The 144,179-nt window shown below is 34.0% G+C and overlaps 3 protein-coding genes and 1 long non-coding RNA gene across 6 annotated transcripts; 1 reads left to right on the plus strand and 3 right to left on the minus strand.

Annotated features, from left to right (window-relative positions):
- Positions 1-13,164: 13,164 nt before the first annotated feature.
- LOC140451833 (uncharacterized) lies at positions 13,165-81,181 on the minus strand. The gene is made up of 16 exons (XM_072545732.1): positions 80,889-81,181; positions 71,399-71,511; positions 71,166-71,342; positions 66,602-66,818; positions 62,274-62,503; positions 62,028-62,213; positions 59,507-59,660; positions 57,563-57,745; positions 35,993-36,034; positions 32,504-32,545; positions 25,495-25,871; positions 24,578-24,760; positions 24,269-24,482; positions 19,432-19,637; positions 15,045-15,233; positions 13,165-13,575 (listed from the first exon to the last, which is right to left on the minus strand). The coding sequence occupies exons 1-16, from the start codon at positions 80,905-80,907 to the stop codon at positions 13,306-13,308; spliced, it is 2,802 nt and encodes a 933-aa protein (XP_072401833.1). The 5' UTR covers positions 80,908-81,181; the 3' UTR covers positions 13,165-13,305.
- Positions 74,178-75,390, minus strand: LOC140451834 (uncharacterized). Its single transcript, XR_011952097.1, has 3 exons — positions 74,986-75,390; positions 74,821-74,920; positions 74,178-74,755 (listed from the first exon to the last, which is right to left on the minus strand). It is a non-coding gene; the product is annotated as an uncharacterized lncRNA (long non-coding RNA).
- Positions 81,182-107,190: 26,009 nt separating the features above from the next.
- LOC140452278 (uncharacterized) lies at positions 107,191-132,494 on the plus strand. Of its 3 annotated transcripts, none has more exons than XM_072546443.1 (5): positions 107,191-107,324; positions 111,648-111,719; positions 115,224-115,307; positions 119,458-119,643; positions 129,313-132,494. In XM_072546443.1, exons 1-5 carry the CDS (start codon positions 107,300-107,302, stop codon positions 129,534-129,536), a joined length of 591 nt encoding a protein of 196 aa, XP_072402544.1. In that variant the 5' UTR covers positions 107,191-107,299; the 3' UTR covers positions 129,537-132,494. The 3 variants fall into 3 exon arrangements, with proteins under 3 accessions (XP_072402544.1, XP_072402543.1, XP_072402542.1); XM_072546442.1 differs by lacking the exon at positions 107,191-107,324 and adding an exon at positions 108,079-108,187; XM_072546441.1 differs by lacking the exon at positions 107,191-107,324 and adding an exon at positions 109,165-109,330.
- A 2,851-nt stretch (positions 132,495-135,345) lies between these two features.
- Positions 135,346-136,390, minus strand: LOC140452137 (translocon-associated protein subunit gamma). The gene has a single exon (XM_072546224.1). It carries the CDS (start codon positions 136,277-136,279, stop codon positions 135,728-135,730), a length of 552 nt encoding a protein of 183 aa, XP_072402325.1. The 5' UTR covers positions 136,280-136,390; the 3' UTR covers positions 135,346-135,727.
- Between the last annotated feature and the right edge of the window lie 7,789 nt (positions 136,391-144,179).

Genomic DNA, 144,179 nt, shown 5'->3' on the forward strand with positions numbered 1-144,179 from the left:
TGGATAATTTGTATTTTTCGTTATTTTTTAATTTTTATTACAGAATCTTTCCGCTTTTTGCAATATCTAAGTATTCTAATAGTTAGTACAACAATTTTACAAGGTTGTGTAAATAATAAAGCATGTTGTTTTATAAAAATAGCAATAAAATGCATGTATCAATAAAGTAAGGTTAGAATGTCTTTAATTTAAATTTTTAAACTATATTTCATAGAAATAGAACACTAAATTATGATGGTATTATCGTAAAAACACTATACTTAAAAAAAAGCAGCAGAGGAAGCAAAATGTTAACTTTATAGAATTTAAAAAGTCTTGAGATTGGGCATTTCAACTTTTGTTTGGAAAGTAATTGACAGTTGTGACGTCACACTTCCACTGTCCATTTATACCAAAAAATAAACTCAATGTTGTAGGACCACAAATATTCTGGATAAGAATAATGAGAATATTCAATCGATTGTAGTTGATTAATTGTAATTGGTCCAGTTTTTTTGTAGGCCAATGGATTAGTTCATAATTAATTAATCATATTTGGGCATGTTGCTAGCCGACACAACAATGCAAATTAATTATTTTTTAAATATAAACTAATGTAATTGATAGGGAATCGTTTGTAGATTATTATACAAATATTGAAAGTATAAAATAATTTTAAATTATTCTGAGCGTGGCGCCATCTGACAGCAAAGTGCCAGAATTCTCAAGAACTCAATCCAAACCGACACTCAAAACTGGTGGTATAAATATTAAACAAATTGGAAACTATTATACATGTAAATATTTTTAAGAGAGTTAACGAAAACTTCTACTCAACAGCAATAAAAATTAAAACTTACCTTTACAACAAAATCTACCTAGAACTTCTATTCTCTAGCAGCTAAGGTCCATACCAGAGATATATCTCTGGTCAATTCGCTCAACTCGGGCATATTTTGAAAGATTCATAGCTGGAAACCTGCAACACAAAAGTTCTTAGCTCACAGTATTAACAGCTTAAGTCTTGCTTAAATAAACTTTTAATACAGACTTCTTTCATTAAAAAAAAAATTAGTATAAATAGTGAAAGCAAAGTGAAAGTGTATACTAAACCCATAAAATTTTGGGTAGTATATATTTAAAAAATATATTTCAGTTGTTATAATTTAACATAACTATTTATTATATGGTGCAGATAAATAAATATTGATTTTCGGTAATTCGTAAAGTTCTATTTTATTTACTATTTAGTTTGTTTACTATTAATATTGGCTATGAGTACGTGTGCTTGGTTGTATAGTAATTTCCAGCCACTTTTAGTCTGTCAAAAAGTAACTAACTTCGCAAAAAATGATTACTAAATTCACTACCAAAGAATATAGACGCTTCTAAGCGTCTATATTCTTTGCATCGAGCAAAAAGACAAAAGAGGGAATCAAATCGTTATGAAAAGGCGACCAAAAAAGTGGCCTCTGGTGGCGGACATATCCGGAAATGCGAATGCGCCAAATTTAAATTTTCCGACACTTATTAACAGTAGCTATAAAATAGTTTTCAGAATGTGTCTTAGACGAGAAAATTTTAATTAAATATTAACGATAACAGTCTAAAATGTGAAACAATTGTTAAAAAACTTCAATATAAATAAGATTTCATGTGACAGTTGGGACAAATAATAACATAACCCAACTAAATTTGATTTCTTAAACAAGGAAAGACTCTCTTTCCTTGTTTAATTTGGCCTCTCAAGATGGCACTTCCTGTCTAACAATATTTTTGCCCCCACTACCTTTACATTCCCTCTTTTGTCTTTTTGCTCGATGATTCTTTGTCACTACAGTCCATCTAATTTACTTACCGTTGCACGTCATTATCATTGACAGAGATCGAAGTTGACATAGTTGCCAAAGTATAAAAAAATACTGAATCCATTTTAAATCAAATAGGTCACATAATTATTGCAAAAGTAGATTATACAACAAAACAAATTAATATTTAATGTAAATAAATAGAAACAAAACAAGAGTTAAAAAATAATCTTGTTAAAAGCAATTTGAGCCGTTTGTATACGTCGTATAAAAATGTAAAATGGAATACTTATACAAAAATAACACATTTTCATTACTAACATTAGTCAACACCGCAACTGTCAAATAAGTGTTATCAATTTATGCCAAAATATCACCTTTGTTCGATTACAGTTATAGTGTGTTCCGAACAAATGTTCTTCATAAAGACGCTTTATAATGCATTTATACAAATTAAATGAAACATATTATTGTGCATTTCTTTGAGTTAACATTAATAGAAATCTTTAAATATTATTTCTACGCGTATATAATAAAATATGTCTAGTGGCTGTAATGCCAGTGTACTCGGCAAAGTGATTCTAAAAAAGAACACACCTACCGCCTAAATATTTCGTGTTGGTATTGTTGTGAATTTATTAAAAGGTTCAATATTTATAACACTTACGGATTTAATTTATTTCTTTATTTATATTAACTTATCTTACAATAATTTATTATATCCGTACGTACAAATTCGCGAGCGCGGGTCTTGAGTATTAACTAACTCTCCATATAAAAATGTTGTATTTATATACGAAATCCTGATATACTGGAATAGTCGAGAACATCAAGTTGGAGAATTCACCATAATTTGAATCTAGACTTCCACCGAAATTTCTACAATAAAACAGAATAATTAGTCATAAAAGTTAGGCCAGTATATTTATCGTAACATTGCCCCCCTCTTAAAAGATGGTTCCTCCTGGAACCTTGTCGGGACTGGAACCGGAACTGTATGCTGGTATCGGCAACTGGACCCTCTTTTACAACTTCCAGTTGTATAAAAATGACAAGGGACGGTTTTCTCTCCGCACCAGTAACTATGCGGATTGCAACAGACTAACACCTGGACTTCGGTGTCTTTAAAGATGTCCTCCACCATATTTCGGATAACCCTCCAATCTAATTGGCGGCATTCCAACTTTGGCATGGCTAACTTTTGCACGTCGGACTCTAGTACGTGCTCTCTCAATTGAAGTAAGGCTTCCCATACATCTCGGTAGGTAGGTTGGTCACGGGCAGTGTCTTTTGTTACCAGGTAGAAAAGGTAACGTGATGCATCTTGGAGTTTCAAGGTTTTACCGGGAGCTGGCACCTGGCATTGAAGTTCTGCAACTCGACCAAACTTCCTTCGAAAGACGGATGCCAACCCTGGTGCGTCTTTGATACTGGCCGGGATGGTGAGGGCCAGCGAGTAGTCATCGGGGAGCGCGAGTAGATCTTGCTTTTCTTCAGTGGTAACACCATGTCTCGCTTTACCGGTACCTCCATAGGCACCCATGAATTCCTCAAACGTGAGGTCAGACACATCGTGGACTTGGTTTACTTCCACTTCTTCATCTACGTCGTGGTCACCTTCGAAAGACGCCAGCCGGTTATGATGTACTATCATCGGCTTTCCCTTCGGAATCTTGCTTATTCGGTAGATGACATCGTTGATCTTCTCCATAATGAGGTATGGACCTTCCCAAAACTGCTGCAATTTGGGAGAACAACCTTTTCGCTTCTTGGGATTATACAGCCATACTTTGTCGTTCTTCTTAAAGCAACCCTTTTCGGCTTGTGTATCGTACCGTTTCTTCATTCGGTCGCTAGCGATCTGAAGGTGGGAACGGACCAACTCATGTACATCGTCCATTCTTCTTCGTAATTCGATCACATAATCTTCACCTGCTACATCTTCTCCAGGTCGACACCCAAACTCTAGATCACAAGGTAGTCGCATTTCGCGTCCGAATAGGACTTTCGCTGGTGTCTGGCCTGTTGATTCGTTAACAGCAGATCTGTAGGCCATTGTGAAGAACGGAAGGTATTGGTCCCAGTCTCGCTGATGATCGGACACCATCTTTGTCAAATATTTGCCAACTGTCCTATTCATCCGTTCTACCATACCATCAGATTGCGGATGATATGCTGTAGTTCTTGTTTTCTTCATGCCTAGTCTATCACATATTCCTTGGAATAGATCGCTTTCGAAGTTCCTGCCTTGGTCACTATGGATCTCCAAAGGCACTCCAAATCGGCTGATATATTCTTGGATCAACTTATCTGCAACGGTGGCGGCCTTCTGGTCTGGAAGTGCGTAAATCTCGACCCACTTACTGAAGTAATCCATTACTACCAGCATGTACTTGCCTCCATTTTCACTTTCTGGAAATGGCCCAGCGATGTCCAAAGCTATTCTTTCAAACGGGCTTCCAACATTATATTGTCTCATAGGAGCTCTCCTTTTTCGGTAAGGCCCGTTACTCGTGGCACAAATAGTACATTTCTTACACCAGTCTTTTACATCGTCGGAACTGTTCATCCAATAAAACCGTTCCCGAATTCGCTGAAGGGTTTTCCTTACACCAAAATGCCCTCCCGATGGACTGTCGTGTAACTGACGAAGTACTTCGGCTATTCTGCTCTTTGGGATCACCAACTGTCTTCTCTTCTCTGAACCGTCATCATTTTCCAGGACTCGTTTAAGCAAGCCATCTTCGATTATAAATGAGTCCCACTGGGCCCAATACGTCTTAACTACTGAGCATAGGTTTGATATTTCCTGCCAAGGTGGTCGACGGTTTTCCTCTTTCCATTTTCGGATTTTCTGTATAACTGGATCTCTCTCTTGTTCTTCCCTGATCTTAGTAGGCGTCCAGTCGTCGTTGACAATCGTCGTTCTTAGCACTGCTGCTTCCTTGGATTCCGTTTTGTTGCAGTGGGAACACTCTGCTGAGCATGGCCTTCTGGAAAGAGAATCAGCGTTTCTGTGGCTAACTCCGGCCCGGTGCTCAATCTTAAAATCGTATTCTTGGAGTCGTTCGATCCACCTGGCTATCTGACCCTCTGGATTCTTAAACTGCATCAACCACTTAAGGGCGGCATGGTCGGTTCGGATTAAAAACTTCCTTCCATAGAGGTATTGATAGAAGTGCTCTACTGATTTAACTACTGCTAGAAGTTCTCTTCTCGTGACGCAATAATTCCGCTCAGGTTTTGAAAGAACTTTACTAAAATATCCGAGGACTCGTTCCTGTCCTCCTTGAATCTGAGACAGCACTCCTCCAATTCCCACATTACTTGCATCCGTATCTAAGATGAACTCTCCTTCTGGCAGTGGATACCCCAAAATTGGTGCTGTTATTAAATGCTTTTTCAACGTTTCAAAGGCATTTTGGCAGTCTATATCCCAGCGGTATTCTCTTGCTTCCTCTGTAAGTCGCGTTAATGGCTTAGCGATATCTGCAAACTTCTTAATAAACCTCCGGTAGTAAGTACATAGTCCAAGAAAACTTCTCACTTGATGTTTGTCAGTTGGTTTTGGCCATTCCTTAATGGAATCGATTTTTCCCTTATCCACGGCCACTCCTTCTTTACTGACTATATGACCCAGATAATTGACTTTACCTTGAAATAGCTGGCACTTCTTGGGGTTTAGCATCAATTGGGCAGCTTTAAGTCGATTAAAAACGTTTTCTAAATTCCTCAAATGATCTTCGAATGTCTCCCCCAAGACGATTATGTCATCTAAATAAACCAGGCATGTTTTCCAAGATAACCCTCTCAACACATTTTCCATAAGCCTCTCAAATGTCGCAGGAGCATTACAAAGTCCAAATGGCATAACGTTGAATTGCCACAATCCAGATCCTGTGGTGAAGGCTGTCTTTTCTTTATCGACTGGGTCCATTTCTACCTGCCAGTATCCAGACTTCAAATCTAAAGTAGAAAACAATTTACTTCCAGCCAATGTGTCCAATGTGTCATCGATCCGAGGCAGAGGATAACTATCTTTCTTGGTAACGTTGTTCAGCAAACGGTAATCCACACAGAACCTCGTCGTTCCGTCTTTCTTCTTAACCAGGACCACCGGAGAGACCCATGGACTCGTAGAAGGTTCTATCACCCCGTCTTTCTTCATTTCCTGAACAATCGTTTCAGCTTCCTCTCTCTTCGCCTGTGGTAATCGTCGAGCTGTTTGACGAATTGGCTTAGCATTACCAGTATCAATTTTATGCTTAACAACGGTAGTTCTTCCCGTCTTTCCTCCTTTCGGTACGAAAATATCACGATACTGCCGAAGAAATTCCCTTAATTTCCTTTTCTCCATCTGATTTAGAGACTGTCCTGCAACTGCAACCATTTGGTCGAATTTGTCGTTGGAATTATCAGATGTTGTCGCCTGACGAATTATGGATGTCACAGGTACACAAGTTCCTACTTTTGTCTCTTTCTTTATGGTCACTGGGTAGTCGTTGACATTGATAAGTCTCACAGGAATTTCTTTAGCCGAAGTCACCAATTCCTTTCCAATTATGATTCCACGGCCAACCTCATCGTCGTGGTTCCAAGGCTCCATCATAACAGGTCTCCCTTCGTCTACAATTCCCTGTAGTCGCGCTACTATGATCGTTTCGCTTCTCGCAGGCACGACTGTATCTTCTGTAATGGCTGCTTGCACAGTGTTGTCATTATGTGGATGGAGAAATACCTCCTCGTTGCCAACTTTGATTACCTTATTCTTAAAATCCAATTGGAATCCATGCATATTCATTACGTCCATTCCTAATATAACATCCTCTTCGATGTCAGCAACTATAACAGTATGGACAAACTTTTCTGCCCCAATTCCCAATTGTACCTGGATTTCTCCATGAATGTTGGCATTTTCGCCTGTAGCGGTCCGAAGTCGTAACCTCGTTGGTAACAGTTTCTTTCGGCTGTTTATAACTGTCGGGCGTATAATGGTTCTGGTCGCTCCGGTATCCACCAACAATGTATGCTTTTTACCATTTATGTCTCCATCTACATATACACTATCTTCACGACATTTCAAAGAAGCTATTAGTATGAGAGGGTCTTTGGAAAAGTTCTGGGTCGAAGCTGCCCCCCTAAGGCTGACCCGTTCTAGTTTTCCTGATGGTGAGTTTCTTGATTTGCGTCGTACCTAGGGTGCTTACAGGAGCTTCGTACGTGTCCTATTTCGCCACAATTCCAGCATCTGATGGTCTTCGTTTTCTTGTATGTCATGCTTTTCATCATATTAACGAGCTGGTCAAGTTTATCTTCATCTCCTTCCTCTTTTACAGTCCTAACTTTACTGTACCCGCCAGAGGCCTGCGTAGCTGACTCGTATTCGAGGGCGGCGGATAGGACATCAACCAGCGTCTTGTGACGAGCTAATCGCAGTGTTCTCTGCATTTCATGATCACGAAGACCATCAATAAACGTTTGAACGGCCAATTTTTCCATCATGTCTTCGGGAGCTGTTGGATAAGCATATCGTACTAATCTGGCAATATCTACCTCATATTCTTGAAGAGCCTCATCTTTCTTCTGTCTACGATTTTTAAGCTGTGACTGATATACATGCTCCAAATGTTCGTGGCCATATCGCATATTTAACCTCTTCTTCAGTTGTTCGAAATCATCGGTCTCCTCTACGGCTATGGTCTGAAGCACATCTAAGGCATCTCCTCGAAGAGCGATAGTCAGGTTTACAGCCTTTTCTTTTTCAGACCATCCATTTGCTCTTGCGGCTGATTCGAACTGTTTCATGTAGTTGTTCCATGATGATTTTCCGTCGAAAGTTGGGACTTTAACATGAATAGAACCTCCACTTCCTTCAAATTTCGGCCGTGTCTCCAACTTAAATTTCGTCTCGTCTTCTTTTATCTCCACTGTAATCGGATTGTTACCTCTCTCTGCTGTCCCTGTTTCCTCCATCTTCCTTTCCATCTCTTTCCATATCTTTTCTTCGAAGGCCAACATATCGGCAGCAACTTGGTTTTTTAACGAAGACACTCTATCGTCAAGAGCAGATATCTCTGAAGTGACTTTAGAGATGTTAGCAGAAACTTTGCTTTCCAGAGAAGAAATCTCGTTAGAAACTTTGCTTTCTAAAGAAGCGATGTCGCCGGATACTTTGTTCTCCAATGATGCGATGTCGCCGGAAACTTTGGCTACATCAGAAGAAACTTTCGAAATCGACGAGAGGACAGCATCATGCTTGTCTTCAAATATATAAGTTTCTGGATCTAGTCCTTCTTCTAGCAAAGCGTTCTTTAGTCGTTGGACTAACTCAGCCTTTTTTCCGGTAGAAGCTAATTCTCTGTCTTCGAGATGTCTTCTTAAATTCGTCACTGTGAGCTCATAAATCGTAGCCATTTTCACAATTTATTTTACGTATTCACTTGTATTATTATTATAAGTCTAATTTATGTTCGATCTCACTCTGACACCATTTGTTGTGAATTTATTAAAAGGTTCAATATTTATAACACTTACGGATTTAATTTATTTCTTTATTTATATTAACTTATCTTACAATAATTTATTATATCCGTACGTACAAATTCGCGAGCGCGGGTCTTGAGTATTAACTAACTCTCCATATAAAAATGTTGTATTTATATACGAAATCCTGATATACTGGAATAGTCGAGAACATCAAGTTGGAGAATTCACCATAATTTGAATCTAGACTTCCACCGAAATTTCTACAATAAAACAGAATAATTAGTCATAAAAGTTAGGCCAGTATATTTATCGTAACAGTATCATGTGACCTCACGGGCTATGACGCGGATGACGTGCAACGGTAAGTAAATTAGATGAAGTGTAGACAGTTCGGACTGGGAATGCGAACCGACTATATCTGCTATTCTGCATCCATTACTTATAAACTGTCGCTTCTCTGCATCATTTCAACCCTAGTTCGCGTGAATCACTCCGGAAATCTTCTGATTACGGCGGCGACCAACTCATTCTGACATGTATACACGCCATCACAGAACAGTTTCTGTTAGTTATCCATTAAGTTGTATAAAGAATTTTGATGATCCTTAATCAATAATACTTGTGCTTCTGTCATTAGGTAGGTATGAAATTTTCTTGCGTGTTAGCAATTACATTTTTTGTCTTCTCTTCATTTATTTTTCATCCCACTTCCCTCTTCGTATTAAAATTTCTCTTTTAGACAACTTTTTGGAGTTACCTGGATCAGCCTCGAACAACTTACCTAAGAGTCTCGAAAGCCTCACAGAATAGTCACCCTTATTGACCCAGAAACTCTCAATGATCCCATTTAACAGTTATTAAAATCGCACTCTTACACTGTGGAGTCTCTACCTTTAATAAGTATTTCAATATTTGATGTTAAAGTATTATATAGTACTTTTGTAGTTGGTTTTATATTATTTAAACTTTTATGTATCTCATATCTCCACCACAAACATACTTTTACCTTTGCCGACAGTGACGACTCGACATTAATGACACGGTACTAGATCCTGTAACAAAGAGAAGATTTTTAGTACCATTGAGCAAAAGACAATCTTCAGTACCAGTATCTGTAGTACCATCGAGCAAAAAGACAATGTCTTCTTGCTCGATGGTTAGTACATACAGATTTTTAGCATTAGTTGAATTTAAAAAAGTGCATCACTCATACATACTGTTATATATTAATCCTGCATCGGAACAGTAGACACTTCGGAAAAATTACACAGGCTTGGGTGAGGTTATGTCACGTCGATGAGAAGCTCTGAATGTCCACGCTGCTGTGATTAATTGAATTATTTGTAACCGTTTTATAAGTAAAATAGTTATGTTTTGTTAGTATGTGCTTCATTAAATACACAACAATACAAGAATTAAAAATTAAAACTGTTATAGAAGAAACTAGAAGAAATGAGACAAAATTTCCTAACATATCAGTAAGAAGTTCAAAACTTACGAAAAGAAAAACTATAACGGACAAAAGTTGATTAACCTGGCAACTACTTATAGAAAATCTATCAGTAGTAAACACAAAGACATCTCCAAAGGCACCTGGCTAGCCCTGAATGGAACGTACTTAAACCAAATAGACTAAGTCCTCGTAGAAAAAGAGCATGAACAAATGACACAGATTGTCGAAGCTACAAATAGACCCTTACGATTGAGTAAGGGTGACTTTGACTTGTTTTTGGTGAATTTTGAGAATGTCATAACGTCATTGCTTAGTAAAGCAGACAAACTGATCATACTTGGTGATTTTAATATAAATTTTAAAATTAAATTTGACCCATCTTTTGATATTGAAAATCTATTAACATCTTTTAGTCTAAGAGTAACTATAAACGATTATACAAGAATCACATCTCAGTCCAGTAGGTGCATCGACGACACGATAAATTTTTCTGAAAATATCTACAGAGTGGGCGTATTATTTGAACCTTGTTTTTCTGACCATCGAACTTAATTTTTATTTATTGACTCTGAGCATAAAGTTATTGACACTAATCAAACATTTCAACGGTTTATTACTGAAATGAAGCCAGTTGGAAATTTAAGAAAAATGGCTATTGGCAATATTGACAGGCAAGCTACAAATATTTTAAAGAAAAAAATGACAGAAAATTTTATGAGGCTCAAAGGCAATCTAATAATTCAACTGCATCCTTAGAAGAGCTTATAGATGGTCCAAGTGGCCTTTGTCCTGTTGTAAACTCACCGGTAACGAAAACTATGGCAACAAAGACAAATAGTAATAGCAGTGAAAGTTCAGGAGATGATTCAAATGACGCAGAATTTTTTTATCGTACTCTATCATTAAGCGAAAAAAAGATAATTTAGTCGAAACGAAGACTTAAACTTTCTCACACTTCTAAAGCTGCCGATTTGACAGGTGTATCTAATATAACCGCTGCAAAAATTGCAAATGCCGTTTTAGAAGATTTAAATTTAATTTCCAAAGATAATACAGCGCTGGTCATCGACAAAAATAAAATTCGGAGAGGAGTTACGGTAAACAGACGACATCTTCAGCAGGAGACCAAAGTTAATTAAAGGGTTGTACCTCGATGGAAGAAAAGATGAAACGATTGTCTTCGAAAATGCAAGGCGAATCGTGAAAACTGAAGAGCATATTAATATTAATATAATTAAAGAACCAGGTAGTTTATATTTTGGGCACTTAGCTCTTAGCCAGTCTCGTGCCATGGATATTGCAGAAGGAATATTAGACTACTTACATAGATCTCATAGACTGGATGAATAATACTATAACAGAACCTCCTCTAACACAGCATTTGACCGACAAGGAATTGTGGGATATGGTGAAACAAGTTCCAAATTTTGGCCATTTTTTTGTCATACTCAAGCGGTGGAGAGATGTGTTAAAATAATTACAGATACGTCAATAAAAGTGTGTGGTGAAGAATGTAGAGATGGTTACATCCGAGCTAAACTTGATGTCAGAAATAATTTGCCGATATTTGAAAGTAAATGTCAATACTATGCTTCAAAAAGTGAGTAAGTAAAACATAATATACATTTAATTTTGAGCAAAGAAGGGTGGGTGAATGGCACTCGCCGTGCAGCTACCTCCTCGTGGTGAGTTCTGGGTTGAATGAATATACGGAATAATGTTAAATATTTGCATAATATTTCAATGCAAAGAACCTTTCGTGCCGAATATTGATTCAAGCCAAGAGCTGCACTATTCACAGCACATAAAAATTGTAAATATGAATTTTTTACCCCTCTTTTATATTTTTAGTCCTGGAGGCCTAGAATATGGCCTTATAAGTTTAATGAGTCACACCCTTAAAGTATTCTTGCGTATTATCCATTCCAGAATACGAGCAAAATTAGAACACAGCATAAGTAAAACACAGTTCGGTTTTAGATGCGGTTTTGGAACTCGAGAGCCACTCTTTGCAATACAAGTCTTGATTCAAAAATGTCTGGATCAACAGAAATATGTTTACGCCTGTTTTATCGACTATGAGAAAGCATTCGATACTATCAAACATGACAAACTCATAGAACTATTACATCTTACAGGACTTGACACTAAGGACATCCAGATTATAAAAAATCTATATTGGAATCAAACAGCCCACATGAAGAATGGACATATGGTGATTGAAAACGTAACCATTTCGAGAGAGGTTAGCCACTGCTTTTCAACCTGTACACGGAACAAATATTTCTAGAGGCACTGGAAGAGTACAACGAGGGCATCAAGATTAATGGCGTACCAATAAGTAATTTTCGATATGCAGATGATACTGTTATACTGGCCGATAACATCGAAGATTTACAGATGATGCTAAATAGAGTAAATACAACTGGCAACCAATTTGGATTGAAGATCAATAGAAAGAAAACTAAATTTATGGTGATCAGTAAAAAGAACATTTAACATATCGACCTGAATATTGAAGCCGAACGTATTGAAAGAGTACATCGATTTAAATATCTGGGATATACAGTAAATGTGGGACCCAGACGTAGAGATAAAGATCCGAATTGAAATAGCAAGATCCAAATTTATCAAAATGAGAAAGCTCTTAAGCAACCACCACCTAAGCGTTAACCTCCGATGGCGCGCCACGAAATGCTGCGTACTCTCTACGTTAGTTTACGGAGTTGAAGGGTGGACATTAACAGCAGCAACTGTAAAGAAGTTAGCGGCTCTAGAAATGTGGCTGTATCGACGCATACTGAGAATACCTTGGACAGATAGAGTGACCAACACAGAGGTATTAAGACGAATGGTTAAAGAGGTGGAATTGTTAACAACTGTTAAAAGGAGGAAAGCGTCATACCTGGGCCATGTGTTCCGTAATGATAAGTACAGTCTGCTACAGCTTATCGTGGAAGGCAAGATTGAAGGTAGAACTTTTGATACCGCGAGTACTTGACAACAAATATTGCAGTGAGGTTTGCCTTTTAATTCGATGAAGAAATATTTATTTTCTCATTTTCCTTGGAACGTACCATTCTCTTCGAAAATTTTGCGTTTTTTGGCACTACTCATTCTGAATTTAACATTCAATTTATTCGCGACACGTGCAGCTGACTGAAGCTAACTTCCCGCTCATCGGGAGTGGGTATTCAAGGTTAACTACTTTCTTAAGATTACGGAAAGTTAGACAGGGTTGGAACAGGTAAAAGTTATCAATGGCAATATTTTTGAAATGTGTTTGCGGGGGCCGCAGTTTAACGAGCCTCGGGCCGCATGCGGCCCGCGTGCCTGAGGTTGGACCACACTGACTTATATTATACAAGAAAATGTATTTTGGAAATCAATCGTAATTGGATTGTAACAATGCTATTTCATTAAAAATAAAACAAAAAATATATTAAACAATTTATTTAAAAAAATTTATATGAAAAAAGCAAGTAAACATCAATTTTTACAATTAACTACAGTTTTAAATGATGTTTTAACCTAGATGAATTTTCGGCACATTAAATAAGAAAATATCAAACTTAGTTACTATTTTTCTCTAGGATTTTGAACAATTCCTTCAAATATAATATTTTGATTTTCGTTGTGGTAGATTATAAAAATAAATGGTCTATCAGCTGAAACTGTCGCTGGCTGCATCAAGGGAATTAGCATGCCATTGGAGGATGCTGCTGCAGTTGTTCCAGATTCATCTACTGTAATTTTGGTCTTGTGTAACAGGTTGCTTATCATACCTTGCTTGCCATATATCATTTTGGTTAAGTTAGCATTTGCACCAAATATTTCTCGGATTTTAAACTGAAAGCAAAAATTTTTTTAGTGAAGCTTTAACAAAAATTAATTTTGGTTAACGGTCATCATATTTAATTATGTCTATGAATTTAATTTAATTATGAAAAAGCTAAAATACTGTCACGGGGTTATAAAAGGAAAAAGACAGTTGAGATTTGATTTTACGTATAGTCCGTCTGTATATCCGCTTATACGTATTTTACCCTAAAAGGTACCCTCAGAACGGCTATTCACAGACGCTCTGAACGCCTGTCTTTCCTGTCTTGAGAAGCAACTCTAACATGGCTTCGTATGGACGCAAATAGCGACATCTCATAATAAATCCGTAAACTATTAAGGTTATATTTAATTTTTTAACAAAATTAGCATTAAATGCTAGTAATATGATGATCAATTAATGATCCGAACATAACTTTCAAGTAGGATTTTGGACTATTATAATAAAAAAAACAGATGAATGGGTGAAATTCTTGCAGAACAGTAACAAAACAGTCTTGAAAACACAAATAATTAGAAGTTAGGGATTTCTAATTTGATTCAGTCTAGATTTTTCTGAGAAAACAACATCTGTGCAATGATAGAATTAAATAAAGATACAAATACAATTCAATTCAGCCAGTAGTGCAAATATACTATTAAATTCTGGTAAATTAAAGCCAAACAATTGTGTGCCACTTTTTATACAAAAAGGATTGATACACATAGGACATATGGACTTAAATCTTTCAGATTTCAGAGACGGAGCTTATGAAGATTATAGGAGCTGTGTCCTACACTAATGATCTTTGACTTTGACCTATTTGACCGTTTGACCTTTCCAATGATAAACTCTCTCCAAAACTGTAATTATTGAAAAAATGATATATCAAGTGAATTATTACATTCCAAAAGTAGTTGAAATGCTTAAGATATGGTCACTTGGAACCCAATTGTGTATTATGTAAAGGTAATCACTCAGCTGAAGACAACTAAATGTTCTGAATTTAATAGGCAAACAGTAATTAGGAAAACTGTGGTAATGGAGAGTATTCAATATAGAGAAATTGCAAATAAATATGATAGAAGTTATGCAACAGCTACTAAAGTTGGTAATCTAAACTAACGGAATCGGTATACAGTAGCATTGAAAAGACAAAGACCAGAAAACACCATAGGGTGTAAAAATGAGGTTAAGCAGCAACAGAGGGATATACTATCAATTCCAAAATTAACTTCTAAACCAGTATTTGAAAGTTATAGAAATACTCCACAAAATTAAACAGGCTTGAGTGAGGTTATGTTACATCGATGAGCAGCTCTGAATGTCCACGTTGCTATGATTAATTGTATTATATGTAACCGTTTTATAAGTAAATACATAGTTATGTTTTGTTAGTCTGTGCTTCAACAGTAATAACAGTCAACAAAGTACGATAATGGTCATAGTTGACTTTCTTTAGTTGTTAAAAATTTTTTTACATAAATAGTGTACTTACAGGTGGTTTTTTTAAAAACTCAACCAAATCTACGGAATACTCGAAGTTAAATCTCGGTAGTTCTAGAACAATCTCGGATTCAATTAGATTTTTTAAAATGGTTGATAGTTCCATGTGCTGTAGTTCCCGAATCACTCTTCCTACATTTGAATCTGAACCTGGTACTATCAGCAGCATGGAGAATTTTTCCTGAAAATTAAAATACAGTTATAATACAGATAAGGAACAGGACAACTGAGCTATGGAGATAAAAATAGTTAAAATACTCCACGCCATAACCCCATAAGGCCTGTTGTGCTGTAGGTATATATGTAAATATTAATTAAATATCTAGCTGAAGATGGGATTTAATTTGATGTGACAAAAAATAAGAAAAATCTGACAAATACAAAAATACGAAGAGTATGAAAAATGTATTAAAAATTATATGAAAAATATTCCCGGAGAAAAAATGGGAATATGAAACGGAACAACTGGGCCATAAGTACAGTAACGTGGAAAAAAGTAGTTAAAACACTCCAAACCATAGCCCTACAAGGACTATTGTGCTGCATATATATAAATCTCAATTAAATATCTACTTGAAGATTGACTTTGATGGAAACTGGGAAAAATATCAAAAATTGATGCGAAATATGAAAAATATATGAGGAGGTGTCAATCAAAATCAATCATGTCCACCTTAAGAAGTTTTAGGGAAATCGCAAAAAACGTATTAGTAAATAACCTTACATGAAAAATCGGATAAATTAGCATATATCATTTTATTTATTGAAATTAACTGACTCTTAGTAAATATTTCAAATCTGAAGGTATAAATAAACCTGTAAATACATTTTAAAAAAAGGACATGTTCTTATTTGATTGGACTTCATGGACGTTGATAGAAGGGGTTGATAAAAAAACTCTTAGACTACTTAAAATATCTATTGTATTGTTACAAAAAATATCTTGAAAAATGGCTAACATTTACCAACGACACTTTCCACAAAATATAAATGTTTAAATGTGTAGTCCAATGTCAGGTTCTAGACAATCACAGGATTCGTCCACTTCGTCAGCATCAATTTCGTCGTCCTGGACTTCCACTATTATGGTCTTATACCAAGATAAAAAGTCATGTTTCTGCCAGTCATCACCATACATTTTCACAAGTAACGTCTCCACGACCTTCTTCTTAGCTGCTTTCACTATATTGCTCAGTGGAAGTGACTCTACAGGAGTTGGGAACGACCTTGCAGAATGCCACCATTTTTTTTGAGGCTTGTTGTAGGTTTCAAAATCACTTTCAAACCTAAAATTCTGTGCCGATTTCACTTTGATAACAGTAAGTTCTTGTCCATTGCGGTTGACAGCTTTCTCTTTCCTCACAAAAATCCTCTTCTTTTCAGATATCATTTCAATGTTTTTAAATCGTGTAGCCAAACTTTTAGCATCAATCAATCCCCAATCCTCTCCAAGTTTCCGTACTTCTCCAACAGAACTATATACATTGTAGTACTCTTCCTTTGTTGCAATGGTAGGCTGCTTCCTGAGTAACTTTTCAACCCTTCCGAACACCCGATCAGCGGGGAGGAAGCTATGCCCGCGAACAGGGTATGTTAGAACAATCTCCTCTAAAGCATTTTGCACTGATCCTAAGTAATACACTAATGTGTGAACAACGGCATTGTTTTTGTTTTGACCGGCACACCCATCACAGAACAGATTCAGTCTTGTTACATTTGAAAAATTAGCGGAGTTCAAGAAATTTATAAGTGCAGATGAAACTTCGGTCGCACCCCTTCCTGCAAGTTCTTCAGTCCATACGTAAAATATGGGGTTTTGTGCGTTTGATACTACAATGCAAAAAGAGTAAAAACTTAATTGTCTTTTGTAGAACGCGTCTTGAATAGGAGTTTTGGGAAGTGCTTGAATTTGCTGGAGATCAAAACAGAAAGTAACCTCATTTTCTTTGTTTTCCTTTAAGAGCCCATAAAAAGCATTAGCTCTTAATCTGTGTATTCTTTTCTCCATCATAAATTGGTTGACCACTACCAAGTCTTTCACAGCTTTAGCCTTCTCAATTTTCAGCTGAAGATCTATTTTATTGCATGTACTGCAAACGTCAGAAGCTGGTGATGAAAATCCGATATTTAATTCATTGAAAACTCTCCTAAACATAGATTTCTTAACTTTAAGATTATCAAGTACAGAATCATTGTATATTAGCCACAACTTCTTAATGTTTAAGTCTGCACCAAGATAAATCCTTTTCGATTTTTTTCGATTATAGTGGCTTTCTTTTCCTCTTAAATTTCTCAAAAAAAGGCGGACTGATTCCTTGTTCGCAGCAGATTTGTGACTCTTCCTATCGCCACCCCTCTGATCCTTAACAGCCTTTCCCTCTTTCACCTTTTTAGAAATATTAGTCAATCTTGTTCCCTTCACCATGGTAATATGCATGAAAAGTTTCCTACACACAGGTATAACTTTACCGGTTGATGAAAGTATAGAATATTGTACACTAAAACTTTTAGCCTTTGATTTTTCAGAGGTACTCCTAGGCCTTCGCCGCTTTATGTTACGTTGATTTATCCAACTGGCAATGGTGTTATCTTGCGTGTTTTTGTCAGGTATTTTGTAGAGGATATTTCGAACAAAAATAGCATATATAGGCCTAACTAATGCACATTTCATACCTTTGTTCATGTGTTTACATGAAACAAACACACGACATCCCACTGGAGTACTGTATCGCTTAAGCTTGGCTCTAGTTTTTTTATCCACAGTCTTTTTATTTTTACGAGATCCTTCATTGGCATCGCCCACTCTCACTAAGTTTTCTTCATCGATGGAAAATTTCAATTTTATTTAATAAAAACTACTATAATAATATTAAAATTAAACCACAGTGCAATACAAACTCAATACTCGCTATCGACATAACCTAGAGGGAAAACACAGACAATGTGTTGACATGGTCAAATCACGTGACCAAATCGGGGCACTCCTATTAGCTGAATGGACATGTGGTGGTATGATTGAAACCAACTGTGGACATGATTTCATTTGATTTGGGAACCTAATATTGTGTATTCATTTTAAACAGGACATGATTTTTTTTAACCGAAACCGAAAACACCGTATTCACTCTTTATATTATGAAACAGCTGCTAACTCATTTTTTGATTTTTATGGACATGATTGATTTTGATTGACACCTCCTCATATGTAGCAAATACGAAAAAATACGAAAACTGAAAATTATGAAAAATATGAAGAATATATAATGTGAGATAATTATATTAAAAGTGTGACACACAAACCAAAAAAATACAAAAAAAAAACAACATGAATAATCTGACAAATTCGAAAAATACGAAAAATGAAATACAATGAAAAATGTGAAACATAAGAGATATGAAGAATCTGAAAAACATAAAAAATACGGAAAATATGAAATATATGAAAAATATGAAAAATACGAAAAATATGAAAAACATGAAAAATATGAAAAATAAACACGAAAAATATGAAATATATGAAAAACATGAAAAATGTGAAATATATGAAAAACATGAAAAATGTGAAATATATGAAAAACATGAAAAATAGGAAATACACTGGTGTGCAAAATTAACCGGACACTCAGATTTTTTTTGGTTTTCGTTGGTGTTTAGATCAAAACTTGTTCAATTTGTTTGAATTGTATTTTATGCCTTATTAGCAATAACGTTTTTTTCTTGTTGAAATTGTTTAGATGTTTTCTGCGAACAACAGCACTTTTACACATACAGTACTTTCAACCAACTTAAACCTCTAAACGATTAATGGAATTCGCAGAAAACCTGTCGTTGTATAAAAGGCACGGTAAACTGCACTGGAGTTCTCCATAATCTTTTTAATTACTTACTTTGTTCAGAACATTTTTGTCTGAATTATCAGCTAGAGTTAATTTCTATAAAATGAGGAGTAAACATTCAAATGGAATTTTAAAATTTTTTATTATTTATTTGGCTAATAATGAATGTATAAATATAATGGTTAACCTGCTGTACAATTATTTTGTAAATAACATTATAATAGTGTACTTACTGATTATTTAAATTTACAAATCATCATCATCGCCACTAAATTCACTACCGCTATCATTATGAAAATCTATAATCATGTGTTTTTTCTGTGTAATAATCTTGAGTTGTAATAAATTTGACTTTTAAATTTTGTTTATTATTAAATACTCAATTGGGAACATCTTAAACTTTTTTAAACGCCAGTTTTTAGGAAAAATCTGAGTGTCCGGTTAATTTTGCACCCCAGTGTATATGAAAAATGTGAGAAATGTATAAAATTTTTTCGATAGCTTATATTTTTTATACGATATACGATAAATCAAATACATTACCTGATAAGGAATATCCACAACGTTGGCTCGCAAATGGGTATTATAACTGTATTTGAAATTATGTGAAATGTGCATCATGTCAACTGGAATACATCCTTTAGGAGTCTTAAAACATTGATTGATGGCTTTATCAAAAGGAACTCGCCACTTTGCTTTAAAGAACAGGGCGTTCGACAGCACTACGTACGAATTAGGATCTATCGACTCTGAAAAAAAATTGTTAATGTTCAATAAATCTGTAATTATTTATTTATTTCAACGGTAGAACCATTTACAATAAAACACAACAAATAGTAAAAAGTAAAGATCATGTACAATAAACAACAAAGATCAAAACAATAACAAGGAAACAAGTAAACAGTTAAAATTTGTACATTAAAACAGTATATCAAATTACAAAAGTTAAAAATATATATATATAAAAAAAAAATCACATATCTAGATTAATAATTAGATTCTTAAGTTGCCTTTTGAAACCATTAATGTTTGGACAGAAAGGATCCAATAGGAGGTCATTGCAAGAGCTGAGCATTCTCGACAAGGGAAAATGACGAGCATAATCAGTCCTATAAAAAGGAATATAAAAGAGTGCAGTGTGTCGAGTTCTATGTATTGTGCTTAAGTGTACATTGGCTAATAACGAGGGACAATTAATAACGTTGTTTAGAATTTTAAACAAAAATAACATATCAGCTCTCAACCTGCGGTTCTTCAATATAGCAATGTTAAATTGAGACATTATTATAGAATAGTCTACGAAATAATTTTCAGTATTTTTTATATTAATATGTGCTTTAAAAGCTAAAGATCTTAGAAACTTCCTCTGAACGCTCTCCAATCCATCAATGTATACTTGATGAAATGGGGACTAAACAACAGAGCAGTATTCAAGACCTGAGCGTACAAGAGAGCAATACAATAATTTGAATACAATAGGTGAGAGATCATGACTGTTCCGATAAATAAAACCAAGACTACGAAATCCTGTTTCCTTAATTTTAAGAAAATGACTTCTAAATGTCAATGCACAATCCAATAATACACCCAAATCTCTTATCTCGGTAACTGAATCCAAGAGTACATCATTAAGAACATATCTATTAGCTATTAGATTATTTATACGACCAAATGAAATACAAGAACATTTAGTTGGATTTAAGCTTAAACCATTTTGTTTTGACCATAAACATATATTATTTACATCCTCTTGCAGGAGATGTCTATCCGATTTATTATGTATACTACGAAATATCTTAAGATCATCAGCAAATAGCAGGAAGTGTGAGTTTTTGATAGCCTTACCAATATCGTTAATGAACAAGTTAAAAAACAAGGGACCACAATGAGACCCTTGTGGTACACCAGAATAACAATGGAATTCCTCTGGAAGAAAGACGGAACGACGAGGTTCTGTGTGGATTACCGTTTGCTGAATAACGTTACCAAGAAAGATAGTGTTATCCTCTGCCTCGGATCGACGACACATTGGACACATTGGCTGAAAGTAAATTGTTTTCTACTTTGGATTTTGGAAACTCATAAAGTCAATAAATTAAATTTATAAAAACAGTTCAGTATACAGCCAGCTATAGGAATTTATTTTCCTTACGAACATAATATATAATTTTCTTGTGAGAAAATCAAAAACGAAAATGAAGACAAATAAGGAGTAGAGTATGAGTAGAGAGTAGAGTATTTATTTAACTACATAATAGATACAAATATTGTTTGTAGCAAGTCAAAAAAAAACATACATAGTGCATAAAAAAGGAATATAAAACGTAACTTAAATATATACAAACAAGAACACATATTAAACAGAAAAAGATTTATGGCAAAGTTACGGTAAGCAGTTCAGTGGATGTTCTGAAATGAGTCATATATTTTTCTAAGCAGTAAAAACAATGTTTTAGAAGATTTTTTTAATAACTTTATTGAAACTGTTACAGCTTAGCTGTTTAATACTTTTTGGTAAAATATTGTTATACCTAGTTATAATTAAGACAATTTTTTTTTCTGAAAGACCTTATCTACAGCGACTTGTTCGTAGGTAGTGAGTTTTCTGTAAATTTCAGTTAGAACTTGAAATATCAACAGAGTAGGTAGCGGCATAATTTTGAATTTGATAAAAAGAGGTCGGCAGTGTTCTAGATAACTAACTCCTGCTAGCTTTCTTTTGCATTCTAAAAATTTGAAGTGCATTTGTTGAATTGCCCCATATGATTACACCCTAGTTTAGGTGAGAGTGAAATAAAGAAAAATATTTCATTTTTAATGTTTCAAAGTTAACAACCCTTGCTAGTTGGCGAATAACAAATAATGAACTTAGTAGCTTTTTCTTAAGTTGTGAGATATGAGCCGACCAGTTGAGTCGATTATCTATGATTATTCCCAGTAGTTTCAACCGTCTCTTTGTTATCTGGATCATTGTGTAAATTACTTGCAGATATAACCAAATTTTGCGTTTTATCAGAGTTAAGTTTTAGTTTGTTTGCAGCAAACCATGAGCTAGATTTAATAGAAACTTTCTAATGAGACACTTTTAAACCATCATTATTTTTTCCTGATATAACATATGTCGTATCATCTGCGAATTGTATGGTTTTGTACGGAGATATGAATTTAGGCAAATCGTTGACATAAATAATAAACAAAAGAGGTTCTAAGACCGAACTTTGTGGGACTCCATGTTTTACGGATAGAAAATCGGAGAGATGACCTTTTGACACTACCGCCTGGTGTCTGCTGTCATTACCGCGTTCAAGCCCCTCAATCACCTTGCTCACAACATTAAATACTGCGTCCGTAGTAGAACAAGCACTTCTGAATCCAGATTCCTCTTCTTCTTCAAGTTCCGCTCCTATCGGAGATTGGAAGTTATTCTGGCAATTATAATTTTGTTTGAATTTAAAACTTCGCATTGTTTTCTTGGTTGTTCGAGAACTTGTTCGTTTGTTTTGCGATCCATCCATATTTTCAAAATACGTCGGTAACACCACATTTCGAATGCTTCTAGGTTTTTAATGTTGGATTTTTTAAGTGTCCAAGCTTCAACCCCATACAAAAGGGTAGAGAAAATATAACATCGAAGCATTCTTATTCGGAGCGATATATTGATATCGCGATTACAAAAAAGTTTTCTCATTCTATTAAAAGTTGACCGTGCAATTTCAATGCGGCATCTTATTTCTTTTGTCTGATCAGTATCTTCTGTGATCCATGCTCCAAGGTATTTGTACGAAGATATTTGTTCTATTTCTCTATTTATCAACTTTGATGTTTTGTGCTTTTGTAAATATCATGAACTTGGTTTTCTTCAAATTTATTTTTAGTCCATAATCGTTGCAATATATATTTAGTTGTTCAGCAAGGTGTGGCAGTTCTTCTAGTGTTCCTGCCATAAGGACGGTGTCGTCAGCATATCTTATGTTATTAAGTGGCTCACCGTTTATTATAAGGCCCTCACTGACTTCGCTGTATAAATTGAATAACAAGGGTGATAAAATACACTCTTGGCGGACCCCACGGCGAATCTGGATATCCTCGGTTAGTTCATTTTTAACTTTCACTTTTGCTTTTTGGTTCCAATAGAGGTTACATATGATTCTAATGTCTCTACTGTCTATGTTTTTATTTAATAAAATTTTTTTATGCCGATTATGCTGCACTCTGTCAAATGCCTTCTCAAAATCAATGAAACAGGCATATACTTCCTGATTTATATCTAAGCATATCTGCTAAAGAACACTTAGTGCAAACAGTGCATCTCGTGTTCAAAGTCCTTTCCTAAATCTCATTTGTGTATTACTTATGCCTTCATCTAATTTCTTATGTATTCTATTGTGAACTACTTTAAAAAAGATTTTTTTTTTTTTGGGAAAGGTGAAGAATTTTTTGTTGTTGTTTAAGATGTATTTAGTTTTTGTGCCTTAAGAAGTTACGTTGGTTTATGGAAAATAAAACTTCCAAATAAGTTCTGGTAAGTTATCACACATCTTCCATTTAAATTTGCCAGTTCTCAATCGTCTAAATCTTCTCAGCTCACTACAAATATCCAAATATCATTCCTATTTTTTTATATACATATTATAATATATTCCAGTGCATTAACATTATATGTTTGAGCCAAGGCCACCTAATGGCAAATATATTCTAGTTTTTGTTACTAGAACAAAAACTATATTAAATACAAGAACATAGAATAAACAGTTTTTTCTTCTCTTGTAGCCTGCCGGCTCCAACTTCAAGACTGGAATTTAATTTTTATTTGGGAAAGAAGATTTTTTTGATTGGGGGAAGAATTACATTTTTATTTGGGAAAGAAGATTTTTTTTGATCTGAGGAAGAATTACAACACTTGGTTGGTCTGCCAGTCCTTAAAGGCTGATACACGGAACATAGACTGATCCATCTTAGAGCCCATCCACTACCTGAACACTGGATAGAAGATTAAGTAACTTCCTTTCCAGCAAAAGGGTTACTAAGAACCATTATATTTTTATCAACTTAATAATTTCAATTTCAATTTTTTTTTATAATATATATCTTGGATACTTAGGCCTTCAGTCTAAGTGGGTTACAAAACAGGTTTGTGCACAATCCCTGGGTAGTACCCTCAACTTGCTGAATCCTTTTACTTGTCTGAATTTTGTCATTCCCTATTTACTTTGTATTTATTTATTTATTAATATTTTACATAACCCTTTGTTTTTTGTTTTTCCCTTTTTAATCCGTTACAACTCCTACTAAAAAAAACTGGAATACAACGAAGAAAAAGTTTACCAGGATGTACAACATAGTTGTAAAACTTTCATTAATAACTTTATTTAATACTTACGTTGTGAGACAACATCGGTTATTTCGTTATAAGTGGAAGTAGATATCCATTCATTAATGATATTAGCAGCATTTTGTTGATTGCTGAAATCTAGGTTGGCTATGTCAGCCTTATAATAGTGTTTAATAATATTCCTATAATCATCAAACAGTTGACATCTGTTAGAGACAAATACACCATTATGACTTTCTAAGACTGTGTTTGGTGATCGTACCTAAAATGGATTTAACGCTTTTAGACTAAGTTACAGAAAACTCAGCGTATGGTTTTCGTACAATTTAAAAATTAATATAATGCTGTTCTACTTACATTAAGATTATTTGAAAGTTCTAGAAAGATTTTTCTGACATCTTTCTGATTAATATCCTTTATCCTCAGTGCTTCGGTTAGTTCTTCTGCACAAGTTCCATCTGATCCTTCTAAAATCATTGCTAATGTTGTTCTGATGCTGGCAGGTGATATTAATACGTTCGTAGGTAAATCACTAAAGGACTGAAAGAATATATTGTTCATAAATTTATTAAAAAATATATAATATAGTGAAAAGTTCAATTTTTTTTATTTATTTAAACACAAAATCACATCAACCGGGCAGGGTTATTAATGGATAAAAGCAACATAAGAAATATTAGATTAAATAGAATTATTGTGTCTTTTAAATGGGTTAACGCTGTTGAGATTTTCTAGTTAGATCATCTGCGATTCCATGATCCTCTCTACAAATTCAACCTAATTGCAAATGTATGAAACTAGTGAAAATACAACAGATCACACACCGCTTCAAACAGAGGTTGAGAAGCCTTTTCGGTGTTGATTACTAAATATTGCAGGTAAACACGACCGCGTTAAAACTAAGGACGATTCAACTTCTCAGTATAAGCCGAAATCCAGTTTTTAGCCTTCCTCTTGACATGTCTCTTCTGGAACTGAAAAAAAAAACTAAAGCGAAACAACACAGCCTGAGTCATCCGATAACTATGGAACTGGATCCTGTTATAAGCCATACTTTAGTATTGAAAAATAGTCTGTACAATCGCGATGAAGCGCAGCAAATACCGAAGAGGTTCCAGCAATCGAGAGAGCGATCGCAGCGAGCAAAAATTTAAGTTTCTGTTGAAGCGAGGCATCGGCCCAAAGGAGGCTCAACAGTGGGCTTAATAGCTTCTCTAATTAGTTCTTCCGGTACCACACTACTGTTTTAAAATTAAAGGTATATGTATACTTACAGTTAGTAATTCAATATCAAACAGATTGAATCTATATGCTATGTCATCCATTCCTACGTCTTGAGTTTGATAGTGGCCAGGGTCCAGATTTGGATTTAAATTTTGACCTTGTTCATAGCTGGGTTGATTCATTTCCGTATTTGGTTTACTTGGATCATTCCGATGGATTTGTCCATTGAAGAATTGACCCTTTTGACTATTTGGTTTACTTGGATGATCCTGGTAGGATTGTTCATTGTTGAATTGATCCTTTTGACTATTTGGTTTACTTTGATGATCCTGGTGGTATTGATACATTTGAGTATTTTGTTTACTTTGATTATCCTGGTAAGATTGTTCATTGTTTAGTCGACCAGTATTCGTGTTGCTTGGAGGAGCTGAAATATGATTAATTTTAATTTACATGTATATTAAAATAAATTTTAAATAACTCTACTTATGAAATGCAAATATTATAAACATGTACGAAGAATTTAGTTTGTCAAATTCAAAACAAAAACTATGTTAGAGAAAGTAAGACAAGTAGTCTAACAGATAGTGTAACAAATTTAAAAGAAACAATAGACTTCCTTTATTCCTTGACTACGGTTGACAAATCTTTGAAGAAAAAGTATCCGATGTTGATATGGTCATTAATACATCTTGAAAATGACAGTCAAAAACAGTAAGGGCTATGGCTGGTATAATAAAGTTATTGCCATAAAGGAAAAGGCAAAATAAGCATAGTGGCCCACAAAATTATTACCGAAGATGCTCAGCTAATCGGACAACAACCAAGAAGACTTTCGTTTGCAAAACGAGATGAACCTGAAGAAATTATTCGAGATATGGACAAACAAGGAAAAAACTATCAAGTAGTTAAAGGACCTTACACGTAGTCCTCGTAAAGAAGAAAGATAGTTCCACGTTTTTTGTGTTGACTACCGCCAGCTCAATGCGGTAACCTAAAAACAAAACATAATATTTTTCCAATCCATAATAGGTAACAACACTTTCCATCAACAATCGAATGATGGCAATAGGATAATAAATCTAGCAAGATCACTTAACATGAACATAAAAGATTTGCACAAGAGCATTTGGAAATCCCCGGATGGACTTACAGTTAACACGATAGATCATGTCGTTGACTCAAGAGATCAATTGAACATCATTAACTCCTTACCGCATATATGGCACAATACTTAGTTTTATACCTAACCGTTAGAGATCGAATCTTATTTTAAAGTATCTATGCATGACATGTCCATATAGACCACATATTTCGTATAACCGGTAATAAAGCGCCATCTCAATGCAACAAAGTGAACTTTTATGAAAATTTACAAATGGCCGCGGTCTGACAGCTGTTCATAAGAATTCATGATATTCAATTATCGAAGTTTCTACTGAATATTTTTGCGACATCAAGGATAGACCTTCAAGAAAGAATTTCTGTAAGTATTTTCACGTATTTCTTTATATTTTGGTATTTTTTTATCAAAAATATGCTTGTGCCATATATGCCACAATATGCACTGTCGTGAAAAACCATATATGGTAGTTGTGGTAGTGGACATACCAGATGGTAGTGAAGACGGAGGGCTATCAGATGATGATATTTGCCCTATTGTATTAGCCCCAGAGTCAGACTATGTCTATATAATAGATATAATAGATAATAATGAATCAGATATTATAGTTGATAGGATTCCCCTTGAGCATTTTTTAATTTTTTTTTAAAACGTGAGATGATCAAAGTTGTGGTTTATCAAACTATATTATATTCAGTGGAGTTCTCAAAAACCTTTGAACCTTTCTGAAAATGAGCTAGAACAGTTCTTAGGAACCTGTATTTATATGTAATTGGAACTTCAGCCTGAATCATCGATTGATCTCAGATGTTATGTCATGCAATAGATGGGAAGAAATAAAACTTTTTTTAAATTTTGCGAACAATAACGATGCTATTGCAGCCGGTAATCCTGCTCATGATAAACTTTTTAAAAACCGACTGCTACTAAATAAACTAAGGAATCAGTTACTCAAACTTCCGAAAGAGGAATTTTTAGCCATAGATAAACACAAAATTCTAACAAAGGCGCGTTCATCTATATAACAATATAATCCGCAAAAACCCCTTTCTTCTTCTTCTTAGCCTGCTGTCGTCCATGTTTGGACATAGGCCTCTCCCAACTCCTTCCATCGGTCTCTATCCTGAGCAACATATTTCCAATTTGTTCCGGCTATTCTTTTAATGTCATCAACCCATCTCATCTGTGGTTTTCCTCTTGATCGTTTACTTTCGTAAGGTCTCCAATGTTGTATTGTAGTATTCCAACGTTGGTCTTTTTGTCTAGCAGTGTGGTCCGCGAAGCTCCATTTAAGTTTGGCAATTTTTGTTGCTATTCCAATGCAAGATGTACAAACAGATGGATATGGTCATCTTGCATTATGGTGTAGTGAAAGGCAAAGATGCAAATATATTGAGAGAACAGCATTAAATACAATGAAGATGGACAGAGCATTTTAAAGAGCTTGAAGGAGACAGAAAGTTGGCGAACTCTGAAATACCGCTGAATCAAGCAGATAACAGAGAAAAAAGCGTTCCAAGAATAGTTGAGGTTAGACAAGCAGTAGACAAATTAGCCACGGTAAATAAGACATAGAAGAGATGGAAAAAGATAAAATATTGACCAACCAGGTGGCGGATAGGGGAATGCCCGACTCGGTTTACCGGTGACCAGGAGGGAAATAAAATACCTACCGTGGACCAACAGGTAATTCACCGAATGATTGCCGGTATGAGCAATGGTAGGTGGTAGGGCACTCTTTTGTCCTGGGGCTAAGAAACCGGTCCAAACGCGGAAGAATTAGTGGTTTGGTCAACGACATAAGAATATAGAGGGCAAAGTGAAACCACTATATTAAAGATCCCTATGGATATCTCTAGTACAATCATAATGGCTGTACAACACAACACAAACTCGCTTATTGATCATGGACATCGGAGACCAAGATATGGTAAGAGAGATGATTCCCATGACCACAGGACCTCCCGGGTCGTTAATATGCAAAATCCCTGTAAAATGCCCAATAACACACCTATAAGAAAAATCCACACGAATTGCTTGAAGAGAATATCCACTTGGAACGTTAGGACTATGGCTCAATCAGGGAAAATCCAATGCGCAATCAAAGAAATGAAACGCATGAAAATATTAATAATGGGCACAAGCGAAATAAATTGGCCTGACTCAAGTTATTGTGACATAGAAGAATACAGAGTATACTATTCAGGAAAATGGAGTCGGAATTATCGCACATAAAAGTATAGCCAAACATGTCAACAACTTCATACCAGTGAACGATAGAATCCTGTTTTTACAAATAAATACGTCACCGATGAACACTAACACGATACAAGTTTATACACCCACAGCAGACCACAGTGATGAGGAAATATGAGAATTTTACAAACAAATAAGCAACCTTATAAGGGATATACCGAGACATGAACTCCTTATAGTCATGGGAGATTTCAATGCTAAGATAGGTAACGGAAAAGAAGGGCAACATATTGGTCCTTATGGATTAGGAGAGAGAAATCAACGAGGAGAAACAATGAGTATCTTTGCAGCTGAAATAGAAAGAAAAGAAATAGTCAGCAAAACAATAAATAGAAAATTTACAGAAATCGATAATACAATCGAGATGTGGCTTCACAGAAGAATCCTAAGGATATCATGGAAGGACAACATAACCAACGAGACTATACTATGAAGAATGGGGAAAGAAAGAGAAGTGGTGTATATGATTAAAAGAAGAAAGTTAGAATATATCGGACACTTAGTGAGAAACGACACTAAATACAGATTACTGAAAATAATCCTTTAAAGCAAAGTATTCGGAAAGCGGGGAATTGAGAGAAGAAGAATATCATGGTTAAAAAACCTGAGGAAACAACAACAACTAATCTATTTAAAGCATCTGTTAATAAAATAATCATAGTCAGAATGATCGCCAATATGCAAAACGAATAGGCAGCAAAAGAAGAAGAAGGTGATCGTACGTAATCCATGTTTTTTCTGCATACCTTGTAGACACGACCTACCACAGAGTATGTTATTACGATTTTTATTTAAAACTGGTGGAAAACCCGCACTTTGGTATAAATCTCTATTAGTGGTATTTTCTATGTTTCTAAAAACTGTTCCGATTCATAAACGCACTAGAACTTTCTAAATATTCAGGGAATTTGATATGTAAATCATGTAACTGGAAAATAATAGATACCATAACAATGCCATAAAAAATACGTGACAGGTATATCAATCCGACAGCTTTTAAAATTACAATAGAAACAATACAAAAAAAAGTTTCTGCTAAAACCTTTTCAGGTTAAATTAATTGATAATACGAGGTTAAACGTTGAATCTAACACAAGGATTATTAGGATACGAGAATTCTTCTACACCGAGAAAACAAAATATCGCGTCATATTAGAAATAATACTTACTTACAATTCAGTTTCATTTGATTTAATTGTTCTAGATAATCATAGACAAATTTCATTCCCTTTAACGAACGTATGATGCTACTTCAGCTGAAAGCCAAACCTCTAAACATAAATCTAATCCAAGTGTATGCTCCAACATCTGATAGCAATGATGCTGAGGTCGAAAAATTCTACGCGGACTTAGAGCTGTTAACAAAAATCATAAAGAAGCAGAAGGTAAAAATAGTTATGGGCCACTTTAATGCTAAAGTCGGTCGAGGAAAAACTGGAAGTATTGTAGGAACTTTTGGGTTAGGTAAAAGAAACGAAAGAGATGAGAGACCAGTCCAGTACTGCCAGGAGAAAGAATTAGTCATAACAAAATACATACTACGACCTACCCTCACGAAGATTATATACGTGGACTTCTCCAAAAGATAACACCAACAATATAATCAGAAACCAAATAGATTTTATAACGATTAACAAAAGGTTTCGTAATGGAGTACAAGGTGCAAAAACCTATCCAAGCGCAGATGCAGATACAGAGCATAATCTATTACTAGCAAACGTCAACATTAAACTCAGAAAACCGGAGAAAAAAGTTAAAACCACCAAAATAAACATCAAAAACCTAAAGGACGACAACTGCCAACAGCAACTAAACGCAGAGATAAATGAATTAAATGAAGAAAGCGTGGAATTGGCAGATATGAAAATAAACCATACTAAAAGCGGGAAAAGAGGTCCTAGGCGAAGAAGAGAAAACCACAAAAAAAGACTGGATGACACCGGAAATAGCTGAGCTAATAACTGAAAAAAGAAAATACAAAAATAAAGATGAAAATAAATATAAAACCATCAAGAATAAAATCAAATATGAAATCAGAAAGGCTAAGGAGGAATGGATGAACAAGGAATGCCAGGTACTGGAAGAACTCAGCAACAAACATGACACCTCAAACTTACATAAAAAAATGAAAGAACTTAAAGTGTTAACCATGTTTCAGTGATAAGAATTATTTGAGGATTTAGGTTTTGAATGTTGCATAAAAATTCATTAAATTTGGAATTTAAAGTAGCTAGATTAGTATAGAAACAGAGCCAATTAAGAAAACCTGAAATATCAGAATTAGTGACGAAAGTTTACAATTTTCGGGACACCTTGTATATATTTTATGGTTAAATTTTCCTCTCCATTCGATTTTCTCTGTTCCAGTTCCAGTCGAAGTTCTTTTAGGCATTCTATTTGATTCGGAGTCTTATCGTCGATAATGGAAACGTTTTTTAAAGAGATGTTTTGTAAAAGTTTCTTTTTGTTTTTCAAAATATGTTTGGCTTCATGTTCATTTTGCATAATGACCTTTATCATCCTAGGGAAGCGATTGTTTGGTTTTCCAATCCTGAAAAATGTGACAGGAGTGGAGTTACACATTACAGTATCTAAAATCTTTTTTAATATTCCACCATCGTGACTTTTCTTTGTTTCAATGTCTCCTGTAATTTCTGGTACACCCCTAACAAAAATATTCTTAGCCCGGTTAATGCGATCAACTGCTTCATTTGTTATGGTATCTGTAAATTTTGGAGATGAAGAATGATCCTCAATAGATAACTTATTTTCGATCTGTAAAAGTCTTTCACTGATATCATTTAGCTTTTTGATTTATTAGATCAATTTTTGATTGAAAATCCTCTTTTAGATCTCAGCAAAACTTTCGATATTAGAGCAGTAGTTGTTGCAAAGAATTTTAATTCCACGTAGCTTATGCCTTGTAATGCGATCTTCGACTCGTAGATCAGTGCAAGCTAGATGTATGTTTTGTTTACAGGCTTCACATTGAAGTTGTTTTGATGAATTTCGATCATCGATTGACTTTGAACAGTTAGCGCAGGTCGACATGGTGGGAGCAGCAGAGCAGCAGTGAGAGTGAATCGCCGTAAATAGATATAAACAAAATAAAAAGACTGACCTTGCAATCTGTAGATAACACAAAATACGGGGTCTCTGATGCACTTTATGACGAAATAAAAACACCACTGGCAATAGAAAATTCTTCTGTTTAAGCTGATATAAAAATGATGGTTAAACTCAAACAATAACCAACTGTAATTTGTAATAATTCACTGGGAAACGTAAATGCTGCCACACACACTACGATAACAGATTCCGGCTTTAACATAAATAATGAAACACAACTTAAAGAGAGCCAAAAATAAGTACCAGAAATAAAAAAAATATTGAGAGAAAACATGTTTAATAAACTGATACCATTCTAATGGCTTGAAAAATTTGAATCAGAATATCTAACTAGAATTAAAACTATTTAGAAGTTAGTTAAAAAAAGTACTGTAAAACTAAATTTGAAACTATGAAATAGGGAAATAAATTTAATGAAAATATAATTTAATAAATGTAAATAAAATTCACACAAAATATTATAAACAATTGTTTTAAAAATGTAGTTTAGGTCTAAAGATGCATCACAAAAGTCTGTTCTATTTACTGTTAAAATTATTAAATTTACTTACCTGAGTATGTTGTGGCACGGCCAGGATAGTTACCGTTAGAGGCTGTAAAAATTATACAAATAAATAAACATTTATCAGTTTTACCTTATTCTTTATAAATTATTAATTAAAAAATATCAAAAAAAATCGGTTGCCTGTAAGTTGGTTTTACGGGCGAAGATTTTACGTGACAACGTCTTTTTCTCGGTAGAATATTTATTGATATGAATATTATTGAATTGCACAATAGGAACAAGGAATCACTATCAACATGGGAGGAAATCAGCTTTTTTTAGATTGTCACCTTGAAATATCCATAAATTGACTGTATTTTTGTATCAAAGTGGGCTACTCCAATTAACTCAATTAATATACACAAAATAATATAAACAAAGCTTAAAAGGTTCTTTATGCTTTGAAAGTGGTTTATAAACAACTGAATTGTAATGTATATTTTACCGCCTTTAATAAATATGAAGTATAGACTAAATTTTGTGTAAAGAACAAACATTCAACAGACCTAATAGTAAAAACATATTGATTTAAGTGTGAATTTGAGATAATGTGCTGACAAAATGTTAAATCCTAAGAAAACAAAATTATGTTTTTATGTATATTAATTATACTTAATACTCTTGGGTAAAATACCTCATATCATATATGTCTTTAGACACAGTTAATAATTTTCATTGAAGTTTAAACTATAAAGAATGTTTACAATCATTGCTCAATATTAAATGGATAAATCCATAGCAATATTATAAAAGAATATAGGTCCCTAGGTAATTTCCTAAAATTATATCTGATACTGGTGGTTCCCCCTAAAATAGGACCTTATCTATTTTAGTAACAATCTGTTTTGGGTTGAACCACAACATTTTTTATATATAAGGTGAGTACGCAATTATTAAACGTACAAACGCAGTTCTTTCTTCATTAAAGTGAATATGTGTGAGGTGTAAGCACTCCACATTTTCACTACAGACACAGCTGACGATACTTTCAACGATTTTCAACTTTAGCGATTCAACGCGCCTAATTCTCTAGTGCCGCGCGCAGCGGACCGATCATGTTTGAGTGGGAGAGAGACGCAAGGCATTCGCCGGTCCGGCGGGCCTCTCTCTCGTTCGGTGACTCACTGTAACAGACGTGAGCGGGCGTTACACTTTTTCTTAAATGACTCCGAGCCACAACCTAATTTAAGACGTTGTCACGTCAAAAAAATTTGAGTGTCAGACTGTAATTTCTCTTTGAGATATCTAGGCTTTAACATTAATAATAGAAACAGAACTGAAAAGAGATACAAAAAGAACTCAAAATAAGTACCAGAGATAAAAAAATATTGTTATTGATATGTTATGTTAATAATTTTTGGCTAACTTTTAAATAATAATTTTTTATGTATTTTTTTTCGTTCTTTTAAATTTATAACGATTAACAAAAGGTTTCGTAATGGACTACAAAGTCCAAAAACCTATCCAAGCGCAGATGCAGATACGGAGCATAATCTATTACTAGCAAACGTCAACATTAAACTCAGAAAACCGGAGAAAAAAGTTAAAACCACCAAAATAAACATCAAAAACCTAAAAGACGACAACTGCCAACAGGAACTAAACGCAGAGATAAATGAATTAACTGAAGAAAGCGTGGAATGGGCAGATATGAAAAAAACCATACTAAAAGCGGGAAAAGAGGTCCTAGGCGAAGAAGAGAAAACCACAAAAAAAGACTGGATGACACCGGAAATAGTTGAGCTAATAACTGAAAAAAGAAAATACAAAAATAAAGATGAAAATAAATATAAAACCATCAAGAATAAAATCAAATATGAAATCAGAAAGGCTAAGGAGGAATGGATGAACAAGGAATGTCAGGTACTGGAAGAACTCAGCAACAAACATGACACCTCAAACTTACATAAAAAAATGAAAGAACTTAAAGTGTTAACCATGTTTCAGTGATAAGAATTATTTGAGGATTTAGGTTTTGAATGTTGCATAAAAATTCATTAAATTTGGAATTTAAAGTAGCTAGATTAGTATAGAAACAGAGCCAATTATGAAAACCTGAAATATCAGAATTAGTGACGAAAGTTTACAATTTTCGGGACACCTTGTATATATTTTATGGTAAAATTTTCCTCTCCATTCGATTTTCTCTGTTCCAGTTCCACTCGAAGTTCTTTTAGGCATTCTATTTGATTCGGAGTCTTATCGTCGATAATGGAAACGTTTTTTAAAGAGATTTTTTGTAAAAGTTTCTTTTTGTTTTTCAAAATATGTTTGGCTTCATGTTCATTTTGCATAATGACCTTTATCATACTAGGGAAGCGATTGTTTGGTTTTCCAATCCTGAAAAATGTGACAGGAGTGGAGTTACACATTACAGTATCTAAAATCTTTTTTAATATTCCACCATCGTGACTTTTCTTTGTTTCAATGTCTCCTGTAATTTCTGGTACACCCCTAACAAAAATATTCTTAGCCCGGTTAATGCAATCAACTGCTTCATTTGTTATGGTATCTGTAAATTTTGGAGATGAAGAATGATCCTCAATAGATAACTTATTTTCGATCTGTAAAAGTCTTTCACTGATATCATTAGCTTTTTGATTTATTAGATCAATTTTTGATTGAAAATCCTCTTTTAGATCTCTTAAGAGCGTCTTTAAATTAGCAAAACTTTCGATATTAGAGCAGTAGTTGTTGCAAAGAATTTTAATTCCACGTAGCTTATGCCTTGTAACGCGATCTTCGACTCGTAGATCAGTGCAAGCTAGATGTATGTTTTGTTTACAGGCTTCACATTGAAGTTGTTTTGATGAATTTCGATCATCGATTGACTGAACAGTTAGCGCAGGTCGACATGGTGGGAGCAGCAGAGCAGCAGTGAGAGTGAATCGCCGTAAATAGATATAAACAAAATAAAAAGAGTGACCTTGCAATCTGTAGATAACACAAAATACGGGGTCTCTGATGCACTTTATGACGAAATAAAAACACCACTGGCAATAGAAAATTCTTCTGTTTAAGCTGATATAAAAATGATGGTTAAACTCAAACAATAACCAACTGTAATTTGTAATAATTCACTGGGAAACGTAAATGCTGCCACACACACTACGATAACAGATTCCGGCTTTAACATAAATAATGAAACACAACTTAAAGAGAGCCAAAAATAACTCAAAAATAAGTACCAGAAATAAAAAAAATATTGAGAGAAAACATGTTTAATAAACTGATACCATTCTAATGGCTTGAAAAATTTGAATCAGAATATCTAACTAGAATTAAAACTATTTAGAAGTTAGTTAAAAAAAGTACTGTAAAACTAAATTTGAAACTATGAAATAGGGAAATAAATTTAATGAAAATATAATTTAATAAATGTAAATAAAATTCACACAAAATATTATAAACAATTGTTTTAAAAATGTAGTTTAGGTCTAAAGATGCATCACAAAAGTCTGTTCTATTTACTGTTAAAATTATTAAATTTACTTACCTGAGTATGTTGTGGCACGGCCAGGATAGTCACTGTTAGAGGCTGTAAAAATTATATAAATAAATAAACATTTATCAGTTTTACCTTATTCTTTATAAATTATTAATTAAAAAATATCAAAAAAAATCGGTTGCCTGTAAGTTGGTTTTACGGGCGAAGATTTTACGTGACAACGTCTTTTTCTCGGTAGAATATTTATTGATATGAATATTATTAAATTGCACAATAGGAACAAGGAATCACTATCAACATGGGAGGAAATCAGCTTTTTTTAGATTGTCACCTTGAAATATCCATAAATTGACTGTATTTTTGTATCAAAGTGGGCTACTCCAATTAACTCAATTAATATACACAAAATAATATAAACAAAGCTTAAAAGGTTCTTTATGCTATGAAAGTGGTTTATAAACAACTGAATTGTAATGTATATTTTACCGCCTTTAATAAATATGAAGTATAGACTAAATTTTGTGTAAAGAACAAACATTCAACAGACCTAATAGTAAAAACATATTGATTTAAGTGTGAATTTGAGATAATGTGCTGACAAAATGTTAAATCCTAAGAAAACAAAATTATGTTTTTATGTATATTCATTATACTTAATACTCTTGGGTAAAATACCTCATATCATATATGTCTTTAGACACAGTTAATAATTTTCATTGAAGTTTAAACTATAAAGAATGTTTACAATCATTGCTCAATATTAAATGGATAAATCCATAGCAATATTATAAAAGAATATAGGTCCCTAGGTAATTTCCTAAAATTATATCTGATACTGGTGGTTCCCCCTAAAATAGGACCTTATCTATTTTAGTAACAATCTGTTTTGGGGGAACCACAACATTTTTTATATATAAGGTGAGTACGCAATTATTAAACGTACAAACGCAGTTCTTTCTTCATTAAAGTGAATTTGTGTGAGGTGTAAGCACTCCACATTTTCACTACAGACACAGCTGACGATACTTTCAACGATTTTCAACTTTAGCGATTCAACGCGCCTAATTCTCTAGTGCCGCGCGCAGCGGACCGATCATGTTTGAGTGGGAGAGAGACGCAAGGCATTCGCCGGTCAGGCGGGCCTCTCTCTCGTTCGGTGACTCACTGTAACAGACGTGAGCGGGCGTTACACTTTTTCTTAAATGACTCCGAGCCACAACCTAATTTAAGACGTTGTCACGTCAAAAAAATTTGAGTGTCAGACTGTAATTTCTCTTTGAGATATCTAGGCTTTAACATTAATAATAGAAACAGAACTTAAAAGAGATACAAAAAGAACTCAAAATAAGTACCAGAGATAAAAAAATATTGTTATTGATATGTTATGTTAATAATTTTTGGCTAACTTTTAAATAATAATTTTTTATGTATTTTTTTTCGTTCTTTTAAATGGCCAAGGCAGAATTTTCAATTTCTGAGCGGGAAGCATCGAAAAATAAAAAAAAACCGTTTTTTTTACTGATTTATTTGCACATAACCTCAAAACTAAAGTTGGTAATTCAACAATTTTCAACATTTTTTTTCCACATTATCAAAATTCATTGTAAAAGTCCCCATTTAACTCTTTCATAAAGATAAAATTCGAAAATACCACGTTTTTCTATCCTTTTCGCACTTTTTGTACCTTACCTCAAAATCAGATAGTTAGATGTATGCTTTTCCATCTATTTTCTTACTATGAATCATCATTGTTAAAATAATCATTTTTAACTTACAAATTCTCAAATTACGAAAAAATGGTGATTTTCTAATATTTTTTCACTTTATTGACTCATAACCTTAAAATCTAGTAGCTAAATGATCGAATTTACGATCGATTTTTTTTCTTAAAAAGTCAAAACTCGAAAAAAAAAATGATCGAGCACGCTTATGGGATATATCATCCCTATAAGTAGTTGGTCAAATCGAAGTTTAGAGTTGAATATTATAATTGCCATATATTCTATTGGCGCGAGTATCGTACTCTATGGACTAACACAGTCAAAGCGATACGAAGGCAATGGCGACACGAAGGCGATACAAAGGCGACACTAAGACGAAAGCAGTGGCGACAGAGGCGACAACTCCCAGTGTCTGCTACGCGCATGATCCGTAACCATGACAACGACAATGGGAGTAATTATGCACGTTGCAGACATTGTTTCTGTCATCACTGTTTTCGCCTTAGTGTTGGTGTCGCCTTCGTATCGCCTTCGTGCCGCCGTCGCCTTCGTATCGCTTTGACTGTCTTAGTCTTATTATCAAATAATTCCCTTCTTCTAAAATCCGTTGCAATATTATCGAGGATCTTGAAAACTATCAACCACATGGAAAAGTATCGAGAGAATCGAGTATATTAAAGTTATCACATAGGCGGGCGTATCCGTCCGCTATCAGTTACGATATCCTAGAACTGTCGCATTAACTATTGTGCATCATAGTAAAATGTGAATTTTGAGATATTGTCAGAGGTTGATTTGTGAAAGTTAAATTGTTCTTACTTACTAATATCAATTACAGGAAGTATAAGGCGCTACCCTAGCCTATGTTAGAGCATGTAATTATATATTGTTTTTTTTATCACAAGATCAAGAATTTGAGTTTTAGCGTTTGAATAGTGATCAAAATGATAATGGGTACAGGATATAAAAATCGAAAGAATGTTAAAATCTAATCAAGGTGAGAATACTTTAGCATTAGAAGCTGAGACAGCCAGGTGGTCAAGACGTCCTACTACAACGACCAAGCTGACATCACAAGAAATAATTAACTTTCCAGAGATGACTGAAAGGGACCTCAAATTTTTTTTCGGGAACCTCAATAAATGAATACTTGAATAACATCAATTTGAAGTATATTACAATGAAACCAAATATTATTAAAGTACTGATAAGATCCAGGCATATAAGCAGTAAGACCTAGAAATGCTAAATTGAGTAGAAACCTGGTTCAATTGGATATGGTGGTATTTTGCGCCACCTATGTGACTGTGTAAATGGGTTACGCACTGTGAGTTCGTGTTCTCATATAGCCGCAGCCATATATTATCTCAGTAATTCAAGATATAAATCGAGAATCATAAGACCAGCAAAAGTTCCATCAGAAATTTTTACATCTGATGTTCAATCAGTCATAGATGAGAATACTGATGAGGACTAAAATGGAATTGAATGTTTAGATTGTTAATTTAAATAACCTATTTTATAACAATATCATAATAATAAATATTTTTGTAACCAAATATTTTATATAATATACGTCCTCGCTTATATCCAAATGAATTTATAAAACAATTTTTACAATGTTAAAAAATATTAAAAAATAATAATAATATTCTTGTCCTACCGAGGTGATCACAGATATATATCACATTATGCAATTAACGAGTCAAAAATAGAAATAATGCTTGGAAACAGTTTTTTTAAGTTTTGACTATATAAAAAAAAGGACAAGTGGTATAACAAAATTGAAGGGTGCGATCAAAAATACGAGGAAATTCGATCGTTTAGCTACTAGATTTTAAGGTTATGAGCCAATAAAGTGAGAAAATATTAGAAAATTACCATTTTTTGGCAATTTGAGAATTTTTAAGTTAAAAACGATTATTTTAACAATGATGATTCATAGCAAGAAAATAGATGGAAAAGCATACATCTAACTATCTGATTTTGAGGTAAGGTAAAAAAAAGTGCGAAAAGGATAGAAATACGTGGTATTTTCGAATTTTATCTTTATGAAAGAGTTCAATGGGGACTTTTACAATGAATTTTGATAATGTGGAGGAAAAAAATGTTGAAAAATGTATAATTACCAACTGAGTCTTGAGTTTATGTGCAAATAAATGAATAAAAGAACGGTTTTTTTGATTTTTCGATGCTTTCCGCTAGAAAATTGAAAATTCTGCCTTAGCCATTTAAAAGAACGAAAAAAAAATACATAAAAAATTATTATTTAAAAGTTAGCCAAAAATTATTAACATAACCTAAAAAATTATTGAAAATTTCAATGATTTTTTCTGAGCTCAATTTTCAATATAAAAATTTGAAAAGAATCAGGCTCTTTTGTATTCGAAAGATACATCTTCATGAATCTCTTCAGATTTTTTAAAGCAAAATTGCGTCTAGAAAAAAATAAAGTCGAAAAAAGCTTCTTTTTAGATTTAAGAAGTTCTATGGGCTCTGGGAACCTAAAATTTTGTATGAAGTCATGTTTTTATATGCATTATTGAAAACACAAGTCGCGGGGGCTTTTGACTATCTTATCCCGCTATAGCCTTTACTAAGATGTAAATTGGAGCTGGAAGGTCTGATAATAGAACAAGTGATGGAGTTTACTTATCTAGGCATCACATTATCTAGCTACGGGAAGCTCGAAACTGAAGTGGAAGATTAAGTGAATAGAGCAAACAGAGCCGCAGGCTGCCCGAGTTAAACAATACGGAGAAATAAAAATATCGGGAAATAAATGAAAGGCAGAATTTACAAAACAGTCATCATACGCGGCAGAAAGACGACCTGACACAGAGAGGACAAAAAGGGCGTTAGAAACAGCAGATATGAAAACACTTAGAAAAATTGATGGCAAGACACTATGGGACAGAGCTAGAAGTACAGATATAGATATACGACGTACATGCAAGGTGGAGAACATGAAGAACTGGGTAACAATAGAAGGGTTGATTACTTACCGGATGATTACTTTCATCGAGCAACATCCATCCCGCTGGCCAGAGGCCCTCTGGATGGATTATAGTGCTCTTCAGGCATAATCATCTTAATAACACTCTTGGTGCATAAATAACTATTCAACCATTGTTTTTTATGACGATAATGAAGCGTATACGGCAGGGCGATTGCTCATTTGTACAATGAAAATTTAAAGCAGTTTTCTCAGAGTCTCAGTTTTAAATTATTTATAACTCAAAAATGATCAAGTTTACAGAAAAACTAAAGATAGCTACTCATTTTATTAAGAATGATCCAAAAAATAAAAAAACATGTGCGCTCCGAAAAAATTTATTGTTACAATTTGGTTAAAAAAATTGTTTAACCCTTAAATGCCCAATCGGGGTCACTATGGGACCCCAGACATACATTTTTGGCTATAATATCTTTATTTGAAACATTTGGCAATCGCGCAATCAGGTATTTGTGTGGACGTGTCTCCTACGATTTCTGTTAGTATACCACGAACATTCGTGAGGTGCAGTGGTCTGTAAGAGAGATTTAGATAAGTGGGGTCTCGCTGTGACCCCGATTGGGCATTTAGAGGCACCAGAATATTTTTATTATTTTTAACATTTTTCGTCAGTTTACATTGAAAAATGGACCGTAAGAGAATGAAAATGACAATAAGCGACCAAGAACATGAAAAAATTATCCGAAATATAGAAGAAGGGATATCAGACTCCGATTTCGACTATGAGATTACCGACGAATCAGATAGCGAAGAGCAAGATGTTTTTGAGGAAAATGTTTCGGAAACTGAGGACAATTTAGAAGTCAACAGTGACGAGGAATCAGATGCAGAACCTACCGAAGTGGACGATAATATTAGTGAGGTTAGTGGTCCAACATATACATCCAAACAGGGGCGGATGGGCCCACCGGGATACCGGGAATTTTCCCGGTGGGCCGTCGTTTGTGGGCTGCCACGCCCGGACCTAAACCCTTAATTTTTCAAATTTGATGTTATTTTGAAGAAACATTTGGACGCCATTGTTAAAAAAAGCAAAAGTTATCACAATAGAAAAATCAAACGTCGAGCTGGAAATTTCTACACATTTTTGTCAAAAACTACTGTAAATTCAATCATTGTCATAATCACAGAAATTATTCAAAAGAAGATTTCTTCAGAGATACAGACTGCCACTATGTTCTCTATAGAAATAGACAGCACTCAAGATATTTCAGTAACAGACCAATGTTCAGTTGTAACAAGGTATGTTAAATTGTAAGTATAATAAAATCTTCACCTTTGCTTATTTTATTTTATTTCAGGTATGTTTACAACGGAACAATTCACGAACGCCTTCTTGCAGTTGTTCCTTGTCACAATTCAACAGGGAAGGGATTCCATACCATGATTCATGACATACTGGTAAAAAATGGTTTGGATGAAAAAAATTGTATTGCTGACTCTACTGATGGGGCGGCTAATATGCAAGGGAGATATTCGGGATTCTCCAGTTTCATGGTCCAGGAAAATTCAAATCATGTTTATGTTTGGTGTTATGCGCATATTTTAAATCTTGTTCTGACAGACATTTTTAAATCCCACATTAAGGCCGCATCATTTTTTTCATTACTGAATTGTATAGCAGCATTTTTTAAAGAATCTCATCAACGCATGGGTTACTGGTTGGACATTGGCAACAATGCTAGATCACAGAAACTTCAGTTGATAGGAGAAACTCGTTGGTGGTCAAAGGAAGCAGCGCTCAGTAAAATTTTTGGTAATTTTAATGAACCTAATAAAGCACTGTACGTTGATTTAATTGACATTCTTAATACAATTGAAAATTCACAAAAAATTAAGCCAGATGCAAGAGCGACTGCTGCAAATTACAAAGCACAATTACTGAAATACGAAAATATTTTAATTGGGCACATATTCTTAAAACTGTTCTCTATAACAGGCCCTTTATCAAGATATATTCAGACAACAGGGTTAGATTTATTAAAATGTAACTTTATGGTTAATGATTCTATACTGAGTTTAAAAAAAATGCAACGAAATTTTCCAGACATTGAAGCATCTGCAGATAAATTTGTAGGGTGGGCTAAACTCTCTTTTGAAAGGAGAGACTTCGAATTTTTTATTGAAGAACAATTGCCCGAGTTTCGATCAAAAAAGAAAAAGAAATTCTTTGATGAGAAAACTTCTGATGAAATCCCAGTAAGCCCAAAAGAAAATTTTAGAATTGTTTTTTTTAACGTTATTGCGGATACTGCAGTAGAATCAATCAGTAGAAGATTTGCAAACAACGCTGAATTATGTAGGGATCTGAGCATTTTAGATCCAAATAATTTTGAAGAAATCGCCAAAGGTGAGCTACCTGAGAATTCTCTAAAAATATTGTCAGAAAAATTAATACAGTTTGATTCTTCTGCAACTCCTGCAAAGTTGAAAGAAGAGTTAGCAAGCTTTGCAAGCAACTGGAAACATATTAAATTAACAATTGAAGATTCATATGAAGTAAATTATGCTAGACTTGATGTGGGGTTAGACGACTCTTCTTCTGCACAGTCAGATGTAGACGAAGATGACTGTATAACAAAACAGAGTACAAAATCAAGGGTGTGCATCGAATCTAACAAATGTCAGAACTGTGTCATTTGTTGCTACGGTTCAATTTTAAAATATAATTTGTTTAAGGGGGCTTATTCCACGCTGGTATTGGCTTATCAATATATACTTTCATTGCCCATCTCGCAAGTGGCATGTGAACGATCGTTTTCAACTTTAAAATTTATCAAAAATAGATTAAGAAACTCCTTGTCTGATAATAGACTCGAGTCGTTCATGCTGATGAATATTGAAAATGATATACTGAGCGATATCAACAATGATGAAATTATTAATCGTTTGGGTCAAACAACCAAATTAATGAAGGACGCTTTAATGTATTAATATAATAAATAATAGGTTACCATTTAGTGATAGCTATATATGTAAAACGATATTTCATTCACCTATAGCTTATAACACATTAATTTGTTATTTATATATCTTAAATATCTTAATATAGAATTTTCTAGAGCAAACTTTGTATTTTATATTCCAAGTTTCAAGTTTCTATAGTTTAAAAAAATCAAAAAAACTCCCATGTGTATATATTATATATATATATATATATATATATATATATATATATATATATATATATATATATATATTAAATTTTGGGCCGCCGTCGTTTATTCTCCCGGTAGAATTTTACTTGCCCATCCGCCCCTGCATCCAAATCTGGAATGCAGTGGAATAGCCTACCTTTCGTGAGATCCAAGAGGCAACAAAAAAATATTATAAATATACATCCAGGCTTAACAAACTATAGTAAAAATTCCAACACGTTTTTAGACTATTTCAATTTATTTTTGACCGAAGAGATGAAGAATGTCATATGCCTTCATACTAATGAAGAAGCTGTTAGGCGTTATCAAGAGTGGAACGAAAAACATCCGAATAACAAAAAAGAGTGGACGGTACTTACCAACAATGAACTGGATAGCTTTTTAGGAGCACTTATCAAAGCTGGTGCTTTAAGGTGTGGGAAAGAATCGACACGAGAGATATGGTCTACAGACACCTCAATACGCCGGTCATTTTTTACAGCCGCATTCGCTAGGAACCGATTTGAAGAATTATCGAGTTTCTTGAGGTTTGATGACAAAGTGACCAGGGTGGAGCGGAAGGAACAGGATAAGTTAGCGGCGATACGAGTAATTTGGGACATGTTCGTCTCTAACTGTGACAAAGCCTTTGAACCATACGAACATATAACCGTTGACGAACAGTTAGTGAGTTTTAGAGGAAAGTGTCCTTTTAGACAATATATAAAATCAAAACCTTGCCGCTATGGGATAAAAATTTGGGCTGCCGCGGATGTTAAAACATCTTATTTATCAAAACTTCAGGTGTACCTTGGAAAACTACCAGGTGGTAGAATAGAGAAGAATCAGGGATTTCGTGTTGTGAAAGATCTGGTGGAACCATATCATGGCAGTTGGAGAGGAATTACAACTGACAACTTTTTTACCAGTGTTCCTCTTGCTCAATATCTTTTATCTAAAAACCTTACTTTACTTGGGACCGTCCGCAAAAATAAACCTGATACACCACCACAACTAAGTTTGACAAAAAGACCTGCGGAGTCGTCAATATTTGCTTTTACTAAAGAATTAGCTATGGTTTCGTACATACCTAAAATACACAGGATGGTACATCTTCTTTCAAGTCAACACGATAGTGATATAATTTGTCAAGACTCTCAAAACAAACCCTTGATGATTTTAGACTATAATAATACCAAGGGTGGTGTTGATAATGCCGACAAACTGATTAGGGAATATTCCTGTAAAAGAAGAACTGCTCGTTGGCCATTCAGGCTCTTTATGAATATTATAGACATATGTGCACTAAATGCCTATATTTTATACATTGAAAAAAATCCTGATTGGAAGAAAAATAATTTTTCACGAAGACGTATTTTCCTGTTACAATTAGGGGCTGAGCTTGCTCGAAACAACATGGAAAAAAGAGCGAAATATATAAAACATAAAGCCTATGTAAAATCTGCTCTAAAAGATTGTGGCATACCAATGGTAAACCCAACTACCGAAGTTGCAACTCAATCCGTCCATTCAGCTAAGAAACGTGCTCGTTGTTACCAGTGTCCGCGAAACTGTGACAGAAAAGTGAATACCGTTTGCTCTTTTTGCAAAAAAATTATATGCCAGGTGCACAGAAAAGAAGAAAAAACTATTGTATGTAAAAATTGCAACTAAAAGTTATATGCTTATATTATTATTTAATTTTAATTTTGTTCGAATTGAAAATAATTTGTTTCTAGAAAAGCCGTTAATTTTGTATGAAAAATAAATAAAAATTATTCAAATATGCTTAAAATTATTTTTAACCGTGTTTTCCTTTTAGTCAGTGCTAAATGACGTTACTAAATTGAAAATTTTAGTGGGGTCCCTAGGAGACCCCACATGGGCATTTATGGTTATTTTCATATCACGGGCATTTAAGGGTTAAAAAAATTTGAATAACTTTTCTCCTCTTGAACCTTATTTTGGGTTATCTCATGAAAGTTATTATGTAAAAAAATATCATGGTAATATTTTTCAGAACCAACGCTTGGCCTAATGAAAAATTAATTATTTCAAGCTCATAGTTACAAGTCAATGGCAATTACAAAACAATATCCCAACATTTGGTTATTCCATAAAATGAAAACACAGTTTTTCTTTACCTGTTCTTGATTGCTGATTTTGCTGATCAAGGAAATAAATTGAATTATTAGCTAATACAGGTGAGTATATACCTGCTATACACAAAAACAGAACTAACAACATTTTAATCCACTATGTTTAAAATATAAACGATTTTTCTTTTTGCACATCTGCTTAACCCTTGCGAAGCACTGCCCGTGTCAGTCGCGTGAAGAAGTTTCGTACAGTGTTAGCTCCTTTACCTTTCGCGTCAAGATTCTTATTATTTAGACTGGCGGAGATTGAATTTTTTTTAAAGGTATCAAAAACCAGTGTTATTAACAGGTTTGTGAGTCATGGTATTTTTACAGCTATTTTTCGAAGATACCGATCCGTTATCGACGATCAACATTATATTTTAAATTAGGTACAATATATCATACAATTAACTAATGTATTTTTAATAGAAACAATTACTTTTCTGTATACAGAAACTCGGTATTAGTTTTTAAACAATTACTGCCATGAATATATTTTTCCAACATGTTCACACGAAAATGAGATCTTTGAAAACCAAATAAAACGTTTGATCTGTTTTATGGATCCAGAATATTTTTACCAGCAGTCCTTTTTAACGGTTACGTCCAAATTATCAAAAAAAAAAAAAAAATTATAGTTGATCCTGAAATAGAACGTGGGTATGAAAAGCAAAAAACGATATATGAAATATTGGTGCGAATTAATATGACATACGCTGCAGAATACTGAATGATAAATGAAAGAAATACCAATAAGATAGGTGCAACAAAGATAGCAAGTCCTGGAAGATGCTATTTACTAACAAGAATGGAGAGAACTAGAAATGAGGAAATAGGACAGAGAAAATTGCTAGTGAAAGAAATATTAACATTATACAGAATAGAGTTAAGAAGAACAACTGACAAATATAACCCTCGACAAGAAGAGATTCGAGTTCCACAGAAAATCGTGAAACAGCCGAAACCATGTTGAAACGTGATATGATATTGTGTTTCAGGCAACTGTGTTCTTTATTATAAAAATAAGAAAATTACTCCTACACAATGTTTTTATCTCAAAATTAAATATAATGGCTAATATACAAAACTGCATCCAATAAAAGCTGTTGTATTCTAAGGAATATACTTACTTAAACTTCTTTACACGGTTTAGTGTTGCAAATATTCAGGAGTCAAATAGCAATTAGAAGAAGACACGAATTGGAAGACACTCCAATGTATAAGTTCAGAAACATCATCTTGCAGCTCGAATAGACTTTGTAAGCGAATATAAAAGTTTGAATGATGATGATTGTGCCACTGATGTTTATATTATTGCGTTTTTAATAAATACAATATTTTTATTGTGGTATTTTTTGTATTGAAACAGCTTAAAACTGGCATACACCGTATGAAAACGGAGGAACTTCCTTTAAATTTGTCGGTGTGTTCTATCTGGCCCACATTTTGTACACAATTCAAACAGGATAAAACCCTCTACTTCATGTACAATTAAACAAATTTTAATAAATAATAAAAAAGTTATTAATAATATTCAAAAACAGCAATTTTGTTTGAAATAAATTTTTCGTTTATTAACCGATTTTAATTTAGCAGATCTCATTTTGTGTATCTTTTTTTGTAACAAAGTTTTCTGTTGACGTCATATCTTTGAATGACAAGTTTTTAAGTTATAGGCAAAAGAACGAGTTTGATGTTTTCGATTGCTTATTTAAAAATAGTTCCACTAAAAACTTAATGAATCCCTAGATGAGGGTAATTTTGTAATATCTCATACTACACATGTCAACTGTAAAACTCGTCTATACAGTCGTGACGAAAAAAGGTTTATTTTTACAACTGGATTGTTCTATTAGCTCTAAATATATAGTAAATTCAATGGCCGTGTCCCTCATGACCAAACCTTCTCCAAAAAACTTGAACTCAAATAGTAAATAATGCGATTGAAAATTTTTAAAATAGATTTAAATATTCCAAATAACTTGGTCGTTAAATAATGGTCTCGTCAATCATTAATAATATATTTTTTGTGTTTTATAATAATTCACAAAACCCAAAAGTTAGCCTTTTTCCAAATGCATGTCACGACTCTGTCTCAAGAAGCAGATCCGACATTCAACCTTGGAAATCCCAGTTATACGTAAACGTAAACAACAGTTAAATTAGTTCGATCCAAAATATTAAAAATTCCCGAGAATCACGTATATAACAAGTTTTAATTATTTATAGATGCTTTTTAGGAACATTAATATTATTGGAATGGTTAATTTATGATCACGACAAACATTAAAAACTCCGAAAACCCACGAAACAAATAAAGAGTAATATATTTGATACGACTGAATAACGGAAGAATTAATTTCAGAAACCTGTAATAAAAAATGATGTGAATTTTAATTCGAAGAGATGAAACTCTGACATTTATCAGTGATTAGTGCATAATATAACGTAGTGTTATTTCTCCCAGGACATTTATTTATTTATTCACTAGTGGCTTTATGCTATCTAAAACTAAACCCTGTTGTTCAATATTATGTGCTTCCTGATAATATGCTCTGGGGTACCTTAGAGCTCAGGAGTTTGAGAGTAGGTATATGTATAAAGATACTCTCTATTTAAAATAAATATTCTTTGTGATTTTTAATTGTAATTTTAACTGATAACTTATAACTAGAGGGTAGACGGCTTTGCTGCACAGGAATCAAAGCTACTGCTGGCTTTTACTGACTTAGACACAATTACACAATCCACCACAGCTGCTAAGGAACTCTTTATCCTATTGGAAAATGGGGCCAAGAAAATTGGTTTTAAGATGAATGTGCATCCCGTAATATTAGCTTTAGGCTACATTAATCCTGCTTAGTGAATTGACTCTCGAAATCATAAATTACATCCCATTTCGCATTTATTTCAGGGAAATAAGCAAAAACAGTACCCTGTTTATGACACTGACCCCACCAGCAAACGACAGTTGTTTTGAGTAGTACGGACCTCCATAGCAAGAGTATAATGTTTATCAATTTATGTTTCTTGCAGTCGATTTTTTGTATTTAATTAGTTAATAACAAGTTGAGGTCAAAAAACAGTCAAATTTCGCTTTTTTTCATCTATCAGCAAAAAGTGAATCATTTGAAACAAATTTGAGAGTAAGAAACTTCAAAATGGGGTTTTTTCTTAAATGTTACCATCCTTATTTGATGCTAAGTAAGTTGCAAAATAATTCAGAAATTTCAGTTTTTTATAAATGTTAACAACTATTTTAAAAATAAACTTGGAACATTAATATTACATGGAATGTTGTAACTTGTGGTGCTTAAAATATGATTAAAATTTCACAGCGATCGGTCAAATAGTTTAAAAATTATTTTACTTGTTTATCCCACATTAAATTTTTTTGCAACAATATGTCAGAAAATAATGAAGTTCTACGAGTAGCTTATGAAAGCAGAAGATTTATTCTATCAATATTATTAAAAAAAAAATGAAGAATTATTTTTTGCTTATAAACAACTATTTAGTGATTTTGCTTGTCCCCATGCAGCCATCCCCAATCAATTGCCATCTACAGTCACTCCACTCATTTTTTCTAACTTGCATGTAAACCAAGAAATATAAAGTAACATAAACCTTTATTTATTATTTTACTTAATAAATCTTACATTAAAATTACAGTAACCAATATTTTTGCCAATTATGCGAAAAAATTAACTACCGATGAAGTAATAAAATTTCCGAGTAAGGATATTTGAATCATCAAATTGTAAAATGAATTAGCAATAAATCAAGTTAATTGTTTCAAGAACCAAATATGTTTGTTTGGAACTCAGTAGGTTGAAATGTCAGTTGACAGTTCAGATTTCTGTCCTAGGTGGCGATAATAGTTATCGTCCCAGACAAACTGCGTTTCCCCTTGAAATGACAGCCTTTTACTAGATTAGATTAGAATCACTTTTTAACCATTGCCTACAGGAAAACTGTTTTTAAAATTAATATCTACCTGTACCTACATAAATTACACTTATATGCATAACATGTTGCATACTATTAAGACAGGTTTAAAAATTAAAATAACCTAAAATGGGCCTCTAGTATTTCTTAAAAAGAAATATAATATTGAGTACACCTAACTACTTTTTAATCATAGGGTTTTTTTCTTTTTGTTCTCTATGTGTCGTCACAACACATCAGTAAAAGATGACAAACTAAGTTTTACTATCTGTACCTAAATTTTAAAAATTTTAGAATGTATTTTGTCCATTATTTTATAGTTATTATGTTTATGTGTGTTATTAATGTTGAGTGTCAATGCTTTTACAAATAATCTCAACGACTAGTAAGTATTTACATATTTTTCTTATTACAGTGTTTTGAAAAAGGAATAAAACCATTCCGAAAGCTAGACAAAAAGTCAAAAGAGTGTTTTATTAACATCCCGGCCAATTTTCTGACTGCAACCCTAATAAACTGTGTTGTTTATATATATATATATATATATATATATATATATATATATATATATATATATATATATATATATATATATATATATATATATATATATATATATATATGAAAAATACCGGATAAAGTGCTCTAATAAAATAGATGAAAATACCAGGAAAGATATTTTAAAAAATATTGGGCCCTGGAAAATATAAATAGACAGAGGGATTTCATTCACAAATGCATGAAACGAGTCAAACCAGCGTACAGGTAAAGCAGTGCAGAGAGGCCTAGACAACATAATAATGCATACTATTTTCATATAAATAATAATGAGCAAGTTCGCATATGCAAATACTTTTTTATGGCTACGCTAGATATCAACAATCGAATTACAAGAACGGTCGTTGTCGAAGCTGAAAAAGGGTTCCTGGAAGTAGACTTAAGAGGTAAATACAAAAACCATAAAAAAATGGATCCATCGATTAAAGACGGAGTTCGTGAGCACATTCGATCGATTCCTCGTATTGAGAGCCACTATCTTCGCAAGCAAACCAATAGGGAATACATCGAAGGTGGAAAAACTTCAACTGATATATTTAATGACTACAAACAAAATTGCCAGGAAAACAATCTACCGCACTCAAATTTAGTGATATTCTCAAAAATTTTTAACACAAAGTTTAACATTAGTTTCTTTATACCCAGAAAATATCGCTGTGAGTTGTGTGATGCGTATAAATGCCATAGGAGGAGCTAAGGAAATATTGGAACACAAGTATGTATCACATTTGGAAGAAAAAGATTTATCGGGAAAAGAAAAGGACCAAGAAAAGGCGAAGGCTAATCCCAATTACATTGTATCAGTCTATGACTTGCAAGCAGTTCTTCCTACGCCGCAAGGAACTGTATCTGTTTTTTATTATAAATCGAAGTTGAATTGCTACAACTTCACGGTGTCTGATTTGAAAACTGGTTCAACGGAATGCTACTTTTGGCATGAAGGCCAGGCAGCACATTATCCAGCTACGGAAAGCTCGAAACTGAAGTGGAAGATCAAGTGAATAGAGCAAACAGAGCCGCAGGCTGCCTGAATGAAACCGTATGGAGAAATAAAAATATTGGGAAAGAAATGAAAGGCCGAATTTACAAAACAGTTATCAGACCAATAACGACATACTCAGCAGAAACCCGACCTCACACAGAGAGGACAAAAATGATGTTAGAAATAGCAGAGAAAAAAAAAATGAAAAAATTACACAGTAAACGAGAGACAATACAAAACATGTAATCATACTCGTACCGAAAAGTCATTAATGCAATCATATAAACTGAAAAAAGAAGAAATTTTTAATTATCCTTTAAAAGCAGCCAATAATTACCAAATCGTATAAAAAGCAAAGATTACTTCCTGGAAGAAAAGTGTCCGACAGGTTCTTCGGTATTATGGACTAGAGAAAGTGAAGTGGAAGAGCAGTGAAGAATCAATGGAACGACGTGACAAAAATAGAAATGATATTATGCCAAAAAGGAGTTACAGAGGAGGTTTGGTATTACAACGAAAACAGGCAACATAAAATATCTAGATCGAATGTATGGACGTATGTATATTTGGAAAAACTTTATAAGAAAGGCAGATGGGATGACTAAATAACACAAAAAAGAAAAAAAGCATTCCTCACGAGTGGACCGTAAGAAAAAAAAGTCCTCTTCTAATTAAAAACTCCGTTCAGATGAAATATGCTTCACAATTCGAGGTACCGTCGTTTCCATGGCAACCAACCAAAAACCCTTACAACAAACACTATCCTCCAGGTTCTCATCCTGGACAATTTTAATTCTGACATTCAAAATACTTACACATCAACTGATATTCAAAACACTGACGCGACATACAACACACAAATTACTAACACACCACAAAGACACCCCACGCATCAAAATACAGACCAAAACTCATCATTCATAGCCACCTGACACTCACAGAGTATTACCACAACTACAAATTTTACACACACGCCTTAAACATCGGTAGCCGTTCAAAATACATCGAATATATGACACAATACAAAACAACTTTGTCACAAAACTCTCATCTCAACTTAGAGCGCATAAACATACTTACAGTATTTGAACAGGAGGTTGATAATCAGTCGGTTTGTACCGAGTGTCCATTACTATAGATGGATACCAGATTCAAACAACGGAGGAACTCAGAGAAGCAGCAGTGAGTCTACGAAACGATTACGATTACCTAAACGACGAGTCCTTTAAATAACATGACGTAGCACACTCACACGACACAAAATGCACGATAAACCACATCTCAAGCAAATTCTGCAGCCAAACCAAACTAATTCTAATTATTCCGGTCATGTTAGATGACAAAAACGATTTCTTTGCAGTCTACGTGAACAAATCGGAAAAATAGCCTACCTTTACCTAACAAACCCCATCAATGCCAAATCTCCAAAGAAAAAACTCAAAGTTCTTCATATAAGTATAAGGCATAGTAGGGACAAATCAAGGGATACATTTCCCGGTAAGTCTATCTAAGGACGTGACTGTTTTCCAGGCGGAAATAACGGCAATCCATCACTGCGTGGAAGAAATAGAAAGGCAGGAAATAACGTTCTGTTCAGTTGCCATCTTCACGGATAGTCAGGCAGCGCTTAAGGCACTCAATTCTGTAGAGGTCAATTCTAAGTTAGTATGTGATTGTGTGTTTGCCCTAAATAAACTAGGAGACCGTAGCAAGGTTGCGGTAGCCTAGGTACCGGGGCACGAGGGTCCGGTACCCATAAACAAGAAGTTTCAAAGCCGGTTGAGAACCACATTTTCAAGCTTTGTGGACGATTCCGTTGAAAGGCAATCTTTTCGAATTTGGCACATTAAAACTATGTTCTTTCAAATGTTCTTTTTTAAACTTGTGAAAAAATGTAAGGTTTCCAAATATGAGAAAATAATTTTTGTTTTTTCAAAATGATTTTGCAATATTTAAAATTGTTTTACTTTTTTTTACATTTTTTTTAATAATATTGACATAATATCACTATTTTCTGACTTAAATTTGTTGTTGCAAACATTTTATTTGGGATAAACAAACTAACCTTTAAACTATTTGTTTAAAAAATCCAAATTTCTGACTTATTTTGCAATTTTCTAAGCAGCAAATAAGGAAAGGAACATTTTAAAAAGGGCATTTTATATGACTTATTAGTTTCTTACTCACAAATGTGCTTTAAATGCTTCATTTTTTTGGTGACATATGAAACAAGCAAAAATTTACCGTTTTTTGGCTTGAATTTGTTAGTAACTAATAAAGTCCCATAAATAGGTTCTTGTTATAGAGGTCCATATTACTCAAAACAACTGCCATTTGCTTGGCGGGGTCAGTGTCACGAGAAAAATCTTCCTGGTTCTTCTAAAATAACTGAGTTTATTCTTGGCAAAATGAAAAAACTCCATACGAAAACGACATGAAAAATCGACGGTTGCTTCAATCGTTGTTTCTTAGAGAAAGGGTTCATTCTACACAAAAATGCTCATAAACATTTTTGTTTAAAATTATCTCAGCTAAATTTTTTTTTAATATTTTTTCTATGGTGTACAGACTCTTGGTAAATCGACTCTTTTACGTTTTTACCCACCTTTTTTTTCTACGCCGAGCCTACACCGAACGCTTAGCTGCTAAACCAGACCCTCCTCTGTCATCCAGTGATCCGGAAGCGGAATGGCCGCTGTAAGGTCGGCATCACTTCCAAAGTACTACCTTTATTTATTCATTCTCCATTTATACACATCCACACTCCATTCATCAGTAAGGAGGCTCCTTGTTTCGTTCCAGGTAGCGCGTAGAAGACCCTTATCGCTCCTAGTACGGCATTATTTCCAGACGGGCATTTCCCCCTTCCCCACAGTATGACTCACGCCTATCTAACTCATACAGTGTGACCCATTTTTCTAGCTTCAACTTCCAGCATCTTTCACTCTTACCCTTGCCGTTGGTCCAGCTGTCTTTCTTCCTCTTCCTTTTTCTTGATCACTGCACGGATATAGCTGTGTATGTTAGTCCAACCTGATTTATTTTCAATCATTCTCTCAATCATTTCTCTCACTGTAACAAAATTCACACCTGTCTCTCTCTTTCCATTCTGTTCCTTTCCACTATCCATCTGCTGCAATCTAACATCGTATGTGTTACAGTGTCCGAGAGTCGGAGTATCCACAGTATAGGCATCCATCTGTGTCAGCCTTTTCGAACCTAGAGCGGTAGGCCCTAAAACATCCGTGTCCTGTGAGCACCTGCGTCAGGAAATAATCCAGTTGCTTGTGGCCACAGTCCACCCAATCTCTTTTGTTCGGGATCAGCATTTTCGTCCACTGTGCCACATCTTCCGTGATGTTCCATTCTTCTTGCCATCTTTCAATTGACCTTTCCCTTTCCTGTCTTCTCTCGGCCACAGTAAGGTTTGGGCCTCTTCTCTCATAGAGCTCTTTTCTTTCCACCGCCAAAACATGTAACGGAACACATCCAGTGATGGTCCACAAGGCTGCCGCAGACACAGTCCTGTAGGCGCATGCCACTCGCAACAGACTTGTTCTGTCCACTTGTGTCATGAGCCTTCTATAGGCCGTTATCTCTAAAGCCTCACTCCAGACTGGTGCCGCGTAGAGGACGATCGACTGTACAATGTTGGGCATCACCCTCCCCAACGCAGCCGCACTATTTGCAGCCTTTCGAACCACCTTCCGCACGTGCTCCCCCCATTTTCCATTCTGGTGCAATGTCACTCTTAGGTACTTTACTTGTTTCTTGGGTGTTAGACATGCTCCCACACATTGCAATTCAACACTTTGCCTGTTCCTTGTCCCCTTCAGAATGATGGCTTCGGGTTTCTCTGCCGCAAGTTACAGTCCGTGCTGCGTCATCCATTTCCTTACGATGCAGCCTGCGTTCCGAACCCGGTATTTGAGATCTGGCTCTCCGTATTCACAGTGCATAACCGCATAACCCCGTCATATGCCAGGTTCTATAGCGTCGGGCCCAAGACAGATCCCTGGGGTACCCCGGCCGTCACGTCCACGATCGTGCCTTTTTCCACCATAATCCTTCTCTCGGACAGATACTCCGCCACCACATTCATCAGGTAACCAGGACATTCTCTCTCCTCCATTGCCTTCATTACCTCGTTCCACTGCAGCGTACTGAATGCATTCTTAACGTCAAACAACAGCAGGGCCGCCCAGCGATGTTCATCCCCTCTGTTGCGCAATGCTTCGAGTACGCTCATGATTGCATCAATCGTGCTTTTCCCTTTACAAAAACCAAATTGTCTCCGAGATAAACCACCTGGCCTCTCAATCATTTCGTCTCTGCGTACTCGCAGCATCCTTTCATACAGCTTACTGATGCATGGAAGAAGACAGATGGGGCGATACTTTTCCCTAGCCTTGGGGAGCAGTATTAACCTCGATGTCCTCCAAGGCTCAGGAAAGGTTTGTGCTTCCAGCAGTGCATTCATGTGTTCCAGAAGCCACGCAGGCTCCGCCCGTCCTAGACTTTCACCGCCTCAGGTGGTATCTGATCTAGTCCGGGGAACCTACGCGTCTTGAGTGAACCCAATGCCTCGACAAGTTCATCCATGGTAAAGAGTACAGCCCGCTCAGTTCCTTCATCCCTCCATACACCATGCCATCTGCCGTCCGCAAAGAGCTCTCATGTTACCTCAAGCTTCTTGTCCATAGGCATTTCGTAAGGAGAATACGCATGGAACTTCTTCATGACGATCTTGTATACCTGACCCCCGATGTCCTCACCCAGCTTTTCACACAGCTCTTTCCAGTGTCTTCTTTTTTTTCTGTAAGGATTTTCCTGTACAGTTCCCTCTTCCTTGCGCGGTACCACTCTTCGATCTCCTCGATGACCTCAGGGCTGATTCCTGCTCTGCCTCTTGCTTTTGTTAACCTTCTTCTTATTACTATACATTCATTTCTTAGTGCCTCGATGTCCACATTCCACCAGTATGGCATCCTGTTGACATCTTGGCGACCAATTTTGCTTCCTTCCATCGCTTCTTTAATGACTCTCTCCAGGCTTTTTCCACCGTCAGTGATTGACCCTGCATTATGCTCACTCTCCATTTAATCAGCTCCTAACGTCACGGGCTGATACGTTACGTTCATACGCATCCCTATCGAGCCGAAAGTAACCGAACGCACAAGGGGATCTTACCCGATTACCAAAATTTCAACATCCACATTTCATCAGCACACGTGGCACGTGTTTTTTCACATTTGTGGTTAAGTATATTTGTTTTGATTTTTATAAATAATGAAAAATAGTGGAAAACGACTTCACTTCAGCAATGAAGATGATTTTTTTTTTGTTGAAGGAAGTCGTAGGCCAGAACCCTTACGATCATCCAAGATCGGAGAAGATGGAATTTAATCCAAAAGCAAAAAAGATTTTTACATTGTAATCAGACATGGTATCTAAATGAAAGCGGCCGTATAGTCGTGCAAGGTGTGGAGAAGAAGCGCGTTTTCTATGTTCTCGTCCTTCATCATCAATAAAGGCACCTACATTTAATATCGCGTCCATCTCCAAAAGTAAAAATTGTTCAAAAAAGTATTAGTGGTCCCCGTTCCGGTTATGGAGAACTCGATACGTTTTTACCCACCTGCGAGGGGGGTTTTAGGGGGAAGCCCGTGGGTAAAAGTGGTAAACTTTTTGAATCTTTTTTGGAGTCCCAAGATTAATATTCTCGGTAAACTTCAGCCTGTTCGTATAATTTTTAGAGGTTCAGTGGCGTTTTCGTCTCTGACGACTGGAGTAAATAACAAGCAAGAGAAATTGAGCGTTCAAGAACTAGAAGAACCATTACTAAAAGTAATAAAACAAACGCAATAAAAAATTCACTTTTGACAAGAGATATACAAACTAAGAAATAAAAAACAATCAGATAAAGGAATAATAAGAGTTACCGGAAGATTAAGGCATTAGATTAAAATTTACAATCCCAATTTTATCCTAATCATAAGTCTATCATATCCGTATATGAAACCGTCCCACTACCGCACCGTAAACTATTAAATAATATAAAGAATATGTAACTTTTAAGTATCATTAAAAGTAAGTAAAATAGATAAAAACTCACGTTCTTTTTTTTCTTCTTCTTGACTCCAACGATTCGGAATATCTAAAGGATCCGCCTCATTTGGATCTTCACATTTTCCAACAAACAATAAGGTACCATTGGGACCATCAATAAAGAACATGAACGGATGTGATACATTGAATTTTATCGTATTTTCGCCCATTTTATTACCTATGGTGACCCCTGAAAATAATATATAAAATATAAGGACATATTCATTTGCGTATTACACATTTATGGACTATTTTCAACAGATATAGCTAAAATTTTAATCATACATAATTTTTTGGTCTACTAGGTCGAGGTTGTAACGAAGTATTTTACCTACCACATAGGGTATTATTATAGGGGGTTGAAAATTGGGGACAGAAACTACTGGGGGTGGAGATAGGGCAAGCAAAATAAACGAAACTTATGCGAACGGCACTCAGGGTTTATTTGAAGTAGCTGGGTCGTGGATAAGTGAATGGCAAGGGGGTTGGATTGGGGTCACCTCTAGCTATTTAAAATAAGGACGCCGCTTCGAGGTGACAAATTGTAACGACATATGTGAGCAACAAATTGTTTTGGGGAAAAATTGTAACGAATTTATTGCTGTCTCACCACAAACAGTTACAAAAATAGACAATATAAAAATACTTTATTAATAGTTACAAAAGTAAATACAAAAATAACAAAGAGAAACACTTACTATTGTTACTGGGCTATAATTTATAGCAGAAATAAATTATTACAAATAAAAAATTATCTTTTTAAATGATGAAAGTAATTATTAATAAAAATATTTATTTTTTGCTTTTCCTTCAAAATTTAAACACAAAAGTTATCCGGATTGCACTGGGGTTTTACACAAAAATGCTGGGGATGGAAACTAGACTTCACTGGAATTTCTATGGATAGAACTGGGCTTAAACTCTATGCCACACGAACAAAAACTGCTATCACACTGCGAATTATTGAGGTTGGAAGTTGGGGCAATGGAACACAAACTTTGGAAACTTTTCTCCTTAAAAAACTGTAACAGGTAAAACTGAACACAACGGCAAAATGTGGTTATCTTTAAAAATCTCACTTAGACTGCAACCACACATTGAACTGCTACTATTAACTTCACACTGCTACACATTTTCCATGAAAAGGGACAAAAAACAAGAAAACATTTCAAATTCAACGAAAAATTTGGACTAAGCGCTGGGAGCAGTTGTCTCTGACAGCGCCTCAGCGAGAGTGATGTGATTCTTAAAAATCATTCGCTTCCCAACTTAGTATAAACAAAACATATAAACTGGAATATTTCGTTCGTTTGACAACGAAAAATATCTTAAAGCGGTTTCGATCAACAGGATAAAAAGGAAATACACATCTGTGTTTTAATACATATACGAGGGGATTTCAATATATGTATATCAAGGAATTTTAAAATGCTACAAGGTTTGGAATTATTTCTTTCTGAAAGTTATCTTTCGTTAATTTCGCTCCAGACCACAGTCTATAAGCCACGAAAACAAGGTATCGTTACAAAACACTGTTAAAGCTTATTAATCCTTAAATACTTATTAATCATTAAATATTAATCAACTTTTAACATACATGATCAAAAGTATTAAAAATATGAAATGGCCCTTTTAATGATATATATATATATATATATATATATATATATATATATATATATATATATATATATATATATATATATATTGAAAGGAGTACGACCGTCTAAATTTAAATACACAATGTGAGTGAGATTAAAATCTCACTGTAAATGAGGATTTCGGAAATTATTCGAATTTTTCTCGCCGTAAAAGCCATCCCTAAACTTCAGGAAACATTTTAAAAAAAGAATTGTTAAGATTGGTCCATGCGTTGTTGAGTTATGCGCTTACCAACACATTGTGCGATTCATTTTTATATTATAGAAGATTAATGATAATAAATAATTACCTGTTGCTGTGTAGACTTCACTTCCTTTTTCATCAACTTCTATTCCACTTTTCTGAATAATGTCAGTAATGTATAGAGTTTTTGTTAAGGTTTTGTTGGTTTGCACTATATCTGTGAAACTGGCTGTGTCTTGGAATGCTTTGTGTAGTCCAAGCTAGACATCAATAAAAAGAATATGTATTTAAATAATCCGTATACATTAAAGTATAGTAAATCTACAAAGTATGTATCTACAAAACCAATTCTTGTTTGGTTTTGAAGACCTTGTGCTACATAGTAATAAATATCTCTAAGATCGGACAGGGTGCTTATGTATCAGGAATAGTTTCACCCCTTGGATCTTTTGCTTCTTCGATAGCTCGTGGACTGTATATTTATTTCTTCTATAAGGTTGGTTGAAGGTACCTGCAGGCTCAATCGTTTAATTGGCTTACGTTCAAGGGTTGTTGCTAAGTATTGTTTGTTTAATAAAACTCACCACAGCTTAAAGACCATATATTGGTACTACCCAGACTCCAATACGTTGGAAGTTAGTTACTAGTACGAGTACAAGATTTATCTACAACTCCCTTTCTAATGTGCCGCTGCTAAATTTATAACTTTCCTTTTAAGGTCATCCTCCACGCGTTGATATGTATTGCAACGCTAATAGCTAAACACTCTCGTGTCTTAATTCGGTTAAACGTGGACAAGCATATTATTACAAACAAATATACCACCAAAGACACGAGGTCCTTTACAAATATCTGGTTAATATTTTGATATTAAACAGTCTCTGTGGGAATTCTTGGATTAGGTATTCCTAGCCCTTTCATTGCTTTGAACATTTCTCTTCTATTCACAGAGTCGTAGGCTGCTTTGTAGTCTATAAATATGTGATGATGAGCAATGCCATATTCCAGTGTTTTTTTTCCAAAATTTGTTTCAGGATTGCCATGTGATGAATTGTCGATTTACCACCTCTGAAACCAGATTGGTATTTTCCTACTATCCGTTCTGTAGTACTGTGGAAAATATTTTATACGCTGCATTTAGAAGCATAATTCCTCGGTGGTTCGAGCATTCAAAGATATCTTCTTTTTTGTGTATGGTGCAAAGTATTCCAATATTCCAATCATTAGGGAGGGATTTCTGTGTCCATATTTCTTTTATAATAGAGATTATCTATTCCGGGTGATTTGTTTCTGGCTAGTTTTTTAACTTCAAGAATCGTTGGTGGTTAATAGACCATTATGACTTCTGCATTGTCTTGTGGTTGCCTTGAATTCTTTTCTATTGATGTTAACTTTTTTATAGAATGCTCTAAATTCGTTCTCTCTGTTGAGGTTTTCTATATATTTAAGTTCCTTAAAAAATACCCTAATAATTATACGTGATTCTTGCCTACTCAAGTAAGGTATGTGTCGCCTCCTCTCTCTATCACTTTTATGATCCTTAGGCCCATTGTGTCATCAAATGCCATAGTGTGTGGACTAGTGCGCATTTCGATGCGCAGCGCATCGCCCCGCCTCGAATTTTCCCATTGGCTCTTGACCTGGAAATCCCTATTTATCGCTCGAACGGCACATATAAATATTGGCGATTTTAAGGTCAGCCAGGTCAGTCCCTCACGGGCTCTCCGAGAGCTTAGTGCTCTTGGGGCGCTGCTTCCTGCTGTTCCAATTATACTCTGTGGCTGAGATATTATTCAACTACAATCTGATGTTTTATTTCGACCTATATTTTTGTCATGTAAGAAATATCTTGTCTTTTTCAAGACAAGCCTTCAGAAGACCACGACCTGATGCTTTATTTCGACTTGGTGTACCTTTGTCATGTAAGAAATATCTTGTCTTTTTCAAGACAATTCATCAGAAGGTAAATATTTACAAGTCCATACCCAGTAAATGGACTTGGGTAGAGGAACTCTCGACTGCGATATTCGAAGCCCTCTACAGAACACCCGGAGATAACAGAAGGTGGTTAGACCCGTATTTGTTCCCCCGAGGTGACAATTGTCGACGGACCCATGATCATGCGGTGTTCTTGCATTTCGCGCGCTTTTGCTTAACTGTGAATATAGTAAAGTTTTGCATATATTTCCTCTAACACATGTCGTAGAAACTGAAACAATGACTAAATACCGTTGCAAAAGGAAAGAAGCACTATTAAAGATTATAAGAATTGTAGTTATTTTATTCCACCGTGTTGGTATCTCTTGATTGTATAGGCTTAAGTTTTCTTATTTTGGTTATTAGTACTTCTCAGTTTTATGTTTCTCTTCATCCTCATCCTTCTTTAGTGCTAGTGGTATAACTTTAGATTTGTACTTTTTCTCTGTTGTGTCTTTTTACATCGTACTGAGACTTCTCTGTTCAATTTACGGCTCAAATGACCTTGACAGTTTTACCTATCTGTGTCTCATCCAAATTAACTTTATTTCCACGAGATAACTTTTTCAGGTTTTTTCAGTATACACAAAAAGTTTTTATGAATTCCCACATACTTTCTAGACATACTATATAATAAATCATTTAATTACCTTTTGAAGAATCTTTCTCAACTTGATGTTAAAATTGAACTTGAATTTTGGAAGAGTAACCTCAACATCTGTTTCCGACATGTGGATCTTTATATTTCCTATTGTGGCCAAGTTAACATTTTTAATTAGACTATCTAATCCTCTCAAACTGTTCGGTAGGACTATAAACATGGCATAGGCACTTCCCTGTTAAATTAAATTCAATTAGTTAATTGTATGACAAATTATATCAATTTCACCACTCACTTGGTATTCCAATTTGACGATCTTCGCATCCAAATTTGAATCCTCGTAGTACAAAAATTTGTTAGTGGTAGTCATGTAATCAACTAATTTTGAGTTTTGGCCGTCTCTTACATTTTCAGCAGATGTATAGAAGACTCCGCGGGATGTCTTATTTTCAGGAAATTGATGAGTCCATGTCCCTTTGAAGTAAATGACATTGGTAATCAGCATTAGTGCCTGCGACAGATCATCTAGAAATAGAAAAAAGTAAATTTAAAAGCATGATGTAGATATAAAAAATCAACAAAAACAGCGTATTTGATATTTTATTATTATTGTAGAAAACCAGTTTTAGTTGAATGAATATAAATTTTCCATAGCTTGATCAATAAAAAACTGTCGTCCGGATAACTTACTAGCCCCAAAATATCACGTAGTTACAGTACAAATCGATGCTATAGGAACACACCACAGGAATTTGACAGCAGTTTTCTTCACAACTCTGACAGGAACAACAACTTTTACAAGAGCTTTTGCCATTAAGAACTCTATCATTCGTGTCTTCGATCATCCTTAGACTTCCGACCCTTAGATTAGAATCCATCTAATCCTTATGTCAATCCTTCTGTTATCTCCTACGAAATTTGATTCCTCTAAATCGGTTTCTATCTCTTTCAAACCATTAACGAACCTATCTACTACTATCTTTCAAAATGCTAACACTGACTGAGGGGAGAGAAGCTAAGCGCAGTATACGTGTAATAACTGTTCCAATCTTCTGCAAGTATTCCAGCCCTTCCACGCTGGATTCTACTTCGCAATTTTACTTTGTATACTTATTGTAGATGGGCATCTTCATAGCGTTTTTCCAATCGATTGAATACGCCCTGACAATAGTTTCCTGGCTTTACGAATCAATCGTAAAATATTGGCAACATCGCCTCATAAACCGCAGGGGCAAACAGCCTTTTCTTGTTCTGTCTAACAGTTGGCCTAATTAATTAAGTCTAATTAAATCTAATTAAGTCATTTCAGAAGTTGCATTGATTCTTTCATGGGTCTTCTTATAAACTTCATTTATTTTGCTGGAATCGCTATCAAATTTCTCTTCCTCACCATATTGAAAATTTGAATGTCTTCATTGGCCGATCACTTTTTTTAAGTGTTTCTATTACTTTCTTTAACTTTCAAATCAAAATCTAACACTCGCGGCCACCAGCACGATTTTTACCACAAAATGCCTATGACAGTCCATATGGGGCATCACGCCTTGACTTTCTCTATTCCTGTTGTAAGGCGTCGTAAAAACTTGGCAAGAAATTCTGTCAGATGAAAATTCGGATGAGTTTGCCGACACGTTCCTTTCGGACGAGTACCAACAAACTAATTCTAGTGAAAGTGAAAATGAATAGAGTACTCTGGAACAGAATAAGAAAAGAAAACGTGTGGCCGGAGATACCAAACCATTGAGACAATATGTATGGGAGTCCACAAGTAAAGAAAAAGAATATACGAATTTCGGAAAACATGACTGAATGGTTGTCAACGAAACTAGAAGAGAAAGTTCTCAAGAAAAAACAAGCATATCACATATGGCTTCAATCCAAAGATCCTCAAGACAGAGAAATATACGCTAAATGGAATAGAGAAGTTAAAAAAGACGTAGATAAGGCGAAAAATATAAACTGGGAGACTAAGTGTGATGAACTGGACAGATTTATGGGTGGAACAAAAGTGGCACAAGCTTGGAAAACATTAAAAGCAGTTTAGGAAAAATGGAAAAAATGAAGACAACATTTCTCTCATAAAGTTAAATGAATGGGAAGAATATTATACGAAACTGCTGAAAGAGGATAGAGTAGAGTACAGATGGGAAAAGATAAGGGAATTAATAGACAACAGAGACGAAAGACAGGAAATCCCTATAATAATATTATCTGAATTGACAGAAACCTTAAAAGAGGTTAAAAACGGAAAAGCCGCAGGGCCTGGAGACATTCCCATAGAGGTGGTTAAATATGGGCCGACTGCACTTTTAGAATTAATAGTAGACCTTTTCAATAAATGTATTTGTGGAGACCAGGAAATTCCTAAAGATTGGAATAAATCTTATATAAGCTCCATATATAAGAGAGGGAATAAAAGAGACTGTTCCAATTATAGAGGTATTAGTGTGACGAGCTCTGTGGGCCGGTTGTACGGGAGAATATTAAAGAAGAGGGTTGAAAGACAGATACAAGATATTGAAGAACAAAGCGGCTTTCGTACCGGGAGATCCTGCCTTGATAATATATTTATCCTACGACAAATAATTGAAAAGCGTGTCGAAAGAAGTAGAGAGACCCATTTGGTATTTATAGACCTTGAGAAAGCATATGATAGTGTCCTGTTAAAGAAAATGTTTGAGGTCCTCGAAAGGTCCGGATTGGATTCGACGTATATCCGAGCGATATATAAATTGTAGGAAAATGCAGTTAGTTGTGTAAAAATTGGAACCAGAACCTCAAATGAATTTAAAGTCACTAAAGGCCTAAAGCAAGGATGCTGTTTGTCACCGACACTCTTTAAAATATACGTCCAAGAAGCATTGAGGAATTGGAGAAATAAATGTAGATTTATGGGCATCGAAGTGGGACAAGAAACTCTGTATACATTGTTGTTTGCAGATGACCAGGTTGTGGTTGCAACCGATGAGGAAGATATAAATTATATGAATCGAAAATTATTTGAGGAATATGCCAAATGGGGGCTTACTGTAAACATAAGCAAAACAGAATATTTAAAAATTGGAGGAAATACCACAGATCTGAGGCTTGAAAACGCAGTCATAAAAGGCTGCAACCAGTATAAATATCTAGGAAGCATCATATCAGCAGATGGCAGAGTTAAGATAGATGTACAAAACCGAATAACCCAAGGGAAAAAATGCATCCGAATATTGAATTCATTACTGTGGTCTAATAAAATAAAGATGCATTACCAAGATGTGCCAATTACCACATATAGTGCCGAATGTTGGAAGATGACAAAGAATGAACGAGATAAAGTAGACGTTGTGGAAATGGATTATCTTAGAAGATCATGTCGAGTATCGAGAATGGAAAGAATCAGGAATGAGGAAATACGAAACCGTACAGGAATTAGAGATACTCTTTCAGATAGAATACAAGAAAGGCAATTACAATGGTATGGTCACGTGATGAGAATGGAGGAGGAGCGGTGGCCAAAGAAAGCCTTAATGTATGTTCCGCCAGAAAGAAGAAAAAGGAGAAGACCACCAAATTCCTGGAGAAGAGAAATTACAAAAACAGTGCAATCTAGAGGCTTAGAAGAGGGAGATTGGAGAGATAGGAAAAGATGGAGGCTGAAATGCGGGAAGCGGCAATCGCCGTAGGACCCCCATTATATGATGATGATGGTGACAGAAAACATGTTGATGCTGCTATAGAATCTGTCATTGCCCAACATTCTAAAGTCTCCGAACAGGAAAGGATTACCAAATTTAAAGAATAGATAATTCGAGGCCTATTAGAAGATTTTATTGTCACACCAGTCATTATGGAAAATAGTCACAAACTTAGCAATATTGGTCGTGCGGGCAGAAGACGATGTACCACGTGTTACGCAAAAATGGTAGAAGAGGAAGGAAGGCAAGTAGCACAGACGAAAGCAACCAAAACCTCATTGATATGTGATGGCTGTAAAAAATTCTATTGCCTTGACTGTTTTTTTTTTGTCATACATTCCGTGACAAAAAATTAAATTCCCTTGTATATCCCCTTGTATTTTAAATGAGTTCGAGAAGCCGCTGTTGAGCTACACAACATTTTCTGACGACCTAGCGCGTAAGTCCGTCGTATTTATACCTAAATAATAAAATTCGCGGTAATTTGGGTAAACCCTAGAAATCTATTCGAAGCAGGTGACGTCACCAGTCCGACTAGAGTTCTCTGGAAACCATTACAGGACATCTGGTTTCAATGAAAATTAGCAATTACTCGATTACTTTTTAATCCAACCACCGAATTGGTCATACGGAACAGATGGATTCACGAATGATCTGAGCCCATCCTAACAGCAGTATGTTATATATTACAGACATCCCTTATTTGAAAGTGGAACCAACGACCTTATGGAGATATTGCCCACTATGGCAAGTGAAAAGGCATACGCTAAATAAATAAGCTTGCCATACTTTACAGTGGAAAAAGACTTTTCATAATTAATGAGCTTGTATAAACACCATCAGTAATATCACCCCAAGACTAAACTAAACGTGGCCTTATGAATTAAGCAAATCGTGTCTAAACTGTAACTTTTTTCAATAAATTACGATAATCAATACTTACCGGAATTTACTATTTTGTTCACTTTACCGTGAGTAAGCTTTTCCACCCACGAATTAATTTCTTTACTAGCCTTATCGGGTTTGTTAAAGTTTGTCTTTATTATGTCAGTTCTAAAGCTTTTTTTTGCAGTATCGTTAAATTTAGGTAAAACGTATAAATCTTCATCGACAAACATCGATGTCCCAATGTTGAGCAAATATCCAGTTCTGTCGGTATTCTAAAATAATTTTTTTACATGTATGAAAGATTAACAAAGAAAAGAGTTTTAATAAATTTATAATCATTACAGTTAAATTTTATTTGGCATTGGAGTATCACTTCATGTAGCATGAGTGAAGAGTTAACAAAAAATAAAATACCTTAAGAAATTTTTTATATAAATAATTATTAAATAAAAGGTTGAAGACATACAGGGTGAGTTTTTAGTGTGAGTCAATAATTTCATTATGGTACAGAATATCCAAAAGTTATTTAAAAAAAATGTACTGTAACAAAACATGTAACAGAAAAAAAAATGTGGGAAATTGACAATTTGTTGGATGATATCGAACCAATTATTATAAATATCAATAACGGAGATAGTGATGACAGTGACGATAATAATGATGATGGTGCTAGTGAAGCAGAAACTAAATGTGACAGCGATTGACAGAAAAAGGAACTAAATATAATGGTCTACAATTACGATTACTTACACGCGAAATTAAATTCAATGACTTCTTTTATTTTCAACTTATGTATTAGTTTTATTTTCGGATATTTCTACGTTTTGTTACTACCAACATATACAGTGCGGTTTTTAAAAGTCCTTCCGCCCTTAACTTTTGAACGGAACAATACATAAATAAAATGTTTCTTTATATTTTAGTTTTAATTTATTCGATTTTATTTAAATCTATAAACAAATGGTTTGTATCGTTAGCACATACTGTAGAATTAAAAACAAACTGCTTGTGTGACATAAATAAAAGGCATTTCTTAATTTCTATTTTATTTTAATTAAACCCAAGTATGTTGTAGCAAATATTTTTTATGGTTGAGAACCACTGACAGAAGGAAGCCAGGCAGGGTCGTTAGTGGGCGTTAGTGCTTAATCTACGCTCAACACAAAAGATGGATTAGGCTAAATAGTAAGAAGTGACGTTTATTTTAATACAAGTTTGCAAAGAAGTATGGCATCGAGGTTGTGCATTTACCCTGTACAGACTAGTCACTTTGAGGCTGTTCTGCTGAATCTGTTTTTACTTTTAATATAAAGTGTAACACAAAGTAGCTATTTTGTTTAAACTTTTTTAAGAAAAGCTCGAGGCTCTGCTAATAGTTATCTCTCTCAGTCAACACAGGCTGTCCTTGTTGTCGATATCAGGTATATAGCCTACACTCTCTCGGTAGGACAGTAGGCTCATAAATAATGTTGAAACGAAAACGAAAATTTAGTGCTTATTTAATGGACAAAGTTTATTCAGATTCAGACTATTGACAAACCAGAGTTTTTACAATGGGTAGTTCAAGAAAAAGTCGATGATAATTGGCGGCGTAATTGGTAATAACCTAAATAATTGGCGTAATAACCTAAATGGTAGACGCTTGTAATAAGTACGTTAAGTACGTATATTCACTTGAACTGAACCTTTAGCACTAAAAGAAACAGGTATATGAACGAGATCTACGGACAAAATAATAGCCAGATGTTTTTCAAAGCCACGTGGGTAGAGGGAAATATTTTCAGAATAGTATCTTCTTCTTTATGTGCCGTCTTCTACCGAAGGTTGGCGACCATAAAACGATAGGTTTCTCTGTTTTGTGCCGCATGTATTATGTTCGCAGCTTCTGGTATTTGAAACCATTCTCTCAAGTTTCTCAGCCAGGATTTCTTCTTTCTGCCCAAACGTCTTCTACCTTCAATCTTGCCTTCCACGATAAGCTGTAGCAGACTGTACTTATCATTACGGAACACATGGCCAGGTATGACGCTTTCCTCCTTTTAACAGTTGTTAACAATCCCACCTCTTTACCCATTCGTCTTAATACCTCTGTGTTGGTCACTCTGTCTGTCCAAGGTATTCTCAGTATGCGTCGATACAGCCACATTTCTAGAGCCGCTAACTTCTTTATAGTTGCTGCTGTTAACGTCCACCCTTCAACTCCGTAAAGTAGCATAGAGAGTACGTAGCATTTCGTGGCGCGCCATCGGAGGTTAACGCTTAGGTGGCAGTTGCTTAAGAGCTTTCTCATTTTTGATGGATTTGGATCTTGCTATTTCAATTCAGATCTTAATCTCTACGTCTGGGTCCCACTTATCATTTACTGTATATCCCAGATATTTAAATCGGTATACTCTTTCAACACGTTCGGCTTCAATATTCAGGTCGATATGTTGAATGTTCTTTTTACTGATCACCATAAATTTAGTATAATACACACAACGCAAAAGTCTAGGGATATTTTTATAAATAGACGTATTTTGTTTATGTGTAATCAACTTAAAAAAACTTATACAAAATTTGTAGTTTAAATTGTTGTTTAATATGTCAAAAACCATAAATTGCAAAAAACAGAAAATTGGAGCAAAAAAAATATATTGCAAATCACCCATCTTTCAAATACCACCATAAAATGTTAAAAATACGAAATATAAACTTAAAATAAAGTATGGCCACCACGTTGGTTTATCACAGCTCTACATCTACTGTTCATGCTCCGAATCACATTGTTAATATCTGCTTGAGTTAGTTGTGTCCATTGTTCTCTCACAAGCTCTTTTAATTGAAATTTATTGTAGATATTGCCCATATATGGAGTAATTCTTCGTTGGAGCATGTCCCATACATGCTCAATGGGATTCAAGTCCGGTGATTGTGCTGGCCACGGAAATACATCAATACCCTCGTTATCCAACCAGTTTGTTACAATATGCGCAACATGTGGCCGAGCGTTATCATGCATAAAGTAAAAAAATTTCTCCAACAGCAGCAGCAAACGGGCGCACAACAGGTTCAAGAATAGTGTCCAAATATTGCTGACTTGTGAGAAAGCCACGTGAGAAAATGAGGTCAGTTCTTCCGTCAACCATGATTCCGCCCCATAAAATTAATGTACCACCTCTGTATGTATACACTTCTTGAAGATGTCGTAATCGTTCTCCATTTCCGAGTCGCCTCTAAACTCTTGTCCGACGAGAATCTGGATAAAATCCATATCTAGACTCGTCACTAAACAAAACTGTGGCACAGTCATTGTCAGTCCAATTCTGAAACTCTTGAAATCAGGTTAATCTTGCAGCGCGATTGCCTCTAGATAGAGGTGGACATCTCAGTGGTCGCCGACTACGAAGATTGGCTTCATGGAGACGATTCCTCACAGTACTGCTGCTAATTGTTACATTATGTGCAAGCTGTAATTCATTAACCAGCTCGGGTGCTGTAATTGTTGGCTGCCTTCTGGCATTTAAAATTAAATATCGGTCTTGAGCGACGGTTATAGAGCGACCACATCCTGGATGTTGCTCGGCTGGACTCCCAGTGTCTCTAAACCGACGCCACAAACGACTTACGACGCTTTGGGAGACACCCAGCTGGTCAGCAACTTGAGTTTGTCGCATACCAGCTTGAAGGAGGCTCACGGCTCTATTCATATCATCCAACGTTAAATGTTGTCGTTGCATGGTAAAAAGACAATATCTTTAACTCACCCATTAAGCAAGAATGGTATAAAGTGACAAAAATTAAAAACAAACAAAACATAAAAATGTCGATTTTTTTGTCCCTTATAAAAAACATTCTAAAACACGTATTGCTATCAGTTTTACAATTTTTTTTTGATAAGATGTGAGTGTCTGTATCAACAATTATAGTACAAGCAAATTTATATGGTCATGAAATTTCTGTCATTGGTATTGTCAAATTATTAAAATATCCTTAGACTTTTGCGTTGTGTGTATATATAAAAGAGACACAAATAAGTATTTATACTTGTCTTAAGTACCTGACATGTATATGTACGTGGCTTACATATGTGCATATCATGTATTACATGACTCTTAGAATCGCGATATCTCAGGAATGGTAACTCTTAGGAAAAAAATCATAAAGACCATTTTTGTAGAAAATTTTAAGATCTACAACTTTGGTTAAAGATTTATTTTTGATAAAACTTACCGTCTTCGAGAAAAATCCAAAAAACCTCAAATTTTGACCTTTGACTCAGAATAACTTTTGCACACATAAGATCAATTAGGATTTTTAAAACTTTATTTGTAATGGTAAACCCCAGCTCTTCACCAATATTTGGCTTTCCGGGAATTTTTGTTATTTGAACCCTATCTTTTATGTCTAAATTGACCGGATTAATATTGATACAGTCAGAAGTACAGAAAAATAACTCGTTAAATACCCTGTATAGTAGTGTCAAACGCAATATTGTATAAACAGGGGTTAAGAGAGGAATCTAAATATGAAAAAATATACAGGATGTCCTATTTAAAAAAATTGTATGTTTGCTTTCATCGTTTGAATTAGAGTCCTAGGTTAGGACTCTAGACACTTGGTTATAACTGTGTACTTACATAAAGGGCAGCTATAACTTCGTTGTAATTGTTCTTTACATATTGTTTAGTGGCATTCCCTAAAATTTTTTGGAATTCCCTTTCTGCCTGTCCAGTAGATCCTTGATATAATAGGGCTAATATAATTTTCAGGCTGATGGGAGATATCAGTACGTTTTTATTCTGGTTTGATAGTTCCTTAAATTAAAAATTTACATGTATATTATTTCTAAAATATCCTGTATTTACTATACCTGTAACAGTCTCAAATCAAGAGTATCTGTAAAAACCGAATTATAAAATTCAGGAAAACTGTTGTCGTACATGTCTCCGGCAGAGATCTGACTAGATAAGCAGAACAATAAACCTGCAACAAATAATTCCCAAATTTAAGTATTCAAGAAAACATACAAAAATATATTTTCGTAAATAGGTTAATTGATATTATTTGCAAATATAAGATACAGTGAGTCCGGACGTGGTAATATTTACTAGATAAAAGCCACCAAGTTGTGCAGATTCAGATAAGACTATTTTAGTTCGATATTTAGGACAACTGTTGAAAAGAAATGATTTAGATAAGAAAATAATCTCATGTTATTAAAGTTTATAACCATAAGAATAAAATATATACGTAGTAAATCGGGTATCATCTACAGAATACATTTTCGTTTGTCTTGGCCTCTACTTTGTTACTCTCAGAGTATCCAGGGCCGAGCCGTGCCGGAGTGCAAGGGGTGCGTGGCACCCGGGCTGCGCTCGGCTGGGGGCGGCAAAATTTACCCAAAAATATACAAATATAAATATCAAAAAAATAAAATCAAAACGTCAAGCAAGCAAAGTGCAAAAAAATAACTAGCCAAATAGTTGCTATTAGGAAGATAGCGCGGCCTTTCCCTTTGATATATAATATACATTAGTATAATAAAAACAATAGTACCAAAATTGTGCGTAGCTGGCGCTGACCATTACATGCAACATGACCTATTACATGCAACGGCGGCGACGTTAGAGAATTCCCCGATATTTTCGGGATATCCCGATACTATCGGGGAATTATTATTTCGGGTCGAAATCTATAAGTGTTTCTTTGTTTTCTTTCATGCGAGTAAGTTTTATCGAAATATTGTTGCGAATTTAATGACAAGTTGCCTATTAGAGTGATTTTTTTAATAATTTCTGTTATACATTATATTATTACTGTTATCAGTGTATTGTGAATGGTAAGTTTATTCCAAATAGCTTTTTATTACCTACATATCGACTGGTGCAACGAAGACTGTAGTAACTCATTTTTTATGTAATTGAGATAATTATAAAAATGTATTTACACTGTTACCAAAATTCATTAATCTATTAAATGGATGTTTTTATAGCATTAAGTGATACTTTTAATAATGATCTTACAAGGGTAAAACAGATTTAAGACAGAAATGGTCATAAGTGACTTTTGAATGAGTTACTATAGTTTTCGATGGAGATATTTTTAAAGTAATAAATACCAGAATTATTTGTTTCTTAACTTTATTTATATAAAATGCTACATTTTGAAGAAGCTACTGATATAATTTGCAGTTTTATATTTTAATTCAATTTTCCTCATCCGACTCTTCTTCGCTCTCAACTGAATCAACTTCGAGCTCGACTTTAGGAGGTACATAACTCTTTGAATTAAGATTTTTATAAAATCCATGGTACATTGTGGGTATTTTGCCGGTATTACACAGCCACAGTAATCCTTTTAGCTTTTTTTCTTCAATTGGTAATGGTGCATCATACAGTTTCGGTGGAAATTTGATAGTAGTGGAAGGCCGTCCTCTGCATTTTCGATTTAATTTTATGTCACAACCTCTAAAACCATCATCGAATTCGTATTTAAACATTATAGAATTTTGGTGTTCATGCGAAAATTTTATTTCTCGTATTTTGCTAACTTTTATTGATTTCTTTTCGTTGTCAAGTTTCCAATTCTCGGTATCAGTCAGTTTTTTAAAATTAAAAAAATTATCTTGGGACATTTCCGTAACATCATAAACTCTTCCTGTAGTTTTAGCCATTCTAATTAATGTAACCCACTGTTCTGGCACATATACAACCGATTGCCTTTTCTTTGCATTTTCGATAACAGCATGCATACTGTCACCCTCGTTCTGAGTGTGCCCTTTTTCCAGAAATCTGTGAACAATATCAATATGAAAATGAGCAGCAGCAAAAGCAAACATCGAAAACACAAAACGATTCCTATTTTGTCCCCCACAGTTGTCTGAGTAGAATATTATCGTTTTAACACTTTGTTGTGCCTTGAGATCTAAAAATTTCCAGAGGCAACTGGCAATTTCATTAGAACCTCTTTTAGCCACCTGCTCGTGCCATACATAGCAGTAACCCTGATTATTTCCAACATCATAAACTGTAAAGTTATATGTAGAGTATTTGCTTTTGTAGTAAAAATCACTTACGTTAGACAAAGGGGTAGCTAAAACCTTTTGAAGGTCAAAGCAAGCCACACACAAGCTCTTATCATCTAGTGCAAGCTGTTTGTCTATGTTTTTTAAGTTTCTGATAACTTCTTTGTTTTTCATATGGGACTCATATTGTTCGAGCAATTTTGCTTTTTCAGCATCCCTAGCCATATTAAAAACAGAACAAACAGTACACTGGTCCTTTTTTGGTTTAAAGAACCCAATATTGAACTGTTCATTGAAAATATCTCTATACTGGCATGACGTGGCAGCTGTAGTGATGTTATTTTTTTCGCAATGCTCGTTGTACAATCAGTACATTTTCTGGATAGTTAGCCCTTCTTCAAGGTACATCTTCATCGTATTCTTACGGGTATAATGGGAAGGTACTACAGGAAACTGATTTATGTGATTTTTTACGTTGTCTATAAGTTCTGGTGATAGTTTATGTGGTCTGTTAGTGTGCTTTCCACGTTTATCTTCCTCTAATGATCCACCATCTTTCAGTTTCCTTAATGCTGTAGTGATCCAAGTTTCTGAAACGTTAAGGGTTTCCAAAAACAGTTTTGCAAACACGTTGTTTTTCATTGCGAATGTAGAAGTAATATTCTCGAGAGTAATTTCTTCGAGACCGTTGTTCTGCAGTAATAGTTACTTGTTTTTTGGCAACCTGTCTCACATGACGAGCAATAAAATCCCACTTTCTCGTATGATCTTTTAACTTCCAAAATTCATTGAAAAAAAGGTCTCTATCTTCTTTAGCTATTTTGGTAGCACATTTTAGTCTACATGTGTTTGCGCATGGTGCACCCATCTGTCTTCCTTTAATTTGAATACCTTTTCGATTTTCATGTTCAAGTCCCAGGTTTAGACTTGTTTTAGATTTTTCATCCGCCCACTTACTAACGTCTCTAATTCTTTTCCTACTTACTCTCTCTATATTGCCTCTGCTTCTTCTCTTTCTATTTGTGGTTGCTTCAGTTATATTCTTATTAGGTTCAATTATTACTTCAGGGATGTTTTTGTCTTCTGTCGGAATGTAATCTGGGTCAGTATCAGAGTCTGCATGAAATGGTTCCTCATCGCTTTCCTTCTCAATTATTTCATTTTCATTCCTATTGGCTTCATTCTCTTACTCTTACAAGCTTACTAAAATTAAACAAAAATGAGGTAAATGCCTACGTAATATTTTTTCATGCGGAATTTAAACCAACCTGTAGAACATTCAGGATTAATCAGTCTCGTGGTCACCAGGATCCTCATTCGCCTTTTTGTATTTGCTTTCTTCTACAATACTTTCAGCAATATGTTTACCTTAAAAAATAAGTAGGTTTTTACTTTGCTGTTATTATTTTAAATGAAGTTTATTATACATTTACCTTCAAAAGAACGATAAGAAATATCCGTTTCAGTGTTTTTATACGCTTTCTCAGCTAATTCCAATATTAACTCACTTCTGGAACACATTATGGCAATTATAACAAAACTAAACTTTTGGACATAACCTTAAACTAACGCAGAATACCGTAGTAACTCATGTTACGATACCTATGCTATCGCCTCAGATAACAACGAAGACTATTGTAACTCAAGATACAATGATTTTCTACGGTTGTTTTTCATAAATCGGAGATACTATAAAACTCTTACACGTAATATTGGTTGCATAACTACGTTTACTGAGATACGATTCTTTCCTGGGGAAGATATCATTATGTTTTATTGTTTTGCGCTCGTAACTCAAAAAGTGGAAAATTTGAGTTACTACAGTCTTCGTTGGACCAGTCGATATATTCTATTAAGATAAAGTAGTATTTTGCACTTTTTACTGATTTAATTTTTTTTTTTTTCATAAAAAATTTCCGGTCTTTATTTTTGTTTAAATTATAAACTGTTATTTACTGATTTAGATGGCTGATGGTAGAAAGAGACTTTATGGTTCACAATATCGAAAAAGAAGGATAGAAAAAGAGGAAGACCACAAGCGATTAGCTGGCTCACTAAAAAAGTTTTTTGTATCCATGACGAGTACGCATCCTCAACCTTTAACAAGCCAGTAACAAGCCTCCGGGTGTATTGGTCCCGGAGATACGTTATAGTGTAGTTTTGACATTGATTTTGTTTCATGTTTTCATCTTGATGTATACATTATTCTCTCACCTTTCGTTTAACGCTTCATACGTTGCAATCGGACCAATAGACCCTGAGATACGTTATAGTGCCGTTTTGGCATTGATTTTGTTGCTTGTTTTTCATCTTTATGCATTCATTACCCCCTCCTCTTTCATTTGACACCTCATACGTTGCAATCGGACCAATAGATCCGGAGATACGTTATAGTGCCGTTTTGACTATGCCGCCATCTTTTGTTTTTTCTCTCTACGTGTTCCCCGTCCCCTTCCCGTTCGTTTGACACCTCATACGTCGCGATCCGACGAGCGGTCGCGCCTCCACTTCGAAAAGCGTCAAAAATGACCAGAATGGACCTTAGATTTTCTTATGGAGATTTACATGGGAAAATGACCTGTTTTGCGCTCGAACTCTCCTAGCCCCTTTACTCAAGCCATGCCCTAGATGTTCAACCTTTTAAATTAAGTGAAAACGATGCAGAAGAACAGGATCAAAATATATAGACCGCCGAAAACATTACACTAGACCAGGATGCAACGAATACTCCCTCATCAAATAATAAACCGAAACCGCAGATATTGATGTAAGTGGAGAGCAATTTAAAGATCCAGCATATTGGCCAGAAGTATTGTCATATCAGTAGGTTATGATTACGGTCACGAGGCTCTAGGCACAATGTATGGAGACTCTTTGTCAGTTGTCACTACTTGTCAACGTTTGTTAGAACATGAATTCTTGGAGACCAGGTAGAGAATGGAGACCAGGTAAAATTCTGGAAAAAGTAGATGAGGCACCCAGATCTTATTAAGTGCAGAAAGAAAATGGGAAAGTGGTCAGGCGAAACAGTTATCACTTGAGACCTTCCCTAGTTAAAGCGGAAATTAAGAAGAATACTGATTTTGCACATAATGATAGATCATTAAACTCCTCATCTGGAAATCAGAGTTGTGGAGTAGAGGAACCTTCAACCTCCCAGATGAATGCTGAAAATAGGCTCCATTGCGTTTTAAGGACTATCAAATGTAAGGGGAAAGATGTCATATCAGTAGGTTATGATTACGGTCACGAGGCTCTAGGCACAATGTATGGAGACTCTTTGTCAGTTGTCACTACTTGTCAACGTTTGTTAGAACATGGATTCTTGGAGACTTTGTTAAAAAGAATGTTTAAATAAATGTATTAAACTCAATGAAATATTATTACTAGTATTGGCAAATAATATTAGACTAACAATTTTAGACATAAGTTCAGTACAATTAAAAAATATTATTTATTCTGTAAATAACTTAAACAGATCTTTTAGCTCTACTTCGTAAAAAAGTTAATGAATAATGAAAAAGTAACTAGAAACTGGCTACTGCTTTTCCTGCAAATTATTGTTTCTTCTAATAGATTTAGCGATAATAATGGTTTTAGGGACTGGCAACACTTGTCTCGGGCTTTAGAAAGATACAAAACTAGTAAGGGACATTTCGAAAGTGTTAAGAAATGGGTTGAATTAAAAAAAAAATTAATTGAAAAAGCTTTAACTGTCGATTATATGAATCAGAATTTATTTCAAATAGAAAAAAAAGACGGACATCTGTTTTAGAAAGAATTATTTTTGTGATTCAATTTTTGACTGGACAAAATTTAGCTTTTAGGGGCAACAGTCAAAAACTATTCGAAAAAGGTAATGGCAATTTTATGAAATTAATTGAGACAAATGCAAAATTTGATAGTGCAATGGCTGACCATATCGGCAGTTTTTAAAAAGATGGCAAAAAAATGGCACATTATTTGGACCATAAAATCCAAAATGAAATAATCACCTTACTAGGAAAAAAAGTTAAAAAAAATATAATTGAATCCTTAAAAATGTGCAAATATTTTTCAATTATCCTTGACTGGACACCTGACATTAGTGATCAATAGACTTCGGCAAATATGCATATTGCATATTTTGCACACTGTGCATATTTTATGCAAATATTTCATATTTTGGCATATTTGTATAAAAGTTTGCATAAAGTGCATAAAAGTTCAGATTTTTATACTGTATTTGAAAATTTTTAAACATACCAATTTATTTCAATTCTTGTATAAAATTTTGTAGTCATTTTAATCAAGAAATGATCCAAGTACGTAATCTCTACAGGTACAAAACATTTACAATTTCAAAGAAGATCAATTTAAGTAGCCCTCAACATTCTTAGAAAGTCTCGGTCACTGAGGCATTCAGTTATTGGATAATCGCTAAGGGTTCGCTCATTTGCATTTTATGATCTAATCCCCAAATCTATCTACAATTTATTGTATCTTAACAGCAGGTAAACGGCTAATAGTTTTGTTCCTAATTTAGGGATTTTCCAAAATCTCCCAGTTTATTGAATTAGGTACCTAAACATTTCTAATTTGATGCTCAGATTTGTAAATCATTTTTGTTTTGATATTCAAAGCGTAAACACTCGTTGTGCGTAACAAAAAGGAAGATTGTGATTTTATAATGCCTAAAACAACCAGTGCTTCAACTTGGATTAAACCTTATAAAGAGCTGTCTATGGATATGGGAAAAATCTACTGTTCAGTCTGTGGCAAAATTGTAAGTATCTAATATTTTCTATTAAATATCTAATATTTCATACATACAGGGTGTTTCCAAATGACACAACGTTTGACTGTAGATACTTCTCGAAAAATTGAACAAAACGATATAGTTAATGAGGGGTCAAACTTATTTACTTTTCGAGATACAGGGTGTTAAAATTAAAAAAAATTAAATTCTTTTAGTTAATAACAACAATAACTTTAAAACCAATAAACGTATTTACTTGAAATTTAGTACTCGTAGGTTGTTTTTAAATGAAAAATAGCTTCCTTTAGTGAGAAAAAATTGTCCATGGTACAATACAATGGTGTGTATTTAGAAAAATTTTTCACCTTTACTTTTTTTTATGAAGTCAGCTATTCTAAAACACAATTATTTTTATTGTAATTGAATTAACAAAAAAAAAACTTTTGTTGAATTTTAAAATAAGTTATATGATGTACTAATGGTTAGTAACAAAAACTAATTTGTGGATTAATACTGCATTTAAAACACTTAGCGAGTGTTTTTTTCCAAACCAGTTATTTGATTAACCAAAAACACCTTGTATATTTTTATATTTTAAAGGTTGGGTTAAAATAAAGGTTTTTATTTTTATTTATAGATAGCATGTGAGAAGAAATTTCAGATAGACCAACATGTGAGAACTGCTTCACACATTGCAACAAAAGGAAAAATAGGAGGAAAACATCAAACTTCAATGGCTAAATGTTTCCAATCTACTTCAAAAAAATTAGATGAGCAAGAAACTTTTAATGAAGACTTGTGTCGCGCATTAGTGTCTGCAAACATACCGCTTTCAAAATTAGCAAATGTAAATTTTAGTTCGTTTCTAAAAAAATAATGCAAACTTAATGTTCCAAGTGATCGGTCTCTAAGAAGAAATAATGTGAACGGGCTATACTCGTCGGTGTTAATTAATATTAAGGAAGAAATTGCAGATAATTATTTTTACATATCTGTAGACGAAACCACTGATTCCTCAGGAAAGTATATTGCTCATTTATTGATTGGTGTTCTTAAAGAAGATACCTTACCAAAATCTCATCTTATTTCATGCCAGCAACTTGAGAAAACAAATGCTTTAACAATTTCGCGTTTTATACAAGAAACATTAGCAACTTTTTTTCTTCCGACAACTATTCCTTCTAATAAATTACTGCTTATTTTATCGGATGCTGCTCCTTATATGGTGAAAGCAGGACAAAATTTAAAAATATTTTTCCCAGATTTAATACATGTTACTTGTGTAGCGCATGGATTAAACAGAGTTGCAGAGGAAATACGAAAAAAGTTTCCTCTTGTAAATACCATGATATCCAGTGTCAAAAAAGTATTTCTTAAATCTCCTATAAGAATTCAACTTTATAAAGAAATGCTACCTAACATTCCTCTTCCACCACAACCTATTTTAACGCGATGGGGAACATGGTTAGAAGCAGCTAATTTTTATGCAGATCATTTTGTTAAAATAAAGAACATAATAATTGATACGTTAACAGATGAAAGTTCCCAATCTCTTTTGGATTCTAAACAAACTTTTCAGAGTAACTTGCTTCAACAAGAACTTTCATTTATAAAATCAAATTTTAGTTTTGTTCAAAAAACAATTACTCAGTTAGAATCACCAAAATTGTCATTGTTCGAAAGTACAGCATTAATAAAAGAATTTGCGTCATGTTGTCGGAACGTTAGAGGTAATATTGGAAAAGATATTTTAAAAAAATTTGAAGCTACTATGGAAAAAAATAAAGGTTACCATATTCTTTCTGAAGTAGTCAGTGTTCTAGCTGGAAATATTTCGGAAACAATTAATTTAGAACCAAATGTTTTGGTTAATTTGAAAAATACTCCCGTTACATCAGTTGATGTTGAACGAAGTTTTTCCATATATAAATATATATGTACTCAGACAGAAGCCACAAGTTTTTGTTAGAAAATTTTGAACACCACTTGGTCATTTATTGTTACCATAATTCTAAATAAGTTTATTCATACTTAAAAATGATGTAGTTACTTAAAATAAATGTAAATCTTAATGAATAGTAGGAAATATTCAGTTATGTACACTTTTTTTTTAAATAAAATTGTTACTATTTTACGATTTTTTTATTTATTTGTATGCATATTTTGTAAAATATTTGCATATTTTCGGGTAAACACGTGCATATTTATGCGCATATTTTCTACATTTTTATTTGCATATTTGCCGAAGTCTAATGATCACCTTATTCGAAGCACGCCTCAGAGGATCGAAAATGTATTAACTTAAGAAGGGTCCCGAATCATTACAATTATTGTTTTATTATTATTATTGTTTATTGAGTAAGGAAATTGTTTTGAATACTTTGTATACAATATAATCCTTTGCATTTAGCAAAAATTAGAAAATATTTTGATGCCCACTAAAGAGTGTTGCATTTTCAGTGTTACAAAATACAAAGTATATAAAAATTACATTTTGTCTTCCATCGACAACTAATAATCTAGAAAATAAGACATAATAAAAGTAGAAAGATATTAAGCTGAAATGTTGACAGAACTTAAGTATTTAAAATCACTTACCTAGAATCAAGAGAGCCATTGTTAAACGACAAAAACAACAGTATAAACAACAAAGTTTTGGTTTAGTTTCCTCCACTAGCACAGTATTAATTTTGAAACTGAATTTGTTTTATACACAATAAACTATTCGTTTCTACAAATCATGTACATAAACTATTCATCACTTTGAACATCTTCCTTAATTCTTACTAACAAAATATATGTTAATAAGTCTGGTATTTTGAACTCACGTCGTCGGCACGGCTGCAGCAGTAGAAGATATAACAAACAACGTTGTCAACTTTTTCGTAAAATTATTGGGATTTTTAAAACCAATGTTGATAAAATGTGTTCATAAAAAGGAAATTCCAATAACATAATATTCAACAATGTGTAATAATTTTTGTTGACGAAACTGGAAATGAATTTGCCTATGAAATATAAATACCAACCAAGGTCAAACTGCTTAATAAATTTCTCAATTTGTTAAATGTTAAAAAACCTCTTCATTGCAGTTAAAGTTTCGCTATGCTCTCCAAAACTTTATCAGGGATCTACAAGAAATGATTACAAGTTAGTTGTAAAACATTGAATAATTTAAAAATGAATATTCAAAACTAATATTGTTTCACCTATTTGATAATTGACCTGCATAAACACCAAAATATTTAGAAAATAGGGTAAGTATGCCTATGATGGCATACCTAACTTCACCTCTCGTTTTTTTTATTAAAATACATGACCATATTTGTTACAATTTTTTTCTTGTTCAGTTGAATGTACCAATTAAGCTGGACACATAAAGGTTAAACGGAATGTGGATTTTTATATTAAAAAATTGAAATATCAGAAATGTCAAGTGTGCCATCATAGGCACATTCCTTGCCTATGATGGCATGGCTGCATGGAATTTTCGCATTTTATTCAAAGAGAACAATAATACAACAAATCAAAAAGTAACACACATTAAAACAATTAAGAACATAAATCACAATAAAATATCTTACATTTTTTATCGACCCCAGCGCATTCATAGTGAAACCAAGATTGGCACTCCTGACATTTAATCCAGCATTCTTTCGACTTTGAGAGGGAATACAGGCCATTACAATACAAGCAAGCGACGTCGGAATCATCATCTTCAAAATTTTCGTTGTCGCTCGCGGATTCCTGTTCCTTTTCATCATTTCTCTCTATCCCTTCTTTTGCCATTCGGTACAATGTTTGTTTTTCAGGAAAAGTGTCATCCACAGATTTCCGTTCTAATCCACTGTTGTACGTAGCTTTTCCTTTAGGTTCTATCTTCCGTTTTATTTGTCGTTTAACTTTGTTTGCCAGTTTTCTTCGTTCTACATTTTCTTTTTCAACAACCTTATCTTTCAATTCTTCAATTTCAGGGGTTGAATTTATTACCCCTGTTTTTCCACGCTTCTTTTGTTTGTTTGTGTTTGACTGCGAAACACTTGGAATGGGTGATAAATCTTGGATTGTTATGTGAAGAGTATCCTATTGAGTATTTTCTAGAAGGACCCGTTGGCAGTCTTTAGGTGGGTGATTTTGTCCACTTTCTAGGTTTTCTTCTAGATTATAATCTGGATTGTTTAGATGGATGTTTTGAGTTCGATCTTGATTGCTCTCTCTAGGTTTATCTGTAACCAATGATGGAGCGAACATCCATTCCTCAAAATATTAGGATTAAAAGGTTGAATCCCTGTTTTGGCAAAGGCATTTATGGTATTAGCAGGAGTAGCACTTTTAAGGTAAGCTGTTTTAAGCAACCCAGCAACTTGAAAGTGCGTAACGAGTCTTCCATTAATTCATTTTTGAACCTTTTTCTGGGAAAAATAAATGCAGGTGGTACAAAAGTACCAATTGCATTTATTGAACATACAACTGTTAAATGCTGACCTCGTTCCGCACTGCTCAGTGCTCCAACTTGTTTCCGTCCCTTGGTTGCAAACACTTTTTGACGCCTTGTTTGAACAGTACTAAGACCTGATTTATCAAGGTTGAATATATTTTCGGATTGAAAATTGTATGTATCTAAAACTTTTGCTAAAGAGATAAAATATGCTTTAATATTGTTCTTATTAAATGCTTGTGCTCGCGCGAGAGATGTATTTTCTGGTGTTCTGAGTGAAATGGTACTATTTCTTTTTAAAAAACCCCTCACCCACTTCCATCCAGCAAGACGAGTCGTTTGGTTGAATTTGTGTTTGATGTTTTTTATCTCAGCAAGTTCGAAAACTAATCGTCTCAAATTTAGCGTTGTGAGACCAAAAAATCTTGTTTCCATATCAATCACATGAGTAGCTAACTCTTGCTCAAGATGAAGAGGTAGTATAATTCTTCGGCCACCCAAATCTCCTTTTCTTCCACCGGAGTTGTTTGCAAAAGTAGCCGGAACATTAAAAGTTTTGGAAGCCAACAGCCATCCCATCTTCTTTTCTTGGATGTGTTGAATTGCCATATTTATGTTCTCTTCCGACCACTCCTGCCTATGTTTCTTGGTAGACGCCATATTATCAAAGGCCCTGCAACAAAACAAAGCCTTTATATCTGATATCAGGAGATATTCGACTAGGTATAACTAGATAACGACAATCCAATTTTTAAGGATTGTACTAAACCTTTAAGGATATTTCAGATATACACTTAAATTTACTATTGACTGAATTTACTTAAGATTTTGTGCAATTTGAAAGCTCCAAATTTGTTTAAAAAACCCTACAAAATGGTACTGTTTATTTACTTTTACCTTAATAAAAGTAAAAAGTTGAGTTTTTGAAATTTTTGCAATTATTGCATACTGTGCCATCATTGGAACACATCTGCTATGCCGTCATGGCAAGTACGCATCAGATTTAAAGCAGAGCGTTATTTTCTAGCACCACAATGGCAGAAGTTAAAATACATTGCCTACTGAAGCTTAATACTAATCAAAATTGCATACTTAGTTTGGATATTTTAGTCTTATAATATAAAGGTCTTGATAATAATCACCGTAGCGTCCGTTATATTACCAATACCTTACATTTAGCAAAACGTGCTTTTTAAAGGACTAATTATAATCTAGGAAATACAGTATACTCCCTCTAAAACGAACACGGTTATTACGAGGTTTCGCTTATAACGAGGTACATTAGATGTTCCGTGAAATTTCTATTGAACTATAACCCTCTATAGCGAGGTTATTACGAGAAAAAATAAGATCGAAAAACGTGTTTTTTACGTTTTTGGCCCAGCCGTGGCTATAAATAAATACCCTTTTTAACTGCCGCCCGCAATAAACTTCTTCTGTTTAATCTACCGACCGATATTGTGTTGTCGTAAATTTACAATTTATGATTTACAAGGATCACTGTAGGGGTTTGACCATTCGCACCTAATAATAAGAAGGTCCTAATAGACAAGATGTGGAAAGAGCTTTAAACCTTGTAAGAAACTTTATCCAAAGACAAAACACAAATGAAGAAGCATACAACTGTTTCATGTCTTAAGAAAATATGATAGATAGAATGATACTGGACAAGTTAAAGCTGTCAAAAATGACAGACTTCTTTCAATTGCAGAAACAATAGTTTATGTTATCCTTGAAAATACGCTATATACAGATTTACAGAATGCAGATTTTTTGTTTTAACGTATATCATTGACAATAAAAGTAAACAACTCTTTTTTGTTTTAATGTATTTCATTGACAATAAAAGTAAACAACTTTTTTTCAAAAACGCCATTCAAACAATATTTAGCAACTTATATTGTTCCGAATGGCTTCACTATTATAGGAAGTTATTGTTTTAGAAAACCAGATATTCATATGTACGCACAGTATTTTTGTTCTTCTTCTTCTTTTTATATAGACATGACTCTGTCTGTTTTTCAATGTGCCTCCAGTAAGTTGTCATTCCATCGTTTGCGTGGTCTTCCTACTGATCGTCTTCCTATTGGGGAACCGTCTCTTGCCGTCTTTACTACTCTATTTGTTGTCATTCGGCTTATATGATCGTTCATATAAGTATTTTTGTTGTTTGATATAATGAGATCGGCTTATCACGAGGTAATTAGTCTGCCATTTCAGTTCTCGTTATAGATGGAGTCTACTGTATTTAGTTTCATTTTCTTGAATTTCTTAATTCTCTTCTCGTTTTTGGTGTAATTTTTTAATAAATTTATGTTTTTTTTTTGAAGAAATTTTGACAGTTCATACTTGAACAATACATAAAAAATATTCAAAGGTTGTTTCAAAGGACATTTTGTCCACCCGGTATAGGCTAAACCTGATAACTATTAAACCAAGTTCCACTAAATACTTTAAAGTCTAGAACTTGTTAGTAAGTGACAATTTGGAACTGCATATAGTCCCTTAAGCAACTGGCAGGACATAACAAAGTAACTTAGTTATGGGTTCCATGGTATAAAAGAATTTCAAGAACCTTTTATTCGACTACAACCTTTCTGCGGTATATAGTTAATGGGAAAAGGAATTTATAATAGCCTACTGGGAAATATGCCCCAACGCAAAGATATATGTCTCTGGAGAAGAAATCGAACAGGTAAGGCAATTTAAATACTTGGGTTGTTTGCTGAACGAGGGTTGGGACACCCGAGAATGAAATAAAGAGCAGAGTTGAACCAGCCAGAAATGCTTTTTTAAGGCTTTCTTAAGTTTCTGACTGATCGCAAATTGGACTTCAACCTCCGATACAAGATGCTTAAGTGTTACGTGTGGCCTGTTTTCTTGTACGGAATGGCAGCATGGACGTTAAAGGCCAGTTCCATTAACAAACTTGAAGTGTTTGAAATGTGGTGCCTGCGTCGAATGCTTAGAATATCATGGACGGACTGGGTCAGAAATGAGGAAGTTCTCAGAAGAGCGGGCTTACAGGATAGGGAACTTTTTAGTTATGTAAAAAGTAAGAAGACTGCATACTTGGGACACATATTACGAGGAGAAAGATATACTTTTCAGCAACTGATACTCGAAGGGAAGATAGAGGGTAGGTGGGATGTAAAAAAATGTCATGGCTGCGCAATATTCGACAATGGACAGGAATCCACAGCTATGAAATGCTTCGCAATGCTGCTACAAACAGAATTATTTAATCCTGACTATTTAACATCTCACCTGACAAGACGATGTACGGTGGACGCCTACGCAGAAATGCACGGCATCTTAAGAAGAATAAGACTGGGAAATATTCCAGGGCAAATCCAAGCCAAAAAGTTATTACAAATTACAAGTAAGAAACAGCCGAATCTATTTTCCGTAATTGATTATTCACAACTTCTTAAAACCTTACACAAAAAATCTTACAAGTCTCTGCATTTCAATTATTTTTATAGTGAATCTTAAAATTCCACTGCATAATAATATAAATTCAAATAATCTGGCAACGCCGCTCGAATTATAATGGTCATTGGTCCAGCGTACGTCACAGGAAAAACCATAAACCTAATGAGTCTTTGCCTGCTAATGATAATTATGTAGGCATCCATTAATACCAAATGCCAAAATATCGACTTGATTAAAATCCATAAAAATACAGTTTTGTTTGCAGATGAAAAACTGGTTTTGCCTTTAAACATTCAAGCGACTGTTGACATTATTATAATGATGCAGGAACATTATTTATTTTATTTATTATCAAAAATACCCATGTTTATGTCTTAAATAGGAAACGCGAATGAAACAACTATCTTAAATGGTACTTCTTAGTATTATAAATCTTTGATATTGTAGTTTTTATATTGGTTAAACTTATTTATAAGGTGTTTTTATACAGCGTTTTTCATTGTAATCCATGATTTCGCTGTTAGAACGCATTTAAAAGCAAAATAAAGATTTATAAAAGTAATATAGTACTATGCAAATCATACATAACAAAAAACAAACAATCTCAGGGGTGCAATAAATCAGCTTAGGTTATACTTATCTTTTCTCGTGGCTTCCAGTATCCCTTAGTTGTTCCTTATCGGGATAAAATAGGAAAAGGAAATAAATAGAAATAACATAAATAAACAAATACAAATATCTTTTATTATCAAAAGAAATAATATGAAAATTTATCAAATAAATTCCATGGGCTTAACTGTCCCAATGAAAATTGTACAACATAAAATAAATTTAATTTACCAAATATTTATCGGTTTGTTTTTTTATAACATTGATAAAACAACATAAACAAGAAATTTGGATATTCGTAAAATAATTCATATGAAAATTTTGAAATATTGGAATCTTTGTTCATATGTTTTTGTACTCAAAAAAAATAAACTTCTGAATATTATAAAAAGAAACTTTTTAAATTTATTAAGCAATATTAATAATTATCCTTTGACGTTAAAAAAACTTTATGATATTAGCAATGTAAATCAGAAAACTTTAATTAATTTTTTTTTAAACTTTTATAAAATTTATGGTATCTTAAAATAGCCATAACTTTTGATCTTCTGATGGTATAGAGTCTTTTATTTGAAACATACAAAAAATTTCTGTCACAAAATATTATTGACTGACCTTTTAATTCACACACGACGATGTCTCCTCTCGACCAAAACAGCTCCCCCTTTTGTTGATTATGTTAGGCTACCAATCAAAGCCTTCTCCGTTCTAAGTATCAACCTGTCAGCATACCAGCAACTCTTTCTCCAAAACACGAGCAGGCCTCTTTTACCAGTACTCGTTCAACAAACTCCAAAATTCTCTCCTCTCTTTCATATACTAACAATCTCCTGAGACCCAAGTTTTTTTTACTTGGTGTTGCAAATATTTTTAATAGTTATAGTTGTGACTTACTCACTTGGACTTTATAGAATCAAGGAGGTATTCGACTTCTCAACTTTGACCTATCGCTCGTTCCACCTTTCAGACACCCATTTCTAACTATTAACACCACTGGCACTTGCTACTGACTACACAAAACTTCAACGGCTTCTTTCGGGTGACCATCACATAATAATCTTTTCTATTCAAAACTTTCAAACATTCACTCTCTTTCATCCCCATTCCAAACTCGTTAACCAATCAGAAAATTCCTATTTTTGATCTCCTTTGAATCAAAATAGATCTCAACGTGTTTGTTGTTTTGAATGTTGTTGAAATGTTGAATTTATTTCCTATCCTTTTAAGCTTTTCCGATAATCCTTTTATGTATGGTATTGTTATTTTCCTCGTATTATTCCTTGCATATGCTGTAGGATCTTGTTCTAAGTTGTTTTGTTTTATTCGATCGATTGTTGAAAATTCCTTATTTATAAACGATATAATAATAATATATATCTATTTTGTCCAAAACCAAACCTAACAATGAACAAGAAAGGACAAAGAATTCCATTTATAAAATACCTTGTGAATGCGATCAGTTTTATTTAGGTGAAACATCAAGACCATTAAATGTTAGAATAAGTGAACACCAATCCTATATTAAAAATAGAGAATTTGATAGATCTCAAATATGTAAACACGCATGGGATAATGAACATAGGGTTCAATGGAATGATTCAAATATAGTCCTAAAAGAAACGGATGGTAAAAAGAGAAAAATCAAAGAAGCGGCTCTAATTATGCTAAATGAGACCAATTGTGTCGCGAATTTCTCGGCAGAATGTAGTAGGATCTGGTTACCCATATTGAAAGAGGAAGTTATTAAAAGGAAAATACCAGTATTGGTAAGTCAGTAACATATAGAGAATACATCATTTATGTTTTTTAAATAACAAACATATAAAATCGGAATTTGGTGTTTATTGAAGGTAAACTAAATGCGCGATCAAATACTTACCATTTCGGGATAGTATTATGAGGTTTTTTCCTGGTTTTTCCCTCATAATTTACTATGGAATCACTAACAGGAGAATTTTACTGTCATCATGGCATGTATTTGTCTTTTTAAAGACGAATTACATGTTATGATCTTTTCTGACGGATATTCTCAAGTTAAAGTTGATTTCATGTAATCGAATGAACTATCTTATAAGTAAAGTCGTCCCAGGAACGCAACTCAACAATATTGGCAATATTATTTTAAAGTCGTCTACTTTAAAATGTATAATGTATGTCTGAATTGTCAATATAGATGAGTCAGATAAAATTAAATTATTAGAAGAATTTTTCACTAAGTAACAAAAAACAAAATTTGTTTAATTTACTAATGTTTGTATTTTGAGAACGATTTCCGAAGTGGAAATTGAAACGTCAATAAACGTATTTTAACCTTTAATTGTGGCTTATTCCCATTTAAATAGTAATTAATTTAAAATGCCACAAGAAAATAGCTTCAGAACAATATTTATAATATCTTCTTTACTCCTTTTGTACACATTTTTTGTGTATGAATTCAGTGGAATTTATATCGTGGAAGTAATGAAAAAGGGACCTATATTTGGTAATGTATTTACCACAGGACAGTACCCTCGACCGTTCTAGAGTGAAGTTCGGTAACTCACTCATAGATGGCAGCAGTAGTGACATCATGGAAAATCGTAAAAAAAGGTTCCATACCGTGACTTAAATTTGTACAAATTTGTGTAATCGAGAACCCAACACTGTTTCTACTATTAATTATTATGGCTACAGTATGTGTAGCTAGTTCCCAGCCCTAGTTGTACTATTGATTATTATGGCTACATACAGTGTGATTGTTTGGGTTTACAAATCTTAAAATATTTCCATTAAGTAGTGGTACCTACTTAATAATGGAGATATTTTAAGGGTCCAACCCAAACAATTACACTGTATGTGTACACTAGTTCGTAGTTAGTAGTAAATATTGATCAGTATATAAAAACGCAATATTTTTTACAGACCGAAAAAAAACCTTATACCAAGAAGAACTTTTAGCTCTGCTTGATGAAAGTGACATAGACGAGTTTGATGACTCTATAGCATACGAAAATTACACACCTGATTTGAGTGATTTAAATGATCTCGAATCAGCCTGTGATACTGGAGAGAAACGAAGAGACAAGTTAAAAATTTGAACAGGAGAAAACTCTTAACGAGGGTGAAAATTTAAGGGATTCCGAATCAAATGAAGATGAAAAGGAGATTAGCTCGACAGAAAGTATTTATGACAAACAAGAAATTAGAGGTGTAATTCAAAGTGCACACACAGATGAAGTCGAGACGGAGGGTGAAAACTCAGCAGAAAATGGAATTGTTAATGCTGTCCAAAAAAATAATACCGCGGAAGCTCATAAAAAACAGAAAATGAAAAAAATAAATTTCAAATTGAACAAAAAATTTTAACTGAAAAATAAATTTCCAGAATTTGAAACTAACTAACTAACTTATCAGATTCAAGCAGCGAGTTTTTATAACAATGATTTTTTTGAGTTAGCACAACTGCTTCTCAGATTCGAAATTTTATGGGAATCACTTTAATTATATAATAGTATAATAAAGTATCCAAGAATAAATATGTATTGGGCTACCCATTACCGTGTTTTTTTAATAGCGGCTTGAATAGAAAAAGGGCAGAATAAAGTTCACTAAATGTAATGTATATTTGTGTATTTGTAAACAGTCAATATTATCTCATACAGCTGTCGATATTGTACGCTTTTTTTAATATCATCATCATAATTGGCTCCACAACTCATGGTGGGTCTTGACCTGCTCAAGGATAAGTCTCCATTCTCTCCTATTCTTCGCCTTGGCTTTCCAGTTTCGTACTCCCAACATTCTCAAGTCTTCCTCCACCTGATCCTTAAATCGTGCTCTGGGTCTGCCTCTCCTTCTCACTCCATCTATTCTTTGGTTATAAATATGATTGCCGGCTCCATCTCATTCATTCTCTCTATGTGACCTAACCACCGCAGCCGGTTTATTTTAATGGATCTAATAATATCAGGTTTGTCATACAGGCGGTAAAGTTCGCTATTATAGCGTCTAAGCCATAATCCGCCCTCCTGGACTCCTCCATAGGTATGCCGGATGAAGAGTTCTGTATATCACTATTTTCGTTCTTTTTGTAACTAGGCTTGTTGTTAAAAAATTTTTTATATAATAATATATTAATAATAATAATAATATGTAGTTCCTCTGGTTGTTATTCCAGATTTTCTTATCGTTTTCTCTAGTGCAATATTGAATAGAAGGCATGATAGGCTGTCTCCTTTTCCAAGTCCTATCTGAGACTGGAACGTTCTGGAAACTCCGCTCTGCACTCTAACTTTACACTCGACTCTTAAAAGGGTCGCTTTCACCAATTTTACTAAGTGTACTGGTATGCTGAATTATATCATGGCCTTGTACAGTGCGTTTCTTTCAACACTATCATAGGCACATCTAAAATCAACAAACAGGTGATGAGTATCAATGTCATACTCATATGTTTTTTCCAGAGCTTGCCTTAGAAGAAATATTTGATCGGTCGTTGATCTTTCTTTACGAAACCCACACTGATATTTACCTATTATGTCCTCATAATATTCCGATAGTCGGTGGTAAAGAATATATGCACATATTTTGTATGTTACGTTTAAGAGGGTTATTCCTCTGTAGTTGTTACATATTGTTTGATCTCCTTTCTTGTGGATAGGTACAATTATACCTACATTCCAGTCTTCTGGCAATCTTATTTGCTTCCAGATCAGTTCTACCAGTTTGCATATACAGTATGTCAGGTTTTTTTGCCATGCTTTAAAAGTTCTGAAGGAATGCCATTTGCCCCAGGAGCTTTGTTTTCTTTCAATTTTTGTATAGCTTGGATGACTTCTACCTCTGTTGGGATGTTATCTTTCTCTCTTTCGTTCTCTCTCTCTCTCTTTCGTCGTCAATGTCTTCGAGTTGGATTTCTGATTCGTGGAGCCCTGTCTTACCTCTCATATTTAGCCTTTCCTCGAAGTTTTCTGCCCATCTTTCTAGTATCTGGTATCTGGTCCTGATCACCAATGATCTCCCCTGTTCTATTTCTAACGATTGATAATCTAGGTTTGAATTCTTTACTGTTCTGGTTAATCCTCTTGTAGACCTTTCGCGTTTCTATTTGTGCCTTATAGTTCTCTAGTTCTTTTAGTTGGCTCTCTATATACTCTTTCTTCTTCTTTTTTAGGTATTCGTTTTTCTTCTCGTCTCAGCTGCCTATACTCTTCCTCTGTTTGTCTCGTTCTTCGCCCTTGAAGTCTTCGTACCAGTCTGACCTTCATTTTTTACGTTTTTGCTTTCCGATAACTTCAGTTGCCACTTCTTCCAATATGGCTCTACACTGCCTCCAATAGTTGTTAATATTTTCAACTATAACATCCTTGCAGCCTTCTAGCTTGCTTTCGATACTTTCCTTGAATCTCTTAGATATCTCAGGGTTCTTCAACGCTTCTACTTTAACCCTTTCGTCTTTAACTCCATTTTCTTTCTTTGCATTGGAGATTCTAGCATTTAGTTTAGCTTATAGTAGATAATGGCCCGTGTCTATGTTTGCCCCGCGTCTTGCACGTACGTCTACCACGTCGCTGAAGTGTCTTGCGTCAACCACCACATGGTCGATTTGGTTTACTGTAGTCCCATCTGGACTTCTCCATGTTCCCTTATGTATATCTTTGTGCCTGAAGCATGTGCTGGCAATCACCATGTTCATTGAGGAGGCTAAGTGTATTAGTCGATTTCCGTTGTTGTTTGGCTCGTCATGTAAACTGTGAATTCCAGTGGTTGGCATGTATTCCCTTTCCTTACCTATCTTGGCATTACAATCTCCTATTACCAATCAACCTTTACGTCATTTCTAGGATTGTTGTATGATATTTTCCAGTTGTTCATAAAATTGTTCTTTTTATTCATCCGGCCTCTCCTCAGTTGGTGCATGGGCGTTTATTATTGAATATTTAACGAATTTACCTCTGATTCTTAGTGTGCATAATCTTTCTTTGAGAGGTTGGAAGTCTATTATAAGGTGCTTTACTCTTTTATTGACTATGAATCTCGTTCCTAATTTGTGTTCCGTTGGATGGCAGCTATAATATATTGTATAATTCTTTTTCTCTAATATTTTATTTCCCAACCATCTCATTTCCTGAAGTGCAATTATATCGCTCTTATATACTTCTACACTGTTAATGAGAGACTGCAAGGCTCCTGGCCTGTATAGAGATCTTACATTCCACGAGAATAATCCTAAATCATTGTCCTTTTTCGCGCCTAGTCGTCGTCTAGATTTCAGTCCGGAAACTTTACCTTGAATTTTCGTAACATGCTGTTTTTTACGGTGTCGGGGTGTTAACCCTACGCCCAACCCCCAACCTGGAGGACCAGTTTACCCGCTCTCGTCAGTTTCCAACCCAACTTTCCACCCGGGTTGGATACCGGATCTCCAATTGGGTTGCTCGGTTTAACAGGGGACACCAGCGTGAAGGTGAGAGTCGGATTTGAGTAGAAGAGGCTAAGTGGAGTAAACTGGAAGCGACTCCATGTTTTTGCATTCTACCCCTTTACCCCCTTTTTTAATATACATTTTGTTATTTACAGATGCCAAGAAATTATATAAGAAAAACAGCCCGTTCTTACTGGACAGAGGAGGGGATAAACCGAGCATTAAAGGCGGTTAACTAAAAATCCTGTTCAATTAGAAAAGAAGTTAGTCTCTACTCGATTCCATATCGATACCTTTTTGCCATAACATCGTAAGTGACAAAATTAGGGAAAACAGTTTTATTGAAGAATCGTATCTATCAAGCCGCCAGGCACCTCCCAGCAAAATTATCGTAACGTATAATAGCATAGTCTTGGAGAAAAAACCGAATTTGCTGTAACGTAAGTCACATAAAAATGTGAACAAATCTATTTTGTAGTTGTGAAAACATCGCATGGTCACCAAAACATCGTAAGGTGCAAGTCACGTGGTACAAAAATTGCTACTTACGATGCAGCGAAGTGCGTTACGATCTATTAGTGCACTGTGTATAGCCGCAGAATCAGAACGTAAGTACCACAAAATAATTTTTTCGGTAATTATTTATGGTTTTTACTTTTGCTTTAGGCATAAAAGATAATAAAACGTCGAAAACAAGAGGCTGGAAGAAGCAGAAGACAATGTTCGTACAAGTATATAATTAGGTGGAATGATGTGGAACACGAGGTGTGCCAACAATTTTTATTGAAAACCTCGGATATTTCACAGATGACTTTGAGATATACGAAAGAAAACTCTACGTCAGCCTCATTTTCCAAAATAGATCCGAGAGGTAAGCATGTTGCACATAACAAGACTGGGAAAGAGCAGAAGCAGAATGTTTTAGATTTTATCACGTTGCTACCCGCTGTTCCACCTCATTATTGCAGAAATAAAACATCGAGAAGACACTTACCCACTGAATTTCGTAATGTATCATTCTTATACGAACTTTTTAAGAAGAAACAGTTAGAAAATGGCATAACTAAGAACGATATCGTTTCCCTGTAAGTGTTCTGAAAGATTTTTAAGGCAGAATTTAATATCGGATTTCACTTGCCGAAAAAAGATAAGTGCAAAGTATGTGAAGTGAGAAAAGATAAAGATTTTGAGGAAACAGAAGAAACAAAGCAATTGTATGAAAAACATTTGGAAAACAAAGAAAAATGCAAAGACTCATTTCTAGCTCATCAAAAAAAAAACTATCTTAGATTCAAAAATTTTATGTGCTAGTTTCGACGTACAGAAGGTGTTAACACACCACATGGAGACAATTTGCTCTTGTACTACACCAGAAAGTATGCTTATTACAATCTTATAGTTTACGAAAGTGGAACCCAAAATGGGTTTTGTTATTTATGGGGAGAATGTGACGGAGGACATGGCAAGTAACGAAATGTCTACAATAATCTACAAATATTTGCAAGAAGTTGCATCTAATGATCCCGAATTTTCTTAGGGATTCTGTTAATATAACATCAATCAGTGTGCGATACTTACTACCAGGCCATACTTATATGACTGTCGACTCAGTTCCGCAACAATTGAGCGGTTTATCAAAAAACGCGTAGTATGGGCTCCATCAGAATGGTGTACATTAATATCCAACTCTCGTACCAAACCTAAACCATTTGAAACAATAAAAATTGATTTCAGCGACTTCTTAGAATGGAAAAAAATATCGGATGATGTACTAAAACCGAGTAAATTCAAATGTAAGAACGGAAAACCTATAAAAATCAGTAAAATTAAAAATGTAAAATTTGAGAAAGGTAACCCAGATATTATTATAGAGGTTGAATATTTTAATAATGGCCAGAACTGCATCAATTTCACGATGGAATTAAAAGGAAAAAAAAACCAAAACGGCTTTAGTCTCAAAAATTGTCTATTTCCGTTGCAAAGAAAAAAGACTTAATTGATCTCTGCGACTACAATATAATTCCTCTCAGGTTTCAAAAGAATAAAGAATATAGGCTAATGAAAACGTCAGCTACGCCAGATAAGCTAACAGAATCCGATGAGGAAGACGAAAGCGATGAAGGGCCCCAAGATTAGATTTCTGCTGACTAGCTATGATTCACATTTATTATACCACATGCAATAACATTAGATATTATGACTATTTGTAAGTTTATGACTAAAGCGATTTGTTGTTCAGTTAAATGCCTATTGTACTTTTTACTTTTCACAAATAAAATACCTTAAATAAATGATTTTTGGTATTTTTTATTATATTTATGTTACTTTATGAGGCTGTGTCTAAACATACTTTTTATCGTAAGTGCTGAGCTTACGATAACAATCATAATGTGAAATTATTTCTGAATTTTCCAAAATTATCGTAAGTGTTGGACTTATATAAAACTACAGTAGCAAAATTATTTTTAATGCTTCCAAAGTAACGTAAGTCCAACTACAAAAAAACTGAAACTATTTTGAAGAAAAATCATTACTTTACTTCAAACACTCATCATAATACGTCCGGATGCCAATTTTCACTTTAATCGGACATTTCTAAATACGTTTATTGAAAAAACTACCGTACTGTAAAATTTACTAAACGAGACTTACGATGTTATGGCAAAAAGGTATCGATATGCTACCCTGCAAGATCGTCTGAAAAATCGGTTTCCAGCAAAAAAATGCGTTAGGAAGAAAACCAGTTAGTTTTGAAGAACAGAAGAAGATGCTAGCTAATTATGTAATTAAATTATCAAATTTTTTCTATATATTAACCAAAAAAAATATACTGTATCAAACAATAAAAGAAACAACTTCAGTGCCAATAAAGAAACATGTACAAAAGATTGGCTATATGGTTTCCTAAAGAGACATCCCCAGATGACCTTAAGGAAGCCAGAAGGGACTAGTAAGAATAGAGTACTAGCTTTTAATAAAGCAGATATAAATGTGCTTTATGATGAAGTAACAACATTAATGGAAAAATACAATTTTCACTCGGATCCCATATACAATGTGGACTAGACTGGGATAATAACTGTGCACAAACCATCTCGTGTTCTTGTACCAAAGGGAAGAAAGCAAATTGGGTCCATTAGTAGCGACGAGCGAGATCAAACCACTACTGTAGTTTTTTTCGAATGGTTAAAGCGTTTTTGTAAATTTGTCAAAGCCTTCCCTGATGATCCTGTCATGCTCATTTTAGACAACCACACCTCACATTCTACTCTTCAATCTTATAATTACTGTCGTGAAAATGGAACCATAACATTTTCTCTTCCCCCTCACACATCTCATAGGGTTCAGCCATTGGATGTAACTTTTTTCTTTGGCTTTAAATCTGCATATAATCACGAATGTGACCAGTTTAGGAAAACACATCACTATGAAACAATTGCTGTTACATATATTGCAGAATTATTTGCTAAGGCATACAACCGCGTAACGACTATTGAAAAAGGTATAATGGTTTCAAAATTACAGGACTGTATCCGATAGATAGGAATGTATTTAAAGGGGAAGATTTTACTCCAATAACTGACTCACCTACTGCTATCAAGGATAATATGGAGATACCAGCTGCGATGATCGATGCAAACACTTTACTTTTGGCAAACTCAAGTCCAGTTGCTGGCCCAGGTGGTTTGACTTCCATTGGACAGTGTACAAAAACAATTACTGATTCAATAAAGTTATTGAAGCAAAAATATTCTAAATACTCTTCTTCGGACACTGACTAATCATTTTTCAAGTTACAAGAAGTGTATAGTAATGAAGCTACAGATGATGAAGACAAAACAGTGGAGATTAAGAACAGAACATTCGAAGAATTACATCCAACACACCTAGACAAAGCAAAATAAAGAAACAGAAATCAAAAAATTTTGACCTCCACACCGATGAAAGAAGAGTTGGTAGAAAACGATGGTGACGATGTAGATCATGTGGCATATGGTTTCATGCTGATTGTACCACTGTAGATAATGCAGAAGAGTTTACAGCATATAATTATTGCTAGTGCAGGTTTAGTTTTTTATCCATTCATTAATTTTTTTAAATTCATTAATTTTTTTATATTTCTTTTTGTATTTGACCCAACAACTTTTTGTATTTTTGTATTTTTTCTTCTTCTAAATAAAGGGCTTTTAGAGATTCAGTAGTGCTTATTTCCCTTCTTTGAATATCAGTCAATGTATACACATCAAAATATGTGCCTTTTGTTGTTACTTTAGGTATTTTATGAATTTTTTATGTAAGGTGGTCGATATTACACCATATACACTATCCTGGCTTAAGAACCTGAGGGAATGGTTTGAATGAAGTACTGCAGAACTATTTAGAGCGGTACGGTGGTCCGCAGTGATTATTTTAGTCATACTCGCGTTTAAATCTAAATATTTTATATGTACAAATTATACATAATAGAAAATTTGTGTTGCCTACCTACAGGTGATTAGAAGAACCATAATCGGGTATGAGCAACCGATTCTACCCCGAGAACTTTTTTTAGAACCACTTCAGTATTAAGAAGGAATATACTCAATTCCTCGTCATTTTCTTGAAATAACTACGCAAATAATCTACAATTTAATGCTTTCCTACGAATTTGGTTTACTGCATTTATATCAAATTGAAGAGATTCATCTAATCTGGCATTCAGATTTTTGCATACGCAAGCTGGTGTAGAAAAGTTTCTAACACATCTTCAACATCTGTCAAAATCAGTTTCCCGACATTATGAGTAGTGAGATGTTATAAGATGTCAGCAAATCATCATTGTCTCTTTTATTGAAGCAAACATGCCCACTGTACTTCATTTCTGAAGATTTTCTTTAAAAATTTTAAATTACAACAAATCTTTACTTATTTCATCAGGATGATACATTTTGATACAAATGATTTCTAGCTTGGAGAGTTTCAGCATCATTAAATATATAAGAAATATTTTCCGAGAAGCGGTAAAATTTCGTTTTCTCATGAAATGCTCCAAATATAGGCAACTTATATTGCAACGTAGCTTGCAAGGTTCAAATTCCTCTAATACGAGAATGCTTAAACATCTATCCTAAGGTCCCTAAGTGTTTAGAAAACATAATATTTTTATTTTTCTCCATTTTTCAAAATAGCCTCCTATTTACTTGATACGTTTCTGTGACTTTTTCTTGTATTTTAAAAGTAATTTTGCTCGTGTGTATATCGCTCGCTACCCTATGTATGCCACAACTTAAGATAGAGTAAAGTTTCGGTTATGAGCCTCATCTTTCCTTGCTAAAAGGGCCTAAAGTGATAGTGATTGAAGAGAGGTGCCAAAAAGTACCGCCCGGACCGAAAAAAAGCCTTAACACAACATAACTTTTACTGGAAAAGTATATGCCGAATTCCATAGAAAATATCCACTTTTTTAACGCAAACAACATTGTTTTTGAAAGTTGAGGACACATTCTTGGGACCATGTTTTTTTTTTGTTCTTTAGTAATTAAAGCTGAAGGAAAAATTAGTGGCGCCTGCGAACTTTCAAAAATTAAATGAGTGAAATAATGGTGATTTTGGATTGTAAAAATCACTGTAAAATCTGTTTAGAAGCACCTACAAACTTTTTTAAAAATATAAATGAAGGCTTTTTTTTATACTTTTAACAAAATAATGCTGTTCATTAGATTTTCAGAAAAACGAAACATATCGCTACCTACATTCTAATACCACGTATGAGAATTTTTAGGCGAAATGAGATAAAGGTTAATTCTGAGGCTATTGCGCACGCTCTATCGAATTATTCTAATCCCAAGTATGAGAAAAAATTATTTAGCAAGTTATATATAAATTTGTAATAGCACGTGTCAGATTCTGTCACAAATATGTTCTAATACCACGTATTTGATAAATTCTAATACCACGTTAAAGTGTGCTGCTAAATTCGAGTTCTAATAGCGCGTATCAGCCACGCTACTTACGAACTTTGAACAACAGCGCATGTATATTCTAACCTAAAACATTATGAATTGCCGCCTTTGCGTTTATTGTAGTGTTTAATAGTGCAATTTTGTTGAAAACATGAATTCTAGAACGAGAAAAATCGTGGAATTAGTTTCAAAGGTAAGAAATAATTATAATTCTTTATAAGTTCTACTGATAATTAATTTATTTTACGGTATATGTGAAAAAATGCAGTTCCATTCTAATTTTACATAGGTACGGTGTGGTTTGTTTGTCAGTTTATATGAATCCGAGTTTCTGCGAGCTCGGCATTTATATTATTTATTTCTCATTATATCGAATCACTGGAGACTGGTTTGCAAAAGTGTAACTGATCTTTTAAAAATAGTAAGATAAGCTAATAATTTATTATTGCATGTTTTACTTTGTACAAATGTTAAAATAATAAGTTTAGCGCATATCTAGATTACAAAATATAGAACAAGGGTAGGTTGTTAAAACGACAATATTATAGTCCAGGGTAATAAGGTTTTTTACTGGTTTTTACAATAGTTATTGCCAGATTAATTTTTGCATGTTCGACCTTTTCTCGCAATTATATTAATAATAAATGGGTATATCAACCTTTATAATATGTCATTTTAAACGTTTCTCCATGGTCTCGAAGATTTTTGTACTGAAAAAACCTATAACTTTAACAGTTTTTCATTGATTTGAAAATAAAAGGAAAAAAGGCCGTTTTTGACACTAAATTGTTTATAAATAAAAATAGCCGCCACATCCTATGCAGGAGATAGTTACAATTTGTTCTTATAGGTATTACCTTACGAAAAATGCTTCAGTACCTTGGCTGTTGAAGTGTAACGAACATGGTATATTTTTGCCTTATTACTCTGGCCTAATAAGACCTACCTACCCTATTAGTGGTTGGTTTTCCATGTCACTTACCGTGTTTTTTTTGTTACAGATACCAGTAGATACATCGGATGTTATTATTTTTAATCCTGATGACGTTGAATGTCCAGCAACTGTTAAAAATGAAATTTTACCTAAAGTTCAAATCATTAGTTCCATATTGTTACCACCATCTACATGTGTGCTATCTGAAATCGATTTTAATCAAATTGTAGAGAACAGCATCAATCCAGATACTGTACTTGAGTCTGATGAGTCTGACATCAAGATCGATCAGCCTACATCTTCCATACAAGTACCAGCATCTTCATGTGTACTAAATGAAATCGACATAAATGAACTTGTGGAGAACAGTAATACTTTAGAAAGTATACCTAATTCCGATGAGTCTGAAATAGAGCTCAGTCAGCCTACAACTTCCAGGGAAACCATTGTATCTGAGAATAAGATCAGAAAACGCCACAAGAAAGCTAAGCCAGATCAATGGGAAGTAAATGTAGCCAAAAATGCTCGGATGAGTGGAAAAAAATTTGTGGGCTACCAAAGAGACAAGCAAGGTAAAATTACACGTGTACCTGATCGCAGCGAACGTATCATGGGATCCAGTTGTGGCTCTAAAAAGTATAATCAATTAAAAAATCGACACTGTCAAAAATTTACAGAACAGGATAGACGAGCAATTTTTAATTATTTTTCGAAGGAATTGGACTGGAAAGAAAAACAAATTTTTGTTGCTTCATTAGTTGATCTAGTTCCTACAAAAAAGACATCTGTTGGACCTGGAAGTTTGTCACGTCGCTGTTATTCCTACGTATATTCTTTAAAACTTCAAGATGAGAAAAAAGTCGTATGCAAGAAGACGTTTTTAAATACCCTTGGGCTTAACGAATGGATGGTCCACAACTGGATTAAACTACGTAGTCAGTCAGGCAGAAGTGTTATAGTGGGAAACTTCGAGAATTACAACAATGATGATAAAATAGAGGATAATAAAAACGATATGAGGACTAAAAGTAAGTTGAAAGATAATTCACGCAAAGAAGAAGAGCATTCATACCTCACAGCATTTTTGGAAGGATTACCTAAACTTCCAAGTCACTATTGCAGGCAAAAAACGTCAAAATTATACCTAGAACATGACACGTATGTGTCAAAATGCATCAACGAAAACAGATCACCTCTTAGCCAAACTACATTATATGCTAGTTTTGAAAAACTAAACTTATCATTGTTTTCCCCACGAAAGGACAGATGTGACACGTGTTGTGGTTATGAGATAAAAACTATCACGGAAGAAGTATGGAAAGTACATGTCGCAAAGAAAAACAGAGCACGATTGGAGAAAGAGAGTGATATTGAAATAGCAACAGATAAAAAATGTGTGGTATTGACCATTGATACTGAAGCAGTAAAATTGTCACCTTTAACAAAAGCTTCGGCATTTTACTATAAAACCAAATTGTGCTGTCACAATTTTACTGTGTTTAATGTGGTATCCAAACATTGCACGAACTATTGGTGGAATGAAACGCATAGTGACCTACAAGCTTCTACGTTTGTCTCTTTTTTGGTAGACTATTTAAAAGAACACTGCCTGGAAGAAAAATTACCGGTTGTGATATATAGCGACGGATGCACCTATCAAAACCGCAACGTCACCATGGCAAATGCATTATTACATTTGGCTATCCAAACGGATTTAGAAATAGAACAAAAGTTCTTAGTTAAAGGGCATACACAGATGGAATGTGATTCCGTCCACGCCTGTATTGAGCGGCAATTGAAAAACAAAGATATTTATGTGCCTGCTGATTAAGTGACTGCTTGTAAGAATGCCAGAAAAATACCATTTCCATACGACGTAAAATATGTCACACATAGGTTTTTTAAGGATTATACCGCCTCCAAATTACAGTATTATGACTCCATCCGTCCAGGCAAAAAACCAGGTGACCCGGTCGTCACAGACATTGTCTGTCTAAAATATAGCATCAACGGTATTGAATATAAATTAAACTATGAGGATGTATACCAAATGCTACCTGGAAGAATGGTTAAAGTACCGATTGACGAGGAACCTCTAGCTCTGCGTGAAAATCCGATTCCGATTCCTTTGGCTAAATGGAAACATTTACAAGAATTAAAATGCGTAATTCCACCGGATTTTCATAGTTACTATGACAATTTACCGCACCTAACAAACGACAACAACAAAAAGTGTAAGTCAAAAAAGTCCGACGAGGAAAATAAACTTTTAGAAGAAAATAGGAAGAAAAAGTCAAAACCAAACCAAGTTAAAATAAAAAAGAAAGAATAAAACCCAATTTATTTTAAATTTATTTGTTATTGTATGATTTTAGTTATCTGATTAAAAATTTTTGCTTTGCTTTTACTTTTGTAAGCTTTCTATAACATGCCTATTTAGTATTAATATTGGTTCATATCATCCATGAGACCAACGCTAAAACAACACAGGGCTTTTGGGTGATGTTCGTCGATAGATTATATTAAAAATCATATTACATCAATTCTTATATAAGTAAGAAACAACACGTATGAAAATGTATGAATAATTCTAATACCGCGTAAGTGGGGTAACAATCCTAAAATACCACGTATCAGAAAAAATTATAATTCTAATACCGCGTAAGTAACCTAAAACGCACCAAAACTTATTTTCAGGAATATTGTTATTACAAACATTAAAAACCAAGTATATTATAAACGAATATTAAATAAAATTATTTAGAATGTATGCCACAAAAGAAAAAATCAGTTTTTTCGCTCTCCTGAAAAACTTCATATTTACTCATACGTGGTATTGGAATGTAGGTAGCGATATGACAATAATGTAAATCTACCATAACATTGGCCACATTACAAGACCCTTCTGCATGAAAATTTATAAAAATTGTGGAAGCCGTTTCCGAAATAATTAAGGCGTTCCATACCTAAAATTTACCCTGTAAAAACAAAAGTATTATTCTAAAAGTAAAAAACCTTAATTTTTGTTTTTTAAAAAGGTTTGTAGGTGCTTCTGAACAGATTCTACTGTGATTTTAAGTAGCCAGATTTTTACACTCCAAAATCACTGTTATTTCGCTCTTTCAATTTTTTAAATTTCGCAAAAAAATCATGATTACCCTCGTTTCCAGTGGCGGCACTATTTTTTTCTTCAGTTTTAATTAATAAAGAACAAAAACAAATATCCCAAGAGTATGTCATCAGTGGTGACACACTGAAGTGAATATTTTCTGTGGAATTCGTTATACGGTCAAGAATATGCCAAAATGGCTTAACAAAAGTCATAAAGTTGTTATAAGTTATTATACTTATCACCTACCCTGTTTTGTTGTGTTTTGCGCATGTCATTGCGAAGTAATGGCATGCAAGTCTAGACAAATCTGACAATAACCAGGTTTGTATTCAGCCAAATGAATTATGGAACATTATGGAATTTAAGTGGTGTTTTATTACAATTTGGATTGAAAAACAAAGTTTATTAATTTATCCAAAAGTTTCCCAAAATTTCTTCCTAAAACAAAATGACAAAATTTTCTTTTTTATTGAAAAATGGTTTTCGCTGCTGAAATGGTCCTTGGTGAAATTCAATATAATAAACGTTCAAACCAGAAGAGGAGCAAACGCGGGTTCTGATCACTACTGGACTAAAGTAGGGTAAGGACCGAATTTTAAACGTTTAAAAAAGAAAATAGGTTCTAAACATGAACAATACAATGTAGAATGACTTAAAAATACAAACAAAAATAGAGAATATAAACAAAATATAAACATAAAACTAGAAAACAGACTAAAATATGAAAACATAAATGAAGAGTGGGAAAGGTACAGAAACATTATGAAAGAAGCAGCTGAAGAATTACTTGGCATGAAAGGTAAACAAAGAAGAACAGGAACGAATGAGTGTTTTGACAAAGAATATCAGATTATAATAGGAAAAAAAGAGAACATATTTAATGATGCAACAGGGGTACAGAACCCGACAAGCAGACGAGGAATATAAATAACTACACAAGGAAGAAAAGAAAATCTACCGCAGAAAGAAGAGAGAAACTATGAACAAAGAACTTCAAGAACTACAAGATTTAAGTAAGCTAATAGAGACGAGAAAATTTTACCAGAAACTGAACAAAAGCAAAAAGGAATTCAAATAAAATAAGTAGAGAGATAAGGAGGTTAATATATTGACAGAACAGCAAGAAAAACTAAGAAAATGGAATTCCTGAATGAGACCGAAAACGTTATAGAATATATTGATATATTAGATTTTCGTTTGTAATACTCCATTTAACGTTTTTTTATAAAAATATTGCTTTTAATTATGTATTCTTAATATGCTATACGGTAAATAAAAAATAAATTCTCCGCTACTGATACGCTTCTTGGTAAAACTCTAAAGGACAGTTAAATTATACGATAACTTACGATATCACGCGTATGACTCATTTCATTATTTCTTTGCTGGAGCGTGTGAAATTGCACTGTAGAGAAAAATTGCGTTTAATCTTTTGCATACTTTATTTATTACATATTGTTATCACCAAATTTATCAAAACCAGTTGTTAGATACCTGTATCACAGAGTGTCACGAAAGAGTGTTCTTATCTGGTAATTTCTCTGGTCTATCTGTTGACCAAAAGATGTTTATTTATATTTGCAAAAAATGTTCTTCTTCTTCTTCAGGTGCCATCTCCGCTAAGGAGGTTGGCAATCATCATAGCTATTTTAATTTTTGAGGCAGTAGCTCTAAAAGGTTGTTTTGAGCTGCATCCAAACCATTCTCTCAGGTTCTTGAGCCATGAAATTCGTCTTCTTCCGATGCTTCTTCTGCCATCTATCTTTCCTTGCATTATGAGTAGCAGGATGCCATACTTCTAGCCACGCATCACATGTCCGAGATACTGTAGCTTTATTTCTTTAATTGTAAGTTCAACTTCCTTCTCTTTACCTATTCTTCTCAGTACTTCATTGTTCGTAACTCTATCTACCCAGGAAACCCTTCATAATTCTTCTATAGGTCCACATTTCAAAGGCGTAAAGTCGTCTCATTGTGTCTAGATTTAACATGTTAACAAAAAATGTTGCCACCTGTTTTTAGCAGTTTCTCCTGCTGATGTTGCAAGAGTCCATTTGCGTTCTAATGTATTATTCTTAACTCTTCCATTATGTTATCTTCTATTAGGTTCTATGCTATTTCTATATAATCTTTCTAGACATATCCTTACCTCTTCTTGCGTTTCTGTTGAACTTTTTCCTTTAGATTTTTTATATTGCTCTTGCTATTCAGAATCGAAGCTAAATTGTTTGACCTTTTGCGAACCGTTTCAACGCGAGGGAGATTATGTACTGGAGAAATGTTTTCCAATATTTTCCCCGGTGTAATGTCATCATTTGGGTTAGTTCAAACTAGCAGATCACTATAAGTCTCGGATCTATCCGATTGTAGTGAGTAAGATGAAGAGATATTTGATGGTCCAGATTCAGGAGAAACCCGTTTTTAGTAGGTGTCCGATTAGAAGAGCCTTGTTGTGAATTATTTGCAACCTTTCTGGTAGGTATCTGATGAGACGGACCTGATTACCTGTGGCGCGAAATCCTGAAATCTAAGCTTCATTTAATAGTCTGCCAAATACAGGCCTGTTTATTTTCCTTTTAGGATTAGCTTCCATAAATACGTTACATGAATTGCAATAAAATGCTTTAAATGGTTTGAAAAAAGCTCTGTCTAACGGTTGCAAATATTGCGTTGTGTGACTAGGAAGGCATAGTAAAATAATATAGTGTTCTTCTGCTAATTCTAACGTCTCGACTGAATTACAATGGAAACTGTGACCATCTAATATTAGTAATACTGTTCCTGGTGGTTTTCTGGGAAGAAAATGATTTCTTAGCTAAAAAAAAGATCTTACCCGTCACATACGCTGACTTCTGCGACATATAGATTACAGACCCAAGTGGCATACCGTCTTTGTCCTCAGGTTTTTTATTCTTACTTTGAAAATACATGTAGGTGGAAGAAATATACCTTCTCCATTGGAACAAGCAATAACGGATATTGTCTCTCCTTTTTCTCCAGATGTAACATTGTAATACTTTTAGAGTCCTTTGCGGCCACATAGCCAGGTCAATATTATAAACATGACCAGGTTTATTAAGCAAGTTATTTTTTACTAAAATATCTTGAATCAAATCAAAGTACTTTGTGACCTTTTCCTTGTTCATATTTTGAGCACGAGCTTGGGAAATACCCTCGGATTTTTTTTATTGAAAGCTTAGAATGGCGATTTAAGAATAAATGCAACCAATCGCTGCCTTCTAGTTATGTTGTTTTATTAAAATTATGTTTAATTTTTAACTGTTCACCTAATTTATAAGCGATTGGCCGCACCTCACATATTGTAAACGTAAAATCGCATTTTTGCAGTTTTTTGACAGGTACTTTGAACCATTTAATTCGCATTTGTGATATCTAGCAGTGATGATGGACCAAGAGATTTTTTTGTAGGCAATTATTAACAATTCTTCTTTTTAATGTACTCTATGGCCTCTTGTGCTGCATTATGTATAGTTTTTTATTTGACAGTATAATTATTCCACCGTCTTGTTTTCTTTTCTAATATATTGTAGTTTTGTAGCCAAACTGAATTTGTACAAAACTTGGATGAATTCATTCTTTAGACTTTCCAAATCATATTTGTTATTTTTCTGGTATTTAATTAGCATATTTACAATGGTTAAATGGTGGTACGATCTACAGTCCGCTCTTTGATACACTCTTAGATTTTAGTAATATGTGGAAACAGCAGGATGAGGTATCTGTTCAATGTCGACGGAAAAAGCTTCTATTTAAAAAAAAATATTTGAAGTTTTAATTATGATTATGTCTACTCAAAACAAACTGCGGTGAACTTTAAGTAGATTTTATTATGTCTTATTAATAAAACAAATAGTCTAATACGATCCTGTTATGCACATTGCTTTTAAATTTTGCATTAGTTTTTCCTCTAAGACACTAGGGAATATTTTTATTAGTGCGCATGTCAGGCGCATACATTTCTGGTTTTCCTGAGGTGTCTGTCAATTTAGCAATCGATTGAAGTCACATCGCTTAAAGGATACGTTGGTGAAAAGCTCTTCCTAGTTACAAAACAGTTCCAGGTGTTCTCAGAGTACTTAATTTGGTGACTCAGACGTAAAGTGAACCGAGATAAAATGGCTATAAGATTTATACTACTAGGTAAGTCACTCTTTAAATTTTTTTAAATATTTGCTTCTTTTTATTATTTTATTAACATTTTATTATTTACTTTTTTTCATTTCATAAAAACTTTAATTTATTTTGATTTTCACAATGATTTTGGTTGTACCTTTTGAATATTTTTTATATTTTTTTTATTAAGATATTCCAGGATTTGTATGTAAAATATTCTGTTTCTTGTATCATTTCTCTTCTTGTATGAATTCAGACTTTCTTTAGGCAACTGAGCAACTTTAGCAACTTAAACATAGATTGAAGACTTCTCGCTTGATCCTTAGAATACTTTTTTATGGCTGCTCGGTTTGAAATTAAAGGGTTTTCTTCTTCTTAGTTCAGGCAAGACCTTTAATCTCTAACACCTAGTCAAATTCCTTGGTACCCAAAATCAATGAGTATTTGTTGTTCTCTACTTTGAATTCTGAAACCAGTTCCGAATTCGGGTGTGGTATTTTGAAAGCTATAGTATACATATCCTGGTGTCTTCTATAGTGTATTATTTTTTCTATTTTCAACTTGTGAGGCCAGGGACTTTTTTCTTCTGGATGGTATTAGCTAATTTCAGTTGGTGTAAGCATTTGTATTCCCTATGCTGTTTTTTTGCTTTTAAAATTCTGCTTTAATTTTTCCTTTTTACGAAAGCAGGGAATATTTTTTCGTATTGCGCATGTCAGGCGTATTCATTTCGGCTTCCAGAAGCCTTTGTCACATCGCTCGAAGCAGTAGTCAGTGAGAAGCTCTTCCTAGGTGCAAAACAGTTCCAGGTGTTCTCTTAAAGTACTTAATTTGGTGACTCAGATATAAAATGAACCGGGTTAAAATGGCTATAACTCTTATTTTCCTAGGTAAGGTACTCTTTTTAATATTTTGGATTAAATATTATCTTCTTTACTAAACTTTATAACATTTATGATTCATGAATAGTTTATCATATGTTGCTTTGTCTTTTATATTATTTATCTATTTAGTTTTATTTAAGATTTTACAACGAATTTTATGATTTTCTTTATTCTTTTTAAGAAATCTGTTTCTTGTACTACTTTTCTTGTAATAAATTCAGTCTTTACCCTTTTCCATTTGGTAGATACCTTTTTTTCCAATTTTCTGTCGTACATTTTTTACAGTAAATTTTGCAGCGTTTGTTACTGGGCCAGCATTTTTAAGAAATTATTTTAAAAAAGGAAAAGTTGGTTCGGGAGTTGGTGTATCTGCAATTTTGTTTCACTCTATTGAAATGTATCTATGATTATTTGGTTAAGACTATTAATATCTGAAGTTAATATGTTCCACTTTATTTTTGATATAGTGCTCTAATTCTTTGGTACTTAAATATGTTTTTGTTCATACATGAATCCATTGTCTTAAGTTTAACTGTCCAACATTCAGTGCTGAATATATTAACTGATCTTGTGACAGTTTTGTATATTTTTCCTTAAATTTTCCATGCTTCTCTACATATACTGCATGCATTTTCATTTATTTCCCCATTAGTCTGTAATATTAATATTTAAAACTACTAGTTTTAACAATCATTTCGCCAAAGGTACCATTTTATTTTTGTAATGGTAACTACATCTTCAAACAAATATTCCAAATACTCAGTTTTTGTCGTAAGTCCTTTCTAAAAGAGGGCTAAAACCAATGGCTGACACTGACTCACTTTTGTTTTTGTTTACCAAAAATTCCAACTCCTTGTAGATACTATTTTGCATTTCCTTTTAAAATTCTGCTTTAATTTTTCCTTTAAAACAGCAGGGAATATTTTTTCTTACTGCGCATGTCAGGCGCATTAATTTCGGTACTTCCGTAAGTCGCTGTCAATTAAACGACGAATTGAAGTCACATCGCTCGAGCTATAAGTCGGTGAGAAAAGCTCTTCCTAGTTCCAACGCAGTTCCAGTCCAGGTATTCCCATACAGTGTTTACTTTGATGGCGCAGATACAAAGTGAATGGGTTAAAATGGCTATAATTATTGCTATATTATTAGGTAAAGTACTTTTTAAAATTTTGGATTAAATATTTTCTTCTTTACAAAACTTTATAACGTTTGTAATGTTTTTTATGTAATAACAAATTTTGATTTTAAAAATGATTTTGGTTGTACCCTTTGAATATTTTAATATTAAACATATTTTATAAAATATTTCTAGAATTTCTTTGTCAAGGCAATGTTTGATTAATGTATTTCTCATATTTTTGCTTTGCCTTCTGTATTATTTATTTATTTGTTCTATTCAAGATTTTACAAATTATTTTATGATTTTCTTTATTCTTTCTAAAAAAGTTGTTTCATGTACTACTTCTTACTTCTATTCCTGTATAAATTAAGTCTTCCTTCAGGCAACTTCCTTTTTACATTTGGTACTTGTTTCCAATTTTCTGTAGTACATTTTTTCGTTAGTACAGCATCTTATTGTTAAATTTTGCAATGTTTGTATCTGAGCCAGCATTTTTGAGAAATTATTTAAAAAAAGTAAAAAATTGTTGCTTTGGGAGTTGGTGTATCTAGAGCAATTTTGTTTCACTCTATTGGATTTCAAATCCAAGAGTATATGTCGTGCTCTACTTTGAATTCTGAAACCAGTTCCGAATTCGGGTGTGGTATTTTGACAGCTGTAGTATACATATCCTGGTGTCTTCTATAGTGTATTATTTTTTTTATCCACCGCACTTCTTAAAGAACTGTAATGGCTACTTTGTATTTCGTTAGATCTTCACAAAGTATCCTTAACTTAATTTTTCACTTTGATGTAATCTTCGTACATTCCAGATGAATATTTTTCCAGGTAATTTTCAACCTGTGAGGTCAGAGACTTTTTTCTCCGGGATGGTATTAGATAATTTCAGTTGGTGTAAGCATTTGTATTCCCTTGGCTGTTTTGCACTTTGCTTTTCAAATTATGCTCTAATTTTTCCCTTTTAAGAAAGCAGGGAATATTTTTTCGTATTGCGCATCTCAGACGTATTAATTTCGGCTTCCTGAAGCCTTTGCCACATTGCTCGAAGCAATAGTCAGGGAGAAGCTCTTCCTAGGTGCAACGCAGTTCCAGGTGTTCTCATAGAGTAATTAATTTGGTGGCTCAGATATAAAGTGACCCGGGTTAAAATGGCTATAACTTTTATTCTACTAGGTAAGGTACTTTATTTAAATTTTGGATTAAATATTTTCTTCTTTACTAAACTTATAACATTTATGATTCATGAATGATTTATCATATGTTGCTTTGTCTTTTATATTATTTATCTTTTGTTTTATTTAAGATTTTACAACGAATTTTATGATTTTTTTTTATTCTTTTTAAGAAACCTGTTTCTTGTGCTATTTTTCTTGTAATCAATTGAGTCCTTACCCTTTTTCCATTTTGTAGATACCTTTTTTTCCAATTTTCTATTGTACATTTCTCACAGTAAATTTTGCAGCGTCTGTTACTAGGCCAGAATTTTTAAGAAATTATTTTAAAAAAGTAAAAAATTGTTGGTTCGGGAGTTGGTGTATCTGCAATTTTGTTTCACTCTATTGAAATGTATCTACGATTATTTGGTTAAGACTATTAATGTCTGAAGTTGGTAAGATGTCTTATGTTCCACTTTATTTTTGATACAATGTTCGAATTCTTTGATTTTTAAATTCATTGTCCAACTTTTCAGGTTTTTATTTTTCGCTATTTGCAGCATTTTTTTTACTGAAATATTTTTAACTTTACTCTAATAAATCTGTTGTCACTGTTGGTGGTGTTTAAATGTCCTTTTGGAAAATTTATTTCATTTCTTGTTCCTCTAAAAAAGCTGAAATTTCATATGGATCTTCTTCCATTACTAGTGTAGCCTTAGATTTTTCACATTTTATCAAGAAATGGTCAAAACTTTTTTGTATCATAGAAGCATTTCATGTATTGGTCATAAAATTCAAATTATTAAACTAGCAATTGTTGTTAGTGTATATTTCGTTTAATACTCTGGGAAATAAATGATCTCAGTCATCAAGCAATATGGATACTTTACATGCATGTCATTTTTATCTGTACTAAGCTCATCCCAAGTTTTAAACTTTCTTTTCTTAAGATCTTCGCTATTTCAGACTTTGTCTGTTCACTATTTCCTACTAACACTATAAGTAGCATACATCAATCATCAATTACTAAACGCAGCTTTCCTGTTATCTGACCCAACACTATAGAGAAAAGTATCTACTATAAAAGTATCTACATACCAAAAAAATGCGCTCAAATGAACAGTATTTCTCCCTTTTTCTATAAAAGTTCCTGATTTTATTTTTTTTAATTGTTATATATTTTCCTTCACAGTACTTCTTGTCTTCAGCGCTGGAGTGCTAAACAAGCCAAACGAAAAGAGGTGTACTCCAAAATATTTATTCGGTAAGTCATTAATACATATATTTAGTTAATTTTATTAATATTTTACTATTTTGAATATTATACGTATTATACAAGTTTTTAAATGAAACTTCTTTTACTATATATTATAATCATTGTCATGAACTGCATCCAATACACTAAAATTATAACATAAACCTGAGAACGAAGACATTGGAGTTCTTCGATTTTCTTTGTTACTCCCATAATTTTCTGTTTTTTCACACCATCATTCTGGTCCACAATTGCTTGGTTCTGTAAGGGGCATTGCCTCTACTCCATATACGGGAGTTGAGAATACATAACAGTTAATTACTCGAACTCTAACTATTCTACGACCCAGATAGCAAAGAACAACTTTCATTTAATGACAATTCTGGCTTTCTCAGTTCTAACAGGAATTTCTCAAATTAAATCCAAGTCCTCATCTAAGGGTTTATACAGTGTTCTATTCATTATTGTCGAGTTCCTTTTTTCTTTCCAATTCAGAATTGTCACCTCAGTTAATTATAAAAGTATCTTTATCTCTTTTAAAACCACTGACGCTATCCAAAGACATTATTTAATATGGTCCTTTTGACGAGCTTTTCACGAACCGATATGGCTTCAAATAAACCCTGAAAAAGTCCTAACTCTGTACAACCTTAGTTGCATACCTACGCTTCTTCTTCTTCATGTGCCTTGTCCGTTCCGAACGTTGGCAATCAACATGGCTATTCTGACTTTGTTTACGGCAGATCTGAATAGTTCAGCAGATGACAATCCGAACCATTGCCGCAAGTTTTGGAGCCACGAGTGTCTTCTCCTCCCTGGACCCCTTCTTTTCCAGCTTTCCAATTCCAACTTTCTTTTCTTTATACTTATTCCTACCTCTCTCTCTTTACCTATCCGGCGTAGTACCTCTTCGTTGGTCAAGTGCTCAGTCCAGGATATACGTAATATACGTCGGTAAGCCCACATTTCGAAGGCCTCTACTTTTTTCATCAATGTTGCGGTCATTGTCCACGCCTCCATTCCATATAACAAAACCGAAAATACATAACATTTCAGAAGTCGAATTTTGAGAGGTAGGGTGAGGCTTTTAGAGGTGAAAATTTGCTTCATGCTAGTGAACGATGCTCTTGCCTTTTCTACTCTTATACGTATTTCCTTCGCTTGATCCCAATTTGAGTTAACTGTTGTTCCCAAGTAGATGTACGAATCCACGTGTTCAATTCTTTCATTGTCTAATATCAGTTGCTGTGGTGGTTGTTGGGTTTTGCTCACTAACATCCATTTGGTTTTTGTGATATTTAGTCTGAGTCCGTATTGTGCACTTGTTTTTTGTATCTTACTCATTAGGCAACTCAGTTCCTCCATGCTACTTGCTAGAATCACAGTGTCAACAGCATACCTTATGTTATTAATTATTTCTCCATTTATCTTTATGCCTTCTGTGCTTTCCTCCAGCGCTGTCTTAAATACTTCTTCTGAGTATATATTAAAGAGAATAGGAGACAAGATACAGCCCTGTCGTACCCCTTTCTTGATCTCAATTTTATTGGTCAATGTAGATCCTACTTTCACTTTAGCTGTTTGACCCCAATAGAGACTCGCTATTGTTCGAATGTCTCTGTAGTCGACTCCGATCTTGTGGAGAACTTCAATTATCTTTTCGTGCTTTACGTTATCGAATGCTTTTGCGTAGTCTATAAAGCATATGTACACGTCTTTGTTCATATCTCTGCAGCGCTGGATGATTACCTGTAGACTAAAAAGTGCTTCTCTTGTTCCAAGAGAATTCCGAAACCCAAACTGCGAATCTCCAATGTTATCCTCGTATTTTTTGCTTATTCTGTTGTAAATAACCTTGGTGTATGCCTTCGAAATGTGGTTAATTAGACTTATCGCTGTATACCTTATATAGTTACCTTGTTTGGAAAAGCGCATGTAATAGCTGCCACCCGTAACAACGGACAGATTGGAAATTTAAACCATCGTGTATAACTGATGAACCCATACTGGAAAATGAAACCGGTGATCCCATTCATGAACAAAAAACTCCTCCACAAAAAGTAACTTCTTTGCTTGCAAGTAATTTACGGGAATGGGAAGAAAATGGAGGAACTTCATTTAAATCCGGAAGTTGTTCCTTCAAACTATAAAGTTGGTATTGCAAGCTCTGAGTTGGTAAATTTGCTTTTTGAGTGGTGTTTTATAAATTGAACAGGTTTTATGGGAACCATTTTACACATTCTTGGGATCTTTCTTTGATCCCTTGTGGTTCTTGCAAGTTTCATTACTATTCGGTCCTTTGCTGGTGGCCTTTGTTCTAGTTTTACTTTTAGACGCAGAACTTCACATATTTTTTGTGGTAACAATCTTACCTGACCAGTATAACAGAAATATTTTGTACAAAACCAATAGTTGTTAGCAAATAAACAACGAAGAAATTCCCTGATGAACCAGAAGTTGTGCTCAGGGATTTATATAAATATTAAAAAAACATTTTTTCTCAATTTAAATCGAGAATGTAAAATCCCATCTTCTTGTGACTAAATGTTGCTTCGATTCCTTTATAGGTGGCTTCTGACTATAAATCCAGGTTTTCTTAAATCATCTGTAGCTAGATTTGGTTTTGAACACAAGTAATCTTTTATTATGTTCAATATTTGCTCACACTTGTCAGATCAAATTGAATCCATTTCCCTAGCAAAATATGTAAAGGTTCAAGTTTAGCAGTGTTATTTTCGATATACTTTAAATAAAAAACTATTAAGCCTCCTATGCTACGAACACCAGACTTATACCACTAGGCCTTTGAAGACTCCTTGTTGAAATTAAATTGTCCTGAGCTGGTGAAACTTTATTATATGAAATAAATAAAATATCATCAATGTAGTTTCTACAAAATTCATCTAAATTATTTCGACGAATTATATCAGTCAATACTCTTTGAAATATTGCTGGTGCATTCTTTAAGTCAAACGGAAGGACTTTAAACATACATTTTCCATATTTTCTGGACTAAAGGATGTTTCAACAATCTTTACATCTATTATTGTGTCTATGAAGGGTTCTACTTCAAAAAACTTTATTGCATGATCACAACATATCTGTTGAAATTCTCTAATTTTTAAGTATGTATTTTATGTGCCTTATATCTTTTAAGATATCCATATTAACTCAATTCGACGTGAGTTTGGACGATAAGGGGGAAATCGCAAGGCCACATTGTGCTAAAATTTCATCTATTTCAAAGATTTTAAATGTTGGCTTATTGAGTTTAACAATATTATATAAATCAAATCAATCTATTCAATAAATAAGTTCATTATATTCCAAATTTTAATACTTTCTCGACTAATTATTTTACCCACTTTCACAAATTTGTTCTTCTTCATTCTATGTGTGTTTATATATTTTTCCGATTGTCTGTGCATAGTTTGAACTGTATTCTTTATGTATCTATTACTTTTCCCTGTTTTGGTTACATATTTGAATTAACTACAGTATTGTTTCCAACAGAACTGGATACGCTGACTGATTCATCCATATCTGACTGCAATAAGAAAATAGATATGCTCACGTATGTTCCAGAATCTATCGAAGGTAAGCATATTTTATTTTTTATTCTTATTAGTTTTTAATTTGTACCTATACTCCAGTCACTCGGGCGATTCACCTCCCAATTTTATCGGACTGAACCGATGTACTTAAAATTTGGTGAGTTGATGGAAAAGTGCTCAAATAACAAAAGTTAGATAACGCCGATATGTGCTTCCGCCCCAGGGGTGGTTGACACCACCCTCACCAACTCAGTTAAATATTAACTGAGTTATTGAAGGAAACCAATGAAATTTTTGGGCAATAACAAAAAATATCGAGTGCTTTGTACTGTTATCAGCATAGGGGGTAGCTTCTAAGAGTTAAAAAGTTTCAACCAAATAAATAATGTTTCATAAGCGAGGAACAAATTTTTATTGATTTAAATACATAAGTTTAGAATTTTATTGTGTACAAAACTATTTTTAACGGTGTAGTCATCTTTGGGGGTAATTTTTAAGGGTTGAAGAGTTTCATAAACGAGGAATAAATTTTTAGTTATCTAAATGGAAAATTTTAAACTATAAATAAGCTTTTTAAGTATATTTTCCATCAAGGGATGCTTTCTAAGGGATTGAAAACTTGAATCAAATGAAACATCATTTCATAAGCGACAATTCATAATAAATTGTTATTAATTTTAATCCATAAAGGTTTTCCTATTTATTTGTAATCTTTTTTTCGACACAGAAATATTATACAGCCTATTATTTTGGTTCCGGGAAAGTAAAAAGTGAATGTGACTATTTTCGATGCTCCAATTTCAAAAATGTGTTTTTACCAGCACCAACATTTTTTTTCAATTTATTGAACTGTGTTTTGTTTGTCAGAGTATCAACTGTACGTAATAGATCGTCCAGTACTAAATCCTGTTTGTCCTTTCGGTTAAAAAATAGCTTTTCAGTAATACATTATCAATTCCAAATACTTCGATAGCCAATTACACGATAATAGTTCAGTCAATACTAATATCTAAACGATGGACAATCTCCGTAACAGATCTTAGATCTTCTAGAGGCGCAAATTGCGATTCGGATCATTTCTTGGTCATATCGAAGATAAAACCAAGAGTAGCAATGGAAAGAAAAGAGGTGCCAAACAACGAACAGGTGTTTTAAACTATTAGTTTGAAAATATCGTCTATTTTGTCGACGTTTTCGGTGCTTCTGTGATAGTTCTTTACTTTCGTTGTTCCAAACATATGAGCCGTTGAAAACCAGAGTGGTCTAAGTCAGAAATGTTGAAATTCAAGAAACAACGACTTAAAGTTAACATGTTGGCGTTAAATGGGAACATAAAAACTGACTTTGATCAGAATGATTTTCAATAAAAAAAGCTTAAACTTAAGTAATTCCAGCGGAACAATCAGCCAGCAGTCGAAATTTTTATATTTTTTGTTAATATTTTGACTTAGACCACTCTGGCTTTCAATAGGTTCATTATTTTGGAGTAAAGCAAAAAAGTTAGACTTACAAACGATCGTGTATTTTTGTGTATTATATTATTACAAATTAAATTTTTATTCATAAAAAACATCGTCGTCTCCATTCGCCACCAAAATATCTTCCAGTGGACCTACTTCTGCAGTGTTGTTTCCATTTACGGATAAATTTTTGAAAAAGTCGTGATGAATGGGCAGTATAAACGCCAAAAGATCTTCCATATCCTTTTTTTTCTTAATCGTAACTGGTATTGGAGCTTCATACAGTTTTGAAAATTCAATATTTTGAAAATTGGCGATACGTCCTTTTCGTACAGGTTGCAAGTTTATAACATCAAAAGGAAACTCCTCATCTAATGTTTCTTTATAAAATATTTTATAGGGATCACTCTTTCTAAATTGTAGCCATCGAATTTTAAGCCACGATACTGGCGCGTTATCTTCATTTTTCTTTCTTCTGGTAACAGCTGCTTCCAGGTTTTGTGACGATACAAAATTATTTCCGTTCATCTTGCAAACACGATACGGTTTCTTTGTGCGGCACTTCTCAAACACACTGTACCAGTCGTCCGGCACATACTTCACTCTATTCTTTGCGTATTGTTCGATTACACCAAAATCACGATCATTCGGGAGAAAGGAATGTCCGGATACCATAAAATTATGGTCTACCATTTCCAAATTATCGGAATCTGCAATGAGTTTCAACCAAAACAAACACTGTTTAAAGTTCCTATTCTGCCCCCCACAGGCATCACTAAATGCAATGATGTGTCTTGCGTCCTTTGCATTTTCTAGAACATGCTTTCGAATACAAGATCCTATTTCTTGTGCTCCTCGAGAGGCTATAGTTTCATCCCAGGCATACAGGAACACCTTGTCTTCGTCGCTAAACTCGTGAATACCCAAATTGTACACATACATGTTTCTTTTATAGTAGGCTACAGAGCAAGTCAAAGTTGGAAACGGTAAGGCCTTTTCTAAATCAAACGTGAATGCACACACTCTCCCTTTTTCACGTATGCTTGTAATTTTAGCGTCTTTCAAAGCAGCTCTGGCCTTTTCACTGCGCCGTAAATGCAGCTCGTGTTGTGATTGAAGCACTTTCTTCGTATTCTCGTCCTTTTCCTGGGTCACCTGATTTGTGTATTTGTCACACTTAACACATGTATCTTTTAATGGTACGTGAAAGTGAAGATTGAAATCGCGATGGAAAATTTGTCTGTATAAACTTTCTGACACAGGATCTTCTACACATTTCTCTTTGTACAGGGTATACATTGTACGTACATTGAGCTCTGGATCTAAAAACTTTCTATTAGGATTATGAGCTCGTGTATAATGAGATTCATAAGAAGGAAAGCTGTTTATGTGATCGCGTACTAACTGTATATTTCCTTCAGGAGTTTTATTGCTAGGTGCGTGTTTGCCCCGTAAATCTTCACCAGGAAATGATATCTCCCCCTTTTTTAATGCACGCATTAACCTACCATTACTTATTGCAAAGGTTTCCAAAAAGTACATTTTGCACACTTTATGAGACTCTTTCGGGGTATTTAGGACATAAGTGTAGGATACTGCTTTTTTCTGCCTTGTACCATTTCTTGGACGGTGAGTGGCTGGTTTAGACAATTTTACAATACCAACTAGAAAAGCATTTTGTGCTGAAAAATTAGCTATGTTCCAGAAATTTGTAAAGATAGCTTTCCTTTCTTCCTGAGAAATTTTTTGAATGCATTTGCCCTTGCACGTACACTCCCTGTTATGAAACTCTTTCGCTTTTACCACCTTATTAGATGTAGACACATATTGTTCCCCACAGTTTCTTTTTTCTTTTCGAACATTCTTGATGTGTTTACTTGGCTCTCTATTTCGTTTTCTGCCGACGTGCTTGGTAGTTGATCCCAATTTTAACTTCGAACTTTCGTCAACTGAAACAAACGTGCAAATAAAATACTGCTATTCACACATTTGAGGTTATGAAAGGAAATAACAAAATAAACTTACCTCTATCAGAATCAGATTCTGTTGAATCGTCATTGTTTTCTGGCTTGTACTCGCCCAATTTTAACTTCGAACGTTTGTCAGCTGAAACAAACGTGCAAATAAAATACTGCTATTCACACATTTGAGGTTATAAAAGGAAATAAAAAAAATAAACTTACCGCTATCAGAATCAGATTCTGTTGAATCGTCATTGTTTTCTGGCTCGTACTCGCTATCACTAGCACTAAACGGTTCATTTACAGATTCACTAGAACTCATTTTACTACAAGCAAACGTGACACTTATAAAAAATTCGTGACAGAATTTCTGGCAGAATGGTCCAAGTCAGACTTAGACCATTTTGCCTTAAAACGGCAACCTTCATAGCATTTGACATATATTACAGTAGTGTCATCTGTGAGTGAACGGATGCACTAATATTTTTCAAATTTTGTAGCAAAATAGAACACTGTTAAACAGAATTATATACCGAGAAAACGCGAAACATGAAATTCTTGACTTAGACCACTCTGGTTTTCAACGGCTCATATATAAAAACTTGTTTATCCAAAAATAGTTGTTGAGGATTGATTCTATATCTATGTTTTGTTTCAGTATACATTTTTTTTCTTCCATATTCTTCTCATATCATATTTGCATGTGCGAATCATTTTGAAAACGCTTTCTGGCTCCAAAAGAATTTAAGTTGATATCAAAATATCGTTTTAGATAAATACGAGTTGAATGATAACGCTAACGCATTGCGTTTCACAGAAGTTGGTATGCAGACTGATGTAGAAAAGTATATGGAATCCATTAAACCTATGATAGATCAACAAGCTCACGAAAACACTGCAGATGGCTTCAACGCTGCAGTAATAACCAGAACAATATACGACCCATTCGATGAAGAAGGTAAACGCTTTTTTATTTTTACATTGTATTATAATAGTATTTTAGTAAGTTATAAATTTTTGAATATTATGTATATACACACATGCGCGTTATAGGGCCGCCTCTTGCTTTTCTTAATGCTGTTAGTTTGTTTGGAAATGTCATTATTAAATTATCGTTGAGGTATTTGTTTCAAAAAATTTTTGCAATCCATTAGCTAACTGTTGTAAAGTTTAAGATGGCTATAGAAGTCGGTTTAAACATCTGGGCATTTCAGAAAACGTCTTCGATACATCGATCCACTCCATTCTTATAATTCCATGATAAATCAGTGAGTCCATTATAACATATGTCCCCAGATACAAATTAATCCGCCTTCAAGAAGAGTTTGAACCTATTAATTGTTCATTATATCGTTGTCCTCTTTTTCTCCAGACCAATATCCCACTGTCAGACGTATATAAGATCTCCAGTCAAATGTCTCCAGTTTTGGAAGCCCTATTGTGTTCCATCGCACAATAATATCTGCGTACACGTTATTCCACTGTCAATTGTGGGTATATATCACGTCTACTTGGTCTCGAATGACATGCATCTAACAATTTTCTGATAGTTTGACTAGAAATCAACCTTTCAGTAACTTCACTGAAGAAGCTATTTATCCTTGAAGCGGTGTAGGGTGTAAGAACCGTACAATTTGTTGGAGTTGGAGCAGAATCTGTTACTTCAACTGCAAAAATGGTCGAGTTCTGACAACCGTGCCATAACCAAATGTGTTTTTATGTTTTTTCCAATTAAATATTTTAATATATAGAAATAGCTTAAAGAAAAATTGTGGATTTTTATTTGTTCTAACTTTACCTATATCAAATTTATCTTTTGCAAATATGTGCTTATATGATTCGATCAATATGGAAACGGTTTCTTTTTCACCATTATTTTCAATTTGACTTAAATCTACGGAAAGTCGTCTTATTTGTCGTCTGATCATAAACCCATCGCTCTTCCTGTAAATCTATTATTTTATAAATATAAGCCAATATTTATAAGCGAATCTTCTTTAGTTTAATCTGTTTTAAGTTCCATCTCCGCGGCGGAGGTCGGCAATCATCATAGCTATTCGGACTTTTGAGACGGCTGCTCTGAAAAGTTGATTTGATGTACCACTCTCTCAGGTTGCGCAGACATGACATTCTACGCCTCCTTATTCTTCTTTTTCCTTGGATCTTTCCCTGCATAATCAGTTGGAGCAAGGTGTATTTCTCTCCACGTGTAATATGACCGAGATATTCCAATTTTCTTGTTATAATTATATTTAAAACCTATTTTTTTATTCATCCTTCTCAGGACCTCTTTGTTTGTAACGTGTTCTGTCCACGATATTTTCAGAATTTTTCTATACACCCACATCTCGAATGATTCCAGTTTTTTCATTGATGTCGCATTCAAGGTCCAAGATTTCATTCCATAAAACAAAGTCGAATAAATATAGCACCTCGCCAACCTAACTCTTAGTTCCAATTTTAAATCCCTTGTACATAGATAGCACTCTTCTCATTTTGTTGAAATTTGCTCTAGCCTTTTCTATTCTGATTTTGATTTCCTGAATTTAATCATTTGTGGAGGTAATCACTGTTCCCAGATATGTTTATTAGAATTCTCGTTATTTCTTTGAGTTTTCGAAATTCTCATAAATTTCGTCTTCTTGACATTCATTGTTAGACCGTACTCTTTTTCATACTCCGCTATTCTGCTCGCCAGTCTCTGAAGATGTTCAATATTTTCGGCTAAGATCACAGTGTCGTCCGCATATCTAATGTAGTTAATGGGAACTCCATTTACCTTTATTTAAGCTGTTTCAAGCATTAAAAAGAATTGGCGACAATACGCATCCCTGTCTCACTCCACGTCTAATGTCAATTTCTTCTGACAGCTGTTCGTTAACACGTACTTTTGCTCGCTGTTTATAGTATAAATTTTATATGATCCTGAGGTCGTTGTAGTCAATCTTCTTTGATTTCAGGACATTCATTAATTGTTTAGGTCGTACTTTATCGAATGCTTTATTAAAGATGTATATATATTGATTGACGTTTATTAGTTTGATCCAAATCAATATCTAATATTTTAAGATCAGTGTGATCATCAGAGTGCTCAGTCAAATCAATTTTTAATTTATTAGATGACATTTCTTTATTTCTGCAGTTGACAGATAAATGGAACTTCTTTTAAAAACATAAAATAACACATAATATAAAGTTAATATGAAGGACATTCTGGGAAGTCATGACATTAACTTAAACCTGAAAATGAGATTCTTTAGATGCTACATCTTCTCGATACTGCTGTACGGAGTAGAGACTTGGACTTTAAACAAAAGCAATACCGATAAAACTACAGGGGAATCTCACTAATCGGTACTACATATAAGATATTAGCTTCAGTTGTACTAAAACGATTACTGTCATATACACAGGAAATTATTGGCGATTACCAATGCGGCTTTAGGCCTGGAAGATCAACAATCGACCAAATATTTACTATCAGACAAATGCTAGAAAAGTATTGGGAATATAATAAAGAAGTACACCAGATCTTCATAGATTTCAAACAAGCATATGATTCCATAGATCGCTTAAAACTGTGGAGTGCAATGATGGAGTTAGGCGTACCAAAGAAGCTGACCATGATTGCGCGAATGTGTGTCAACTATTCCTTTGCACAAATTAGAATAGGAGGCAAAACTTCAAAGGCTTTAGGCATAAGCACCGGACTCAGACAGGGAGACCCGCTGTCCCCATTACTATTTAACCTAGCATTGGAATATGCAATGCGAAAAATCTATACCAGAGTCAAACCAGACATAACTGCCAGAGGAGCAAAGATTATTCTCGCATTTGCAGATGATGTAGATGCAGTAGCACAGACAACACTGGAAGTTAAGGATATAGTATCGAACTTTGAAGAAGAAACACTAAGCGTAGGCCTGAAAATAAACGAAGAAAAAACTAAATACATGGTCGTATCAAAAAAGGAACGACAGCGAATAAGACAAAACATTACCATAAACGATCATAATTTTGAGGTGGTCAAAGAATTCAAATACCTAGGAGCAACAATTACCAGTGAAAACACAGAAGAACGGGAGGTTGAAATACGAATACTGGCGGGGAATAAATCATTCTTTGCCATTCAACATCTAATGAGGTCAAAGCTTCTCTCAAGGCGTGCCAAAATCCAAATGTACAAAACCATAATACGACCAGCAGTGACATATGGAAGTGAAACATGGACAATGAGAAAGAAAGAAATCAATAAGCTATTAGTATGGGAACGCAAAATCCTGCGAATTATATATGGTCCTTGCAGGGACAGCGTGACAAATGAATGGAGGAGCAGATACAACAATGAAATAGAGACTCTCTTCGGGAAAGGAAACATCGTAAGATACATAAAAGCCAATAGATTAAGATGGGCAGGCCACGTGGTACGGAGTGATGACGACAGACTGATTAGCAATGTGTTTTGGGAAAGACCAGATGGTAGAAGATCGACAGGAAGGCCTAGAAAAAGGTGGAAAGACGCAGTCAGGGAAGACCTGGAGAAGATGGAAGTAAGGCCATGGGAAATAATAGCACAGGATCGGAATCAATGGAAGGCAATAGTAAACCCGGCAAAAACTCACGAAGAGTTGTAAAAGCCAATGATGATGATGAATACCGATAAACTAGAGGCCTTCGAAATGTGGATATACAGAAGAATTTTGAAAATACCTTGGACAGACAAAATAACAAATAGTGTAGTTCTTCGAAGAATGAACAAAGAACGGGAGCTGGTGATCACCATCAAGAGAAGAAAGTTGGAATATCTTGGTCATGTGATGAGAGGGAAAAAGTACCGATTGCTCCAGTTAATTATCCAAGGAAAGATTCAGGGCAAACGAAGCGTGGGTGACGACGTATATCTTGGCTGCGCAATTTAAGAGACTGGTTCCAGTGCACATCTAACCAATTATTTAGAGCAACAGCTTCAAAGATACGAATAGCAATGATGATTGCCAAACTCCGTAGCGGAGAGGGCACTTGAAGAAGAAGAAAATAACACAAATATGACATGGTTTTCAATAAGTTTCGTTGTTAATTTGAGTTTCCTATTTTTGTTAGGTTAGGTAGATATAAATTGTTTATGACACTTTGAATTATTTGAACCTAATTGTTTTTTTATTATAAAATGAATCTTTCAATTTCTTAAGATTGCATGAAGTTTTTTTCTTTTTTATGCAACACAGTAGATCATTAACATTCAAAAATCGTATTTTAAAGTTATAAAAGTTTATTCAGATAGTTATTTGAAATTTGGTTTCGTTTAAATATTTTACTTTTACTGATAGACAAAGGTATTAAGGCACCCGTAAAAGGGTGCATGAAACTGTTAACAATTTCAAATATCCATCGAACTTATCACAGAAAACATAAAGTTATTGAAGTCTATAAAAGTTAAAAAACTAGTCAGATATAATTCCCTGTTCAAACTTCATATCTTTCATTTTTTATGAAATGTTTATTTATCTTTTTCTTGTATAATAATTATCCAATATATTTTTGCTCACTTGATAAAACTCTGATTCACCGATCGTTAACACATATCTGCACCATAAACACTAATTTATCAACATAAACATAAACAAAAATATAAACACAGTAATTAATAACTCTTATCAGGTGAATTATTGCAAATTATGTCCTTATCCACATGTCTTTGTGTTAGATTTTTAATGTTATTACTACCAAGAACTCAAAACCAAGTAAGATAAAATATATTTAACAAATATTTTATCGCAATATGTCATAATAATTTAAATAGTTCATTTTGAGGAGCCTAGAAGCCAAGGTTATACAAGGACTAAATATTAGTAATGAGAAAAAGAAGGTTTAAGTTTAACTCTCTTTTAATATAATTATAAGTAGTTGTTTTATACACATGAAACACTTTTTAAAATAATTTAGGAGTGTTACATAAGCTGTAGAATAAGTTTTAGATCTTGTCTTTTTGCCCTTATTTTACAATCCTTGATAAGGTGATAAGAGTGATCACTTGTACCCCTTGGCTTCCAAAAAAGAACCAGATATTGACTGAACCCTTTGGGTTTGTTTTGTATATGAAAATTTAGATTGAGTAAAAAATACAACTGTGGTGAAAATAATTTAATTTAACAAAGTTACAAAATTGTTTAAATCAGTTTAATACTACCATTCCTGAAGTATAACTAATCAGTTTATGTGTATGGGTGTAATAATTCATTGGATCGAGGTGGATTAATTCATGTAAGAACGATTCGTTTTTGTTATTTTTTTTTATTGGCTTTCTCCGGTTTTTGTTAGTCTTTTTTGCTTGTTTTGTTGACCGAAGCCGTTTTTTTATGTTTCTTGTAATTTTTTAAGGATGTCTGATCTTTATTAATGAGCCTACACATTGATTGTGGGTATTTACGTTGACAGAGCTACGAACTATCCTCTGATTTTACATATTTGCGTTTATGCCAGTATCCACTGTTTGGGATGTTTGTGTTTCCATCTATGGAACGCATCGTACCTCATTATTTCTCGCAATATCTGACTTGGATGGTTTTCCAGTTCTGCGAATTTTGTCCTGGCTTTTTCCACCATCATATCAGTCACTTTGGCTTGTTGGAGTTCTCTGAAGAGAAAACGTCCAACGACGTATCTGGGTACTTTGACTGCTGTTATGGGCTGCTGTTATATCATCTTCTTATTTGTTTTGCAGATGTGTCCCCATGCGAGAGGTGCGTATGTTAATATAGGCGTTATGATGCTATTTATCAGTCTTATTTTAGTTTTTATTCTTAATTGCGAGTCCTCTTATTGACGCATTTTGTCATATTTGCTTTTTTAGTGTGGCGTCTGCATGTTTTTTGAACATTAATCCTGGATCCATTATGATTCCTAGGCATTTAGCATGACTTTTCCATTCGATAGGATTATTTGGCACCGTCAGTTGTTCCTCTGGGTATTGCTGTCTCTTTTAAAAGAGCACCACTTGGGTTTTCTTGGAGTTTATGGCGGTTTTCCATTGTATGCTCCATTCTTCAATTACTGCTATGTCTACATGTCTGTGCTTGGTCGATATCGCTGTTTCGTCGGCATATAGTATTTAGACAACCTTGAGATTGCGTTTTATATGAGCATTGACTACTATCTCTTTCTCAATCTGGTCGTGAGATCTCGGGAACTGCTTTATGTTCAGCGATAGAAAAAAGCAGTTTTTTTAATTTTCCTCTTGGTTTATGAAAAGATTTTAAGCATTACGCTTCCATTATCCATATTTCTTTAAAGTGTTTCTTACAATTTCGTTAGTCTATTAAATGTACTAAAGATATTTTCTCTACTTTAGAAGGTTTAAGAACTTCTTCTTTAAGAAGGTTTTAAGAAAAAACTCTGTATTTCTGCTTCTAAATTATCGAAAGATATTTTTGGTATTGAGCTTCAAACTCCAAGGATTAATAAGAGACAGACTTGTAGAGATAATCATCCAACAACTTCAGTTAAAAAATATTTTAGAGCACCATTCATTCCATGTTTATACAATCTAATTTCTAGTTTAAAAGAAAGTTTGATTAACAATCAAGGTATTTTGGTGGTATTTCAAATACTTATTACTGGTTTTGCATCTCCTGATAAAGCTAATCAGTAAACAAAGCGATCTCCATATTTTGAAGATAAATCTTCTCTGGCAGACCTGACAGGAGAGTATTTAATATGGTGTAAAAGAATAAGAACTTTGAAGACCGATACAGAAAATTTGAAGAGTTTTGTTACATTATATTAAATTACATTTTTTATTACATTAGTTATTACATTATATTAAATTATATAAAGATGTATCTTTAAGAGAGCTAATTAAGTTTTTGGTAGATAAATGTTCACCTAATACTGTTTTTAAATCACTGGAAAAATTGTTATTTTGTCTGTTTACTGCATATTTTCCACATTCTGTTGACGTAATAATATTCATACACTGGAATGTCTTCCTTAGTCATTGGATACTTATGCGTAATATTAGTATGACCTAATCGAAGTAGAGAAATATTTACTTGGTGAGTTTTTAGGTTTACTAGGCGCCATGGTTTCACTGTCGATTTAATTTATTTTCATTTAAATACACTTTTTTAGTTTACTCTACAAGTTTAGCACTCTTAACAAACCATCCTTGAAAACCCAACGTTTAAGTAGGATTTATTCCGCTCAGAACTTTCGTAAATTCCAAAATTTGTGCTTGACTTCTGGGTGGCACTTTCCCTTTGTGGACGTTGACTATAATTTCGGTAATTTTTTAGATAGGCTTGTTTTTATTTTCAATAAGGCATTTCCTTTAATTACAATTAAATAAACACACCACGAACCCTGAATTACCAAAGGTATCTGAATATCAGCCAAAAATATGCGTTCACTACCGTACATCAAGATATTTACTACCAACGTCTTTGTCACCGAATATATCTCCAAGTATAGAGGAACCTATCTAAAACTTATCAAAACAATTAAAAAAATGAACTATTAAAGTCGTCTGGGAAGCTCTAAAAATGTTGCAAAAGAAACTGGGTCCATAATAAACGATCTTCGAAATAAAAATAACACAGCTCAAACATTTTCTCTTCCAAACCCTGCAAGTCTAAATGAATACTTCTTTAATGTGAGTCAAAATATAACAACAACTATTTTACCACAACAAGATCCTATTTCCTATCTCCCCAATTCAAAAAAGGTCTCCAATTCATTCTTTGATGACCAGTTGATAAATCTGAACTGATTCAAATAAGCAGTAATATCAAAAGCAAATCTTCCTGTAGTACTGATGGACTATTCATAAAAAATGTCTTAAATCTCCCAAAAAATGTGTTGGAAGTCCTGGTCTCACTAATTAATACTTCCTTTGAAAAAGGTATATTTTCAGAGTGCCTAAAGACAGCCATTATTATTCCTCTTCATAATGGTGGTGAAAAATCGAAAGTCTTCAACTATAGACCTATTGCCTTTCTACCGGTCCTATCCAAAATTATTGAGACTTATAAAAGGTATAAAACTTATGTAGGTACCTACTAGTGATTTTTCTTGGTATTTTTATAGACAGCAACCTTAAATGGTCCCTTCATATCGATTTGTTAAGTAAGAAACTAATCTCAGCCTGCTATGCAATAAGATCTGTTTCAAAGTAAATCAATTTAGCATCTTCCAAAATAACATATTTTTCTTTGTTTAAGTCTCATCTTCGATGCGGCATTCCTTTTTGGGGTTCCAGTACAGCTGCTCAATCTGATATTATTTTTAAATTACAAAAAAGAGCAATACAGTATCTTTTTGGCCTCAGTACTTTAAAAATCACGTGATTTTAACTCTTCCCTCTTTATATATTTTAGAAACTGTTTGCTTAATTCTTAAACACCTAGATGTTTTTCCAGCAAGACCTAATCACGACTACTTCACCAGAAATTCAAACTTTGATGTGTATTTACCGATCCCGTCCACTTAGTTAGCAAAGAAATCTATATTATATTCGGCAAAAAAGTTATACAACCATCTCCCTTTGCAACTTAAATCTGTAACTTCTTTCCTTAAGTTCCGTAATTATTATTTAAATGGGAATAAGCCACAATTAAAGGTTAAAGTACGTTTATTGACGTTTCAATTTCCACTTCGGAAATCGTTCTCAAAATACAAACCAGTTATGGGCCCAGCGTTATTCAAAATTTTCGGAGATTGGAAATTCCTTACAAGAAACGGGCAGGTTTGTATTTTGAGAACGATTTCCGAAGTGGAAATTGAAACGTCAATAAACGTACGTTAACCTTTAATTGTGGCTTATTCCCATTTAAATAATAATTACTCTAAAATGCCACAAGAAAATAGCTTCAGAACAATATTAAATTCCGTAAAATGACAAAAGCCTATCTATCTGAAAGACCATATTATTGAGTGAAAGAGTTTCTTAACGAATAACTATTCGTTAATGAATAATTCTATTCTATAATAATAGTTGCAAAATTGAATTGAATGTCTAAATGTTTTTAAGAAAGGGGAGAAGGTGAAAAACCTGGTTACGTCACTGACTGTTAATAAAACTAATGAGTAGAGCCTTTTTGGACTGAGAAGATGGAAAGGTTTTAAACAGATTAGGGAGGGTCTCCCTAGTACTGTTGGATTCAATCCGGAGAGGAACACATGCTAGGACATAGCATCCAAAGTATGGACTATATATGCCGCATGCACACCTAACCAGTTATAAAATTAAATTCCAAAAGGAAAAGTTAATTTCTTGTTGTCGGCTGTATATCATATATCAAAAAAAATTATTAAAAAAATCCTATATAAAAGGTATATTTCTTTAGAAGAACCCTTTCGGGCTAAATCACAGAACGTTTTTGGAGTAAATATTCCATCTTCAGTGCTGCTACCTAAAATAAGTATAACCACCTTAATCAAGAAAAATGCAATAAGTTTTTTCTAAATAAAATGATCATACTTATTCCAGGTAGCAGCACTGATGATGAAATAGTCATTCCGGAAACATTCTTTCTTCAAACGATTTTTTTACTAAAATATTGAATTAATTATGAATGTTTATTCTTGTACTAAAGCAAATTAACCAGTTTACTAAAAATTATTTATTTTTCAGAGTACTTGTTTCAAGATTTTTGTGCTATAATTGGAGCCTTCTTAGCAACTTTCGTCGCTGTTCTGTTGGTATGTTTTTGTATATCGATATGGCACGGTGCGTGTTCAAAGGGGTGTGGCATCTGGTTTTATTTTCGAAAAGTCAGAAGAATCTTACCAGCAGCAGAAGAAGCAAAGTACGAACAAATAATAGAAGTTGAGGACGATTGTGAGACCTATGTATAAATATTCCTTGAGTTTTTTCTTTTGTAGTTTTTTATATTATAACATATTTGTATTATTTTTTATAACTTACGTAACTTAATTGTATCTAATATTTTAGTACTTATTAAGCAGTAGGATTCAACAGAGTTTTAAGGTAAATTTTAAAAAAAAAATTTTTCTCGTTATTAAATAATTGTTTAAGTATTAAAGCGCTTAAAATTTCTCCTTCTTCACTCCATGCGTATAGCACGTCATTACAGACACATCTGTTAGTTATCACAGTTATCTGTATTCCATTATCTTCAACTTCAACACGAGTTCTTTAAACTTTCCTAAGATGTCTTTCATTACTTTGCTAATGTCGGATTTAAAGATTTCTACTTGATCAAGTACTTTCTCTTCCAATTTTTCAACTATTTTTTTTTCAGTCAATCTTTAAGATTTGCAGTATAAGATTTCTTGTCTCGAAAAACGTATTTTTAAAAAAGACATCTTAGAAAGGTTTAAAGAACTCTAATTCTTCACCGTAGAATCAATAGAAATAGATGGTATGGTAGGTTTAATGGAATACAGATACCTCGAACAGCAATATGTTGCTGTAATGATGTGCGTTAAGCACAGAGTGAAAGATGAGACATTGTATGCATTTTAATACCTGAACAATTATTTAATAAAGAGATAAAAAACCTTTTTGCTGATCCTATATTTTTGCACGAAACTGTAAGTATTCATTCAGTTGATAAAGTGATATACTGGTTGCATAAGTAAAAAGGCAACCCTTCAAAAATCAAAAATTTGTGTCGTTGCCAATAGCAACAATCCGAACAATCTATGATAATAAGAATCTAGAAGGATAATTTAAAGGGCAATGAGATGTTTTCTGACAATTACAAAATGAAATTAGTGGATGAAGTAGTCTACGAAGTTTATGGAAAGCTCATCCAACGTAAACATAATGATATTCAACTGAACTATCTTCATGTTTCCGTTGAATGAGCTTTCCATAAACTTCGTAAACATGGAGATAGTTTAGTTGAATATCACCATGTTTACGTTGGATAAGCTTTCCATAAACTTCATAGACTACTTCATCCACTAACTTCATTTAGCGTGTGTCGGAAAACATCTCATCGCCCTTGAAATTGTCCTTCTAGATTCTTATTTCATAGATTATTCGGATTGTTGCTATTAGCAACGACAACTTCTGCCTGGAAATTGTTTAATCACAAACTTTTTGATTTTTTAAATTTTCCCAAGTCTCCTAATCTTTGAGATTTGCTGTAAAATATTTTTTGTCTCCAAAACCGTACTTTTTACTTAAACAATCCGACCAATTTATGATAATAAGAATTTGGAAGGACAATTTTAAGGTCAATGAGATGTTTTCTGACAATTAAAAAATGAAATTAGTGGATGAAGTAGTCTACGAAGTTTATGGAAAGCTCATCCAACGTAAACATGATGATATTCGACTGAACTATCTTCATATTTCCGTTGAATGAGATTTCCATAAACTTCGTAAACATGGAGATAGTTCAGTTGAATATCACCATGTTTACGTTGGATAAGTTTTGCATATACTTCGTAGACTACTTCATCCACTAACTTTATTTAGCGTGTGTCGGAAAACATCTCATCGCCCTTGAAATTGTCCTTCTAGATTCTTATTTTCATAGATTATTCGATTGTTGTTGTTACCAACGAAAACTTCTGCCTGGAGATTGTTTGATCATACAAACTTTTGATTTTTTAAGAGTTTCTTTTTTACTTATGCAACCAGTATATCACTTTATTAACTGAATAAACACTTCATGAGTTTCGTGCAAAAATATAGGGTTAGCAAAAAAGGGTTTTTTTATATGTTTATTAAATAATTGTTCACTTATTAAAGCACATAAAAGTTTCATCTTTCACTTCATGCTTATAGCACGTCGTTACAGGCACATATTGCCATTCGAGGTATCTGTATTCCATTAGACCTACCATACCATCTATTTCTATTGATTCTCCTATGAAGAATTGGAGTTCTTTAAACCTTCCTAAGATGTCTTTCAGTACTACGTTCATGTTGAATTTAAAGAGTTCTACTTGGTCAACTGCCTTTCTCTTCCAATTTTGTAACTAGTTTTTTTCATGCAATCTTTAAGATTTGGTGTATAAGATTTTTTTGCCTCGAAAAACATATTTTTCATATAAACTCTGATTAAGAACTATATTTACACAATATTATTGTATCGTCAGTACCTTCATCGACTTCTTCGGTAGAAGGATTTGCTTCATCCAGTTGGATATCCCCATGTTTACCTTAAATGAGCTTTCCCTAAATTTCATAGACTACTTTATCTACTAATTTCATTTTGTATGTGTCCTACAACATCTCATCGCCCTGGAAATTGTCCTTCTAGATTTTTATTTTCGTATATTATTCGAATTGTTGCTGTAATCAACGATAACTTCTACCTGGAGATTGTTTGATCAGAGAGTTTTTAATTGTTTAAGGTTTTCTAATCTTTGTGATTTTCTGAATAAGATTTCTTGTGTCTAAAAACATATTTTTCATATAAACTATGATTGAACTATAGGTATCTACAGACGATTAGTGTATCGCATTACCTTCATCCACTTCTTCGGCAGAAGGATTAGCTCCGTCCAGTTGGATATCCCCATGTTTACCTTAAATTTCATTTTGTATCTGTCCGAAAACATATCAACGTCCTTTAAATTGTCCTAGATTCTTATTTCTATAGCTTATTCGGATTGTTGCCAACGATAACTGTTGCCTGGAGATGTTTGATCAGAGAAATTTTTGATTTTTTAAGTGTTTCTCTTTAACTTATGCAACCAGTATATTACTTTAAAACTGAACGATTCCTTACAGTTAAAAATATAGGGTTAGAATTACTTATTTCACTGTTTTGTATTTTTATAACTTGTTTTGTATTTTTTATAATAAATGTTTAATAAAGCTTCAAAAATTAATCTAGCTTTTTATTTTCCTTAACGTTATTGTGTGTAACAATTAATATTAATATAGATACAATAAAAATCCCACAGACATTTTTCGATTTGTAGAAGGTAGACAAACGTCTAACTTGACTTATATCTATATAGATATTTGATCAAATTTCTTGCATGTTTTGTTTTATTGAATGAATATCGTTTTTAGTATTATTATTATTCTCAATTTATACATTGTGGATCGTCATCTGACATAACACCGATATCCAAAGATTTTTCTTCAGTTGATGCAGTCATGAATCAGAGTTCTATAAAATTCCTTAAGATGACTTTGTTCATGTTGGATTTGAAAACTATACTTGAACAGGTGCTTTTTCTTCCAATTTTGCAACTAGATTTTTCATTTAATTGAGAATTAAGAAATTAAGAAAAAATTGTGTGCCCGAATTTTGAAGGTTGCAGTTGTCCATTTTTATGTTCCATGATTTGTGTGGGACACAGTTGTATGTTGTTTGCACTGTTTGGTTCAATTCCGATCCCAAAAACTTTCTTAAAGGAAATACACCATCCAAAAGTACCATATAAGGTACTTTTTGTAAAATTAAAATAAAAAGTAAAAATAGACATTTTTCCTTTTACATAGGCAACTAATATAACACTTACGACAAGGATTCTATGGTTTCCCCTGATATTCAAGGGTTGTTCTTTTGGATTTTACGCGGTGTGTACTCATTTTCCGCTGAATGTATCCAGCCTTTTATTCCATTTCATGTTTTATTTGTGTCTTCTAATAGTTGGGATGATTGTTCCTTGTTTATCAGCTTCATCTAAGATTCTTCCGCATTATTTACCCTCAGTTGCTTTGTCTGTTGTATTTTTCCAGTTCTATGGAATAGGGAAAGAACAGGTCATGTCAGACGCAGAGATGAAAACTAAGTAGGATGAAGGATAGACCTGTTAGAAGTTAATAAAAGAAGAGGTAGAGGAAAACTGAGGAGAAGATGGAATGACTGTGTGGCAGAGGACTTGGAAGAGAAAGGTTTAGGTGATGAAAACCCGATGGACAGAAATGAGTGGCGACGAAGAGTAAGGAAAAGCTGAGGAAGCAGAAGGAGAAGAAGTACCTATGTAGTTTGAGACTGCAATTTATTTTTAGCAGCTTGTGATGTGATCCATCATGCTCCAGACATAGCTTTTACGTTTACTACTGAGGTTTTCGTTGACCCGACAATATCTCTCAAATGTGGTTCATTTTCATTTTTTCCTACCTCAGCGTTAAAGTCTCCAATAATATATACTGGCTTCTGTTTCTATTTTGTTGTAAATGTCATCAATGTTTTCATTGACTGTCCGACAGGGAATCAGGACAGCACCGGTCTCTACTTTTGTGTAACGCTATTCATTTGGAGTGTACTCTCGGGAAGATAACCAGGTGGTTTCTCCTTGCCTACCTGATCCCTTTTAGGTTTTAATTTTTATTTTAGAGATTAATATTTTTATTCAAAAAATATATAAACACCATTTTTTTCCATTGAATAAGCTTTCCATAAATGTCCTAGGCTCATTAATCTACTAATTTCATTTGTATATATTCAAAACATCTCATTACATGTGAAAATGTCTTTTTAAATTCTCATTTTTGTAAATTATTTGGGTTTTGTTTGAGTGGAACGAATACATTAGTAAAATGGCAGAGGATAGGATAGTATGAATAGCACAAGATAAGTCCCCAAATAGACGAAGAAGTATTGGCAGACCAAGAAAAAGATGGTGCGATAATTTAAACAATTTAGAAGGCTAATATTGAAGAAAAAACAGGCTTTAAAGAATACGTAAAAGAAGGAAGGAGAAGAAGCATAAATCATGGCAAGATGAAATAATATTGCCAAAATCTGCTCAATATTGGGAAAAATAATCTGGAAAGTATACATTATGAGATAAAAGATGAAAGGGAAGGTATACTATATTTTTATATTGGGCTTGTGTTTACCATGTTTCAATTTTGCACATCTTAGCAAATATGTTGTGATTATAGTTGTAGATTGTCTTGCAGGGTTCTCTTATTTACTCTAATTTTCTACCACTGAATGATAGAAGAGATTTAAAAAAAGGGAATATCTGGCAAAATCAATATTTATAGAGAGAGAACGTAAAAGATTAATAGGAGACAGAATGGAAAAAAGTAATTGTATGAGGCAAAAGAAGTAGATGAAAAGGAACCAGATATATTAATGGGAAGATTAAGGTACTGGAAGACTTCAATATAAATACAAATTTATTAAGAATCACATTACAAGGATGCAATGTAAAGGTTAGGTTGGAAAATTAGGAAATAGATAGCTTTACAGTAAACAAAAGATTATGACAAGCCTCTATTGATGGCACCTTTGAGTTTAGCACTGGAAAAATAATAAGAAAAAGATCTAGTACCTTTAGCAAGATCAAAAAGTGTGGTAAGGTAAATTAGAATAAAATCCTATGTAAATATATATTTTGTATCCTGCTATAGGCGATTTGAATCAGCCACTGATGAAAAATGCAAAAGATGTAGCTCTACAGAAAAATATCTTGTTAAAACTTCTAAAATAAACAGAAGTGAACCATGAAAAAAAGATACAAAAAGCTCAATACAGTGGCAGACAATTAGAGGGACAAAATACCAGCTTCTACAAGCAGAACGATTTGAGAAAAACATAATGTTGGAAGAAAAGGAAAGAAAATCATGATGGCTCATCAATCCTGGGGTTTTAATTTAATAACCAAGATCAAAAATAATAATGGTGATCACGAAAAGTCAAAAGAAAAGGATGTCTTAAGAAAAATTGAGACACTTACTGATATACACTTGTTAAATTTAAAATAAAAACAAATGTTAAAAAATAGTTTTTTTATTGAAACAATATAAATTATATGAATATAAAGCTGAATTAATGGTGTAATGAAAAGTATGAAATATTTACTTTTTCGTTTTATATAACCTAATGTAGAATTTATACAGAAAATCAATATAATATAATATAAAAAGAAAATAGTCTTTTACAATCTTTAGTTTCCATAATATAATCAATTTAAAAACATGTAAAATAAATTAAGTTTTCCAAAAAGTAAACAATATATACATTTATTTTCAACAGCTTTACTCAAACCTTAAAGGATATTCTGATATTGATGTTAATTTCATCCTCTTATTTACACTTGAATAAAATGGTACTATAAAACAATACCAGTGTATACACAGATTCAAAAAACAAATTTTAGTGTGATCCAGTTGACAATAAGGCTAATAAGGCAGCTGTGGAGCCAATGGAAAGAGTGTAGTTGACTGCTGGTGTGAATGCTGGAAGCAAATAGAAACTAGCAAGAATAACAATGGCTAAAAATAGGGCATTGTTGTAGAATATGGAAAAAGTGGTAGCCTCGAAGTCAGCTACTTCGTTCTTCTTCCATAAAATCCTCTCATCTTTTTCTTTCTTGCTCATTTTCTTGTCTTCTGCTAGTTTTTTGTTTAAGTCTCTGGTAACAGCTTCCTCCCTCTTCACAGCAATCTTATGCTTCAATGTGAATTTTGTATTTCTGTACGCCATAGCCAATAAATACGTAGAAATAGCAGTAATAACTGCGAACAAAATCAAGGAGGAATAAATATCAATCATGTGTATTCTCCAGAATAACCATATTGGAACTGCAGACACAATCAGGGCATTTCCATAAAACAGAGCTGAGGATTTTGTCGATACATTACGGCTGAAATCTTGAAGGAGAAGTTCTTCCTCTTTTGTAAAACCTTTATTTTGTGCTTTTGACATTTTTCTTCAAGATTTAATTCACAAGAACACAAATTCACTTGATTTAAAACTACTAAACAGTTGATGACTGGGCACAGAATCTGAATGAAATGAAATGTGGTTACTAATTTGACAAGTAACAGATTTCTCTTAACACAACACACCGTATTATGTATCAACGTCACAACAACGTGTCCACGTTGATCGAGGTTACGTTCCGCATTGCAAACAAGTAGTCATTATGAAACGGAAGGTGAAAAATAATTCATTTCAAATACTGTAATTATAAATATTGTTAAAATTTTAAATATCATATCATTCATGCTAGACTTTTGTATTAGTAAAAGAAATAGCTCTGTTATGCAGTAATATAGCAAAAATATCGCAACTGTATAATATATTGCATAACTTAAGAGAAATATTATGTTATGTTAGTTATCACATTCATAATAACTGTCTTATGTAGAATAAATAACAAATAAAACTATAAGAACTACTAATAAAAATAATATTAAAGTCGATATATATATATACAGAGAAAGTATGGTAAGACCTAAATTATATAAATTAAAAAGTGATGATCTAATAACGATGCCCACAAAATATTCCTATCGCCTTAAAAGAAAAGAAGTCAGGAGTAACATTGGTAGATTTGTAATCTTCTTCTTACGGAGGTTCGCAATCATAACTGCTACTTTTATTTTTGAACTTGCTACTCTAAACAAATCAATCGATCTGCATTAATATCAATCACGTAGATTCTTTAACCAAGATCTGTCTTCGGCCAACAGATCTTCTTCTTTGAATCTGTCAATGTATTATGAGTCTCAAAAATTCATATTTGCGCTCTTTGATTGTGTTAGTGATCTCGCATTCCTTGCCCATTCTACATAGGGCATCAATATTAGTCACACGATCCACCTGTCCATGCCTCTACTCCTTATAATAATGTAGAAAATACATGGTATCTGATGATAGAGGTTTTGGTAATAAGTGGTAAATCGTGACTTCTGAAAAGAGACTTCATCTTTTCGAACGCTGATCTTGCTTTCCCTATGCATTGTTTTATTTCAGTAAAGTGGTGCCATTGACTGTTTATGTTAGTACCAAGATATTAGTAGCTGTTTACCTTGTCAATTGACTGTTGGTTTACCAAAAGATGTGTATTCAATATTTCGCGCTTACTAACTACCATGTACTTTGTTCATAGTACCATAGGTCTATAAAATCGTAGGACAGTTGTGTTAAATGGTCAGATATAGGTATCAAACAATTCGCTGCATCGATACATATGCTTATAGCCCAGGATAAAGAGCGTTGGAGGAAAGAGGGAGAGCTAATGTTCAAAGGTGGATATTTTTGGCTGATTAGATAGAATATGATGCCATACAACATGAGTACTCCAAAATAAAACAGGCAATATATAAAAAAATATTTTAGATCGGCTTTTTTAATACTAATCACCAGAAAGAAGGCTTCCAATATTTAGAAGAAGAAATGAAGATTAAATGTAAATTAAAAATTAAAGTGTTCCTGTCATAGAACAAAATGAACATTACAGGGATGAGAAGCTTGGAGACTCATTAGATGATTTGATAAGGAAGAAAGATTAACTAGGTAACTAATAAAAATAGGTAAATAATAAAAATGAAACTCATAATAAGAAGGCTAACTTATAAATTTCAAAATAAATTGTTTAACAATAGTTTTCGCTTTCCCAATGAAAAGCAATGCCAAAATATAATTTTCAAGTAACCAAACAATCTTATTCTATCATATTGGTAATACATTCTGGCGAAAGCCAGCCTGTTCAACACGTTGGTAATTATCCATTTTGTAAGTCAACCGATTGTTAATATTTCTCATAAACAGTTTTAATACTTTACTGAGCAACGATCTATGACATCTAGGTATATAATTCTTTAGGTCAGGGGTCACCAAATGGCGGACCGCGGTCCGCATCCGGACCGTGACCTTGTTCTTTGCGGACCGTCGTTTAATTCAAAATATAGTAATAAAATTATAGTGTAAAATTATAATCAAATCTAAATATACCTATAAATTACGTTATAAAATGACGATTTGCTTCTTCATAACAAAGTGAGATGGCTCAGCAAAAGTTTAGTGCTTGAAAGATTCTTTGCAATACTTGACAACATAAAAGAAATTTCTGTCCACTATTGACAATGAAGCTGCAAATGACCATTTGGGCTTCCTCTTGGACACAGAAAACGTTGCAACTATCGAATTTTTGGCGGATATCTTCAGACATCTAAACTTCTTGAATTTAAAATTACAATGCAAGGGAAAACTTGTTTATGAACTTCTGTCGGATATTAGAAGTTTTTCTAAAAATATTGAACCTTTTCTGAGGATTTTAAGGTAGAACTTTTGTATTTTCCTCTCCTCAAATCCGTTTGTGATACTAATAAAGTTATTGGTGTTACCCAGTTCTCACGTTTTATTATTGAACTTGATTAAGAATTTAAAAAACGATTTGCTGTTTTCCACAAAATTGAAAATGTTGTGCAACTGTTAAGCAACAGTTTTCTACTCAAGCCTAATGGCGTATGGACCAGCGAAGCAGCAGACGTTTTTAAGAGTAACACAGATGCCATTCTGATGGAAATGATCAAGTATCAGGAAGATTCCGTTTTAAAGGATGTTTAAACTCAAGTTTCAGAAATTCTTGCCTGGGACAAATTTTATCTTACTAGGACATAAAATCTTTGGCAATGAAACTGTGTACTATGTTTGGCTCAACTTATGTGTGCGATACTGCTTTTTTAAAAATAAACTTTATTAAAAATCGGTACAGATCTCGGTTGACAGATGAACATCTCAGCTCCCTAATGAGAATCAGTTGCACAAACTTTACTCCAAATTTAAGAGAGGTTGTACAAAATAAAAAGTTTAATTTTGAAGCGAGAATTCATTCTCTCTCCTGTTGCCGACCAGAATGTAACTTCGACTATTTTTTTAAATAATTTTAAACTGTTTGTCCTTGTTTAGTGTAGTGTTATGTTCAACTTTATGTTTAATATTATGTTTATGACATTCTGCGATTGTTGGATAGCCCAAAATTGACGAATTACCCCTGAAGATGCTATAGGGAGCGAAAGTACTTGGGCAAGATTTAATTGATAAAACTGTGCTCTATCTGCCTTTATTTTATCAAAGTTCATTTATTCGAGCATTCAAGCTTATATAAATTCTATTTATCGTTCAGAAGTTATGTTTTGTATGGTGTATCTTTCGTGGTCGTGGTGCTATCTGGGGACTGAATCTTTCTCCACTTTGCTAGAATGTCAGTACAACTATTCCATCTTAATACTGCATACTGATAGCTTTTGCACTCTTTTGTAATTACCTTTTTGCTATACTGTATTTTGTTTTTATTATTGGCTGTCGTTTGTTTTTAAAAATATTTTTCTGATCTGTTTTTGGTGACCCTTTACATAATTTTCTCCTCTCTTTTATTTTTTTGTCAGACTTTATTCAACCACCAGGTCTGCTTATTCTTAAGTTTCTTCTCTGAAGTAGTTCCAAGTTTTGCAATTAGAGTTTTTTTAATAATAATACTAATAATAATTTTACCGGGACTGCCAAGATCCAGCCTAGTTCTGCCCAACCACTTGTCTTTAAACTTTCTACAAATTGGTCACATTCTCTGTAGCCCAACGTATCTACAAACACTGTTCTCTAAACAATATCATATAGCCTTAACAGAAAGGATGCACTAAGGGTTCCATGGGTTGCAAAGAACAATTTATAATCGACTCAAGTCATTTCTAACCAGGCGTACACCAGAAAAGGAACCTTTTTATCGCTTTCATTGACTACAAGAAGGCCTTTGATTCAGTACCGCATTAGTGGCTTATAGATTATTATTATCTAGATTTAGCCATACGGCCCACACCCCCTCTAAGCGGAAAATTCACTCATCCCAGATACCTACGGTATCAAAAGGACTGAGCTCTGGTGGGACTCTTTCCGTGTTATCGAGCCCTAGGTGACTTGGTTTGCTGGAGGATCTCCCAAAAATTTTCGTACACATCTGGACGTCGCGAGGAGTACAGCTTTCTGCGTGGCCTTATAGAGATGTTCATTTAGACCCAGCTGTTTTATGTTCGCTAGGAGGTTTTTGGGAATAACACCAGTAGTAGATAGAATAATAGGTACTGTCTGGGTACTTTCCATTCTCCATTGTCTCCTGATTTGTATTTCTAGATCTCTATACTTGGCGATCTTTTCGTTGTATTTAACTCGCAAATTATTGGTGTAAAATTATTAATTACAAATTATTGTAGTTTCTTACAAGAGTTTATTTTTGGTAGCGGTGGTCTGCTAAGTGGGTTTGTCCCATTAAACTCCTGTACGGCAAGTGCCATTTCCCGTACCAGGCTATCGTGCAACTCGTTATTGTCCTGCTGCGTATTAACAGGTTGAGTTTCTTGTATGAGAGGCTCAGGAGTCTGTTCATTAGGGATTTCATTAGGGATTTGATCTACAACTAGCTCTTGGTTGTGAATATCCCGTTCGACTTCGCTTCTGATGGTATCGCGTCTAGTCTCGGGGATAAGATTATTTCTTATAATTACCTGGTATTGATCGGCTATTCGCTGTACAGAAACTTGAATCTCTGGGTACTCCCTGCAAAATTCGGCATACAGATGTTGTCGATAGCCGATCGTTTCTCGACCGAGGTTCGTCACCTTATAATAGAAGCGCAAAATGTTTTCGTTTATAGACAGAGTCCATTTCATGCGCTGCCTCGGTCGTCCCGCTTGAGTGAGCGCCGGCTGATGTTCCAGCGCAGCACCTGCAGCGAGTGGAGCTCCTGTTGTTCTTTGGTTGACTTATGGTTCTTCTTATTGTTGGGCTGTAGCTGATTGTATGACAGGGGCCCGCCTCCTCATCACCCTGCCACCGATATCCCGCATGCTGTCACGTCCAGCGCCGGCTCTAGACGTGCCCTGGCGATCCCCAGGCAGCGACCCTAAACATAAATTATTATTCTCCATTTTCATGGGTGTGCATTTTATAGCTACTGCCAGGTGTCAGTTTTTGTTCCACGGCAAGTATCCCTGCTACCCTCTGGGTATTATTACTCTGCTACCCTCTTTGTATATTCAACAGAAAAATGGGGTAAGTAAATGTTTGTTAATGTATCAAAATCATCAAACATTTCAAATTTTTATAGATTTTGATTGACCTTGCGGGATCGTAAGATATTCGTTAAATGCTTAAAACTATTTTTTTTATTATTCAACCATGTAAACTGTAAGTACATTTCTAGGTTCTAGGTAGTAGGCTCTGAATGACAGAGATGGATATACAGCGCATGGCTATTATTAATTCAGATATACTTGTCAGTTTACGTCAACTTTGACTTTTCAAGTTTTAGTAAACAAAGTTATTATTAAAAATGGTTTTCACGGATGAAAAAAAGCGATCTATGCTCGAAATATATTTTAGAAATGGCCAAATAATTAATGGAGAATGGGTTTAGTCCAACCCAGATACTTTTGAAGATTTTGTTGAAGAATTTCCCAATGTTGCGGTTCATTATGAATTCTTCTGTAGTCACAAGCTAGATTAAAAGAAGACATGATTTGATTATTACACGTGCTAATGAAGCAGAGTATGACCAAAACCTTCTCCTAGTACTGGAAAAGATCCTGAAGCATAATCTTAGATCCAATAAGGAAAAAATTCGATTTAAATTAAGTAGTGTTACATTTTTTAGATCAGATTTATTCTAAACAAGATGCTGAATTAAATAAGGCAACACCTATTCTAGAAATGCCAACACCATTTAATAAATCTGATCTGATGAGGCTATTGGGAACGGTAAAGTTTTTAGGGAAATTTGTACTTAACATGTCAAAAGTCACAGCACCATTAAAAGAACTAACAAAACTAGACGTGCCTTGGCACTGGACTGATATTCATGATAAATCTTAATTAACACCAGTGTTAATATTTTTTGATCTATCTAAAGAAATATAAATTGAAACTGATGCCAATAAAGATGGTCTAGGTGCTTGCTTGCTGCAAGGTGGCCATCCAGTAGCATTTGCATCAAGGAGCTTAAGTACAACTTAGCAAAAATATGCTCAAATTGAGTAGGAATCTAGGAATAGTGTTTGCATTTCAAAAATTCCATTATTTTGTGTTTGGTCACAAAGTACTTGTTAGTTGTGATCACAAACCACTAGAATCAATAATTAGTAATGATTTATTCAATGTAGTATATAAACGTCGAAAGTATCTGTACATTGCAGATACATTGTCATGGTCATTTCTGCAAGAAGGTGGTCTGAAATCAGATGCTGAATTTCAGTTTGAAGTTCATTCTGTAGTAAATAATGTAGCTATGTCTGATGCTAGAAAATCAGAGTTTAAAATGGAAACCCAAAAAGGTGAACAATTACAAACTGTTATAAACTTATATATACAGGGATGACCAGAACACCATCGTGATGTTCCACATACAGTTAATAATTTTTTTAAGCTCAGAGATAACTCGTGTGTCTGTGATGACTTGTTATTTTATGACAAGTAACAAATAACAAGCTGGGGTGCATGAAGGTCATATTGGTATTGAGTAGTCAAAAGCTAGAGCCAGTCAAATTTTTTACTGGCCAGGAATGAGCTGTGATATAGACTATTAGATAACGTTATGTCCATATCCTTTACCGGAACATCCATGAGAAAGAATTGGCATTGACAATTTTACATTTTATGGTACGAGCTATTTAGTAGCTTATGATTCTTTTTCAACCGGATAGAGCTACACTCAATAAAAAACAAATCTGTTTTTTCTGTCATTCAAGTTTTAAGGTCAATATTTGCTATACATGGCTCACCACCGTATATATGTTGTGATAATGTTCCGTGCAATAGCTTTAATTTTACAAATTTTGCTAGAGAATGGAATTGTCAAATTAAATTTAGAAGTCCCAATTATCCACGAACAAATGGACTGGCTGAGAAAGGTGTATGTGACCATTGCCAAGAATATGGTTAAAAGTGTATTGATGACAGTTCTGACATTGAATCAGCACTGTTACAATATAGGAATGCGCCCCTTAAACACATTGGTTATACTCCTTCACAGCTTTTAATGAGTATTAACTGTAGAACCAAGTTACCAATTGACCAAGATGTGTTAAAATCTGAAGTTTGTCTAAATGTCAAAGGATTTAAAGTGTTTGGGTCCTAACACAGATGTTTGTTATATACAATCAATGTCAAAGGATGTGGGAACCAGCACAAATATTATCACAGCACGAAGCCTCAAGGTCATATATCTTGAGATATGAGAGTAATAATATTTTTCGTCGGAATAGAGTAGATATTAGAGAATCTCGAAATAAATTTAAGTCACAACCATTTGTAATACATACAGATATCAATGATGTAGATTCAGATCAAGAACCCTCATCCTCAACACAGCTGACAAGGGCAGAATTACCTACTTTTATTGACATAAAAAGGAATGTAGCTGAATAATCAGATATTTGCAGAACTAGATCAGGTAAAGTTGTTGAACCATCTTTAAAACTAAATTTATAAAAAGGGGGAGATAATGTGTGGTACATATTACATCTCCTCCATGGTATTAAGGTGGTTGGAGCGCTAAATGGTGATAGAAATGACAGTAACCAGTCAGCATAGCTGTCACCAGATACCTGTTAACCTCTCAATAGAAGGTAAAGTTATGGCATGGGTCAGAAGGTGAAGTTTTAATAAACTATAATGATGATATCCAACCCTCGATTGGGAGACAGCACTTAAAGAAGAAGTGTTTTAAGTGCTTAATATAAAATCAGAACAAGGTGAAAGTGGTCCAGGCAAAAGAGGAATCTCATGGATAAAAAAATTTAAGAGAATGTTAAAAAAAATACACTAAATC

The sequence above is a fragment of the Diabrotica undecimpunctata genome, chromosome 10 (genome assembly GCF_040954645.1).
Source record: "Diabrotica undecimpunctata isolate CICGRU chromosome 10, icDiaUnde3, whole genome shotgun sequence".
NCBI lineage: Eukaryota > Metazoa > Arthropoda > Insecta > Coleoptera > Chrysomelidae > Diabrotica > Diabrotica undecimpunctata.

Bases quoted from the DNA above. Each gene is read 5' to 3' on its own strand.
- LOC140452278 (XM_072546441.1), top strand. From the start codon at position 109,273: ATGGCGCAGATACAAAGTGAATGGGTTAAAATGGCTATAATTATTGCT. The intron at 115,308-119,457 runs GTAAGCATATTT...ATATCGTTTTAG, and splicing joins TGTTCCAGAATCTATCGAAG to ATAAATACGAGTTGAATGAT. The intron at 119,644-129,312 runs GTAAACGCTTTT...TTTATTTTTCAG, and splicing joins CGACCCATTCGATGAAGAAG to AGTACTTGTTTCAAGATTTT.
- LOC140452137 (XM_072546224.1), bottom strand. From the start codon at position 136,279: ATGTCAAAAGCACAAAATAAAGGTTTTACAAAAGAGGAAGAACTTCTC.
- LOC140451833 (XM_072545732.1), bottom strand. The intron at 71,343-71,398 runs GTATAGTAAATA...TTTTAATTTAAG, and splicing joins TTGATTTGAGACTGTTACAG to GAACTATCAAACCAGAATAA. The intron at 24,761-25,494 runs GTAAGTATACAT...ATATTCTTTCAG, and splicing joins TTGATATTGAATTACTAACT to TCCTTTAGTGATTTACCTAC.